The 144,179-nt window shown below is 41.1% G+C and overlaps 6 long non-coding RNA genes across 8 annotated transcripts in view; 2 read left to right on the top strand and 4 right to left on the bottom strand.

Annotated features, from left to right (window-relative positions):
- Positions 1–16,276: 16,276 nt before the first annotated feature.
- LOC135303798 (uncharacterized) lies at positions 16,277–28,066 on the top strand. Its single transcript, XR_010365178.1, has 3 exons — positions 16,277–16,885; positions 23,178–23,262; positions 27,799–28,066. It is a non-coding gene; the product is annotated as an uncharacterized LOC135303798 (long non-coding RNA).
- Positions 18,741–34,094, bottom strand: LOC135303796 (uncharacterized). The gene is made up of 3 exons (XR_010365176.1): positions 31,837–34,094; positions 29,875–30,487; positions 18,741–22,910 (listed from the first exon to the last, which is right to left on the bottom strand). It is a non-coding gene; the product is annotated as an uncharacterized LOC135303796 (long non-coding RNA).
- On the top strand, positions 31,448–48,334 carry LOC135303799 (uncharacterized). Its single transcript, XR_010365179.1, has 3 exons — positions 31,448–31,574; positions 45,982–46,178; positions 47,858–48,334. It is a non-coding gene; the product is annotated as an uncharacterized LOC135303799 (long non-coding RNA).
- On the bottom strand, positions 41,434–75,747 carry LOC135303797 (uncharacterized). Its single transcript, XR_010365177.1, has 9 exons — positions 75,565–75,747; positions 75,000–75,137; positions 73,787–73,894; positions 73,595–73,663; positions 71,410–71,548; positions 61,210–61,303; positions 46,852–46,902; positions 44,885–44,981; positions 41,434–44,668 (listed from the first exon to the last, which is right to left on the bottom strand). It is a non-coding gene; the product is annotated as an uncharacterized LOC135303797 (long non-coding RNA).
- Positions 75,748–76,845: 1,098 nt separating this feature from the next.
- On the bottom strand, positions 76,846–87,018 carry LOC135303801 (uncharacterized). Its single transcript, XR_010365183.1, has 3 exons — positions 85,956–87,018; positions 80,494–80,674; positions 76,846–79,071 (listed from the first exon to the last, which is right to left on the bottom strand). It is a non-coding gene; the product is annotated as an uncharacterized LOC135303801 (long non-coding RNA).
- An 11,879-nt stretch (positions 87,019–98,897) lies between these two features.
- Positions 98,898–144,179, bottom strand: part of LOC135303800 (uncharacterized) — a 58,700-nt gene continuing 13,418 nt past the window's right edge. Inside the window, exons 2-4 of one of the 3 annotated variants that reach the window (XR_010365182.1) lie at positions 104,184–104,321; positions 101,650–101,732; positions 98,898–101,357 (exon numbers count right to left, since the gene is read on the bottom strand). This is a non-coding gene — a long non-coding RNA (uncharacterized LOC135303800). Of the gene's footprint in view, positions 101,733–104,183; positions 104,322–144,179 lie in introns of all 3 variants that reach the window. The other 2 variants (XR_010365180.1, XR_010365181.1) reach the window with 2 other exon arrangements.

Consider the following 144,179-nt stretch of genomic DNA (forward strand, 5'->3'; position numbering starts at 1 on the left):
CTAATTATCTGTAAAGTGCACAGCCAGCTTCTCTCCCTGGACTGCAGGAAATGCTGACTTGGGCCACATTTTGGAAAAGCTCTGACATCTCTGAATCAGGAGGAACTTTGTATTGATTTTACTGCTTCTGTTTAAGTCAATTCTTCACACTTGGAATAAAAATGCATTTGTAGCTTTTGTCACGAAGAAATAAGATAGCAAAATCCTTTAAATATGACTACAAATTAAACTTTGAATTTTCTGTCACCTTGGAAATTAGCTTTAGGCATTTTAGTATGTCAGCCACAGATTTTTCAATTTCTCTATGTTACATTCAGTAAGACATAAAGTATTTAATGTTTGTTAAAGCTCAGAGGGTACTGCACAGCCTGTTGGTTTGGTGAAGATGGTTTACAAATGTGGAGTCCCACTCCTCCAGTGACCATAAGGAATCTGTTTGCTGTTTTAACCCCTCTTTCCCTGGAAAAAGGACACAGCTGGCTCCTGCAGGGAGCGGGACTTTTGAGACCTGGAGAATTTGAAAAAGCATTTTCTGCTGCTCCTTATGCCCATGTAATGAAATCCTACACATCCCAAAAGGGCTGTGAGCGCCGTCCAAGAAAAACTGTCCCGAAGCAGAAAATTCTAAGCGATGGGTTTTCTTTTGCTTTAAGAATTAGTGTCACTCAACAAAACCCTTTGGTGGGTGGGGATGCCATACCACGACGTGCAGATAGCCTTCCCCTCCAGCACATGACTGCAGTGATAAGCAGAGTCAGATGAGACTGCTGGGCCCACGGAGGCGCCTGCTCCTGCTGAAAGGGAGCGTGTTGTGGTGCACCAGTTTTAGTTGTTCTCTTGCACTGGGTGATTGGGATTTGCACAGAATAGTTTGATATTGCACTGTATAGCTTATATCACATGCTTTGTTATCCCTTTCCCCCATCTCATGGTCTTTCCCTCACCCCATTGGCTGTGGAGCTCTCCCTCTGTCCCCATTCCCCGGTATAAAAGCTCCCTGCTTTTCTCCCATGGTTTGTCCACTTGGTGTGTCTGTTGGAATAAAGGACAATGCTTCCCACGAGGAGGAGAGAGCTTCTCAATGTTTTACCTTCATCTATGAAGTATCATGTGGGCAAGGGTCCATAACTAGCCCAGCAGAAAACACAATATTTCAGGAGCGGGGTTGTCCCCCCAGCCCAGCACTGATGGACCTGTGTGCCCCTGGTGTGGACACCAGTGCTCACCTGATCCCTCTGGGAGTTCCTTCAGCTCTCTCAGGGACCACATTGGGGAAAAAAAAAATTAAAAGAAGATGTTTAGGTATTTGCTGGCATAGGGAGCTGAATCAGCTTGCTGAGGAGCACCAGCCCCAGCCTGAGTGCTGTGCCCTGCTCATGAAGGGTACAGCATGGATTTGCCTCTTTCACTGGCAGCAAACTGTTCTTCAGCCACCTACATGACTCAGTCCAAAGATTTTTGTCCACTGGGACAAAAAAAGGGCCATTTTTTTAGTGTAATTACACTCATTTTCTCAACATATCCTTGCCAGCATTTCCCACTCTTGCAGTATTATGGTTTTATTGGAGGGAAGACAAAATATTTTCTCCAGTAATTCAGAATTCTTCCTTTCTTCATTTCTGAGCAGGAAGAAAAGGAATCATCATAAACCAGCATTGTACTGAGTAATGAACCACACTTGTTTTATCACCCTTTTTTTTTTTTGCATATATTGGTAGCACTTAAGAAAATCCAGTCAAGAATCAGGCCCACATTGTGCAACACATTAAACAAACACATAGTAAACAGCCAGCCCACGCCACTAGTGACTTTGTATGCTTGGGGTTTTATAAAACCTTCAAATTGGAATATTTTGGATGAATCTGGACATTCCAAAATGAAGCATCTAAAGTAATAAGTAAAGGAGGCTGTGTTGGAAAATGTCATTATTGCATTTAAATAAATTGGCCTAGTTAGATTAAATGAACAGCCTTTAAAGAAGTAATTCTTCTTCCATTCTGTGCAGAGGTTCTGTCCCAGACCACCAGTACTCAAAGTAAAGAGCCTGTGAGAAACAGCTGGATCGAGTGAAAAATCAAGAAACAGCCTGATATGCATTCAAGCCCATTTAATTACACTTCCTAATTATATTTCCCATGATAATTATATACAGTATTTAAATGCAGCATGCTATTTCCTGTTCGGAGTGATTAAAAACACCCTCCCGACTGGCGAAGAGATGCTGGGGACGTTTCAGATGCTGCCGATAAGGCGCGGCTCCCTCGCAGACGGGAAAAGCGCCGGGATCGGGGAGCAGCCGTGGGCAGAGCACCCGCACGGCCCCTCCGGCTGCGGAGCCGCTGCTCACCTGGGAAAAGATAGATCCCTCCCACTATCTGCTGCATCTGCGCTCCTGGGTCAAAATATTCAAATCCGGCTGCTCCGAGTTCAGCATCTCGCTGCTTATTAGCACATCTGAAGGAGGCTGGCAGAACACCCAAGATCCCGGGTAGACAGGAGCCAGAAATCCCTCTCCTCTTCCCCCTCTCTCCTCCTTCCTTCCCTCTCCTCTTCTCCCTTTCTCTGCCGTTGTTGTTCACAATCCCCGCAGTGCCTCCCAGGAGTTGTGCTCCACACCTGCACCAGAGAAGGAGGAAGCTGGGAGGGGAAGGAAAAGCAGGCAGCGGTTTGGGGGAAGTTTTGCTGCTTGGGGGAATGGATTGTGTCCCACAGCAGCCATGGGCAGATACCCGAGGCCTCTGAGAGCTGCTCTCAGAGAACCATCGAGCAATTTATGATCTTAAAGATGATCTAGTTCCAACCCCTTCCACTATCCCAGGCTGCTCAGAGCCCTATCCAAGCTGGCCTTGGAGACTCCCAGGGATGGGGCAGCCACAGTTTCTCTGGGAAACCTGATTCCCTCCCCCCAGATATTTTCTTTTGTGTATCCAGGAGTTTGTAGGACTGACACAACTGGCCTCAGGGAGAGAACAGGAGGAGAATCCCTCATTTCATCATATGAAATCACAAATTCATCACTTACTGGACTCCTCGTGTCCGAGCCCTCCCCCAGGACAGACAGTGCAGCAAAAGAATCCTTTGAATAATTTTTCAGCTTTTGTGTTGCTGAATTCACACACTCCAGATTTTTTCCTAGACATGAAATATTTGTCATTGTTAAGAAGGCATGGCATTTAGTTTATAGGCATGTTCTCCTGGACAATCCCAAAAGGGAAGGAAACATTGCTTCTTGAAATGTTGCAAAGGAAAATGCTTCCAGGAGTTGGCCTTTGAACTAAGTTTCTGCTTCATTTAACTGCTGAATTTGACAGCAGCAGAACTCCTAATTTCTTCATGGAATGAAATACTTTCACTTCTGATCAACACAGGCTAAATGTATTTGCAACATTGCAGGATACTCCCTGGAAGAGTTATTAATGTCATATTAGACCTAAATAAGCAGAATAATTATGGATTTCTGGGGACAACTACAGACCATGTTCTAATTAGGCAGAATACAATGGGAATTAAACCATTGCTGTTACTGTGGATGCAGCTCAACATCCAGAACAGAAATATCAGCCCCTCAAGAATGTTTCTTACCAAGATCAGCATCTAAAATTAGCGAGGACAACCTCAAGTCAGTCTCTGAGCCATCCCACTGGATCCATCATATTTAACAAGAATAGTCAGATAGGGGTAGCACTTCAATTATCCAGTACTCAGCCTATTACATGTAGAGATGGAATCTGAACACTTGTCAATGTCTTCATTTTGTCAATAAAAGAAAACACAGTCTGTGGGTTAAGAGAGCACAGGCAGATGGGAACTTCTGTGTGTGGAAGGAATACAGCAATTTATCTACCCATTGCTAAAGGTTCCAGCAAGATATTTAGCACACACTGACAGAAAATGAATGGGCAGTAGCTTTTAACAATTTCTCTGTTTTCACCATTCTTGCAATTTTAAATGCTCTTGATAAACCAGCACAATAGGAGACAGCTAATCTGTTATGCCATCATAATTCCTATATGAAGGCAGTGTTTATTAATCCTGAATAATTCCAGATTTACACCACTCTGATTGAGACCAGTTTCTGGCCCAGAAACTTTATACAATGCAAGTAATTACATCTGGGAGCACATAAGTACCAGAAACACCAGAACCTTTGATTTTTCAAAAACCCCTATCATTCAAACTGATTAAGACATGTGTCTCAATTTACTGGTTTGAGGTTTTCCAGTTGCATTCCCTAACTCTCCCTCTCTTCTATATTACTCCTTCCTGCCTCCCTCACTCCTCCTGAGTGAGAAAATATGCCTTTTAGGCCTTTCAAAACAGTTTAAACTCAGACCTAAAGCTCCATTCCCATCTCAATCCCATGAACCAAGATGCTTGCACTGTTTCAGCAGTTAATTAACAATGAATGCCTGCCTTTGGGTGAAGCAGGGTGGGGATAAAAGATGAAGAAGGCTGAGGACAGACATAACAAGAATGGGGAGGGAGCAAAGCGGGTAGCTTATCAAATTCCACAAATACCAGACGTGGAGAGGTGTTGATTTGTTGCTGGGAAAACCCTGTTTGTTTATGGAGTTTAATCACCTGTTTTATGTTTGTTGTTTGAAACATATGGGAGACAATGGTACTGTTTGGCCCCAGTGCACTGGAATAGGGTACAGTAAGAGTTGTACACAGGAATTTTAAGTCACTGGTATGTGTAAATTAGAAGAGCTCTGATCATTAACAGCTCAGGCTCCTGCTCAGGCTGTGTGAAGGAGGAACCAAAGAATGTGCCCAAGGTTGACAGTCAGAAAAAAAATTTCTCGTTTGTGATCCATAAAATAAACATAATTCTTTGAGGGGAGGTGAAGAAATTTGGAAAACAATGCATCCCACCTAATATCTGCTGCCTGTCACATAGTTTGGGCTTCTTTTACTTGTGCTGTGTCTCTTTTTTTTTCTCTTTTTTTTGAAGCAGCAGCCAGACTGAGTAGGCAAGACCAGAGCTCTGCACCATTCTAAAAGAAACATCAGTTGACATCCTGTTTCTGAACAACTCCACTGCTTGGGTTGCTTGTGCAAGAGATTTTTGCATCCTTTGTGCCCTGCCCAGGGGACAGGACTTGAGTGCCCCATATACGAGCAGTGCTGCTGGGCTGCAAAAGGACTCTCCTAATTTAATATTTCACCACATCTGGTTCAACCCTTCTTGGCTACAGCACAGTCTTGACAAGGTCCTGGTCCAGCAACTCATCCAGCCAAATCTCACCCTCTGTCCCCTCTGAGCTCTACTGCAATTCAGCTTCCTCCTCAGTAATTCAGCAATGCTGCTGCCCCTCTCCTATAAGGAAAACACACAAAGAAGCAATTTTGTCTCTATATTTTCACCATCAACATCTGTAAAGTCACTCCATTATCTTTTTTCAACTCTTTCTGAGATAAAATGCTCACAAATAACCCTGTGAGAAAGAAACTGTAACTTCATCTAGCACTGATTGCTTGAAACAGCTTTTTTTGTTTATGTATAAACACTTCTCAGCTAGAGCTTAGCTTGGAACCTGTTGGGGACAGGGACCCTCTATATGTGCAGCTGCTAACACAGATATTTCCTTCTCCACATGTAGATGGACACATGACAATAAAAAAAATAAATATCTATGAAATATAAGATTTTCTATGAATCTCAGCTTTCATTCACCATTGAAAGGAAATTATTTAGCCTCAGTGTTGCCATAAAAAAACATGGTCCACATTCACTGAAAGGCTAATGCAACATCTATTCTTTTTATTTTTTTCTTTTCAAAAAATTGAATTGGTAAGTCAACCCCCTTATTCTAGACAGTCTGATTCATGAGATTTGCATGTTTGGGGGTGGCTGTACTAGATTAATTCAAACAAAAATAGAATACAGCCCCTCCACAGGACAAGGTCTAAGAAAGCTCATGCCATTCATAAATTGTCCCCAATTCCTACAGAAAATAAGTGTTTATTATTTTGTTAAGAGGAGAGGAAAACACCATCAGCATCACTTAAATGATGTGGCCCATGTTGTTGACATGTTCTGGTCATGGCTATAGTTTTTGTGAAGTCAGAGTGATTGATGGTGGAGGCTACAAGCTGTCCCCTGAGCTCTGTGTGTGTGTTCGTGTGGGCAGGGTCAAAAGCATCACACATAATAATAATAGGATTTGTGAACCTAAATTTTAACCCCCAGCCTTGGATTTAGCCACTGTAAGTTTTACGAGTTGCTTTTCAGAAACTGGAATCCAAGTCAGATTTTTCCAAGTTTGTAATTTTTTTTTCTTTATTATTACTATTATTTGTTGTTGCCTACACTTGCAGACACTACAGACTTTAGGACAAAACCAGTGTGAGGGGTTTAGTGCTCTGGTCTATAAAAAGCTCCTGGTAAATTATCAAAGGCATATAAATGATGTGGGAGTCTAAATTCTATTTTTCCAAAGGGATTTACACATATATTAGGAATGTATGAACTTAGCAGACTTAGGCAATAAATCTAATTGATTTCAGGAAGGTTCCTAGGTATCTTTGATAATTTCAAAATGCAGCCCTTTGTTTGATGGGCTGACCTAGTTCTTGTTTCCCTCATCATCATAATGAAATTCATCTTGACTATCTGCCATGATCTAAAACGTGCTAGAATTCAATCAGCAAAAAATGTGGCAGTCACAGCTGATGTCTAACTTGCTTTCTCCACCCACCAAGACAATATTTCTGTATTTTTTTCCATGAGTACAAAATAAGCTGGGTTCACCACCAGAATGGATTGTGTTGCCTATGGTGCAGGTTGAGTGGGACCATGTAACATTTGTTTTTATTTGTCTCATTTTCTCTGACTCCAACACTAAAGCTCTGCAAGAGAAGCTCAGCTAAATTATAACAATGTCTTGAGGTTAATTATAAGACTGGTAATCCAGACCAACCCTTTTTTTGCTGAAACTCTTAAGATGAGCATCAGCTGGGGCTGACCACAAAGTGGCTTCCCTGAATCAAAGTTTTACTCTGCGACTCTATGTGCACCAACATAAAGTTATTAAAAGTCAGTGGTGAGTGACTCCATGGGACAATGTCCTTCTGAGATCAGCCAACTTCTGCTCCAGCGTGTTCTCCAGCAGGCTGGCCTGGATCTGTCACGAGCACCCAGAGTGAGAAATTCCACTGGGATTCCAAGGCCTATGTTTTCAAACACGTGGAGGAGGTGGCCCCTTTCTGGAGCACTTGTCTTCCTGCAGCCCCCTGACCCAACAGCCACTCAACCCATGGGCAGGAGGAGAGCCGGACTCAGCTGTGATTTTGACTTTGGGGACAAATGCTCACTCCCCTTCTCTGGAGGAGCTGAGCTGCTGCCAGTAATTAAGGCTCTGAAAAGCAATTCCCTGTTCTGTAGAGAGCATAACCTCTTGCCACCAGTAATTAAATATCCCTGGTGGCTGTGGTTTCGCCAGCACAGCCCTCCAGCTCTGTGCTCCTGCTCCTCATCTCTTGCTCCGTGGTCACACACGCCACTCCCTCTGCTCCACCAGTACAGCCGTGGATGAATCTGTGCAGTGAACTGGAGCAGGGAATAAGTCCAGCTCAAAAATAGCCTGGCAGAGAAACACTTCGTTTTTTATGTGTCTTCCTCCAAATTGGATCAAATTCCTGATTCGTTTCACAGCAGAGCCGCAAACCAATACTCCAGGAGAACCAAGGGGCCCGTGCACTGCAGGAGGGAAGATGAAACAAGCAGTAGGAAAAGGCTGGAAAGGGAATACCAGAAGCCAGAATTGGTGTTGAAGACTTAATCTTGTGAAACCACAGCCTCACTCTTCCAGCCAGGAAAAAGTCAGCAGCTGCTGACCAGCACTGTTTTTTCGAACACTTCAGAGCCCCCTTTGAACTCTTTTGTGGCCCTGGGGGGATTGCAGCCCACAGTCAGGGAAACTCTGCCCTAGGCTGGCCATTCAGTCTTAGTGCACTGAGACCAACTTTCCAAGGAACAGAAATTTCCCTGGCTGTTGGCACATGCAAACTGTCTGCTGGGGAACATGCCTCTTTCCACCCACCCTGGTGAGAAATCATGAGAATCCTGATGGGGAAAAATGTAAGAGGTCAAATATAGCTCTGGTTAGAAAATCATCTTCCCCCACAACATGTCTTGAAAAGAAGAGCTCAAAAAAAAAATACTTTCCTTAGCACAGTTATAGCAAAAAATTAGTTTTGAACATATTGTAATGGCAAAATATTGCACTCATAACAATAAATCATTTCTTAAGGAAAACTTTCAATTTTAAACGTGTTGGCCAGCCATATTTAAAACAACACTGAAAAAGTGAGATCTTGTTTTGAATTGTTTGCCAGTAATGTACAAACACTTCCTGAGATTCATAAGGAAATGGAATGATCTATGACTCATAAGGAAAACATGAATTTCTTCTTTTTATTTTAGAGTATAAATGCAAAGATCTGTGTATGAACAAGGAGCTAAATAAATGTTTGGGTTGTTAGTAGCAGACATTTCACCCACTTTGAAACCTGAATACTGCTTTTCTGAAGGAAAACAGACTCTGCTGCAGGACAGAGTCTCAAATTATCGATAGGAATATTCATACACATCCAGTCACTGGGGCAAAGAGAGAGACAAAAATGAATCCCAGATTCTTGGAAAGTCTTGCATATTTTACAGAAAAAATTAAAGCCATGCTGTTTAAAGAACATTGTTTAATAATATTCTTTCTTTCTGCCACCCTGTGTTCTTTGAGTTCTTTTGTTATTCAGTGTTCGCATTCAGGGCAGATATTTAAGTGTGTGCATAATACCAAGCAAATGTCTCAGTGCTATTGACTTTAAAGTTCTAAAGTTAAGATCATATTTTAGTGGTTTCCTGAGCAGGATTTACATTATTTTTTTTTTCCTTGAGCCATGACCTTTAGCTTGAAGCTTTTTAAGACTTTTTGCTATGGTAGTGCTGATCTTGATTTAGACCTATAAAACAAATTATAGGTTTACATTAGTCAAAGACTGTCCCCTCCAGGACGTGCCATTCCTCAGTACAAGTAAATGAAAAGAATAGTCAATTTTTCTAAATGAATTTCACATATTTTTTAAAGTAACATCATTAGCTATTTGTTCTCAAGAGTATTTCTGTTTCTCTAGGCATTCTTTTTCTTAAAATGAGGGGTTTATTTGATTTCTTCCCACTAGCATGTAAGAAATACATTTCAATTCAAACTGGATGGCGTCGGGTCCCCATTTGAAGTGGCCAGAGTTCATCTGGACTGGACTCAGTGTCAAAATAACAAGGCTTCTATCCTAAAAGAAAGACTCAGATTTGGCCAAATCCACCGTACATTATTTTAGGCAATGCCCAAAACATTGTAGTTTGTAAAGAAAACATCCTGCATCTCTCCAAGGACTTCAGCAAGCTCTCTGCAGTCTTCCAGTGCTCCATGAACCACAGCCTGGGAGACAAAAGGGTGGTGTGGTTTTGTTGATCTATTCCAATTGAGGGGGAAAATGTGCCGTTAGTTAGATTACATTAATGTAGCTCTTATAGTTAATTTACTGAGCAAATTTCCCTTTACATCTGCTTTATTTTCCCCTTAGTAGTTTCCTTTTTTTCCTTTCCTTTTCCTATCAAGCTCTCATTCTTCGAGGAAAGATGAGATCTCCTACAAGGAGAAGAGGGAACCCGCTAAATACCTCATTATCTCCCAGGTCTCTGTTGATTTAGACTTCCAGCCAGAGAAATGGAGTTCAGTTCATCTCTGACTGAACTGACACTGCAGATAACCCCAGCACATCCATCTCAAATTGTCAGCTCAAGACAAATTGCCTTCTCTCCAGGATACTCTCTTTCACTGATTACCTACTACTCAAATTAAATGCCATCTGACTTCTGAGAGTCTTTTGTTTGCCAGATTCCACTGGATTATGCAAAAAACGATGGGGGGAGAATCTGGTATGTTTGAAGTCTTGAGAACAGAGTGCACAGGCCCTGCTTCCTCATCCAGCTTTGGAGGAAGAGCTGCGCTTTTCCTAATCTGTTTGCCACCCCACTGTATAGTAAACTTTACTGTCAATAAGAAAGAGAAAACCTAAAAGCCTTCTGAATAATGCCTTAAAGCAATAGGATACTGTGAAATCCTAATGTTTGGTGGCAAGTATTTCACACAACCAAATTTTTTAAAGCCCAGGTTTTAGTTAATTTTAATATTTCATTTAAATATTTCACTTAATTTACTTGTTTTAATGTGTGAAAGTAACAAAAAAGGGTCAGGAAGTACTTCAAAGGAGGAGCTAGTAATTGCAATCGTGTTTACGTAATATTTTCTCTCAAAGACTTTTGGACTTTTTACTTCATTCAACTCTAATTGTCTGGCCTGCCATTTTCCATGTATTCACCTCAGGCTGTTTTATGCATTTGTTTTTTTTGTTGAAACTTTCCCATTTTCCAAAACGATATAAGAGAGGGGAAACCCCCCAACATTTAGAGGTTTTGCAGTGAAGCACTTTCAAGAAATCCGTGCTTGAGAGAAAGGATTTAAATTCTACAGATCAGGGGCTGCCTTTTGCCCTTAGTGTTGAGATTGAAGATCAGAACCTCTCAAATGGAGAGCCTTGTCAGCAGGAAACTGGGAAATAATTAAATCCCCTGGTGAGGCAGCACCCCAAGAAAAAGTGCAATCCTAGGTGTACTCAAAGACAAGATCACTGAATAGTACCAAATTAAGGAGTAAAATTTACGCCCTGTGATACATTTTTTCCCCCCAAACAAGGCTTTTGAAAATTATCTTAAACTATATATACAATTTCTGTATGAAGCAGCTCAAAATAAGACAATCTCCAATTTAGAAGACACTCTTTCTGTGTTTAAATATTTCTTCTTGTAGAAAGAGAGTTCTTAACATTGGCAGATTGAAGGTGCAAATTAATATTTTTTGTTCTGAAATTATTACAGAAAAGCAGAGATACACCAATCTGTCCTAATAACCTGCCTACAGAAGCACCACATTCATGCAGTTCGCTCCCTCCTCTCCTTTTTATTTTTTTTCCTGGTATGCTGAAATGTTTTCCTTAAATGTAGCTTTGAAGATTTCCGCTTTGTTAGGGAATGAAAGCTCCTGGTGGTAACATCTCTGGAGATGGGACAGTGATTAATAGTCACACCTTGCCTGTGCCAAGCTGATAGAGCTTCAGAGAAGTGGGGAGAAGAAGAATGGCTCTGCAGAAGGCACGGGGGGTTTTATTTCACATAAATACAGTACCAGAACTGACAGGCCCTCCCATCACCCTGCTCTGGCTCCATTGTGCCTCTCCCAGAGTCCCTCAGCACATCCCAGCTCACTTGTATCCCTCCTCTGGCTGCGTGAATTCCTTTCTGCTGAGTGGTACGGCTGGGACAGGATGGACAGAGAGCATCCTCACCCAAATCAGAGTCCTGCTCATTGGCCAGAGAGCTCTCCCGGGAGGTAGGACTTGAGTTTTGAGTCCTCTGGGGCAGAGGAAGAAACGGAGCCCTGACCTCTACACAGAGATCAGTAGCCATGGGTCCCCTGCATGTCCCATGTCATGCATTTCCCAGGGCTGCTGTGGCTTTGGATGTGCAGCCTGCTGCTGACCCAGTCCTCTCGAACAACCCCTTTGCCCCTGCATTCAGTCTCACCCTCCCGGGTCCCTTCTGGCCGCTGGAGCTGACATTCCTGGTGTCCCCTCTGAGTTCCTGCTTGCATTAATGAGCCTCCTTCCTGTCCTGCTGCTTTACTCCCACTGGCAGGAAAAGGAGGGAGCAAAGCAGGCATTCCCCTTAAAACTGCTTGGCTTTAAGTGCTGAACTCTTGGTCCTTCCACAGGCCTCCTTCCCACCTTGGTCACTTTGCTGCTGGAGATGTCCTTTCCATGGCAAAGACAGAACTGTCTTCATTGAGTGCTTCTCCTGTGAGGGTGGGACCCTGACTGGAAAACCATGGGAAGCTGGAATCCTACCCTGATTGTATTGACAGCAGGGCTATTTAAGGACTTTCTGGCTACACATAAACATGGAAGCAGTCTGGGAACCAAGTGGAGCACAGCTATCCCTCCTGGCAGGCTTTGGGGGCTGCAGGCTCTGCCTTTTGCATGTTCCTCCATGTTCCAAGCACAGCTATTCCAAGTATGGCTCTTCCAGACCCAGTGAGCCGAGAACACTTCTCACGGGCCAGATGTGTTTGTTCAGGAGGCTGAATTTGAAGGTGCTCAAGGAAGGTACAGGAAGTGATATGAAGAAGGACAAAGTAGAAAGGGATTTTTGAGCCAGATGGAGCTGGAAAGAATTTTCCAAGAATTTTCCAGCTATGTAATTTCGAAGAATTTGGAAAGAATAACCACCCAAAGACATTCCATCCCCGGGACCTTTCACAACTAGATAGTGATCAAGCATTCTGCAGAGAACAATCCTGCACTGGCATGAATGTGCCTAGATGACCTCAGGAGTCCTTTGCTCCTTTAATTGCAAAAACTTGTTACAATAAAAAAGAAACAATGTTGTGCATGATAAAAGGGGCATTTGCAACTAAAAGGAGTATTTCCACACTAAGAAACTGGTTGGGTATCCAACCACAGTAAACATTTAAAACTGCACCACTGTGAGAAAGAGCAAAGAAGATAGTGGCCAAAAAAAAAAAAAAAAAAAGAAAAAAGAAAAAAAAAAGAAAAAAAAAAAGGAGAGAGAAGTAAGTTTTCAAAGGCAAAGTTCTCATCTGTATGTGAGCTTGCAGGTGTGAAAAGACAGGGTTGGAGCCATCACACCTATTAACATTGCCAGGCACTAATGAACTGGTTTGCAAACTTGCTACTGAAATTCATGCCTAGCCATCAGAATGAGAGAAAATGCTTGAAATTGATTTCAGTCCAGTGTCTATTTGTTCAGATTGGCTCTATTTGCTAGGACAGCTTAAAACATTGGGTCCAAGCTCTAAACACACTAGATGTTTCCATTTATAGTAGGAAAAAATAGAAGTTTGTATTATTGAGCAGTTCTGAACTCTTCAGTGAAAGCACCTTGTTCTTCTGCCCTAGAAAAATAGGCCAACCCTATTTACATAAAATAAAAAAATCTGACTCTAAGTGCAAGCAAGATGTATGTGAAGCACTTGGGCAGCAACTCCCAGCAGTGCAGGAAATGCAGATTAATGCTCCATTCTGCTGTATTTAGCCCATTGATCTGCATTTCCACCTCTATCGAATGTTGAAGAATAAATTCCCACTCAGATTTCCCTCAGAGGCTCTGGGAGTTGTGCAGTTCAATGACTGCAAAATCAAATTCAGCTCAAAAGACAGAACTGTGCAAACCAGAGGAAATTCCTCTGTTTCTCCTAAGCCCAGACACTGCATTTAGCATCTAATTTCAAAAGCTGTGGAGATACGCTTTGGACTTTTCCAAAATGCCACAGAAAAGTTTGTTGTTGTTGTTGTTGTTGTTGTTGTTGTTGTTGTTTTCCTTTTTCTTTTTGAAAACTCTGCTTTTGCTCTTTGCTTGTGTCTGGTCATTTCTTTGACATATGAAGACCAGGTCCATGAACTCAAGCAGCTTAAGCAGCTGTTAAGCACAAAGCTGTGAATATTTACTTTGAAGTACTATTCCACATCATAATGAAATCAACGTCCCCCAAACCCAGTAGCAGGCAACTGACTGTCCTCCAGTTCTGTCAAAAATATTAGCATTTTTTGATTTGGGATAAAATTAAATTTTGAAAAAGCACATTTTCTTTCAGCTTGCTTTGTCAGATGAAATGTTTTTCCAGCCATATCTCATCCATTGGATGAGTTCCTGAGTTTGGGATTTCTCAAGCTACAAATAAAGAATCACAGCATAGAGAGGGAAACCCTCAACTTTGCCTTTGTCAGGGTTCACTCCTGTCCTGTGGGGAGGCACAGTGAGTAAGGATGAACACTGCAACACTTCCACTGGAATTCCTTGTTTCTTTTTAGTTTTCTGACCACTTTGTAGGGGAATCATCATCCAAATCTCAGTCTTTCTTTTCTCTGCACTCCAAGCTTTACATTTCTCCGGGTTTTCCTTCGCTTTCTGTTAAAAAAAAAAAAAAATAAATTGTTTCTCTCCTTATACTTCTCTGGCTGTGCAGAGGATCCAGCAATGTTTTTACATTTGCCTGAAGACTGCTCAGCTGCTGCCCAGCTGAAGGCATTATTTTGTCAATTTCTGCCATATCTCACTTGATCCTGATTCAGTTTCCCACAAAGCGCCAACAAAAGGAATCCAGCAAACAATTCTTAAGTGACAATTATTCAGCCATCACATCTGCTAACTGTGTCGTCACAGTCCAATGGAAATCCCATTTCTACATAACAGCAGTTACTTCAAAACTTATTAAACAATGCCTCATATTATCAGGTAGCAGGACAAAACCTAATTTCCAGTTTGTAATCAATGCATGCAATAAATTTAATTAATAAATGTGTGATTTTGATTGGTCATAGATGTCACACAGCCAGAGAATAGATATTCCACTGGCTATTTATCTGAAAGTGATTTTGAAAACAGAGACATATCTTGCCCAGCGTTATACACAAGGTGTGAGAAAAGAAATAAAGCAGCAGAAGCCTCTGGTCCTGTACTCCATGGATTTCTGTTATTCTACTGAAATCCATTGGTGATCTGACAGGGGCCAGAAAGGTGATAATTTTTCTAGCATTTGGGGCAGAGTTTCTTTTTGTTTCTAACCATAACTGGCTGAGGAATGTTCCCTTTTGCAAATATTCTGTTTTCTGGTTTGCTTATGTCCTTGAAAATTTGGCACCAAACATTTTATTTCAATGAGAAATGGGGTGGGGGGGGATGGGGGGGGTTGTGTTGCAGGTGGTTTGTAATCCAAGATTTAGAAAAAAAAAAATCTTGCTTATGTCAAGCAAGAAGATAATAATGGCAAAGTATGGCAGAGGTGTGTTGCTCAACTATTCAAAAATCTGGGATATCAAAGTACTCCAGGTAAAATCCATGACACAAATAAGATCATTACACACTTTCCCAAAGGTCTGCAGATGAAATTAAGGCACTGCTTGAAGGTGAAATTAAAATGAGAACCTTCACTAACAGAACAATATGGTAGCTGTCACTTTGACAGTGACAGAATATCATCACTGATGGCCTCACTTAATTTGAAATGAGCAACTTTTAGGAAAAAAAAAACCTCAAAGGAAATGTAGGAGAGAACAACTTCCTTTAGGTCAGTCTGACATTGTTGTTCTACTTGTGAGAAAACATTCCCAGCAAGGAATGGATTTTCTAGTTTTGTGAAGGTTCATAGTCAAAATAAACAGAGAAGAAACTGTGGGTAATGGACAACCATGAGCACTCTTGTCTGTCCTACATGAAGTTTTAAATTTTTATCCAATAGTTTTATACACAAAAAGATGTATAAAAAGGCATTACCTGTGCTAATGCACCCAGGTTCTTCCAAGAAATACAAACACAAATTTAGAAGGCTGTTTTATCAGCTGTTTTCAAAGGTTGGCATTATCCTTAGCCTGGCCTGAGAGGTTTCAGGAGGTGGCTCTCAAGACCACAGAATGATTTATCACAGTAGGAGAAGGAAAATTTATAGTTGGCATCATATTTTGAAGCAGCACTTTGCTTTTACCAAGACTCACACACTGTAGAAGGTAAAAGGCACGATAAGGGGCTAGAATGACTCAAATCAGGCGCTGGGCTCTGCTAACAATGCCAGTGGAAATCGGATTTCGGGAGCACACGCGAGAGGGACAAACTCTCCATCCCTAAACACTCTAGCCGGGCAGAAAAGGAGTCATTGACATTCCAGAGGGGGCCGAGTTAATGAGTAACACACCGGATTAGTGTCCCACAGCTCCACCACGGAGATCTTTTCGCATCCCTCGGGGATGCGGTGGGACACCGGGGTGCCCGTCCCTCCGCGGCACCGGGGATGGCCAGAAACAGCTCCGCCACCGAGATTTAACACGGAAACTGGCAGCTGCGGCGTCCACACGGACACATCTCATTACAAGAGGTGAAGGGTCATCGGGGATCACCCTTTTTTAAAATGCAAATTAAACGTCGCCGCAGAGTCCTTTGCAAACGGTGGGCGCGCTCGCCTCTCCGTTTGGCGGAGTTCAAAGAGCTGCTCGGGTGTGCGACCCCAGTGCGAGGCATTTCCAAGCACTTCAGGCACGCATTCGAGGCACAAGACTTCCTTGTGAGGCGAGAAAAAAAAAAGGGCAATTTACACTTCTGCCTGGAAAAAGTTCCAGTCGCTGCTTCTCGCCCTCCACCGCCGCCGACCTCACAGGCTCGCAGTGGAATCTGCATGGAAGTGTTAGCGAGACCAATGCAACCCATTGTGACTTCGGATTGCCCAGCAGGAGCAACCCAAAGGTCTGAGAGGAATTTCCTCTTTCCTCAGGGCTCCTGGAGCTTATATATGCCGGTGAGGAGAGGAACGAAAACTTTCCCGCACCCCGAGTGGTGTTGAATGCTTGGTTTGTGCACTTCCAAGTCACAGATACGTGAAGCAGTTTTGAAATTCTCCAATAGTACCAAGTTTCCCTGGGAGGAGGTGAAAACATAACCCCAAATTCAGTGCTGACTTCTAGTTTGGGAAAGAGAGAGGTGGACCTGATATTTACAATCGTTCAGAGCGCTTGCAGATCCGTGGATGACAGACCTTCAATTTTAGCTATTTTTGGCCTCCTCTGTAACCTTTTTGCCTTTCCCAGGTACTTCCCAGCACCTTGTAGCTATTAGGCGAGCAAGAAAAAAAAAAAAAAAAAAGAAAAAAAAAAAAAGGAGTTTAAAGGACAACAATCTAATCCTTTCCAGCGCATGTATCTGTCTCATTAAAGCATTCTCCTGGAGCGGTGTAATGATACATCAAATGGAATCCATTTCAAGGTAAAATGAGTGCTGCTGATGGCTAACACACTGCTCCCCAGGCCTGGCTTAGACCCCAGTCCTAGTGCAGCCTAGCACTGAAGTAGATTAAATATCAACTCGGGTCACGTTCTCATGGCCCAGGCACAAGTGCCAACATTCTTCCAATTATTCAAGGCCAAAGAAAGAGCAACCTGCCTGACAGAGCTGTGACACAGCTTGATTAGATTTAGCTTAGAAGCCTGCCGAAAAGGATACTGTGGTATTTAACTTAGATGGAGAAAGGAATGGCCTCTCTGTTTAAATGAACTGAGGAGGGGGGAGGAAGAAAAGAAAAAAGAAAAACAGAAAAAGAAAAAAGAAGAATAATATATTTCTTTAATGAGGGAGAGCATGTTTTAAATTTTAAATGGTTGTTTCTTCATAACACAGCCAGCACGTTCCGCATATAAAAACTGGCTTAATTATAAAAGGTGGCTTTGTACACCCCGTATTTAAATAATAGCTTTTTGCAGTCTGCACAGAAATCTTTCAGACCAAATAATTTTATCTTCCAGTTAGAGTAAATCACCTTGGATAAAAAGGGCTCCAGCTGGCAAACGGGACAGAAAAGCATGGACAGAAACTGAGTAAACACTGACATTTCAAACAGAAATAGTAACAGGAGTTTGGGTAGGCGAACACACAACTCCAAAGATCAAAATATCCAAGTGATTTGGCTGTGACTTTAAAGTCCGGGGAAAAAGGCAATGCGTGTTCTGTGATTGAGGCCTGAGTTTCACATCTAATCTGACTGACAGGAATTCCAGGAGCGTAGTAAGGCAGTGGGGCTGGGATGCTGATTTCAGCCAGAAGAATGCTGCTGCTCCATCTCCTGACATTCCTCAGAGGCCTGCTGTCCAAGCATTAGTCAGAGCTCAAAAGACTCTTTATTAGGGCAAATTGACACATTTTGTTCCATCGAAAATTAATCTAATTTTAAAAAAAGAGAAGGAGATAGATGAACATAAAAATCACACAAGCAAATTGTTTTGAATGAGAAAGTATCTTTTTTTCCCACCAAAACCCATTCACCCATCACACTCCCTCATGTCTCTTCTGGAGGATTTAGGAAACACTTTTCACCCTGGTTATTTTATGAGGTATTGCTGTATTCCAGAATAGGATTAGTGCCCTCATTTTGGAGATTTGTGCAGGGCATGATTATTTTTAGGTGCCTACTGCTGTTGGACAAGAAGCAGAATGTGGGAAATTCAATAAAAATATCAAGAGACTGCTTGTAATCACTTACACACATTCTTTGCAGCGATCCTGGCTGAGAAGGCAATAAGTCATGCAGCTGGTAGACAACACCAAGTTTTAAGTGGCCTCAGTATTTAGGACTCTCTACCCACCTAATTTGCACTATAATTTAACTATATTGGTATAGTTGCCTTATCCTGTCCGGAAAGAGAAAAGATAAAATGTGTTCTGTATGACTGGAATTCATCAGCAATCACAGGAATATCAACCTCATGACTCTGGTTAGAGGAAAAAGAAAAAAAAATATTACAGGGATCCGAAATTATTACACCAAGGTATAAACTACACCTTGGGGACTACAGGAAATAAAATAATATGTATATATTGGTGTAAATCCCAGTCTCTAAATTCTGATATCTACATTCCAGAATGCTGCTCAATCAATTGAATGCTGGCATGAGAAAAGTATCTGTGTAACAAGAAATTAATGAAATTTTCAGTCTAGTGCTTTTAAAATTATATATGAATCTTTATAGCCAAAAGGATTAAGGCTTTATGTTGAACACTTTTTCAAATATTGATTTTATTTGGAAAATATAAATTATTTCTCTCACAGTTTATCAAGACAGGATACTTCAAATTTTTATTTTGCATAAAAGTTTCACTTGGATCTTCGGTTACATTCTATTAAAAAAAAAAAAATTGAATCCTCCAAATGAGATGTCTCATTAGGTCTGAAATGCATTCCCCCTCCCATTTCTTGCTTGTAAACTGACTTGACTCCACCCAATTCCTTCCTCTCCCTCTTTCCTCACTTTTGGTTCTTACAGAAAATGTATTTGCACAGCTGTACTCATAAGGCACATATATTTAGATTTTATTAGCATTATGATGGCACAAAAATCCTATTAAAAGTAGATTTTTAAGTTTTGGGTTGTTCTAAACAGGTATTTAACCACCAGCAAAGGGGCAGAAATCACACCAGGTGCCTGTGAAGTAAATGCTCATGTATTCTCTTCCTAATTGCTAAATGGTTTGGTCAGCTTGGATACTTGGGTAAGAGAGTTTATCACCCTTTACCAGCCCGTCTGACATCAGCTTATGGAAGGGGCTGCTTCATGATGAATTTACCATACCTCTCCATGCCTAAAGGCTCCTAATGAGCCTTTCAAAAGTATTCTGAATTTTGGCTTTTTAATATTCTCTCTTTTTGACACCACAAATTCCAACCCCTCCACCCCTTCCACGTTTTTACCTGACTCAGTTGACTTTCATAATTCCTTTACATTTTGGGCTGGAACCTAATAAAGGTTTTCATGTTGACATAAGACAGTTGAAAATAGATGGCATTGGACCTGGAGGACCTGCAATCAGAGCCACTGCATTTCAAAACAGCACCTGGAAACACCTATAGAGCTTTTTTTGTTTGTTTGTTTGTTTGTTTGTTTGGGGTTTTTTGGTTTGTTTTTGTTTTTTTTTTATTTTTTGTTAGGTTTTTTGTGTGTGTTTTTTGTTTGTTTTTTGTTTTTGGGTTTTTTTTGTTTGGTTGGGTGGGTTTTTTGTCGTTTGTTGTTGTTTGGTTGGTTTGTTTTGTTGTTTGTTTGGTTGGTTTTGGGGACTTTTTTGGAGTTTGGGGTGGGTTTTTTTGCTTTGTTTTTTTGGTCTGGAAATGGGAAAAGAAAGTTCATCCTCAGCATTCTGTATCAGTCTCTTCATTTTGAGAGGGTTACTGTGACCCACGTAGGTTTTAATCTCCACTTTGCCTTTCCAGGCTTTTAAGGAGAAGCTAATTTTGGCCCTCTGACTACAGGAATCTTTTTTAATTTTTTTTTTTTTTTTTTTTTACATGAGAGTCATGTGGAATGTGACACTTAATAAGCATCCACTTGGGAGAAACAAACACCTTGCACCTCCAGGGCAGCCACAGGAAGCAGAAGGGCCCCAGTGGTGGAGCACAGGTTTGTTTTGGGGCTGCAGCGTCCCTGTGAAGGCAGCAGCCCCACAGGCACAACCCATTTTCTCCTCTTCATCCAAGCAGAAGAGCCCACAAGTCTTGACATTCTGTCCTTGGCAACACAAAATCCCCTCCCTGCCTCTGCCCTGTCCCAGGGACACTGGACTAATTTTAAACAAAGGGAATGTTTCTAAAATGTCACAGAAAGAGCATCCTATTCTTCCATCCCCTTCTCCTGTTGGCACGTGGCACTCTGATGGAAACAAATCCAATAAAACTTGCATGTCATGCTATGAAGTTACAGAAATTACCAATTGCCTTAGAAATATCACCCAATTTCCACAAGTAGTGTTTTCTCTATTAATTGAGAAATAAAAAGCAGGTCCTACAAAAACAAATGATCCATTCTGAACAAATGAGATCATTAATCTGAAAATCATAATCAAGGCCTTCATTTTCCATGTGGCATCCTGATACATATTTCAAAGTGTCAAACAAACTGGAAAAACCACAGTGGAACCTTGGGCATCCTGGGTGCAGTATCAGCTCCACCATCAATCAGATATCATGTATAGCCCTGAAATAAAAGTTATTTCATGTCCACTCATGCTCCTGGCAGTATCAGTTCTAGAAACAATTATTTCAGATAGCTTTGTTTTAATTTAGTGCTGTAGCAGAGAGATTGTCTAGTGCCTAAACCCTCAACTTTCTTCCTGGTCTCCAAAGGTGCAGCCAACTGCATTTGAAAGATGGGGTACTCAAGAAGGACTTTGAAGGGATGGATATAAACCTACATCTGATTGATGTACAATGTAACTCAGGCTTCCAAAAAGTCTACCCATATTCTTCAGAGGGAAAAAAAATGGATCAGAAGTTCTGATCTGGTTGCAATTTTAGCAGAAATTTAAATTTCTAGTTTGAAATGCAAACTTTCCCAAACAACTACAGACTATTGCTGTTTTGGACCCTTTCTTAGTTTAAATGATTTCTTGAGGTACTCAGGGAAACAAGAATCAGCAAAAAGAAAAGTTAGACAAGACACCTGACACACCTTCTGGCAAGCAGTTGAAACACTTGTAAAATTATCACAAAAATGTGAGAAATCAGAACAGCCAAGCCAAAAGCTGATAGAGAATGTAACAGCTCCAGTGGCAGGAGTTGCAACCAGATTGGGATCCATCCTCCCAGTGCCCATTTGACCCCAGACTGATCATTACCCTAGAGGAACAGCCCTAGAGGAACAGTTTTCTGGAGTATTCTGTTTACCCACTTCACATCCACTTCATTCCCAACTACTTTAAGCCCACCAAGAGTCTCTTCAAGCTGGCTTTAAACTGGAAAAAATTTGGGAGATAAAATACATCAGATGGGAGAAAACGGAGCTGTTGAAGCTGTAGGGACTGAAAGCTGTCAGCATGAACGCAGTCCTGGGAAGGATGCAGTGGCATGTTTTGTCTCAGGGAAGGGGCAGTGGCCATGGTGGCAGCTGATGACAGCTCTTTGAATCCTGGCATTTGCCACAATGCAGAAGAAATCTGAGTGGAATGTTTAAAATACAGAAAATGTTTAAAGGAAACCTCAGACCAAGAAGCGGACTGGTTTTAATGGCTTTGCTGTAGACATGCAGGCAAATGACTGTGCTCTGTGCTCTGCTGCCATGTGTCTCCTGCTTACATTTACTGGGAGCTGTCCCCATGATCAGGGGCTGGATTTTTAGATTTTAACTTCTGAAAATCCTGACATAAAATTCACAGCAAAATGGTTGCAAGAGCTAATGTAACACTATTTGCTTCTGCGCCACACCACTGTTCCAAAATCAAAAACATTTGAAGTTCTTAAAATTAAGAATTTGCCCAAGCAGTGTTGAATTGGGTGAATTTAAATCCCCTCTGAGTTAAGTAAGACTTTTGCAGTAGAAGTCCTTTTTCACCCCCTACTTCTTACCTATTTAAAACAGAATTAAAGTAGTGCTATAAATTAGTCTTTGAAAGAGTAAATCTTTACAAATCTAAACAATGACTAGAAGGCATATAATAACAATAATATTATTAATAATAATAGCAATAACAATAATAATAACAACAACAACAACGTCCAGATCATGAGGATCTCACATCTCTGAAGAAAATTCAGAATCAGATTTCTAAAGTCAATGCAACTACATTTGCTGAAAGAGGATCTCCAAGGAAAAAGGAGTTGGAAATCTGGCCTGAAACTATCTTAGTGATAGAGCAGTGCTACAGTAACACAGCCCACTGCCCTCTCTTATCTTTTGGTGATGCTTTACCCATGAGGATCCTAATAACTTCAGTTCTATGGAGTAAAGTACCACAGAATAAGGGGGTCCAGCTCTCCCCCAGTGCTGGTAGTGAGGTGAAGAACTGGATGTTTGACAGAAATGTCCCCACCCACACACTCTACTCTCTTTTTTTCAACTCATTGTGTGCTGTGGTTCAGGGAAACATATCCAGGCAAGATCACATGTATGCTTAAGGATTGAGGCCAGTGGGAGTTGGCACCTGAGGCAGAGCTGCCTTCCATCAGGACCTTGCCACATTTCTGCCTCAGTGCAGAATTTCAGGTCATGGAGGAGTCCCCATAGGAGTAGTTCCATGCTTCCATGGAACTGTCCCACACAGAATCACAGCGTCATTAGGGTTGGAAGGGACCTCTGGAGATTACCCAGACCAACCCCTCTGTCAAGGCAAGTTACACAGGAACACATCCAGGTGGGTTTGGAATATCTGCAGAAACACTTCAAGTCCATGTGGCCCAGCATTGTCACCTAAAAGAAGCTCTTCTGTCCTTCCCCATCCGCTCATTCCTTCTCCTGAGCAGCATTTCTTCTTCCTGGCCAGTGCAAAGGTAAAACAGATTAGGAAACTTGATCTGGCTGAAAACAAACCTGGCAGGAAAAAAATGTCAAAATATGTCAATTTTCAGCCAAATTGATTTTCTGAATTATTTCACTGTGTAGTCACTGAACCAGTCATGCTCTGCCAGCTTAAGAGATGAAGTGCTATCAAGTGAGAACAGCCCAGGGGACAGGAAAGGATGACAAAATTCTTATCATGTGGTTGCAGTGATGAAAACTCCTTTCCCCCTTCTGCCCCACAGGGCACTGCCAATGTTCCAGGGACTGAGATTCCTCAGGACACGACAAAAGTAATCTCTGCTGCTGATGGTGATGGAAGAAGAGAGTGTAAGTCAGATGAGGAAATTCTGCCAACCTCAGCCAGCTTTGCTGTTTTCAGACGCAATATTCTGTGATATAAATTGTGTGTAGCCACACTTCTTCAGAAACTTCTGCAGAGCTGCTTGCATTTTCCTGTGGCTGGAGTGGTGCCACAGCTCCCTTCAAATCTTTACAGTACAACCTCTTTCCCTTTGAATTCTGCCACTACCATTTCTCGTGTCTGTCCTCCAGCATTTTAGTGTATTCACCACCTGGCTCTCTTACACTTATTTCAGAGCTGCTAAGCAGCAGTGGAATTCCCTAGAAGGGATTTGAGCTGGAGAAATGCCAAGAGTCATAGCAATAAAATAAAAATAACAACAAAAACAACAGGGTATTATAGATGTTCAACACTATTCAGAATCAGATTCTTGGTGTGTGAACTGTGGCAAGTTTGGGAACCTCCTGCACAGTCTAAAGCAACCCTACAAAAACTGTGTGTAATGCAAAATGGTTATTCTTATTAGCTGATGTAACAGCATAGGGATCTCTGCCAAGAGCTATGGACCTTACATGTGGTCCTTTGATAAATATCTTTGTATGCACTTGGTATGAACAAGAGCATTACCATCTGTTTACCTTGCACTAATACACATCACATTTTTGCACAAATCCTGGCTTGTATTGCCTAAGCCAAATCTAGGCACTGTATCCATCAGAATGGGTGACAAAGGTTTAAATCAAGCAGGCCGTGTTTCAGCACGTTATTCATAAAACTAGGTCATGGGATAAATGTACTGTTGGAACACAGCTTTATACTAATTTTCCCAGTAAGATGTATCATAAATATTAACTGTCCTGAACACATACACACAGGCTCATGGCCTTGGCTCCGGGCCCTTCACATGGAAGCTGGGGAATGAGTGCTGACTTAAGGTAGTAAGAATGTGAGGAACTCTGAATTATCATCAGGAGCAGAGCCTTTGCTGCCTCCAGCTTTTCCAGCCAAGCAGTAACACGGGAGCTGAGCACCACAGGGCCTGGTCCCACAACACCTCTCTGATGTTTTTGGGTGGACTTGCCCTCATGTGCTGCCCGTCCAGCAGCCCCAGACCGAGTGGTGCTTTCACAAACTCGCACAAACTTGTGCCTCATCCCTATTTTCTGCCATTATGCGGGCTCAGGGCCCCCCCTCCTCCCCCAAACACTCCCCATTGTCCTGTTATCTCCCAGCACAGCTTCCAGCTTGCCCATGGTACCAGGAGCAGGTACCCTTGCACACAGCGAGGCTGCAGCACTGCAGGAACTCCCAGAAACAAAAGTGTAGCAATATCTAATTATTTACAGCAGTGGTGCAAAGGAGGAGATTAAGATTATTTGTGATCATGGGTACGCATCCTTCTTTCCATTCTCATGGTATTTCCTGCCCGAGTGAAAGGAGGAAGAACCAGAAATCCACTGAGAATGTCTGCCTCTAAACTTTTTTTTTCAGCCTCAAGAAGTATAGGCAATAATAACAGTATTCAGAGTGCTTTTCCCTGATAATTTTCAACGTGCCTCACAAAGAGGGATAAGAATAATGATCCTTATTTTATAGACTATAACACGACCAACAAAAGAGCCAAGAAAGGAACCCAGATAGCTTGCCCTTTCCTCTGGACTTTGCTATTGTTTAAGGATTAGGACCCACATTCAGGATAACACCTCAACCACATGCCTGACTTCAAGCATTTGCTTAAGTCGCATTGATTTAAGCACATGCTTAAAATTAGGCATATTCTTAAATATGTTCCCTAACTGGGCTTAAATAACCATCCAGTCTTCTGGGTGCATATTCACATAAGACCAGATTTTATTTAAACTTAGGAAGAGAAGGAAGAACAGACTGGGTGCAGCTGTTTTGCCCTTAAGTCATCCTGGTAGAGGTCCCCATACTGCAGCTAAAAACCGTGCAGTGTTCTTAGTTATTGCCAAGAAAGTAAGCAAAGCCAATGTTATCTCACCAGAAGGAAAAAAACATGATGCCAAATGCCACCTAAATTGACTGAACTTTCAAAATCAACAGCATTTCCCAATGTTGGTTTCCCAGATTTCCCTGTGAGAGTTACAAAACCTTGCTGCTGAAAGGAGGCATCAAAAGAAGTCTCAGCACAGAGCCAACTCCACCTGTGCCTCTGTGAAGCAGAGAAACCTCTTGTTTAGTCCAATAACAAGTGCATTGCTATTATCCCTCTGTGACAACATTTATCTAAAGTAGCATAACTAATTCTTTATATTTACCTACACTTAATATTTATCCTCTTCTGTTGCTTAATTTTGCTTTAAACATTACATACCTCATTTTCTACTGATCTAACAGCCAGATATTTCTACCTCTATCTTGATGAAGTACTTACAGAGGACTTTTATTGAAGATGGGTGAAATGTCTGAATTTAAAACTTCCAAAACTGTTTCACAAAGGCAAATCCTTCTCCCCATTTACTGTCCTGGGGTTTTTAGTCTGGGACACTCCAGTTTAAGGAAGCGATGACCCCGACCAAGACACTGCTTTACACTCTGCCCATATGGAAAGAAAAGAATGTTTTCCATTAGGGGTCTTTTTTTCTCAGCTTAGCAGCCCAAATGGACTGGAGTTGTAATTTAATACATCCAAAATTAGACAAGGTCAGGCCAAATTAATAAAATATGGCCCTGAAAGTAAGATGATGATATGGCATACAGAAAACATGCATATATGTTTATAAATTATATGATGTATGACTCTCATTATCCAGTCAGAGATATTAATAATAAGCAAATATAAGAAAACAAAGTTAGAAAAACTTACTGTCACCAAAAAGCAGAGACCCTCCATCCCCAGGAAGTTTCTCATTGTTCACCACCAATTCCATTAGATTTTCTGACTCATGTGGTCTTTCAGATAGCGACTTCTCTGGGCTTTTTATAATCAATATATTGTGCTCTCTAAAGGTCACCACTGAAGTGACACCACCCAAACACTCTGGCAGTGTTTTACTGATGAAGAAAAAGATTTTCAGCTCTGAGACCAAGCGAAATTTATACGGAAAAGTTTGCTTGGCTCTTAACTGACCACAGAAGTAATAAAGGGTTAAATCTTCTGTCTCATTTGGAGGACTTAAAACTGATGCAAAAGGAGGGACATTTAATTTATCAGCTGCAGAATGAGTAACAATTTGGAGTGCTCCATTAAAGACAAATCAAGGTTTTCAAACCTGATTTTTTTTCTTGGTGAAAACATCCCTTTTAGCTGATATGAGTGACTTGGACATCATGACAGATTTTACAAATATTGCCAGCGTGAATGCAGAAAATAATGGTCTCAAAACCATCTCTGTTGTAATAATGCAACAACAAGGTGGAGGTAATGTGGTCATTTTATGGTGGTGCCTGTGGTGTGTTGACTCCCTAACATGAGGATGTTCCTTTTTTTCACTCTTCTCTGCACTTAGGCAGACAGTGTGAAGTGAGATATAGTGGAAGACCATACACAGGGCACTTAAATGACTGTTGAGACATCTCCTTTTGCTATGAAGTGAGAAAAATTCCACTTATCAAGACCTTTTTGTAGAGGCTTTGGATCAGCCAGTACATATGGCAGTGCCTCCTTGGGTAGTGCAGCTGAAATCATGGGAAATATTCACCATTTGAAAGTTAGATCCAGGTTTTAATCTTCTGCTGCCTTTGTAAAGAAATGTTTCTGGGAATTGTTTTGTCAATAGTAAACTCAGATGAAGATGGTCCAACCAAATAAGTGGGCAGGAATATATTAGCCCATGGCAAGAAATGACAGAAAGTTTTTAGCCAGATCCACAGCTTGAGAAATTCCAATACCTGCAATAGAGCCATGCTGATTTCCATCAATTAAAGAGCTGGCCCTTTATTTTCTTTTTGATATGTTTTCCCCTTAGAAATATACAATACTTTCCCAAAGGTAAAACTTGCTTCAAAGCATTTTTAGGGAAACATTAAAGAAAAGGAAGTTGTAACACTGCCTGCCATTATTTTATCTAGGAATTTACCGCAATTAAAAAGAATATAAAGTGCTCTTGCTGCCCTGGACAGTTACCTTTGGATTTTTAGCCTTGGAAAAACACAGGCTACGACTCCTTGTGTCAGAGCTAGGGCCTCCACATATTGTCCCTGCATTACGCTTTTTGATCCTGTTAAAAAATGTTACCCTGTGCAGCTCCACGCATCAAAGGAACGCTTGTACACACTGGGATCTGTTTCAGCCCTTAGGCAACGAGACCAAAAGACCCTTCTCATAAATTCTAATTCAAAAGTTTTTAGTTATCAAGAGGAAGTTTCCAATTGCTCTCTCACATGTGGGAAAATATGTAAGCTACTGAGAGGACCTTTTGTCTGCGAATTTAATGGGGGCAATTTGCAAGGGGGAGTGCAAAGGTTCTAATATGCAGTGTGCACAGACAGTAAGCAGGCACATACTTGGTATTTAATGAAGTTCCATGAATCATTAGCCATACAATAACCATCGGGTTCTATAAATCACCTGCAAAGATTTTCTTTTTTTTTTTTTTAAGGCCAATAAGTTGAGCAGCAGAGTGGAGCACCTCAAGGAGACCAGGAAGCAGGAGGAGGAAGGAAAAGAAAAAGATAAAAGCGCGGCACATGATGTGTTATCTCTCAGCTGGCCTGCCAACCCAAAATTAAATCCTGTTGGTTTAACTTGTTGACTTTACAGGAAAACAAGGCAATAAAATGAAACTTCTCCTAATAAAACCCACTATGATTTGCAAGAGGAAAATGTAGCTGGAAGATCATATGTACTTTAGACATCTGAACTGGAAAATATGCATGAGGAATTGTTAATTTTTTTCATTATTATTTTTTATAATAATAAAGCTAAATAAAAGCTAAATTCTTTGTAATTAGCAAAAAAAAAAAAAAATCCTATTTACAAGGCAGACTCTCATAAGTGGAATTTTTTATACTGCAGAACATTCTATCTGTACCTAACCCAAAAAGACCAAATTTTAGCTGCAATTATGCAGGACACAAACTTAATACTGTGTGATTAAAAGGCAGAATGACCATAATCCTCTGATGAAAAAATGCAAAATTCATTTCAGCTGCTCCGGAGGGCAGACAGCAGATTCTCTCAGTTACTCAAGTCCCTGCTAAATCTCCCTAAAGCAGAGCAGTGGCATCTCACTCCTTCTGTACTCAAACATATTCTGAGATGCCACACAGTGAAAAGTTCCTAGGTTAATTTATTTTTATTTTTAGTTTCAGAAAGACACGGAAAGAGACCACACCTGAGCTGGCAATGCCATGTATTAGGACAAAGAACAAAACAATTAATATTTGAGACTGATGCTGTGTCTTGTTCACCTCAGAGAACCTTAAAACTAGGAGCCAATTCCCTCCCAGTGGAAGGAGAGTGCAAATAACATTTTGCCCTGTTGCTTTCCTTTGCTCATCAGTGAAAATCAGAGCCTAAGCCACTCAGCCTAACACACCACAGCCCTCCCCAGCTAACAGGAGGAATTAAAAACCAGGGACAACTCTGTAGCTACAGCTGAACTCCCACATTTTGGCTGCTTTTTCCCTCTCACTCCCACTTGGAGATGGGTTATAAAATGCAAATGGCAACAATCATTCCCGGAGGTGGCATCCTGCCTGGTGGCATCCTGCCTACCTGGCCCTAAGTGTGCTGGTGGCTGAGATAAAAGGAGGTGGCAGCACGCTGTTAATGCATTTACCTTTAAATACCACCCCTGCCCACCAGTACATCCAAGGGTTCCCAGCCAGCCCCTAATGATCATTTGTCCCCATAAAAGCACCACACAGCACACTGGCCTGGCCCTGCCCAAGAGAGGCCCCAGCACTAAAACAGCAGGGAGGCTGCAGGTAAAGAATCCAAATAAATTAGCAGGGCAGTTTGTCCAGAATGCCTGCCAGGATCCAGACTGTGCTTCAGCTTCCCATCCAATCCATCATGTCAGGAGCCAGAGCAGGGCTAGAGCAGGGAAAGATGGGAAGACAAAACAGAGTAGGGAGGCTAAAAGAGAGATGCTGCCATAACCATCTCAAGACACACCACAAGACATAAAAGGGCCTTTTACTCTGACCCTTCTCCATCCTGAAAGTGATATGGCCAGCAATAAAACAACAAACTCACCAGTGTGATTCCTGAGCTAAGAGCAATGTAAAAAGCTTGGTTTGAAAGAATAATTACCTTTTAATTCACACAAGATATTTCAAGTTAAAATGTAAAAATAGCATAAAAATGCCTGCAAACACTTTTTATGGTGCAGCTGCAAAGAACTGACTGCTATGCAAACTCAATTTTTTTTTTGCAGCTTCAAATAGCTATAATTCATCAACACAATTGCTATTTTTCCGTCTTTAAGTTTATTCCCTGAAAATGATGCCAATTGAGAAAGGAAAGCTCTCTTCTTGGGCAGCTTTTAAAGTTGATATTCAAAGCTGAACTTTAACCTGAGGGAAAGAACTATTTCATTGACTCTGGGACAGTGGGGAGGGAAGGAAGGTCTGAAAGGAGGGGAAATATTTGAGTGCAACAACATCACACAAATTGAAAGTTCACAGTATTTTCACATGAATTTAGATGGAAAATATTCAAGCAGCTTTACCCAGTTCTAGTTCTGTCCACAATTCAGTCAGTCTTGTCCTGTGATAATCCCTTCTCCTTTCACTGAAAGAAGAGGCACTTAATCACTTAGTGCAGATAGATTGCCAGGAGGTTTAATTAAAACAACTTATTTTAAGTGATCTTAAACAAGAGGCAAATGTATTTATTGTTCTAACATTTGGAGTGGGATAGGGGAGAAAGGAGGAATAACAACCTCTTGGTACATGGTATCAGGTTGCCCCTTTTATGAGCCATACGGTAGTGATTAGGAAGCTTAGTCCCTAAAAGTTTGCAGCACACTGTTGGGATTGTTTTCCTGTGTTTCCAAGGCTCTGCTCCCCAACACCGATGAAGAAGGCAGCAGGGTTAACACATGTGAAAATGGTGATGGCCAAAGACATCGGCAGGGCAATGTCAGTTCTGTGCTTCCTCATCCTTCTCTCCCAGAGGAAGGTGTGTGGGCTCTTCCACGTCTTTCTGGGTTCATGACCTGAGATAATATCCTCACATCCAAACACTTCCAGCTGCCAAGGGGATTCTCATCCTTCTCCAAACGTCCTCAGTCATTATTCATAACTTGCAAGCAAGTATAGAACAGAACAGGATGTTTTTTTCTGTTAAAACACGGAAAAGCAGAGCTCACAAGTCCAACTAGCAGCCATGCCTTGAGATACAAAGAAATAAGATGATTGCTATTACACTACATATATATATATATATGTAGTGTATTTATAGTATATATATAAAAGTGGATTCTTTTCCCCCATGTTTCCAGGCTAAGAAGTCATGATTTCTTAACATGCATCTATTTATTGAAAGTACTTCAGTGTTGTGCCTTGGATGTTTAAGGGGTGTATTGGTGTTGGGAAATGAGTAAAGGAATATATACAGCTTCCTCCTTGGGAGAACTTCATTTGGGATGGTTGGATGAAATATAGGCCTCACACCAGCCACTTGAAAGATTCCTACCAATTTCACTGGGTTTCGCCTTGTTAACTCATCTGGATGCTTCACTTATTGCCAGCTCGACTGTGATAATCCTTGCAGATGAATGGAGGAACTCCAGTTTGCAGCATTTAACAGCGCGGCAACACAGTAGCTGGAGCTAGATTCAGTGTCTGAGTCAGTTAAACCTTAATTTAAACACTTAACCACTGTGTATTTTGAGTGTGGGCCAAGTCTTGTTCATGCTGAAATTATATGACACGAGCCGTGCTAAGATGTCAGCTCGAGCTACGCGCCAGAATGCAGCGGGGCGTGAAGAGACCCTGGGCTTGTGCTGCTCCTTAGCCCAAGCTCAGCTTCCTGGCAGCCTGGGGACATCAGTCCCTGTGGCCAGCACTGGGCACGCAAGCCATCAGTCGGGCCAGTGGGTCAGCAGGGCAGGGACGGCCAGGCTGATCCCACAGCCATGCTCCCTGAGCACGGGGCCTGCTGTGCTCCACCAGGATGTGTCCCAGGTGTTCCCTGGCCTAACCACCCTTCCTTTCCCAGCTCTGTGTGGGATCCAGGGGCTGCAAACAGCTGTGGAGGGAGAAACTACAGCAGGGGCCAAGGGCACACCCCCCTGCCCAGGTGGCAACCTGGTGCCACCCCAAGGAGGCCCAAGAGGGGACACCAGCTTTAAGCAATCTCCCACTTACTGCTGGCTTTGCTTGAATCAAGATAAAAGGGGCACTTCAGACCTGGGAGAAGTTAAAGGTTTGTATTAAAAATTGACTGTCTGGCTTGAAAATTATGGAGCTTGACAGATGGAGGATGAAAGGCTGCAACAGAAGAAAAACATAGGCCACCACCCTTGACACCGCTGACCACCCCATTGCTGACAGCTTCTTCCCACAGCCCCGCTCTCTAAAGCACTTCCCACTTTAAGGAAATGTATCAGAACACAGGAGTTTATCTGCCCTGACCTCTACCCCCAGAGTGAACCCTCTTTCATGTTAATTCTCTTCACAAAACCCACCACATGTAAGGTCCCTGCAGTGCTCTGGCTTATTTGGTTCTCATTATTTGGTGGTGATGGTGGTGGTTGTTGCTGTTATCCTACAGCAGTTAAGCTCTGATCAAGAAATTCTGGAAGCACATTAAATACGATGGCAGGTTTGCTGTTTTCCATGGGTTTGAGGTGGGGAGCACAAGCCAAGTGCTGTTATTAGAGAAGCTTTTAAGAAATAAGAACACAGGAGAATTTTATATCGAAACATTTTAAATCAAGATAAAAGAACAAAATTCTACAACAGGAAGACTGACAAGATTCCTCTCTTATATTTGGGTGGCACCTTTCCACAGTTATAGCTTAATAGTTCAGAAGCAACGAACTTCAGGGCCTGATCCTCTGACACAAATATCACAAATCACAGTCTGCCTATTCAGATTAGGTTCCCCAAAACAAGGCAGACATAAGAAAAATAAGCTGAAATGAGGGAAATATTATATTCACACAGATAGTAATAGCTGGGATAATTTTTTCCTGCAGACCACAAGGACTCTGATGATGAAATATTTTAAACATCCTTCCATTCTTTGGCTGAAAAAAATAATGTTGTTAGCAAGACCCCAAAACTTTACAAGGCAACTTAAAAAGGATGCTCTAACATTCTTCATCTAACAGTTCTCCTGACAGTATAAGTGAGGTCACAGCACAGCTGAAGAAAATTCATTCTTAAATATGAATGAATGAATGCCTATAACAGCTTTTTTCCCCCCTTTTTTTCCCTAGAGCTGAATTTCCGCAGATGATTTTCCTCTGTTGCTGACACTTAAAAGAAACACACTAATATGGGAGAGGAGGGGAGGGACCCTCACACTGAACAGGAAGAACTGAAATAATAATTAAGATACTAGACTGTAACACAGGAAAGGAGAATGTCACTCCTGGCTTTGCCCTGGTTTTCTGTGTGACCTAGAGCTACTCCTCAAAGGGACTGGGAGCAGTAGCTGGCACCGTGGGAAGAAGCCACAAGCAGGGTGACCTGCACAGAGCCTGGGCTGAATTAAACATCTCAGTGTTCTTGAAATAGCCTGGGGGCCGCTGGCAATTGTGATGTGCTGGACAGGGAAGCATTTAAATCCAAATTTTGGGGGGGTTGGGGGTCTAGAAATTCCTGTCCAAGCTGCTCTGAACAGATGTCAGACCAGGATGTTTGCCCAAAACCCTCTCCCAAATATATACAGCTACATTTCTTCCTATCAAAAACCAAAACAAACAAAGCATAAAGCAAGCAATAACAGAAAACAGAGCAGAATTTACTCTCACAGTCCAGACAGATGATATGGCTGAGCTAATCTAAAGCATCCCTACTGCCAGGAGGGGACAATTCTCCCTTTACTGCTTCCTCCTTATTTCCTCTTGCTCCAGTCCCTCCCCTCAGCTCTAAAGCTTATTTGACTGGATAGTGAGAGCCTCTAATCACAAACCCAATGAAAAACTGATCCATCAAAATATAGTCTTCCACAAGATTAGCGGGTTAAATTGCCTCAGCGTGGCCAGAGGAAAGCAGGACCTGCATGAGACAGTGACTGGGGTCAGGGCTGGAGAGGGAGGGAGCACTTGGCTGCTGGAGAAGGTAACCTGTGCCTCTGATACAGGAGATGCAAGCCAGATTTTATTCCCACCTTTAAGTAATTTTTTTTTACACCCTGGAATACATAGAGATTATTAAAGCTCCCATGCTTCTATTTTTACTGCATTTTCTTGCAGTGCCAGTGCCAACACTGTCACTCTTCAACTTCCCTGTGCCAGCCAAGGGAGAAGTTGTCACACTGCGCATGGGAACATCAGTCATATTAAGTGCAGGAGATAATTAAAAGGAGGCATCACTGGCAGGAGTAGCTGTCCCTGACACTAAGCTGGGAGCCCAGTCCCTCCTCATGACACAATGCCATGGCTTATATTTCTCACAGGAACTGATGGAGAGGCTGAGGACCTCGTCTTTCCCATCACAGATATGTCCAAGCTGCTGAACAAAATTACATCTAGAATCTCTCTCACTCTCTACTGGGATGGAGAGAGAACTTCTCCCTGTTACCCAACAATTGCATCTTTTCAAGTCCTTGGTGTAGCGACTGGAACCAGTGCGTGCCCCCTCCCCAGTAAATGCCATCACTACCAGGTTACACACAGCTCTTTTTCGAAATACATCTCCTGCTTCCCAAACTAAAGATCAGCCCAGTGGGCTATGGGCTGAAGGGACCTAAACTCTCTCAGCAGTTTAAGTCTGCGTGCAGATAAACAGGGATTTTGAGAACCTGAAGTTTTCAGCTGGTGGAGGGGACAGAGCCTTTAGGCACCTGGGCTGCCTACTCTGTCAATCTCCCACTTTGTAAGACAGCAGAGGAGGAATCTGACTCTTTTGTTTCTCAAAGCAATTATTGTCACTGTGATTTTACACCGTAGAAGGACACAGTGCTTAAGGAACAAGGATTACACATGCAACAGGGTGTTTTTTCCTTAAAGAAGCAGCATAAAAAAAAGTATTCCTCTTCAGCACAATGTGGCATTTGGACACAGGACCACCAGGGTGATGGGGATGTTTTGCCTCTCCATTCATCCATTTTTAAAACCATAAGTTGTTATAAAATGAACAGGTGCTATTAACACTTCAGTGGATTTGTGTGGAAACTGTGATTCATCCTCAGCAGCAAGTTAATATAAACACATGAGATTGCCTTCAATCTGCTTCCCAAGCCCTGAGAGGGCTCACAGAGTCAAATAAGAGATTTTTGCAGAAGATTCTTCTGGTTGCACACACAGAATAATTGTCTAATTTAATCATGGATGCCAGTTGCTTGTTGCCAAATGCCCAATGTGGCTTATGCTGTGGTATTTGCAGTGAAATAGATGTGAAATAATTGTACCAGGTAGGAATGAAGGTGGAATCCTGAAGCCTGGAAGAGGTAGATGGTTTTATATCTATATTCAGAGAAATAACTGAAGCATAAGCTTTGCCTGTGTCAGTGAAAGAGTGACACAAATGACCAGAAATCTCCTGAATCCCAAACACAAGACGATTTTATCACCAGCATTTTCTAAACTGTAAAAACCATAGGAAATTAAAAAAAAAGTAGGAGCTGTTATTCAGCTGAGCACTGAAACAGGAGGATCTTTTCTAAACCATTTCAACTTCTGTAATCATTCTAATACCTAATTTATGCTCTGTAAAGGTGTACTTAGAGGACACCTTTATTTATGGTCAAAGCCTGCTACATCTCATCAATTCAGTTTAATTCTGGCACTGCAAAGTTTCCTAAATGGCCTTGGTGAAATGTGATTATGGTTCAGCCTCCTACCCCTGAAAATGAGCTTAATAACATCATTTACTCTCTCCATTGCGCCGTTCAAATTATTCATGAATTTTTCAGAGTAAGAAAACATCTGCCATATGGCAGCAAATACCAAAGAGCCCTGTCTTTAACTGCAGGCTCTGGGCTTTTCTATGGTACAGATAACTCTGACTTAGAATAGCTGTTTTGGGGCAGGGATAATTGCACTGCCACAGTGAGTTACCAGAAATGGAGACAATTGGTCCAGAAATGCAAATCAATGAAAAAACTTTTTTTTGGTGTATTTGAGAAGATGCTGTTTGGAAAAGTCACTTTTAGAGATCTGCAGGTTGCTGGGGCTGAAACCAAATGAAAAAGTTTCTAAAATAGGTGATAGCCTGGTGGCTGAGGTATTCCTCTGTAATGGTGGAAAACAACAGAGGGAAACTTGAGTCTGGATCACCCATTCCCTAAGTAGCTGGTCCAACAAGCACAAGATCACTTTTCAAAACCCTTTTGCCTTTTTCAGTGAAAAAAACCCAAGCCATCTTGATTCTGTCCTGCTAAAGAAAGGAATACTCTCTGAAGCTTTAAAACTTTGGCAGGACAGAAAAACCACCTTGTCTCCTCTCTTAATTACAACTGTGACTCCCTAACACAGTCCAAGCCAAAAATCCCTTGTGATTGTGCCTGGCCACTGGAAATATCACAGGTATGAAAAAATTTCATGCAATTATGTGATTAGGGGCACTTCCCAGACTTTTGCTCTTTTCTCTTAATTGTCAGGTTCTGTTCAAATACATGAAGTCTGTAGCTCTTTCCTTTGTGTGAATAGCTTTCTCAATCCCTATACAACTTAATATTCTGTTGCCCTATTAAGCTAGCCATGCAGAAAACGGTTTCTAGCCAAATAATAGGAATAGAAAACGTATGAACTCTATACCTCAATGAGGTGTTAACTTCAAAGCCTTGTTATTTGGGAGTTGGGGCCATTTAAATGCTGACATTATTAGGCAAGGAAGTCTAAGAAACAAGCACTCAGTGGGAGTCAAAGATCTTTTTAAAAAGCATTTTCTTTATGCTCATCACACCCCAATTCATTTAGGATGGGCTCCTGTTCTATGCCTACACGTTTCCTAATTAAGACTTCTTTCCTTGCCACAATGTTTAGGTTGGAAGGAATCTGAGGCTCTCCATGTACCCCCTTCATGATTGGCATATTTTTTTCTTTCCCCTCTCCCATCTCCCTGGTTGTAATTACATTACAGTGGCTTATCTCTCCATCAAAGGATGGGTAAGTGGTCCCTTTATAAACCTGCTTGGAGCAGCTGTTGGCCAGTCAGGGAACACTGAGGCCTGACCAGAGCTGCACTTTCCCCAAAGGGCTTATCTATATTGTGCTGCACTGAATGCGATGTGAATCGGTGTAGACAAGAACAAATAGCATTCAGCACATGTCAGTTTTAGCCTGGCCTCATCAGTGTTTAATCACGATTAGCTGACATGCACAGTTTATTGTGGTCTTCACCAGCCAACATATTGTGACCAGTATTACGTCAATTACTCAGTTACCCAAAATTGCATCCAGACATGATTAAATCCTTTCATTCCTATGGCTTTGTGAAGACTCGGCAACACAATTTTGGCTCTTTGGGACCTGGGCAGCCAAGGCTCACATCTAGGTTTGGGCCGGACTCTTGCCACGGAATGATGCAAAGCCTCTGGACTATCCACTCAGTAACAGCAAGGCGCAGCTGCAACACAGGCAGGGATCTCAGACTGGCTGCAACCTCGGTCTAAGTGCTCAAAGCAATGAGGTCAGAGCAACACAGGCTTCAGCTGGCAAAGAGGCAAATGATTGCTCCTGGTTTCAGGTAGGAATACCATTTGTGTCTCACCCAAAGCCCAAGGTGTTGCAGCTTTCCTGCTGCAAAAGCCACGTCAGCTCTGCAGAGCATCCTGCAATGCCACACCTGACTGCAGCTTGGGACAGCCCAGGGAGGATGGCACTGCCAGAAACTCAGTCCTACTGGGAGAAAAAGTGGGATTTATATGCTAAATATTATGAAACAATACTCCTTTATTCCTCAGATTCTTGCATTGCTAGCATTTAAATGAGTTTTGTGCAGATGCCCTGAATGAACCCCACATTTGCAGCAGCAGCAGCTCCACACAGACTCCTCCTCAGGTCCCACTGGAGCTGCCCATTCATGTGCACGAGAGCAGCTCCATGTTAGCCCCATTCAAGCCTAATTCCAGCTACAGTCCAAAAGCAATACACCCTTGGCAAAACACTCTGCTGATACTAATGGATCAGAATTTTCTGTATACTCAGCATCTTGCTATAACTCCATATCTACATCCAACTCATCAACAATTGCCTTTTTAAAAAAAATTATATATATATATAATTTTTTTTTTTTTTTTACTTCTTTGAATTCTTTTTAGAACTCATGCAGATATATGGCACTGGGTGAATGGCAGAAATAATAATATATGTTTTTCTGGTCCAAATCACTTGCAGGGATTTCACAGAAGCATAGTAGGCAGTCGATATCTTTTCAGCTGGAGTCCCCATTCTACTTTTGCACACAGCCAATGTATGTATTATCGTCGTTTTTTTTTTTAATTTCCAGAAAGAAAAATGTCCTATGGGCCCTTCTGCTTCTGCTAAGCTTGCATGTTGTGGGGTCGATGGAAGATCACATCTTCTAATGGTTCCTGCTCCTCCAAGTGCAGAGACATGAGGTTTGGGAACAAAAGGCATTATTCAGCTCCTGGGAGCAGAACACTGGCATCTATGTTTTATGGACTATTTGAAGCCTGAGATTTTTAGGGGTCAGCAGCCTCCCCAACCCCTGTGCTCATTTTGCTGGCACCCCTTGGGCAGAACAGCTACAACAAGAACAGTCTTTCTGAAACCTAGGGATCCTCAGGCTCCCAGAACTGGCAGTTACTGTGTGCAGGGAAATTCTGAGTCGTGTATGGCTGAGGCCACATCTGGTGTGAAATGTATTTACCATAAGCACCCCGACCACACTGAGGCAATGTTTAAAAGCTACAACGTTTTCAACTAAATCACCATGAATCAGTCATCTGCTTTCTACATTTTTTCCTTCCTAACACAACTGATTGCTGAAATATTCATGCATACATTTTCTTTCCTAATCTTCCTCCTCCCAGCATGAATCTGAGGAGCAGGAAAGTGTAATATGCAAACCCAGAAATATTTGTTATATTTAGATGTCTGGACATAGCTCCCAGTTGTGGTATCGCTGGATGATTCCAGGCAAAGAAAAGTAAGCTTTCCTCACCAAAGTTAAAAGCTGGCACCAATTCTGCTTTTGCTTATTTTGGTATAAAGCAGGAATTTCTCCTCTTTAGTCAATAGACTTGCACCATGAGGGTAAATTAGAGGGGAGGCAACTCAGCATGTAATAAACAGGAGTGAGAAAAGAGAACCCTGTGGGAGGCAAATATGAATTGGGTAATTTAAGAAAAATCAAATAGCCTAAGGGGATAAACTGAAGCTACTTTGCTAAAAAAAAAAAAAAAAAGTCACTCAGTCTAGGACTATGAGGTTTAAAGCCTGATGAATTCTACAAACTTTTAACTTTTTAATTACTGGGTAAGCAGCCTAACAAGATTTTCCTGCCAGTGTGATGAGCAACTTCATTCACCTCTGTCATTCCCATTCCTGTGCCTGACCCAGGCAGGATTCCTAGAACTTGTGCATGGATGGATAAGGTGCCAGTGGTACCAATGGTTTTGGAGAGCAGAGGTTCGGAAAAGAGCTGTGAGATGAACTGAAAAGTACAAAATCAGGAAAGTGCACTATCAACCTAACAAGGAGAAGGTTAGGGGAAAATAAATGTGGGAAACAGAAAAAGCAACAGGCAATTCATCAATGCAACTGCCATAGGTATTCCTGGAACTAGAAATGAAACACCACTAGACTAAAAAGCCTACATTTCAATTATTAAGTATTAGGTCCTGTCTCCTAACCTCAGTATTGACAGCTGGGATATTATATTAATTATATTTATATTAATTATATTAATATATTATATTAATTATATTGTGTCACAGGCTGCCTCTTTTAGAACAGGGTTATGCCCATTATTACTTTAGATATTGTCAGCTTCTCTACTGTTCAAGCAGAAATGCTAAAACCAGTAAAATATATTGCTCCTAAATATTTCTGACAGGAGCTAATCCAAGGAAGCTCTGTAATTTGCACTAGAAAGTGGGTAGCGAAGGTGAGCACTAAATGTCATCTCATGAAGGATTTCTGGATTTATAAACTGTGGTTTGTTTATTCCCATTTCATAGAGGAGTCACTGAGGCAAAGAGAGTGGTTTTGTCCCATGACTGTGAATGGAGGCTCCAAGAAGTCCTCCTTAAGCACCCTGAAACTCTGCTAATCCTTAGCTCAGGCTTCCTCCCAAAAGGTTGAAGTGTTTAAGCAGCCACTTGGGGTCTGACTGCACTCGTTTGAGCTGTGTTTTGAAAGGTGCCTGTCCCTGCAGCCTGAGCACACCCCGCCTCTGTGCCACCACGAACACATGGACACCACCATGGTTATTCACTCCAAGACCGATTTTAATAAGGGGCACCTTCTCATAGTTACAAATGCACCCAAACCATGAGCTGTGGTAGCCAGGCTTACTGGGAGAGTCAAGTAAGCAGGGAAAAAAAAAAAAATTAAGGATATGTTTGGCCTTAGTTTTAGGGGCTGTCTCATTCTGGTTTTACCTGATTTTTCCGCCTGCAGAGTCCCATCCCCAGCAGTGCCTCCTGTCCTCATGGGCTGCACTGAACTGCGCTATCAGCAAACCTCCAACCCTTACAAAGGAAAAAGAGAACATGAATTAGCTGAAATAAAAGACCTTGGCCAGATTGCTTTGTTGGATAAAGCACCTTTGTTGTAAGAATGTGGGAAAAGAGACTCCAACCACAGCTCATCCAGATTCCTTAGGCACACACGCCCAGTGATATGTATTTGTGAATATTTTCCACATTTATATTTGCTAACCAAACTAACCAGTTTTTACTTGTTTAATTACTGCCGAAGAAAGAGGAACTGTCAGTGCTTTAAGAGTTATGCCAAAGCACAGGGTGGGTTCTCTCTGATTCATATGCTGCATGTCTACAGAAACCAAGACCCAGCATTAGGAATGCCAAGCACTTAAAAAAGCAGCAGTCCAGCTCTATGGTGTATTTTTTAATCTAACTCCCTCGTTAAATTAATGTTATTCCTAACTTTCCCAGCAATTTAACAGCGTATCAGACATTTTATCAAAACACAAGGAAACACAAAGACCTTTGAGGGGGTAAATGTATGGGATCTAACAGACTGTGCCAAGTGAATGAAAGTCATCCCAGCTCTGACTCTCTTTAGCTTCATTGGTACACAACATTACCACAGGAAGTAGATGAAATAAATACATATGATTTTTTTCCTACCAAAGTGGAAAAAAATCTCTTGAGCTTTGCACACAGAAAGACATGGAGGTTACCTGTGCGATGCCTTTCTGAGAATCACCACCACCACCACTGAAAATCCAAAATCCTCATAGTCCAGAAATTTTCAAGAAACTTGGCAGATTTTGGTCTTTCCACTCCCAGTGAAGATATAAGTTAGTGGAAGTGTAAGGTGAGGATGCCAGCTACTTCCTCTATATCCAAAAACTGCTCCTAAATCTCACAGGAAGAGAGGGACACGATACACAAGAAAGAAAATATGGGGTAATATTCCAAGGACATTGGAGTGGGTTAGAATCAGGATGGAAAATGTGCTCTAATAAAGTCCCATAACATTATTACCATAATGACATCTGCATTTGGCTTTGCGAGGATTTATATCAGGTTATAAGGAGACACACAAGGAAGCAGATACTTCTGGATGCACAGGAATGCAATGTTCAGCCTTGAGGTGAATTTGCAAGGTGAGCCTCAACCCTTCCAGAGGCCTGAAATTTCTGCTCATCCATATTGTTCACATGCCTCTTATCTCTGTCTGTTATTAAACCATGGGATTTGACCTCCTTGCTCAGTCTTTTCATCTGCAAATTGCAAAAAGCAATATTCACCTTTCTTGCAGAAAAGGATTTTAGAATTAGAGAGATGAAAGTGCTGCCTCTCACCATAGAAAAACCTCGGACAAATGCACAAAAAAGTCAAGGTTTTGATGTAGGATGGCCACTACTCCATGCACCCTGGAATGAAGGAATGGTGGGCAGGAAAAGATAGACACTCCTCCTGGGACCTACAAAAGTAGCTGTCTAAACCTGGAGACTTCACATCTAGAACCACACATACAATACCCCTTCATGAGCCCTCCTGCAATTTACTCGTCACAGTATCCACGACAGGTAAATTAACTTAATTACAACCATCACACACTTGAGAAAACTGGGACACAGCAAAGAAGCAGCTCATTGTCACCACTGTCACTACAGCCCAGACCTTTCTGATGAGTAAATCGCTTGTCAGAAAACACCAATTCAAGTTTTAGTTTCCTAACATAGGATTCAACCCAACACCCTGAGATTAGCCAAGCGTCCCTGAGGTTATTCAGAGGTAAACCAGGGTTTGTTTTATTTGTTTTGAGTGAAATTACACCGCTGAAATGGCGTTGAAGAGAGAAGGGTTTTAGTTCTACAAATCTTGCACCTTGCAAGTTCAAGTAGCCCGTCTAGACAGTGTATTTTATGCTGTGCTGACATGTATATAGAGGAACAGTTGAAGCAAGAAGCCTCATATCCATGATTTTAGCAGGAACAAGAAGGATACTGTTCAGGTATGTTTGTTATATTCTCAGATATGCTGGTGGTGTCAATATGAGTTTCCCAGGGCCAGGTTCTAAATGCAGCTGTGCCCAAATGAAAAGTGACTCCTCTGGACTCAATTAGCCCAGGTCTCCCCTTTCAGTGTCCAATTAGAGACCAAAGGATCTTGTCACAGTTGTATTCACAGCCAGTGAGTGACTGTGTCCAGCACAATGTCATTCATTGCCATGGTAAATGCAGGTTTTGGGGAGAAATTTGGGGCTGAAATTTGGGGAGAAATTTGGGGCTGTATTACCTGCTGTTTAGGAGACAAGTGATAAATTCACAGTTGGGAAATATACAGCAACAAGTGAAGGCACTGACAAACCAATGTAAGAGAAGCAAAGCAAGTTTTGAAAGTGACTTTTGCTTAACAACAGCTCCCACCCAATAAAAAACTGCCCTCTCAGTGGTAAGGAGAGATTAGGGAAAACTGGCATCACCAGAAAGGTTGTCCCAGAAAAAATTGCTGTCTAGAGAACTGCAAAGGAGAATCCAGACCTTTTCCTGCCCTGAGCAGATCAGGTTTTGAGGATTTTGTGCAAGGCTTGAAATGATTTCCAATGCTAAATGTTAACAAGGTTTTCAGATAGTCCTGAGATGTTGGGATGTAAAGGCCAAATGAGATCCGTTTACACAAGCAAAATGGATATTTAAATAGAAAGCAGCCACCATGAAAAATGTTTTTAAAAATGCTGTTTTGGTTAATGCAACATACTGTACTTCTGCCAGCAAAGGCAGTTTCTGATCAGGACATGCCGTGCTTTCCTCTGGAGATTTTGCAGGCAGGGTGGTCTTCCATGAGGGAGGGGAAAGAGCTTAGTTAACATTACACATCCTTCATATATGCAGGCTGGTAAATGTAAGGCATTGCAGCTGTGCAGTTTGTCACCAAAAACCAAGCTGAAAGGAGTCTAAATGCAGGAGACCGACAGGAAAATGGCCCAGCCACTCTCGACACCTTTGATTCTCCCCCTTCAAAATAAAGCAACTTCTCCTGCATTTGTGCAGCCTTGGTTTTAGAGAGAATGGTCAGATGGTAAAGACAGGGGGAAAAAGGGACAGTGCAAAAATACCCTAATAAGTAATTTATTATTTTCACATAGACTATGAAAGAAGCCTGCAGTCCCTTTATGCTAGATTAAGTTAATTTTGATAGGAAAAAGCTTCGGCACTGGAAGAAGACTGCACTTTGTACCACAGATATCTAAATCCATTCTGGAGGTAGGGGCTGCTCTAAAGACCTCAGCTTCCCTTGCCTTTACAGATGCCTGCAGAAATCACCTCTGTGCAAAGGAGGGATGTAGCTGGCAAATCAAGTGCATTTCAGTGCAATAGCATGTAAGAAAGCATCCTTAACCAGTGCATGTTTAAACCCAGTGAGACCTGAGCCCAGCTAAGGCTAAACATGTCTTTTTGTGAAACAGATACATGTGAGGAAACACTGATCAGCTGGAATATAGGATTAATTCTCTGGTTCATCCCTCTTTTCCACCTAGAATTTCCAGAGTTTAAAATGTAAAGAATCCATCTAAGTTAATAGGGAGATGTTTATGTAATTATATGTCTATAGCAGGTAGAAAGAACTCATTTTAATATCATAAACATGGCGGTCACCTTCCAGGCGAAACAATTTACTAAGATCACTTGTTTTCATATTGGCAGATCTTTAAAAAAATTAGCAAGTTGGAAATTTTGTGTCTCTCTGAGAGGTCAAGCAAAGTAATCAAACCATACTATCTGACAGGTGCTAATTCCAAGAAAATAGATATTACATCAATTATTCATATCATGAATGTTGTTGTTGTTATTATTATTATTATTATTATTATTATTATTAGTGTTTTCCATCCTGTGCAAAGCAATCATTTGAAAGAAGGCATGAATACAAGATTATTATACCATTAGAACCATTCACCTTTACCGCTGTGATTGAGATTAGAAAGACTTGAGAAAACCATTTATCAGATTTCTTAAATTCCAAAGGTCTTAGCTGTAAAAATTCAACTCTGGCAAAAGAGAATAATTTAGGAAAAGATGCCATCATTTTTTCTAATCTCAGCCAAAACTTATTCTGGAAGAATTTCCACTGAAATAGATGGGATTGCTCACAAAGTCGAGCCTTTCAGCATACATACAAGAGAAGGAATGTTGCACGCAATTTTGAGGCAATTTTCCTACTCCCTTATTCCCAAGTTACAATATAGTCAAGATGGCCACTTCAGCTTTCAGGCTCCCAGCTTGGAGTGCTGCTCCAAAAGTGTATTCCCAGCTGAGATGGGATCACCAGTGAGTGGGACCAGCATATGGCTGAGCACGTGCAAGAGCACAGTTGGATGCACAGCCCAGGCCATGGCTACTTCCAGCTGGGAGTTTGTGACCTGTCACATTCCTCCAGAGATTGTGCCACCATCCCTCTTCTCTTCCACTTCCTCGGATTTGCCATCTCTTTTGGCAGAACCTCCTTCCAGCTGCAGGTTTTAGGGCATGAGTGAAGTGGCTGGGGTGGACAGGAAGGGTAAGCTGGATCAGCAGAACATCTGCCCATGCACAGAACCTGGGCAGCAGTGCTGGAAATCTCCTGCCTGGGATCCAGAGGAGGGCATCTTCAAAGCTGCTTTTCCCATATGTTAGCAGCTATGAGGAGGAGGAATACACAGCCCCATTCCAAGCTGGATGATCCCATTTAAGGCTGAGGCATCCCTGCAATGTAGGCACAAATATACAGAGAGAGTAAGGATTTATAGTTTTTACACAACAGCATGACTATCAATAGGGTTATAAACCAAGTGCTCATCAGTAACACCATGATTTTGCTCATTTAATTCAACCTGATTCAGGTCCTTCATGGAAGCCTTTGAGACATGATGAAATGTTATTTTCTAGCTCCCATCCACCCAAACTCCGTGAGATACATACCAGGCTGCAATGACCTCCACAATCACACTTGGCTCTTTACACCTCGGGCTGCAAATCTTTCAAATCTGTCAGGTCATTACTTTGCCAGGTGTATATTCTGCACACAGGACAGAAAAGCCCAAAATATTGTCACTGCACAAGAGTAACCTGCTTTTAGACCTTTATCAGGCATATATTTATACCAGATGGCCTACTTAATACCACAAACCATGAAAATCTATCTTGAATTTCTTTACAAAACACCTAAATTTCTGGGGCTTGTACCAAGCAATCAGCTCCAAAATTCTGAAATGAAACAATTGCAAAATCTACATAACAAAAATAAGATGTGGTACTACCAGCTTTGGAAGATTAGAGAAATGAGGCACAGCTACAACCTGCTCACCTTGGGCAGCCTTGATGAAGCACTCACGTAAACACAAGGACACTCAAAAGGAACATGTTCACTACAATTTTTCCGGAGGAAAATTCTCAGACTACTACAAAAACCACCAAGATTTTGGGATACTCATCCAAAACATAAGATAGAGGATATAAAGAGATGTTACAGTGCAGAAAAGTTGTGCTTGGAAATCCTTGGTGTTTTATGAGCCCCAGCCAGGTATTTCCAAAAACAGAGGAGGAACTTGAAGGAAGAAGAAAGTCATGCTTAACAACAGGTCCTTGATACTTAATAAACCATTAGCTTTTGAGACATATGCATCTCATGTACATATTCACATATTTCTTGAGCCATAAATATTTACCATACAGGGCTTTCCTGTTTGTTCCCCCCCCCCCAATACTATTTCAGAAGACTAAATTAAAAAAATTAAAATAAAAATTTCCCCTCTGAGTTGTATACTGAAAAGAACAAAAGAACTAAGAGGTCTGACTCTCCAACTTTCTGAGACCACTGTCATTACTAAATGAAGGAAGTAATTTTGTGACAAAAATCATTCTCAGAAGAAAAATATCCACATATTAATATCTCCCTACCTTTTAGTAGGAATGGGTAATGTTAAATTTCTGCTGCACTAACTGCTCTGAAATACCGAAGCAAATTGATAAAACCAACCCAAACTGATCTTATTTGGTTCTCCTTTTTTTTTTTCTAGAGGATGGAAATTTTTTCTTTTTTCCTGACTCATGAAAAACACCAGACAGTGATGTGGATGATGTGGTGAAAGCTCTGAAGAAAAAAAAATCTACTTAAGTCAAGGAATAGGGGAAGTGGTCACTCTGCAAGGTCATTTTCCTGTGAGACTCTGTGACAGCTGGAGAAAATTAACCAAAATATCTGCATTCCAGAGAGGTATAAAAAGAAGAAAGAAAGGGAGGGGAGGGGAGGGGTCAAATGTCTTGTGGAAACCTGTAGGAACGGCAATGGCATTTTCTGTATGGGCTCACTCAATCTCGTTTCCTGACAAAATTCTACAAAAATAGGAGGAGATTTTTAAAGTCTCAGAGGGTAGTCAGGCAGCCAGCTCCCTTAAAAGTCAGCAGGACATTCATTAAACTTGAACAGATTAGCTGCATTGCATCTTTTATCTGATGCTGGCACAGGGGCCACACAGAAATCTTATTCCCAACACTTTATTACCATTTAAAGTGTTACAGATCAGTCACACTTCTGAAGTGGAAGAGTTTGGAAGACAGCAATACTACCAAGGTATCAGATGTGTTCTTTGGTTTCCATGTTTATATTTCAAGGAAATAGCTATGGAATGCCAAATTTGTTTCCACACTATTTCTGAATCCCCAGCATTGCTTTTGTTTTGTGATAAAGTGAAACCAAAATTTTCTCAAACATTTAAAAATTTTATTCATATTCTTTTGAAAAATCCCACAGGTTTCCATGCCATATTTCTCCCAGGCCAAAACCAAAATTGAACTTTAAAGCCTGAATCTTGTCTAAATTAGTGTGTTTTTGTGAAACATTTTGACTCTGCCAAAGCTGAATATTAATTGAAACCATACTTTTCTACCTTCAGAGCACTTCCATCCCTGGATGGATCCTCTGGTCATTTCAGATTACTCTGAAAAAAAAAAAAAAAGAAAGAAAACAAAGTTTCTTTGAGATGAAGCAGCTCACTGTTGTAATTTCAAGCAATGAAATTAATTCATGCGGGAAGGATAGGCTCAGGCACTCCCTCAGTGGGAGCAAGACAGACAGAAGGACACAGGCAGGACTCAGGAGATGGCATCCATGAGTAGAGGCAAATTAAAGGGACTGAAAAGCAGAATTACAATATTTTTCAGACTCCCAGGCATTACTGTTGAGGTGAGGATTTCAAGACAACACAGCTGTCAGTTGAGTAACTAAATTTTACAGACCACTCTGTATCTGTGACCTCTCACTGCAAGATACAGAGCCAGATTTCCCTCTGAAAATTCATCTACCTCTTGAGGTTTTTTCAGGAAGCTGAGCCTTTCCAAAAGCCCTGTGCTAAAATCATAAGCCTTTCTAAAATTGCTGAAAGAAGGCAGAAAGACAAACAAACACTCCAGAGAACTCTGAGACGTCGCAACCCATACCAGATCATCTACAAGTGGAGAAGCAACTACTCCACATCTGCAGCAAGGCTGTGTATTGTAGTGAGAACTGGACATTCCTGCTCACTGCTGTTTCACATTCGTCACATCCAGGATGTTATAGCATGACTTTTAGTCAGCAAAAGCAGAATCTGCAGAGAAAGCTGCTGAAGGATTTCATGTGGTCTCCAAAACCTAACTCAGCAACACTGCATTCTCTCTACTGCAAAACACCAAGTGTCCTCCCCTCATAGCTTCACCACTTTGTTTGAAGTCTCCGTCCACAGTTATCACAATGTCACTGCTCTTCATTTAACCTGATTTTCTCAGGCAGTTTATCTATTTTGTGGAGTGAAAAGAAAACAGTGTCTGATTAGGGAAGACAGATTTGTTTGGTTTTGTTTTCTCAAAATTTATTTTGATTTGCTCATTCTCTCTTTTCCTTTATTTCCCTCACAGCTATTTATCGTCTGAAGGATAAGAGAGCTCCCAAAGGAGAAAGAAGTAAAAGGATGTGGCACTTTGCATTACTAACTCCACTTAATGCTAACCTCTTGTTGTGTTTGGAATCTGATATACGTATTGTCCAGGTAGTTACAAAAATTTCCCCGACTATTTACAGGACAGATAATGGTTCAAAATAAGCATTAAATGATCCAAAATGTGAACTTAACAAGTTCAAAACTCAGGTAACTCTAAAACATATTGAATTCACTTCTTTTAAAGGAAGTATTTAGTTTGTGCACTTGTTTAATTTTTAAATGGACCAGAAGCAGAAGTTCAAAATGTCACAATAAACCTTGCTTTCAAAAGATTGCTGCTTGAGCTTTACCTCAGTGAGATTCAGAAAACTCCAGATAAACTATTCAGCTTGTTATCTGAACCAAAATGCTGATCATTTGAGGATTATTCAGCTCCCTATCTTTACCAGACACCTTTTTTTACCCATTAGTGTCTCTAAGCCATCATAAAACCTCTCCCCACACAGGGGGTTTTCTTGACCTGGTCATGGCTGTGTTTATTCCTGACATGGAAGTGGCAAGTTTGCCAGAGCAGCTTTCCTGGGTACTCTGACTACTCATTGCTGTTCATAAGGAAGAAGGGGAGTAGTTCATAAGAACCTTACTGGTACTTGTCATATTTCTCTCTTAATGTTTTTCTGTGGTTAATTTGATTAATTTTTAAAAGGTAAATATTGAAATACATTCATTGACATCCCGTTATCTGTGGATGTTTACATATAAGAGAACAAATCCTCTCCTCCACTTGAAGCCAAAATAAACAGATCTTGTACAGGCAAGTTCCAACTGTCTTGGGGTGTTGGATTTATCACCACAGGCTGCAGAGCTGTTTGATGCCTGTTCCTGCACCCCAGGTATGCTTTTTTTGCAAAGTTGCTGTGCTTCCTAGAGAATCTTCAGGCACACTTAGTAGCTTTTAGCCTTGACTGAAGCAATGTCAACTCAGCAACCTTTTATTTTCACATTCTTAATTAATAAAGAGAAGAAAGACATGACAACGTTAAAAGAAGTTATTTGGCCTATTTACCTACCTTGACTGTGAGCCTTAAAAGCACTCCGACTTTTTAACCTAATTTTCAAATTAGCTAATTTTAATGAGAAAAGGAAGTATGCAAAAGTCCTTCACACCTTTCTATTAAGGTGTGCAGTATCTTCATACCAGACAATTGCAAGGACAAAAGGATACTAAATCCTTTTTTAAAAAGTCACAGAATAATTCACTAACCAGTCTTCTAATTCTTCACTGAATTTTGTGTTTGAAAATCTACCAAATCTTTCTCAAACAAAAAGAATTTGTAGTGAATTAGCTATATATATATACCAAATAATAGTGTCCTATTCAGGAAAAAGCCACCAGTTTTATGCTTGAAATTATTATCTTTATAACCAAATATATCAATCTGAAAACACGTATTTGATAAAAGCATGGAGAATAATGTTGAACTCATTTTATCTGTGAATCTGCAGCAGAGCTGAAAACCAAAATAAACATACAATTAAATGTTACCAGTACTTATCATACAAGGTGATGTTCTGGTATTTGCTTTCAGGTAAGAACATTCCTCTTCAAAAGCTTTTTTTTTTTTTCCTGGATTATCATTTTTAAAAGAGATAAGAAGTTTTTAAATTATTTTCTGCTACTAGGAAGGTGAGTAGATTATAAGTAATTTTGTTCCATGGATCAATCTCCATTGCTTTGCATACAGGGTAGCCTTAAATTGTTACCATTAACAACTTACACCCACTTGCTGGCCATAAATGACTTTCCAGGTCCAAGGCAGTGGATTGTAAAACTGCTGACTCCACTGCTGGAGCACTGCAGAAGAGAAGAAACTGGATGAGACAGAGCAAGTCCTAAATGCCTTCCATAATTAACAAACATGGCAAGACAAGTTATGAAAAACAAAAGCAGACTGGACTTCAAGATATATACTTGAAGTTTGGTACTTTTGAAGAACCGTCCAATTACAAAAGCCTCTTTTGATCTACATTAATTGAAAGCAGTTAAAATTCAATCACACGTTTACAGCCACAGGTTTAAAACCGACTCCTAATCTTGCATCAATCTGTAACTCACTGGTCAGACAGGAATGCCTTCCTTCTGCAGAGGATACAAGTCTAATGGCAGCTGTCTTCAGTTCCAGCTGGAGAGATTTACAGCTGTGGCCTCAGAATTCCCTGATCTCAATCCTGAGTACATCCACTATGAGGATCATTATCACTTGTGGAAATGACGGGGCTTCTGCAGATGAAGCCACTGCAGAAGAAGCCACTTGTTCCTGGGTTGGTTTCATGAGGTAATAAGAGAACAGGATTCAGCTGGATCTGACACAATGCTTCCTGAGCTGGTTTGAGATAGAGAGAGCAGCATCTCCCTTTTTTTGGGAGGCAGGAGATGGAGTTCAGAGTTTGCAGTGGCACTGGTCAGCAGAGTGACATTACCATGAGCATGCCTGTAGGGGGATGCAGCCAGCCTCACCTTTGATCAGGTGAAGTAAGGAATAAAGAATCAAAAAACCACATTTATTCCCAAGGTTGCTTTTAGATTAAAACCTGCAGGGCAAACCTGAAATGCCACCAGACAACAGGACTCCATCTCACATGACAAGGACAGATCAGAGAACTCCTTGCCCAGATCCAGCAATCTGAACCAACACTGACTGCAGGAGCAATACTCAAGCCCAGCTCTGAATCCTCTCACAAGCCAAACCACTTCTGTATGTTATACTCAAGATTCATGAACCCCTACTCTTTCAGATCCCCCCAAAAACACTGAGAGGTAAACAAATTCTGCTTGAATATTCCATTGTGTTATGTACCAGGAGAGCTCTGCTAGAGAGCTTGTGCTATTGTACTGTCTTGACTAATAGTTTGTGTGACATGCATAAGGAAGACCAGATATTTGCAAATTTAAGGATTTTTTTTGCCCAAGGACAGCTTGTAAAATCCATTAACATGAATTGTGTCTGAGCTGATGAAGAAAAAAGAAAACACTGAATCCAGACCTTCAGTATTTTATTGGTGTTTCTGAACTTTTATTAGCTGTACTTTCTTCCATAAAATCAATTTAATAAGGTGAGCAGTGTTTTGGTAATGTATCAAAAGCAGTTCTTCTCTTCAAAGGGCATCTTTTTCACTCAATCTCTCCTCTAAAGACAGTGACATTAGTTTTGTAAATTAATAAACAGGCCAGCATCTGAGGACTGCATGAAGCCTCCATCACCCCTTATTGTGCTTTCTCTTCTGACCCCACTTTCCAGTGCAGGGCCCTCATCTCAACAACAATACCCTGAAAGCCTGTGTGGCACTCTGGGATCACACTTGAAAAGGCCTTTGGCTGAAGCTGGCTTTCAAGGAGGGGGGACAATTGGCAAGAGGCCTGTGGCTATTCATGCAGAACAGGCAGTGAAAAATGCCTGAAGTCAGATTCAGGGGTGGGCAATGCCCAAAAAAGAAAGCCCACATAACATGAATGGCTGCTGCTAGGAGACTAAAACCAAAGGCATGCCACTAGCAGGCCTCCATGTGCCGACATCAATGGGTTCATCCTATCCCTATTAGGGGCCTAAAATGATGGAGAAACATGAGAAGTGACTACAAGCAGGAAAGGAAAATAATACCAAAGTACACAACGGTCAATGCTTATATTGTTATACTAAACACTCAGGAGAAGGAAATAATATTTTCGATATTCAGCACCTTTTCTGCTGGCAGGGGTTGCATGGGTTGCAAAATCTGATAAGCAAAGTAGCCATGGCACATTTTCTTGGAGGAAGAAAGCCATGCACTTCGGTAATTAGTTATTTCTCATGCCCATAATTAAGCATGATTATAAAAACATATTGGAAAAGCCAGGCCTGAGTTAGAATGGCTCCAGACTAGGCGCTGGAGCAGCTCCAGCCCCCTGGCTGTGCACACACAAGTCCAGTTTGGTTCCAAACCCAGCAGTGCTGGTCAGAAGGGAACAGGAAGTCTACACGTTTATTAAAGGAAACCACTTTAATGCACCACAAAAGCATTTCAGCAGCATACAAATGACCCAAACCTCAAGTGTGCTCAGGGTTAGGAAGGCTGAGAGGTGCTGTCTGCACTGCCAAAGGCCTCCAGTCCAAAAAAAGCCCATTGTGAAGAATTTACATTGCTTTAATTCAACAAGTAGCTCTGTTTTCCCCTCTTATAAAATACAGCTAACCCCTCATATTAACATCCTTACATTTCACACTGGAAAGCACAGACTGATGATCTCTTTTGAAAAAAAGGAGACTGTGCACACCTTTATTAATTTCAGCATCATTCTGAAAATGACACAACAGTTTCTGTGGGAACAACCCATTGTCTCTAAAATCCTTTCTATTTCAGTACAGATGTTGGGTCTTGGCTAGCAAAAACCTTGAAAAATGAATTACAATGTCTAGTCATGTTTGGACCAATTTCTAGGCATTATCTCAGCTCTTAAAAAATGATCGTATTATTTAGTTTATGAGTAATAATGTCTGACTAAAAAAGGTAGAAAATACAATGTGATACTACAATCAAGTGATTTCTTTCAAGGGGTGATGTTTATTATTTGGTGTGGAAGAAACCTCCCCATCTTGCTTTTTCAATTATCCATTCCTGCAATCTGAATTTCCAACCCTTTCTAAGTTTTTTAACAACCTCTTTCCTTCCTGCACTCAGTGGTACAGCTGCTGGAAGGAAAGAAAGACCCTCATTACTGCTGTGCTCTGCCCTCCACGAGGGGTAGGAAGGAAGTAGCTGCTCCCAGCCAAAAGAGGGAAGAGCAGTGGGAGTCAGCCTGGGATTTCCCTCATTTGGTCACTGGTTTGGGTATGAAACTGGGTGGGCAAGTGGCGAATCTGATGCTCCTCTGGAGGCAATGAAGTAATGTGCTGTTCTGCAGTGGGAGTCAGGAAGGGGCTGTGCACACTGCAGCAGCAGAGCTGCCGTGATGTACTGAGACATCAGGGAAGGCTCTAAAGCAACAATTCAGAGCTGTTTGTTTGTCCATTGGATTAAAAATTTTTACATCCGTAATGGAGTCAATCTTAGGCCCAAGTGTGATCTCTTGTGTTTTTCTTTTTATCTAAAATTGCTCCTGTAAATGACTTTTACTCATGTAAATTTCTACTTCCACCAGAAAATCTGTGCCCATTTTGTATCTTCTCATGTATTGATGAGCAACAATGTCTCACTGCTTTAATGTTTGAAAAAACCTCAAGAACACTAAAAGCCTTATATAGAATTTAGAGATTAAATATATTTATAGGTGTCATAGATTGAACAAAGGGATGTGAGTAAGGCTAAATGCAGCTACACTGCTGCTCTGCCAGAGGAACTCCTTCTCTTGGGTGATTCCTGTGGCCTCTCAAGGTTGAGTATTTGGGACTTGGTATTCAATCTATTTAGTGGCGGAAAGTAGAGGTGTTTATGATACATGGCCAAGCTCAATCCTGTAATCCAAAAATTGAAGACTCTGTCATAATTTTCTCATACTTTGAGGCCACTGCTTCTCTTCCTTTCTTTTTCATGGATGAGCAAATAATTTTCCCCCCAACAAAAAAGATGAATCATTACACGACTTTGTAAAGCACAGAATTAAAAAACATTTGTAAAGCACAGAATTAAAAATGTTTGCAAACCACAGAATTATATTTGAAAGATTTAAGTTTACTTTTGAATGTGAAGCATTACGTGAAATAAAAGAAGAGTCAAGACCTGTAAGATCCACTCTTGCTTCCTTTAGTGAACAGTTTATCTACATTTCTAAGGCTGGAAATTTAAAAATCCTGTTCACTTACAGGGGTTTACTGTGAATTGAATATATATTTTAATATATATATATATTTATATACATTTTTATATATTTATATATATATTTCTGTGAATTTAATATGTATATATATAGAGAGAGAGAGAGATTATCTGTCTATCTATCTATCTATCTATCTATCTATCTATCTATCTATCTATCTATCTATCTAATTTCCTCATCAATCCTATGGCAGGACAAGCTAACTCTCTAGATATGTCTTTCTGTCTCCAGGAATTAAAGTTGTATTAGGTACCATAGGTAAGCTCCTAACATTCTCTAGACAAAAAAAGTTAGACTGAATCTCTTCCACTCCAAACAACAGGAATTTTACTATCTTGGATTTCAATTTAACTTGCATAGCCCTTTGAATACCCTTACCAGTTGCAAAGGGCATTTTTATAGTTTCCCTTATCTAGTTAGTTATATTGGCACACACAAAGTGATATATTCAACACAGATCAGATTTGACAGGTAAAAAATACTTGAATGTTTCAGGTTTTTCAGGATTCTTCAATGGATTTTGGATATAATTTGTGTCAATCGAAGGAGGACCTTCCTAGCTTTGGAAGTTGAGAAAACAACCTTCCAAAGCCTGAAGAAATATATCTTTTTAAAATCTGTGAGATCTGAAAGGAAAAGGGTGGGTGGTCTGAGCCCTTCAGAAGGTCTCTGATCTTCTGACCCATTAGACCATTAGTTCACCTAACCCAACCAATAGCTATTCAAGTCTAAGGGTATAAAGAAAGGTGGCAATAAAAATAAATTACTAAACAAAAGCAATAAAAATAAGCAGTTCAAGGCTTTTTTTTTCCTCCTGTGAAATCTGAAAAGTTGATAGGTTGTTCGATTCTATCCATTCAGTCAAGACACCTACTTGATCTTGCCAAGAAAAAGTAGGATTAAACTACCATGGGTGCCCACTACAGAAACAGGGTAAGTTACTGACATCAAGTCTTTGCCGTGTGTGCTGCTCCTCAGTTTGATGTTTAGTCACTGCTTCCTGCTCAGACCAAGGGGTTTTGTATACAGAAGCAGAAAATCCTACTTAATAATCATTGAACTGCAAACACCAAGACTGTTGGGACACAGCAGAAGTCACACATGGATGCCCTGGCTGGACTACAGGAGCTGCCCATACACACATCTCCCAGCTCCAGCTCCTCACAGAACAAGCTGTAGCTCTCAGACTTTTGGCCAAGGGGCTCTGAAAAGTCAGGATCTCATTTAACTTGTTGCTTCCTTGAAATTGAAAACATTGAGGAAAAGCCATACATCGCACTGGGTCTTACTTATCATCAGGTTTAGCCCCCTGTGATGTTTTTTCTTCCTTTTTTTTTATTTCAAAGAGCACTCTCTATACATTTCATAACAGCAAGCAGAGCCAGACAGCATGTGGAAAACAAGAATATCCTCCTAATACAAAAACCATTAGGCAGCACTTGCTGTCTATCTGAAAACCAGAAATTAGATGTTTTTTCAGTGAAATAGCAAACATCCACAATGGGGGCTTTCCTGGGGTTTTGAGGCTGGGGAAAGACTCCCCAGTCTGATTATAGATAAAGCATTGCTGCTAAGGAAAAAATATAATGGCTGAGGCATTGTACTGGAGATTCTGCCCATGTTTTCAGATATACTTCATGCTTGTGGGTAGCTCCCTTAATCTCTCTGCTAAACCCTTGGTTCCTCTGTGCAGAATGGATATTGTAATTGTCTTTGTTTGCCTTCTAAGCACACAGTGAAGGAATATGTATTAATATGTGTTTGTAAAGCACTTTGCACAAGAAACTACTAAGAAACACAGCCTGTGTATTGCACATTCTTGCAAACACTGATTATCCCCACTTTCAATTCCTAATTTTTAGTCGCTTGTGGCATTTTCCCAGTTGCTAGATAAGAGGCTGACCACTGGGATAGTTGGTGTGAGCAACTGAATTAATGCCAATGCTGCCCATGAACAGGGAGCCTTCTGCAGTGTCTCCACAGAGATGGCACACCAGACAGAGTGCTGTGTGTGCCACCAGCTCAGCCATGGAAAAGATGCAGTAGAAACACCCAGGGATGGTGTTGGCTCTGGTGATGGCAGCAATGGGCTGCATTCCACCAACCATGGCACTAAGAACATTTCCAAATTCCCTTCATCTTTAATTTATAGCCACAGCCACACAGTGGCTTTATTTAGAAGATGGAGACCTGAAATATGAATCTCCAGCTGTTCTCTGCTCCCCTTTGGATCCAGGATGGATCCAAGCACCATAGCATATTTCCCTGAGTGTAGCCATAGGACTTACCACATTTCCTAGGTTGTCTGGTCATTTTTCTGGAGAGTCTCATTACGATAATTCTTTTTTACAGCTGGATGCAAGCCTGGAAAAAAGCCCTGAGCTTCACGCCAAGATAAAATATTACAAAAAATAAACTAAATGTTTTCTGCCCACTGAATCTATTCCAGTGGTCCTGTACTTAATAAAATGTGTTTAATTAATGTCAGTGGGTGTTACCTCAGCAATGAAGGCAGGACTGGGCTTACATAGTCAATAATTGCTTAAAACCTCATTCTTGATGAATAATAATCAATGCTATGAGGACTGAGATTCCAAAGGTGTGGAAAAAATATTGTCACCTGAGTAAAATATTGCAATAAAAGTGTGAACAAAACTGGATTATAGGACATACCTGGAGAAGATTTGATAAACATCCATATAGAAACATTCTGGATACAGTGGGAGCACACTTTGATATGGGTGAAATCAAACTTGAGATGCAGTATTGCTAATTATTGCTAGGCACCAGTACCACTGCTTCCCAAAGCAGACATTCTTAACAGTTCTCTTATCCAGGGATTCCTTTAGAGAAGTCTGAAGGTAACCAAGCACATCTAAGCATTTAACAGAAGCAACAAAGTCAACTGCACTGTCCACAAGCTTGAAAAAAATATTCTGAAATAACATTTGGAATTCTGAGTTCAGGACAGGAGAAGCAGTGGATCCTAAGCCTGAAGATGAGGTCAATTCTTCCTCTTTTCCTCTCCAGATACAGCAGGGGGTTCCCTGCCCCTCCTTTCCCTGGATAAGTGGCAGTCCCTACACTGACAAGGAGAGGCAGAATGCATCCAATCTCTTCCCAGTCTGATTTCATGGCAAACTAGTGGCAAACTACATAGGGGATTCCATAACAACAGAAATACTGAAAAATAAAATCTTCTCACGACTTGTCTCATTGCAGTTGTTCTTTTTGCCTGTTCCCCTTGTGTAATTTTGAGGGCTGGTAAAACTCTGCTTTTGTATCTACAGTGAGTGGCTGTGATACTGCAGCAATGGCAGGTTTTTATTAGCTGAGCTGACTTCTGAAGTTAGGAGGAATTCACATTCTCCTTCTCTGAAGAGCAAGCTCTCATTCACCTACTTTTAAAAGATTTTCATTATGTCTTACAATGAATCTCCTGAATACCTACACTGGGTTTATCTGCTTTTCACAACATGAAAAACTTACCTAATGCATACAAAATCTAAAATCAGACACTTTTTAATAATCTGTGTGGAACTCAGTCCCCCTTATTTTTCCAGACTCAAGCCATCTAAAGCAGATTATGAAACCTTGCTGTTTCAAGATCAGTCCAGTGAAGGTTGCAGATTTCAACTGCTGTTTTTGATTTTAGCATTTTAACATGTTAAAATCTTCCAAAGAATAGATAACGTATGTATTATAACCCCTTTCATTTATGACCTTTTTGTTTTTATTTTTATCCCTGAAGATTAAATACATCAGATGCCAAAAATCAACTAAATCCAAATGTTAAAGTCACAACACAATAGTTTGCCTTCCCAGCACTATCTTCTTTTAATAAAACTGATCACACCTCTCTTCCTGTGATTATAGACCAAAAAATAGTGTGTTGAGGCAGGATTTGACTAATCCATCCTCTGGTCATTAGGAAGGACTGATTGTTTCCAAACATCCACAGAGGTGGCACAGTCTCTGTACCTGGAGGCCAGTCTGCCTTCAGCCTCAGTGATTACAAAAAGTATTGCCCCTGGTTAACTCTGAAGCCTCTGTCAGTAACTCTGACTGCATCATAATTTACTTTATTCAATCTGACCCTCTCTTTAGTTTAAGTTGTTCTCTGGGATATTTCTAGTTCTGCTGTTGCTGGGTGAATGGCTGCAGTGAGGGGAAAAAAATGGGGTTTGCATATTCAATTTCATGCCTTTGCTTCAAATTTGTGTACATATTCCATTTATGATGGGGTAGGGGGAATAGCTCAAGTGTTCAGCCCCAGTCCAACAGCCATGACCACTGCAAGAGATGAAATGTGCAGGCAGAGAATGATGCTCTCCGCATCACAGGAGGTGGAGAACATTCCTTTCCGACAAGGAATTTGAATTCAATATGGTTTTTGAGATTTTCATTGCTCTGTCATGGAAGACCAAAATGAGGGAGGTGAGAGGCTGAAGGGTGGTTCTGGTACTTTGTCCCCCAGGTGTCTGCAGTCAAATTGGTACCCAACCTTTCCTTTTTAAAATGGTGTTGTGTTTAGTCTTTGGAAAAAGCAGAAAAAACCACAGAAATTATTGCTTTACGTGAACCCATACCTTGGGAAAATCATATGAGGTTATAACTAATAAACCAACAAAACCCTTGAAATGATTGTAGCAGAGATCTGCGTGCTGCAAGAGATCAGTTCATGCTGGGTGAAAAGCAAACAGCAGCTCTTTTTTTGAGGGGGAGTAAGAAATTGTCTTCATCTACCCAAAGGTGTTCCAGACAGCACTCTCAAGGGACACCTGTGAAATGCTCTTCTCCAGATGTGGAAATGTGGTCACTGGAGAACAGACCAGTCAAGATGCAGAAAAACAGATTTAGGAAAAAGCCCCAACCAAACAAAAAAACCTTGGAAATCAAGAGAAGCATTTGCATTTCTAGTTAGCATCATTCTCAAAAAGTAAGCACTACAGGATGTGGTTATTTTTTTCCCCCTTTCTATTTTAATTAAAAATAGCACAAGCTGAGTATGTCCATGTTTGGCTGCTTGGGAATTTGGTGGCACTCCCTCTCTGGCCCCACATCAATTTGATTTTCCTGCAGCAGATCTGCGACAGATTTTGCTCTGATGTAATACTTCATGCCAGGCAACTCAGTTTATGTCAGATCCAACAGCTCTGAGGCCAAGTATGGGACAGACAGAGACACTCGGGGCAGAGGCAGGCTGTGCACAGCCACATTTCCAGGCTCTGGAAAGCAAAACAAACACAGCCCAAATGCTGTGGAACAAACCTGGGCCCGTAAGTCCAGGTTGAATGAAACAGAGCTCAGTGCAAACACAGTCCAAAGGCAGTGGAAAGCAAACTTAGGCAAATAAACTCCAGGCTCTGTGAAACAGAGCACAGATAGACACACTCCAAGCACAAGTAGGAAAGCAAACAGAGACAAATATAGTCTAAACTTAATGAAGCAGATACACGAAACAGTAGCTGTCTCACTCTCCAAGCAAAATCTAAGTAACTTAGTCCAAAATCACTAAGCTGAAGCATTTGTGACTCTCTTACAGGCAAGCTAGAGTGTTAACCTTCCCTTCTCATATCCTTCGTGCCTTCCACTCACATTCAGCATGGGAGGCTTATTCTCCATCCCTCAATGGCCCACAGTAACTGCTGTGGGTCAAAAGCTTTCCAATTTTTGTATGCTTTCAGCAAAATGTGAAGACTTGCAGTGTTTCAAGGCAATACTCAAAAGCAGCAAGGACACCTTACTCAAACGTATATATATATATTATATATATGTGTGTGTGTGTGTTTACAGTTTCTTTTGGACATTTATAATGTAGTTTCCAAGGGAATGAAATAGAGGAAATAGAGATTAGATAGCAATCAACGCATATATTTTAAAAAAATGAAAACCAGAGAAAAAGGGAAGCTAAGATCATCAGAGACATTTCTTTACCTGAGAGAAATGTGACTAACATGAAAAAAAAATCTGAAGTATTTCAGAAGCTGAGAAAGCTTTCAATGATTAATTTTTTTGTAAAGAAGATAACACAGTTAGTGATGGAGAGGAGGTAAACACGTAGTAAATACTGGAATAAAAAAGGCTAAAGAACTTTTCTCGCTTGAGGGTGGCAAAGTATTTCCCAGTCTGATAGTAACTGTAAAGTAGGGTAAAAAACATCAATTACTGATAAGTACTTTAAACCTGGCAGGCCGTATATTTTGTCTCAAACAGTCCAAAAGACCTGTCTGTAGAAAATCTCTGGCACATTTTTGATGTCTCTTGGAAGACCAGAAAGATTCCTATGAAACACAAGAGCAGTATGTTTAAAAAGGGCAGGCAGGATGACACAGGCAGCACCAGGTCAGTGAGGCTGACCTCGGTCTTGGGTGAAAGAATGATTCACTTGCTGCAGCAGTCAACTAAGACAGAAATAAAGAGAGGAAAGAGAATTCTTGTCATTCAGTGTGTTTAACAGGAAACAGGTTGTGTCAGACAAACCTGATTTCATTCTCAATGTAGATTGCTGTAATTCTGCAGATGTGATGTACAGTACAGCACTGTGCTTAAACACAGTGCCACATGATGACAATAAAGTACATGTTAAAAGCACTAAGAATGAGATGAGTGCTTTTAAAAAAAATCCGTCAGCGGGGAATCACAATTTGCTTGATGGCATTTTAGGGGATTCCCCCAAATCAAAACTATTCAGTGCTTTTGTCAATGGTTTTAAATAATTTTAACTTATGTTAGAATGAAAACAAAGCAAATGCAGCCACCTTATATCACCAATAAAGGCTAATAGAATAAAATGAAGGTCATTTGCACTGAAAAACTCCAGGGCAAGAGTTAATTGTGTTCTTTCGATCCATTAAAATATTACATCTGTAAGATTCTATAGTAGGCTGAGGTGCAAACCAGTGACCTGTAATAATGAAAGCAGGGAAGGAAAAGAGAATAAATGGCTGGGACATGAACCCCACTCATGTTCCTCTCTGGGCCAGCCCTCCCAGGAATCAGAGCCATTGGCAGAACCCCTAGAGAGGTCTAACATCCTGCCTTAAGGCCCAGTAGCCCTTGCATGGTGGATACAAGTACTGTGCCAGTAAAAACACCCATTCTTTTATGTGCCACTCAATTACCACCTTCATCTACCAGCCTCATCTGCTTTCAGGAGTCTCCTCCCATGCTCACTTTGCCAGTTTCCACTGGATTCAGAATGCTTTAGTTGCTCTGAAGTAGCAGAGTAAATGCCATCTATTCTAAGTGATCTATTTTGCCTTTCACCTACTAAAGCAAAAGAAATGCAAAGCCAAAGCAACTAAAAACCATCAATGTTCCCAAATAATGATGATGATGATAACAACAACAACAACAACAACATTTTAGTGCTTTCTATTATTTTCTAAGTTAGCTAGATACCATTTTCCTTATTCGAGGAGGTATTTGAGCAGAAACTTTAAAGGAAATTTATTTTCTACTTCAACTTTTATTACCTGCAGTCTCTTTTTGAGTGCAGCTCCTGGCCACCCCTTCTTTTTTTCTTTGCAAGTGCTCTGTTCATATTTTGCATTCAAGTTATGTGGCAAACTGAAAAAAAAAAGTTTTGTTCATTTAAAGTTATAATTATAATGCAATTCATGTTACTTGATAATGTGTGATAAGCCAGGTCCTCACCTGATAGAAATTAGGATAGCTTCACTCTTGAGCTGTGTCATTTATATGCACTGAATGATGATGGACCCATCAATGAAAATTAAAAGGTAGTGCTGCTTGTTTTATATTAATAATCAACTAGGTTTGGTTTTCTCTTAAAATAATCATTAGCTAACACACAATTTTGTTTCCTTTAAATGAGAAAATACAATAGAAAAAGAAATCTGGTAGCTGGTAGCAGAGCTACTAACACAGATATAACACTCAAGGTTTGTTGACTGAGTATCTTTACATTCACTGATTAATCTTCCCTTTTCATGTCCCTGCATAAATACAGGATGGCTGAATTATCTAGATAATGGGAAATACATTTCATAATCTCTCATAAAAACTGTGGAAAACATATTTCCTTTTGTATAATCCAAAAGCCTGGGTTTTATTGAAAACAGAGAAAAAGAATTGCTAACTTCCTCCTTATGGCAAAAGGCATCTTAGACATCAATCTTCAAGTTAGGGAAAAATCAATGCAATGGATGCTCCAGTGAATTTTCCAGGTGTGTTCCTGCCTATGCAGTCAAATGTCACATACAAACAATAATCAACTGAGGCACATATTGCTCCCAGTCTTGCAATCTCAAAAAACAACAATGAAGGAAAAAATTTCACAGCTTATCCATGCTCATTTGCCTCACACATTTTGTATTTGATCTTCATATTTATGAACTATAATGATAAATAATCCTTTTATGGACATATTGGATTTTCATTAGAAAGGGGAGAATAACTGGAAAAATTACCTCTTACATGTTAGAAACAGGGCTCAAACTTATTAAGCCCAAATGCAGAATTTCGCAAAAGCAGGTAAAAGATGAACTCTTTCATGACCTTTCTTGTCGTGGGGGCCACCTACCAAGTTTTGTGTGTTAAAACTCTAGAGCTTTCTATTGAGACTATTTCATGAGGCCAAAACAGGGAGACAGAGTCTCGGGTCCAGGATTAGGACGCTGCCTAAGAGAAAAGTGGCCTATAATTCAGTGAATTCACACCCAGCAACTATTCATTATGAGCTGTGGGAAGCAGTGCAGAAGTGCAGGAGCAGGAACCCGTGTTGGCATTGACTGCCAACAGCGCAGGGCTCACTTTCACCATTGGTGTGCCTTCTCTTGGCTTATCTAGTCCAGAAAATTCATCAGGTTTTTCCGCAAAGCAGAATGGCTTCAACAGAAGGGATAAAAACTGCTCCCTGCTCCAAGTGTGGTTTAGTGGTTAGGGGATCCTCAGGATACTTTGGCCATATGGGCCTGAAATCCAGCAAAGGGAGCAGAGAATGGCCTGTTCATATTCTCGGGTTGTGAACATGGCGTGAAAGGGTTTGGCAGGACTTTCTTGGCTATACTTTAAAAGAAAGGAATGATCTCTATGGTAGTTTCCAAGAAAATGACATAAGTACCTTATTCCCGGAAAGGTTTCAGGGAAATACCTCGCTGCAGCTCCCAGTCAAGCACTTAAAGGCAGGAGAAGGAGCTGCAGAGTTGAAGTCATTTCCTGCTGACCGGCAAAGGAGTCTCTCTGCTCAGGGATCTCACCACCATGAGGCCCAGGCTGAGGCAGCTCACTTTCCTCACTCGTTTTACAAGGAGCAGGGATGCCTAATTCAAAGTCCTGGATTGCAGACTCAACATTAGATGCATAAAATCTGCCTAAAAATAGAATCAAATAAACCAGCAAGCTCCAAAATCTGAAAGGCCTGGCTCTGAGGAGGAAGACACCCAGATACAAACAAGGGACTATATTCAGGAAATGCACCAGCAAAAGCGTAACTGACTGCACAATTTGAGATGAACAAAGGGTGCTGGATTTTGGAGAGCTCAGAAATGCAAAGAACACAGGCAGAAGTGTCAGAGCATTCTATGCTGTGTTCCCATGGGGCATGTTATCACCATCTGGAAGACGATTGATATTTATTTGTCCAGCTTATGCACACACACAGGCACTGCATTTTAGATGGAGTCTCTCAAGTTAAATAGCAAAACGAACAATAAGACAACCTGCTGACAACTCCAGCTCAGACTAAAAGAATCAGTAAGGAATCTCAGAGTTTAGGAGTAACTTGAAACAGTTATTCCCCCATACATTTTCACTTCAGTGATAAAATTGTGTGTTTCTCTGTTTATAAACTACTTAACTTGGTAGGGATGTGGTGCACTTTCATTCTGAAGACATCCTACTTAACTTGGTAGGGATGTGGTGCACTTTCATTCTGATGACTCCAAGTGCATCAGGCAAAGAGAAAGGCTCCATACATTATCCAGAAAAAGGAAGGGTCAGACTGAGCCCATGTTTTGACCTTCATGTTTTTGGTCCCACTTAAACCAAAGGAGTTTGTCCCACAAAATTTTGCAGCAGCTGTGAGGTTCTGTAGTTAGTTTATATAAGCTTTGCTGAGTTTATGCTTGGAGAGTGCTGAGTGGTTAGGGGGATACTACATACTAAACCCTTGCCTCTTTAGGGAAAAAATGTATTAAGCTGTCATTTTTGTGTGCATAAATAGGAAATGTTGAATCAACTTCTGGCTTTCTAGACATCTAATTTGTTTTTCAGCTGTCCATTCTTTTTTCCTTTTTTTTTTTTTTTTTTTTTTTTGATGTTCAAGAATTTTCTTGGGAACTTTGGACATTTGCAGGAAGCCACTGAAATGCCATTCTACCCATTTACTTGGAAGCAAATACAGATGGCACCCACATGTAAAGAAACTGGGAGACACAAAGTTTTGTGGGAACCTACTCCTCTTCTGCTTGCCAAAAGCAAGTAAAATGTTACTCATCAGAACTTGAACTGTAATTATTATATAAAATTATGTCTCTTGCCTGTTAACTTCTGCTTCCAAAAGTCACAAAACAAGAAACTATATCATCATGTTTTCTACTGTCTTGTTCATGTTTATTTCCACAGCTGCCTTTAGACCTGTCTCAATCCTGAATTCCAGATGCTGACCAGGAGAGACATGTTGGAAAGTACCTGGACTTCTCTGAGAAATCCTATCTCCATTAGTAAATACCACTTTTAGACAACAGATTACCCTCCAGCAGCTCCAGCATGCGACAGAGATGGTGGGTTGAATTCTCTGCTGCCAACCACACTGAGGAGCCTTTTAAAGCACCACAAACATCTACCAAAATCCCACAATCCAAACCAGACACAGAGCTCTGTGCATCTCCCTGGTGTGCTGCAAATGACTGAGCAGGGCACAAGGGAGTGCAGAGCCGTCTCGATGGGCAAAATATTCCTTTTTATGCTGGTGTAACTGCAGTTTTTTTCATCTGAGTTGCACTTGAATAAAGTCAGGCTAATGCAGTGGTGAGGCAGATCTGATACTTCTACTGTGCTTTTTGTCTATGATTACAGCCTAAAAGATCTGCTTCAAGTAAAAAAGATGTTTCGATTACATATGCCAGCACAGGAAACCACCATTTTTTTTCACATGGGTGGCAATTATTTCATTCTTGGAGCTTGCTGCTATGCACCTATCCAAATGAATATATAACATTTAAATATCAGCAGTGACTCATGGACCACTAACAACTACAGAATCCCAGATGATGAAAAGTTGGAAACATTTTTACAGATCCTTTTTGTGGTTGGTATCTTTAATAATGCCAAATGATTTACCAGTATCTCTTAAGAGTAAAACAGTAAAGACTCCCATCTGTTAGGTGGTTGATCCAGCTTGTTCTCAACTTTTTTTGAGTCAGTTTATTATCATCTGGGAGTAGTTCTGCACTTAGTTGTTCTTGTTTTCCTCTTTTCTTCTTGTTTTGGGAAGATAGCACAAATAACTGGAATGGGGCCTAAGTGTTGATTTTTTTTTAAATGTAGGAATAGCTCATTCAAGAATGGTTAGGTCCTAAGCAAAGGCTTCAGACACTTTCTTCTTTTTCTAACTTAATTTTTTTTCCCCTAAAATTTTAACAGCTTGGGAAAAATGGGAAAATTGGAAACCTGTATGTAGAAGATTTAAACTAAATCAGAATCTAGCCTTTCTTCCATTTTTGTTTTCACAAGGCCATACAATTTTGCTTTTCCAAATGTACAAAACAAGCAATTTTGTCAAATTTCACCAGGTAGCATGACTGATCCCCAGGAGGGCTTCATTTTAGCCTTGGAAAATGGGAATCCACTTTCTCCACCACGTAGGATTTTGGCTTGGACATGCTTCCTACCACCATCAGCAGGTTGTTTTTTCCTGAGACAAACTGCCCCAGCAGTTTAACCCAATGTCACCAATGTCTGCAAAGTTGGGATTATTTTCACAGGAGCAGATCTGGGATAGAAAGTAGGTAAAGGACAATGAAGAGATGAAAAAGTTGGGTGGGGAAGGCAAATAGGAGGATGTGAAAGAATTTAATGTGGTTGATAGAGGGCTCCCAGCAGTGAGAAGAAATGGGAGATGAGTCTGGTCAACAGATTTGGCACCAAAAAAAAAGTCATTTACATAGACTTAGTTTATTGAATTCTTCAATAATAGTTTGGAACAGCACGTGTGAGGAATTTCTGAATAAACATGTGTTTCTCAAAAAAAATCAACCTGTTCATTCCTCTATTCTTTATCTCTGAATTCTCATCAGCTGCATCCTTTCTTCACATTTGCCATTTCAAAGTTCAAACTAATGTCCTGCCCTGTTAGACTGCCAAATATCCCAGTACAGAGAGCAGAGCCTCCTCTGCCTGAGCCTGAAAGCCAAGGCAGGTACATAGATGTCTCAGCCACAGCTCTGCTTCACAGCCAGCTGTTTCAACTGACAGAGAATCAAGCCATCATTTCCCAAACCACAAACATCCTACATCTTATTCAGAGTGAAATAAGAGACGTGTTTCCTTTTGACAGTTTGGGCAACAGGTGGGGAAAATTACAGTGTCACACTAAGCGTTTTCCTTTGGGCTGTAACACAGTGTCTGTGCTCTTGCAGCTTTTGTGAGCACTATCAACATAGAATTTCTCTTATTAACCAAGAAGAACACAAGCTTCACATGCAAAAACAGAAGCCTTGACTCTCATTGTGTGGAGCAATTGCACATGCTATCTTAGTACCAATTCCAGATTTTACCCATTTTCCATTTTCCGGTTCCCAGGGCACTTTGGAGATGAAAGACTGAAAAACATCTCAGAGTTTAGATGATGGAGAATATCATAGCCTGGCCTTAAAGCAGGTAGGCAGCAAACTGCATCCTGCTGACAGAAGAATATCCGTGTGCACTGGCATGAATGTCTGTCTTGCTCCAAAGTTTACTTTCTTTCTGTAAAAAAAAAAAAAGCCAAAAAACCAAAAACCAAAACAACAACAAAAAACCCCAAACAAACAAACCCAAAAAACAAATCAAAACTCAAATATATGCAGCTTGAAGAAAACACCAGAAACCACAAAACTTCCTTGATATGGGCCAGGCAATACAGGGTGAGAATATAGCCAACAAAATTATTCACTTAATCCAGTATTTGCTTATTATTAAAATGATGCTGTCTCACTGCTACTGCTCCAATTCCTTCTGTTCTCATCAAAATCTCACAACATATTTCCACAAGAAAATGTAAAGTATGAAAGTATAGTGTCAAACATCACTGCTGCACCCAAAACAACCCTTAATGTCAAGATTTGAATCTTTCTTCCTACAGCATGGATTTTGCTCATCTTCCCAGTGCTCAGCCTGTGCCCTTTTTCCCTGTCTCCTCCAAGCCTCAATCCTCACCCTTAATTGCTTGGTGCTAAAAAGCCCACTCAGTGCCTTGCAGAAGGTGTGTTTGGTAGGCTGCCAGGTCAGCTCTTTGCACTGCAGAGACCTTGGGGTTGGGGCCATATCTCCGTTTATGTTTGTGAATAATCCAACATATGTACAGCACTCCAGGTCTGATCCCGTATATCATAACATCATTGATGTGGGACCAGATGCTGTATGAACAAATGGGAATCTGTTGCATTCATGTACTGCCTTTTTTTTTCCAAGGAACTCAAAGCACTTTACAATCTTTAAGCCTCACCACATGCCTGTGGGGTACAGCGGGGTAAGTAGGCCTGTAGCATTCTTTACAGAGCCAAGTACATTTATTCAAATGTAGCTGAATAATAATAATGCAACCATGACCTCCCATGACACTTACGTTCCTCGGGAACAATGAAACTGTCAGCCACAAGGGTGAGACTCATGAGTCTGGGTGACAAAACTTTTTCGGCAGCTGGCCCACGGCTGCAGGCCTCACTTCCGTAATAGATTAGGATGACCACGAGCTGCCATGCAAAATGCAAAACTTTGCTTCTTCACTCTCGTTTTCCCACCCCATCAGCAAATACCAAAACAACCTCGGTGGAAAACAAGAACCCCTCTGTAGGGTTTTGTGAGTCATGCTACAGATTCTAATAGACAATTGCTGCTCCACTAATAGGTCTGTGTGCTTTGGGAATGACCCCCATCTCAATAATTTAATCCTTTAATAGCTTCTGGAGGTCATCGATTGATTTAAACGAAGCATGATTATTTCCTTAAATTTGCTTTTACAGAATTACTTTTGCAGGGCTGAAGTAGTGACCAAGAAAGAAATTAACTTTAATTTAATCTAAATAGGGTTTCTACACTGTTATGAACCTGTATATACTGAAAAATATTACACTTTTTTTCCAATTCAATAATTTGGTTCCAATCCAATAAAGAAAGTAGAAGAGACATTTAACAAAGGCCATTCTCTTCAGAATAATGAAAACAAATTAAAACCAATCTGCAGGAAATCTTTGGAAGTTAAGACCCTAGACTCCTCCTCTGGGAGTAGAATGAACTTTGGAAATCTGTGAGTCAGAAGCACAATTATCTATGTTAAAAAAAAAATAAATCTATGCACTATTGATTAACCTTGGCACTTCAGACAGCAGCGTCACCTCATGCATTGGAATGACATGCCACCACGTGACAAACTTCAAACTGGCCATTTCTCAGAGATGGCTGCTAAAATAAAAACTGCATTTAATGTACCAGTGCCTGTGTAATGTGCAGCACTTTACTTTCCAACTGGTTTACTGTCTTCCAGAAACAACCCAGAGTGTTAAACTGGGCAGAAAGCATTACTTTTAATCACACAAACCTCTTTGTCACCCATTCTGGTTTTGCTAAGATGCCATTTCCCCCCCTTGTTTCTCAGCCTCCTTCCTCTTTAGTGGGAGCTCCTCCATCCCCTTATGTTCCCCCTGTGCACCGAGTAAGGCTGGAGTTGCCACAGTCTCCTTAATGTCTAATCCTTTAACACTGGGAGAGCATTGTATTGCAGCCCTAATGCAAGGATGAATTCTGGAATGTGCAGCCTGGAGAGAGGCTTATAGAATAAGAAAGAAAGAAAAAGGGAAGAGGAAAAAGGAATTGAGAAGAGAAAGAAGTCAAAACCACACATGGGACAGAAGGAAAAAAAGGGGATTAGGTGACAATATCCGACTGCACTGAAGGGTCAGGAGAATTAAGCTTCAGAGCAGCTTGCTCAATGTGTGCTGGGATAAAAAGACTCTGATATGAATGGAGGTGGTTCAAGTGCAGGCACATTGTGGAATGCAATAGGAGTCTGCTAGGGAACATTTAAGAGAGTTGTGCACCACTTTCATGTAGCAAATAATATATATTGTTTGCTGGGCAAAGATCTGAGCCTCCCTGTCACATTTACAAGGTTGTTACAGAGGAACGAGAAACACAAGAACGGAGTGAAATGGAATAGCTTTACATGAAATGAAATTATAAATCAAATAATCTGAGCATGTGCTCCTAAGATTTATTATTGCATATGATGTTTATATTGAATATAAACTTAAAGCAATAGATCCTTGTCCAAAGAAAATCAGTGCATTTGACATCAATGGAGTTAGATCTGCTTTTAACAAATACCTCAGAGCCTGATTTTTAATACCTAGTTGTACTGCATGTGCAACTGAGTGCATAACCTTTTCATCAGGCCAGCTTTGTGATCTTTCTAATCAATATAGGTGCTGCATCTTGAAGGACACTGATTTATTATGACTTTCATATATGCTGGGAGTACTTCTACACAGCTCAACAGTTAAACTGAAAATATTACAGATACTTTAAATTCCCATGCAGTTTATTTTCAATTTCCTATTCACTTCTTGCAGACAAAAACAACTTGCAGTCAGCCTCAAAGTGACAGTACAGTTACTTTATGAAAACCAGCTATCGACATCTTCTTGCAAGACAGGCACTGGGAGTTAACATAGCTGGAATCTGACAAAATGGCCTTTGTCATTCTGACATGCTTTTTTGTCCCAACATGGCTTCCTAATATAAGATGAAATAACAGCCTCATCTCAATCTGGCATGACTACCCATCTATGAAGCAGAGAGAAAACTGAGAAACATGAGAGATGGAAGAAACAAGTCATGAATAATAAAAGAAAGTGATTTTTAACTATGTAAAGAGAATTCATTCAAGTCAACCATCTGGCAGAGGGCACATCCTGCGGAGAGAGCAGCCATGGAAAAATTACAAAGTCAGTTCATTTAATATTTCCCAAGATGACACCACAGGAGAAAAAGCTGGAGTAGAGTGCCACATCCAAGTGACTGATACTAAAACTATTTTGATATTGGTTATGAAACACACCAATCCCTAGAGTCTGGTTCAGGAAGATCCAAAGAACTCAGATATTTATAAAAAAATCCCAAAATATCATTTGCTCATTTGCAATACTATTGTAATACTCTGCTGCAGAGAGCTTCAGTAAAGCTGAAGGTGGCTGTGTAGGTGACTTACATGCACTTTGCTTTGTTTTTAAAATAGAACAGAAAACACAACTCATTGCAAAAAACCTCACCAAACCAACAAAACAAAGCAAAGCAAAACAAAACAAAACCTAACCCCAAAACACTCCACTCCTACACAAAAACTTGCTTGGTTTGGAGTGAGTAGGACATGTTTCCTTCCTCCTCCCCAGTGGTAACACCTATGACCTGACCCCGGACTTGACCTGGAAGCTGAGAAAAGAATTAAAAAGACAGGTCTTTCAGGGTTCACAACAGCATCTTTAGAATGATGTATGCCTGTACGTGGGCATTATGGAAGTACAGTGTCATTTATTCCTTGGGGACACAGATGTGAAAGCACTGTTGATGTATATTTTCAACTAATACTTTCCTGTGATAGAGGACAGAAGAATTGTTTCCAGTGAATTCAGCAGCAATATTTTTACCGACTTCAGTGAACTGGAGCTTTACTCTAAGGTTCTAAATATATCACAAGAGTTCACAGCCATATCAGCAATTCCTCCTCCATCACCCACATCCTTAAAAAGACATATATGTCCTTTATTTCCTGCATCCTCTGAGTTATCTGGGTTGGTTGTTTGTCCCTTTTCAGTCCAAGACAGCTGAGAACCAAGCCCCAGAGCCTTGAAATCAAAACAACAGCAATACATTATGCAGTCTGCTGTCTGCAGGGTATGTCTGACTAAGCTGGGAGTGATGTAGGAGCTGAAGAATCCACTCTCTCATGCAAGCAGGCACCATGGCTGGGCAAGGTCTCTGTGCTGCTACGTAATGTGTTCCCCTGATCTGTGTACGCACACAGACGGAGACTATCCTGCCCAAACAGAGCCAAAACATTCATCTCCAGTCATACAAAAAGCCCCAAGAGAAACAAAGGCAGCATTTTGCATGTGTTTGTTTTTTTTTTTTTTTAAATTTCTCACAAGCCCCTCCAAAAAAGATAGCTATCTTAGAGTTGGATTTTTGCATCACACATTCTTCTACCCACATCCCTTCTCCTGCATATTTTTCCTTAATAACAAGAAGGTGGAAGAGAGGGAAGGAAAGAAAAAGGCTCTCTTTAAAGAAAAAAACAAAACAACAACAACAACAAAAAAAAAAAAACACCAAAAAACCAAAAACAAACAAACAAAAAAAACCCAATAGAAATCAAGGGCAGTATTACTCATACTCATTCAGAATCTTGCTATAGGTAGAGGTTGGGAGGGAAGAACAGAAATCACTTTCTTTCTTACCTTTGGGCTTCCTAGATTGGCCTAGCACAAAATGTTGGGCTTTACAGCTGGAAGAGGAACTGTTCCTCCAAACATTCCAGAAACTTATTCATCAGAGAGGCTGAGCTGGTCAGCAGAGCTGGACCAAGACATGAGGAGACTGTGAAGGGATGCAAGAGGTGTAAATCAGTCTCTACAAGGGCAGGACCTCTGAAAGGAAATGTCTCTCCTCACCAGCCATCTGCTAGCAGGGTGCAGCTCCTTTCCACCCTGTGTTTCTGGTCTGTGAATGCAACAAACAATCAAGCCTTAAATAACTTGACTTGCCATTGAACTTGACCCAAATGAAACCTGTAAGAGCTCAAATAAAGTTCATCTAGGATTTTGCTCTCATTTTTGATATATCACAATGCCAGATGGAGCCAAAGGTTGTGGCCCTATGAGAAGACTAATCTTATATCACTCTTATCAGGAGGAAGACACTATTGGAATCTCAAAAGACAGCTCATCATTAGCTACCTGAGTCCATTCTGCTGGTGAGAGGCTGCCTGGGTCATCCAAATAAGTTTTGACAATATTCAGACTATTGTGTTCAAGTCTGAGCCAGAGAAAAATCACATATAGATGTTGTAAAATAATTTTCACCACAAAAGTTTTTTCCCCCACCAGAAAAGGCCTAATGTAAATTGCAGAAACTTCAAATTATTTTGAGATGTTACAAAACAAAACCTGGTTTTGCATGATCTTTCCCCAAGTGAATCACAACCCACCCCTTGGAATCAAGCTTATTTATCTGAGAAATGAAAGTATTGGGAAATAGAAGAGAAGAGCTGATCAAAAACTTAGGGATTATTTTTGGAGCAGAACCATTGGTTGCTCTTGCCTGCAGTGCTGAGTGGACTCTTGCCCCTGCATCTTTCCAAAGCAGTTATCTGCAATTCAGACCTCTTAATCACAGCTGGTAAGGAAAGAAGGCATCGTGGTGCTCAGGTGGTTTGTGGTGCAACTACCAGCAAGCTGATTACATGTATTTCCTCTGCAGTGGAACCTATCTCTTCCTGTGACAATACTCAGGGTTTGGGGGTTTTTTTGAGTGCATGAAAGTGAGTGCAATGTGCAGTTCCAGTACTTCAGATGAAATGAAGGCTATCATTTGAGAAGGGAATGTCTCATCCTGACAGCTGAGTGTTAAGCCTTATCTTGAAAATTATTCAGAGGTAGAAAAATCTATTTCCCTGAAAACTCAGAGGATGAACATTTAGGACAGAGCTCTAACTGCGTACCACTTTCCTATCAGTTCCCAAATGCCCCACAGGTATTCCAGCCACTGGCAGTGGAATCACAGGTCTGCACTCACTCCCCAAACAGCCCCTGCCCAGGGGAATGCCTGGATTCAGACCAACTATTGTTTCCCTCACATTCAGCACCACTGCTGAAGCATGAAGGGAACTCCCACCCTTGTCCTCCTCTCCTCACCCTCCCCCTTGCCCCACACACGAAGATGTGAGAAAGGAAGCAGATCAAATGAAAGCAGTGAGAAATGGGGTTTCTTCCTCGCGCTTTGCACTGCCATCCATCTCCCGTCACAGAGAGCCAGGCCAGGGCTTCTTGCCTGAGAGCTGCTGGTCACCTGCCACAGCCTCTTATCTCTGCATGTTTTTCCACCTTTGAGCATGCAAGAGTCAGAGAAACTAAAGATGAGAGTCGTAGTTGATAAATAATCTTGTATCAGCGCCTCCTTCAGAGTACAGCACATTTTCCACAAGTGTTACTGGACTCAGTCCTTCAAACCTCTGACCACAAATGAATCTGAAGATCAAGAGCCACTATCACAGGGCAGGAAAAAAGGAGTAATATTTGCTATCAATAAACCTGAAATTTCCCAAAGAGTTCCTGGTATCTTAAGGATACCAGGTATCTTCCTGGTGTCTTAAGAATATCAGGTATCCTTAAAAAAAATTACAGTTCCTGGTATTTTAAGGATGTTAAAAACCACACTGGTTTTTGAAAAGCAGTGGTTGGTCCAATCAGTAGTTTGTTAGAATAACATTGCTTGTGAAGCATCCATCACTTAATTGGAGTTCATCACCACATGACAACTGCACTCACATTAGAACAATTCAAATAAAAGTAATTTAGAGGGAGAACCCTAAACTAGAACCCTAAACAGAGCATCATGCAGACAGCCTTGAAAGGTGGCACATACCAGTCATTTCCCAGAGCCTGGCTTTCCTATAGGCTTCATAATTCCTTCACCAAGTGCTTTGTGGTAGAACTATGAAGAAAAGAAGGCAGAAAGTTGTGTTAGACTAGCAAAAACTGGAAAAGTCAGTGTCTTTTAAACAAATGAACCAATCAATGGGACATTTAGGCAAGATAAAAGAAAAGAACTTCGTACCATAGAGGTGGTCATACACCAGAGCCCAGAAAGGCTGGCAGCTTTCCACCCTTGGAGAGGTTAAAAACTCCACAAGTCCCTGGGCATCTTGCTTTGACTGGATCTGCTCTGAGAGGGAGGTGGGGTAAGACAAGCAGAGGTGTTTTCCCACAGCACCCTCTGTCCCTCTCAGACTCTGTCACTGAAGGTTTTCATTGGCTCTGGCGCACTGACTGCACACAAAATGTTGTTCTAGTTGCAAATGGTGAAGCAATGATTAGTAATAAATTAATGAATAATAATATGGACAATTAATAACTAATCTAGTTTATCATACAAAATAAATAACAATTAATGTGTAATAAATTATTAGAGAATTTGCAAATTACTAGTTTGCTTTCAACTCTTGCACACGATCATACTACTCATGTGCTTGGAACCTTGCTACTCAGGTTTTGCATGTTCCTAGAGCTACCTGTTCATAAAATTCAATGTGAATGCTTTAGTCATTTTTGTCTTTGTAACATAGCAAGGTTTGTTTGGGGCTTGCTGGGGTTTTTTTCCACAGCACAACCCAAAATGAACCTCAGATCAAAGCCATTCTATTCCATTCCTGAATACTGCGCCCTTTGCTGCAGTGTCTCAGAGCCTTTCAGTGATATTTTACAGAATGTGATTAGCAACTGTCACGTGTTGTTTGTTTCTCATCGTCTCCCCAGGGATAAACTCAGTCCAAGTGTTTCACTGGTACGAGATTATGCTTGGTTTTGTTTTGAAGTATGTGAGAATGATCTGGCAAAGGAGTATTGCCAGGTCATTTTCATGAAAGCACAAGATTGATCCTGAACACTCTTCCACGCTGCTGTTTCACAGGGAGGTAAGGAGATAAGATACATGCTACTTAATATAAAATTTGAGGAAAAACTGCCATGGTGAGGTTTCACTGGCAGCTCACAAAGGAATCAAACCTGTGATCCAATATGCCCAGAGGCATTGATACTGCAGTGTGTTGAAGATTTTTGACTGGTGTTACTTATCCTCACCTCTTGCTGGTCCAAGAGGTGTCAAGGCCACTGCAGAGCAAATCAGGATCTCCTAGGATTTGACTGACTGGGAGAACAGGTTGGAGTCAACAGGTGGACTTGGCTAGAAGATTTCCCCATGAATGAAAGACCCCCTCCCTAAAAACATAACCCCCCAGGAAACACAAGCAAAACCTGCTAAATGCACTCACTTTGCTTATCAGCACCCTCCCAAAACAATAAGCAGCTCTCTCTGGACAAGAGGTGTGGTGGAAACAACACCACGGCTTCGGCTCACGGACAGTGCAAGTCAGCACGGGTTATGTGTGCTCATTAAATCCCAGAAGAATCTTGGCAGAACAAACAAAAACATCAATTCAGGCATTTGCAGCACAACTTTAATGTATATTTTTCTCAGTCTTGGCATATACCCACTGTCGCCTCCTCACCATCTTCTCTATGTAGCCCCAAGGGCCATTAATCCAGTTTTGAAGACAGCAATTTCTTTTACAACCCAAACAACTGCCTCAACATGTCTAAATAAATAGTGCTTTTATTTTTTTTAAAGGGGAATATTATATTCCACACTAGGTTAAATCTTTCATTCACATTATTTACATGAAATTTATCACTTATAAAACCCCAAAATCCAGGACTACAAAAGACTGGGAGCTCTCCTTGTTTCACATATGGGAAAAAAAAGGAGCTGATGTTAAAGTATAGTCCTTTGACATTAATGCAACAAGTCCCAACAGAAAATAACCAGGGCTTGCATACCTGAATGTCTCAGGTGCTTCTGTACAGTGTGACTGAAAGGAAAACTCTCATGGCTCATTTTTGCCCTTTAAAATGTAGGACAAAATCTAGCCACAATATTCTGGAAGTTGTTCTGCTCTGCCGAGGTAAATCTGACCCATTAAATCCATGGTGCTTTTATCAGCTTGTGCAGAGCAACTGGGCTTTGAGACTCCAGCCTGGCACTGCAAGGCAAAAAAGATAATTCAGGGCAGGGTCAGTGTCAGGCCCAAGGTCTCCTGAACTGTTTGAGTCATTGCCTAATGCAAATCTGTGAAATAAAATCAACAGGCCTGGGGGAAGTTTTACATCTTTACATGAAACCCAGTTTCAAATGTAGAAATTCCATTTTCAAGCTCCTATTTGATCAAACTGTGCACTCACCTTTCCTGCAGCTTTTACAGCAGATATCACTGATGAGAAAATCTGGGTTATGAGAGCAAATGTACATAATTTTTTGCCTGATATTCTCATCTTAGATGTACATCCTCCTCACTTCACCTCATCCAACCCCCAGACTGCTTGGAAATAATGGAAAAAGATCCTGATGTAAAAAACCTGACTCTCTGATGTACAGCTTGGGATGAGAACCAAATTATTCAAAGTACTAATAGTAGGATGAAAAGCCTACTGTCACAACACAAATATTAAAGCCTTCATCCTGTCATGATACAAAGATAAATTTAGAAGTACATGAGGGACTCATTTGTCATGAGGTGGCAACAGTTTGAAACAAACTCAGATTTTACTTTTTAGTTGTATCAGAATTATTTATTACCAGATGAGTAAGAAACCAGTGTAATTTCATTCAATATTTTGTGCTCCAAACTGCAAACTTACCTTAAATGTGAGTAGATCTGGCTCCAAGCAATTTTTCTGACTTTTTAAACAAATGTTTTTTTTGTAATCTAATTTTTAATTTTCTACAGTTCTCTGCATGGCTAACAAATTGTGTTTATACCCTAACAGGAATATTTGATGCTCTGTCAAAGCAAATCAATCTTCCCTCTCTCTTTAGATTCTAATGATGCCATCAATAAAAGCCCTCATCAGAAATGAATGTTCTGCACAAAATGCTATGCATAATGGTATGACCCCTCAGGATGCAGGGCATGTCATTTTGAATTTATTTAATCTCTGGGAGCTCTGTACAGAGCTAACTTTTGAGTCTTTGGAGTCTCCAGCAAAACAAGATCATAGTGCCCCACACAGAGTCAGAAACAGAAAAGCTTGCACCTGCAGGAGCCTCTTCTTCACCCTGTTGTTGCATGGGGCTGCTTGTTTCAGTGTTTCCTCCCCACAGCCCTGCAGATCTCAGTTTGGGAGGTGAGCTGGGGATCAGCTCCATCCCTCTCTCCTTGTACTGCCAAAACATGCAGAGCTGTGTTCCTCGTGCCCCCAAGACTGAGACAATGTGTTCCATTCACACCGCAGGGTATCAGGGTTTATATTTCATAAATCACTTAAATCCCACTAGACTCCTTGCATTTTTCAATGCTGATCACCAGGGAACAGAAGAGTTTGGATTTCCATGGATGCTTTTACACTTGAGGGAACCTGAAGTGCTTTAGCATGGATTAATTCACATCCTGGCACACGTAGTGACTGAGAAGTTAAACAGAATAATCTGCAGAAATGCAGCAGTGGTCAGTGACTCCCTTTTGACCTGAACTACATGTTGAAGCCTTAACAAAACATGTCCCACACAGGTCTAAGTAAAAATATAGACAGAAAAAACATATCCATGAAAGCAAAGAGAAGAAATGTTGGTTTGGAGAAGAAACAAACCCTTCAAGCCTCAAGGATTTGTTTGTTGGTTTGTTTAGGTTTTTTTCTCCTTCTGGCCCAGAAAAATTTCATTCTTTGGTTTCTTAGTTTTTCATGTAAAAGATGGAGCCATGCAGATTTCATAACATTTTCTACAAAAAATGTCAGTAGTCGAAAACTTCATTATCCACTGAAAACCAATTCTGACCACCCTTTGTGTGATACTGGGGAATTCAAAGGAAGGTTTGGGCTCCTGGTACATATTTGCATTCCAGATGAAGCAGCAAGAAAATACAAGAGAATGAGTGGGAAGAATCACTTTTATGATAAGCCAAGAGGGAAGAGTATCTCCAAGTCATGCAGGGTCTCCAAAGTAAAATACTAGGTTGAAGGTAGAGCCTCTGAAGGGCTCAAAGGCAGTAGCTGTGGGCAGACTGGGGAGTTAGGCTTGTGCATACTACTGAGGGAACCAATAAATTCAGTACTCAAAGATTAAAGAGAAAGCACGGACAGAAAATAGTTTTCATTTCAAGAGACCTCTGTACAGAGAGGAGAGAGGAAAGATCAGTATTTTAGGTGCATTGTTTAATATCGTCCTTGAATTCACTTTTTCCACAGTCAGAAGCAGGAAAAGAGGAGTATTCTATTGAGAAAGCACAGGAATCACTTAAAAATGCCAGAGCTATTGAACACTGACTGATGTACTGGTGAGGGTATAACAAAGCATTCTTTTTGCAATTAATTTCTGATGAGAGACCAGTGTATAAAAAATATATGTGGTATGTACCCCCAAAAGAGAAGAACAGAATGACTCCTCAATGGCTTTTCAATTCCAAAGAGACCCAGTGTAAAATTATGAGAAATGTGATTTAAGAGAGATTTCCCACCATTTCAGTATCCTAGTGGTAAACTGAGGTTCACAAGTGCAGTGAGTCCCTCTAAACTCCACCCAGCCCAGCAGCAGGGCCGTGGATCAGACCACAGGCATTCTGACACCAAGCCACTCCAGTGGATATCAGCAATTAACAGACCAAAACTCTTCAGGCTGATGAGGCCTTTCTGCATCGTGGGCTCTGTTTTCCAGGACCCAGCTCCCAGAACACAGCTGGGAAGGGTTTAATTGCACAGGCATTTGCAAACACTGCTATTACACAGTGAAACATGGGAACAGTTATAAATAGCACAGAGGGAAATTCAGCTTACAGAAAACTGGTGTCTCACAGGCTTCCACAGACCTTCTCCTGGATGGAGAATTTAGGAACTAAACTAGTTCAGGGTCAAATGTTTCAGGTTGACCCCTGCAGCAATGCCCCTTTTGAACACTTTTCCTTCTGCCTGCTACAAAGGTTATAGAGTAGGAAATGCCCATTATTGTTTGACCCTGTGTCACGGAGACATTTTAAGGCCCAAATGTGAGGTTATTTTTAGTTGTGCTGTTATTTCAAAGGCAGGCTGGGGAAAGCAAAATCAGCAAAACTTCACAAAGAGAAACAATACAAAATGGCAACCAGCATTATCTTCCCTTTCAGCTTGACAGGGATATTTGTCTTGATACTGAGCTGTGCTGGTGCTGTGCTTCCTCAAGGAATGTTGAATAACTTCCACTCACGTTACACAAGTGCCCGCCCCTGGATCACTTTCCTGTGTTGCCACTTCTCTGTAATGCCTGCAAAGGCTTTGTAATCCCCAGTTCTATTATTGTTTCCTAAGGATGCATCCTGCCTGGAAAACAGCAAAGGAAGGGAAACTGTATTTAGCATTACTTCCTAATTAAACTGTTTGCATCATTCAAAGCCTGTGATGAATTCCTTCCTTTTCTCTCCTTCCCCTCTTGTTTACTAAAATCAGGAGATACAAAAAGACAGCAGGAGAGAGATACAGTAAACCAGATCCTAATCTCCAGCACAAAAGGTATTGGAGATTTTCCAGGTTTCTACCAGCATCCTGAGGATCAAATTCTCTGAAAACTTGCCACTGTAACCTTGCAGAGGACAATGTTCTGTGCTGACATGTAAGCTTTGCCAGAAAAATTTAATTTCTGGAGTTATGTAACTGGAAATATGGGAAACCTATTTATAGTGGTTGGGACAGTTCAGAATGTGGCTCAGCTCTGGATTAAACCTTTACATATATATATATATATATATATATATATATATATATATATATGATTTTCCCCAAAGTAATTTGTTTGTGTTCCTGTCTGGTGTTTACAGAGATGGAAATTAGCTCACACCCAGATCTGAATTCAGAACTGAGCTTCCCCAGGATTCAGGTATGTTTGATCCAGTGTCTACATTTGGGCCCACCTCCAATAAATGGGTCACAGTCTTGATGAGTCACCATCCCTCCATGCCTCTCAGAATATGGGATTTCATACTTTCCAAAGACTCAAACAGCATTAACGGCTGAATGCTGACATGAACTCTGAAAATCAGCTCAAAATGTAAAGATTACCACTCCCCAAATCAACAAGAGCAATACTGAGAGGAAGAGGCATGAGACAACACTCTGAGGTTGCAGAGCAGGGAAAAGCCTGGGACTCCTGGCTTCACATCCTGACCTCTGACTGCTGGACTGGGAAATCTCTCCAAAAACAAACTAACGCAAAATCAAACCTCTCCAGAGACTCCAGGTATGTGTCCTTGAGAGTCAGAAGAGCAGCAAATTGGGTGTATCAATTATACACAGAGGCACTTCTCCAAAAACTCAAGCCTTTGCCGCAGACTACTTCCAGAAATTAGAGTTTGTTTATGAGTTATGTTTATGCATAATTGATTTATCAATTTTTCCAGATAAATAATAAGATAACCTTGGGAGCTACAGGGTAGGAAGATTGTTTCCACAGGCCACAGTGCCCCAACAGGAGCTCTGTTAACAAAATGTACCATGTGAAACAGTGAAATTCTCTGTGTGGTCAGCTCAGGCACCAACAGCTGCCCAGATGTTGCACTGGAGTTAACATTCCTTCCTGCAAGGGTGATGTCGCTAATGCAGGCAGCATTTCAAAGCAGGAATGTTCTGCAGGTTCCTACAAATCAGCAAAGGATGCAGGACACAAAATCACACTGGCTACTGCGGTAAATGCAGGTAAATGTGGTGAGTCAGAGTGAGGTGAGTCAGAGGGAGGGGTTCAGTCCTTACCAGGTACCTTGGAAGTCTCCCAGCCTCTCCTAATCCAGTGACCTCTCTTTGGGCCTCCCTCTGCCTTCAGCCAGAAGAGTCCTCCTGAGCTGCACCTGATTCACATTCACCCAGCTGGGTGCAGCATCAGGCATTCATCCTTGCGAGCATCATTCATAACCCACAGACAAGTGGTGGTTGCCTGAAGAAGGAAACAAAATACTGAGGTGTCTCTATGGAGAGAAAGAGAGAGAGGCAAGAGGCCACAGTCAGCTTCTGCTCTGTTTGTCCCTGGGTGTGAAATAGTCCAACCTTACTCCTACAGCTGCAGCCAGATTTGCAGCAGCATATTTTCCTTCTCTCTGGTGTACCTGCTGACTTGGAGTTCCTTACAACAATAAAACCAAGACGTGCTCTGGAAAACGTGCTGTTTTATGAAGCACAAATAGCTCATCTGCGTGCATTTACACAAATGACCAGCACTGACTGGGAAAATGGATCACCTTTTCATCAGGGCCAAAAGTCACATGGTTGTGCAACTGCTACTTTTATTAAGCTGTGCTTCAGACACCCTTCAGACCTATCAATGTGTAGGCTGGGACAGAACATGAAATTTCAGTAGCCTCAGTGTATGGAAGTTGTTATTTTTGGGTAGAAGCCTTCTGGGAAGAAACATGCTATTATATGAAATGATAAACTCTAAAATCTAATGGACTGTATTGCAAAGATGCACAACCATGATTCTCACAAGGTTCACAACAGCATGGAAAAAAAATATGTCTGCTTTTCCATATTCCAAGGATTCCCTGACAGCTTGGGAGTCTGCAGCTGTTGTTTGCATTTTAAAAGAAGGTCAAGTTTCTCTGCTGCAGTACATGCAAGCAAAAGACAAACATTGGCATTGTCCCTGCATTCACCCATGTGGGCATTTCAAAGGATCACCTATAAACCATTCCTTCTGCTCCAGTGAGTGTTGTTGAAAAAACACACACGGAGGTTTTGTCCATAAAAGAAGCTAAAATGAATGCAGAAGAAAGAAATCAGAAATATAAAGAAGTCATTTAGTGTCCTAATGGAAAAGCAGAGTTGAACTAATAGAAATTATTAACTGCAAACTCCCTTCCACAATGAAAAATACATGATTATTGTTATTCTCTTTACTATACTTAGTAGCAGTAACTTTCCACAGACTTGGCCAAAAGCCAGGGGTGTGGGAGATCTGTGTCATTCAGGTGCAACGTACCAACAAGATCTAAAACAAAGATCCTGATGATCACCAGAGGTCCAGAGATATTTTTGGTAAAGAAACCCTCACTGAGAGCTAAATACTATTCACCTAATTATAGTCTACATTTCCTCATGCATACATTGAGCATCACGTGCTGAGCAAGGCTGCCGCATCTCTATAGAAACAAATTCATTTCCGTAATAGATCACTTCCATGTCAGATCACTGTTGAAAAATATTGTCTTTGAAATACCTGAGTGTCTGCGTGGCTCCCAAAGGTTAGAACCGTGTGGCCTATTTCTCTGCTGAAAGAATAGCACCACTGCAATAATCAATTATCACCAAATTAGGGCAAGCTCAGAAAACAGATACAATTAAAACAATGGGGGAAAATAAATAGTCTGTGCAACACTACTGAAAAATCTGCAAAAGGATGTCCAGAAAACTGCCCTAAGCAGTCTCTTCTCACAAACCCTCTCAGCAGACAGCTCCTCACAGCTCAGGTGGGCACCTCCACACTGCCAGTCAGTGGCTACAGGCAGGAACTGAGTCTGCACAAAGGCACGGAATCACTTCCAGTATCTGTGTGGAAATACTTACCCCACAGCGTTACAAGCAGCTTCGCACAGGAGTGGAGGAGCTGCCTTCATCTGCCATCTGGAAGTGCTTTGTGTCCCAAAGTGGTTTGGAATATCACAGTTTGGAAAGCCCTGCTTTGGACCAGGAGCCTTGCTCAGGGCTCCACAGCTGCTGTGGAGACTCCTCACCCTGCTCTGTACCCAGAGAGGATGAAGACCCTCCAGAGCAGCTGTATAACTGTCTGTGAAACCTCATATCTCACGAGCAACAATTTAAACCTGCCTTAAACTCCGCTGGCTTGAAGGCTGATCTGGCTGATTTATATCTCGGTAAGAGAAAAGACAAACAGATTTTCCCAGCCTTTCTGAGTCTCTTCTCAGGAAGGAAAATAATTTCCTCCGAGGCATGCTGGAGAAGAAATCCATTAGCAGTTACAAAGCAGGGCTGAATGTTATTGTTACATCCAAATAGCTGTAACAGCCTTTGATTCCACTCCTATTACTTTGAGAGAGAAACATGGGATTTTATGTGCATGCAACTAGAGTGTCTCCTAATTGCTACCTCCTTACCACAATTCTATTGCATTAGATTTTAAAACTAATAAAACAAACGTTTTGTTTCTTTTTTAATAACAATCACAAAGCAGTCCACTTATATCAGTTTCTCTGTAGTGCATCCATTTGCTGCCCACTCACAAACAGAACATTAAGTGAGTTTCAGGCCTGTAAATTGGAGCAAATTTATTCCTCTTGGCATTACCTTGAGCGCAACTAGGGTGGGTAAAGAAGTACTTGAAGTATTTAAGCTGAAAGGAGAGCTACAGGAAACAGGTGATTCATGCAGGAAACTGCACATCAAGGACTGTTGCCATGACTGCATGACTTGGGTGCACACACCAGGCTCAAGGCAAGGTGTCCCCAGCCACCCAGGGGCTGGCCTGCAGTGGTCCTCTGGACAAATATTTGTCTGTCTGGGTATTTTTGAAGGAAAAATAAGTTAAAACCAAGCACTTGTTATTGCATACAATTTTTATAGAATATTTCCTCTCATTTGGGATTTCATACGTAAGTTTCTCTACTCATTTTAGAGGAGGACAAAAAAAAATGGATTAAGGGAGAGCTTTAGGGATTTCCAAGGTAGGCAAAGTTATAAAACAAAATAAAGATAACTAACAAATTTGCATTTGAAGACTGCCCCATTAAAGGATTACATGCAAAGGTGAGAAGAGAAGGAAGAGAAAAGAATTCTTGTCAACCAGAAAAAAAGGGCCCAGACATTTACTACCATTTCTCTTGCCGGTAAGGAAAACCACACACATGAAGCAAAAGAAAAAAAAGGAAGGAGAACTAAATGAATTAAGGTTCATTAATCATGGACCTGCAGCTATAAAGATCTTACAGAATGAGGAGGGATAGAGCTTGGGTTATATGAAAATGAGCTGGAGCTCTGCATGAGTCACATAATCTTTAGAAAGATTTCATTAAAAATCTATATATTTAGCAAAGCATCAGGAAAGAAAGCATGTGGCTTCTAAACAGATATAAAATATAAATATAAATAGTGTTTTTGAACATCTGCAACTATTATTAGACAAGGTATGTTTGTCTACAAGGCCTGCTCTAGCAGGTGAAGAAATGAAGGGGATAATTTTATTTTCAGCACATTTTAAGCTTGAGTACTTTGGGACTTAGGTGATTTTGATTAACCTATTTAGTTACTGGGCTTTTTTGATGACGTGTATATGAGGGTGGCAAATTCAATTTTTAAACAAATCCAGATTAGCTACAATAAGCATATTTTTAATGTCCTATTATTTTGCAACTATTTATGATGCATATCATCCCAGCTTCCAGCTTGGGTGTAAAAAACTTTGTTGCCTGTATTCAAAACCATGAAAGTTATGTAGCATGGGAGAAAAGTCATGCCGGTGTTTTGCATGATGATTAATGATAATAATGATAATGATAATAACAATAACTTTATTTAAATAGATTTTTCATCCTGGTTTTTCAACTTGACAGAAGATTTTGGGAACACTTGATTTTCTGCTCCTTTTTCTCCCCCTTTTGCAGTCTTGAGCAGGTAATTTCAATGCTCATTGCCATTCATCTGTCTCAGAGAGATATACATAGATTGCCTATTTTAGGGGTTTTAACTCAATGGTAAGAAGAGTGACAGTGACACTTCAAATGAAACAGTAAGAAAAGCAAAATAATTACTGAGATGAAGAGTTTGAAGTGCCAAAATATCAACTTTTCAAGTCAAATTGAATTTTGTTTAATCCACAGAGTTATAATTTCATGCATTCACTGTATATACTTTCCTAAAAATATTAACAACACAAGAAAAGTCCACCAAACCCAACAAAAAGCAAAGGAATTTGGTTTTGGGGTTTTTTTAGTCTATGGAAATTTGGTATTTCTCATTGTGTCCTGTTCTAGGCTCTCTCTAGAAGGAGCAGTGCCAAGACACTCTGAGAAAGGCTATTCTTGTTTCACTCTCAGCCCAGCAAGAAGCAGGAAGCTTCATAAATCTCACAAGAAAGTCTGTTCTGCCATCAGGGCTGATTCTGAAGTTAGCCCAAGTTGTGTCATAGCCTTCAACAAGGATCCAGCCAGGCTGAATCATCGCATTTACAGAAATCAAAGAGCTTCAGAGGGCTTTGGACAGAGATCAGGAAAGTATCTTAGCACCAAGCATCTAAGTAGGTCCCAAAATCAGATTTGCCAAGCAGCTGCACAACAGGGGCAAGAGAAGCACCAGCAACACTGAAATCCAGCTCCCAGTCAGGTTCACGGAAGGTGTCAGAGGCAAAGCACCAGGGATTACAGAGAGAAATGACACAAGCTGAATGCAGGTCTGAGCTTCATTTTCTGGTAGATTTGTTTGGGATAGATTTTTGGGTAGTTTTTTTCTTTGTTGGATTAAAAAAAAAACCATCTCCCCTCCTGTAGAGATCAATTATGCCATATGCAAGATTACCTAGCTGCATTTGCAGAGTTGTACACGTTGTTCCCCACTCCATAGCTTGTTTCCCATGTGTTGGCCTACCAAGGATTGAATTAAAGAGCAATTAGGCCCTCAGTGGTGAAAAAAAGTTTTGTTTTCAGAAACAAATGCTCCTTCTGGACAAGGCAGTCTGCTCCTCGTGGCTCTATTCATATTACACGTATTAACTGTGGTCCATTTGAAGTGCTATGTGAGTGCATGGGCTTGGAAGGATACTCCCAGTCAATGTGATGAAAATTTCCAGTATGTTAGCACAGAAGGAACAATTGAGGTATCATTGACACACTTCTGAATTCAGGATAAATGTAAATGAAAGAAAATCAATGCAGCTTTTGGCTGGAAATGAACATGAGGTCCCACTGGCAGGGCCTCGGGGTAGAAATAAGCAGCATATTGTTCCTCTGCCCTTGAAAACATCATCAAAACCCCATTAAGGAAAAACTCCAGTAATCTCTTGATGCATTTTTTTTTCCCAGAAAGAGAAAATTACCACCTCTGTCACATCTACTTCCAAACATCATAAAACAAGAAAAATAACCATGCAGCAAGTGATTCCAAGGTTGGGTGTTATCCTAAACTATAAGAGATTCAGGTTCAAGTAGCTACTTCCTGACCCTCCCTCTCTGAAATATAAAGCCCAGCAGTATTCCAGAAACAGAATAATTTACCTATAGAAGCCTAATGTTGCAAAATTTCTCCCGGATAAAGCATCAGAACTGGAACATTCCCACAACTCCACCAAAGACTACTGGGTTAGCTGCCATTACATCACAGGATGTACATAATCCACATCCTCCTAAACCACTCAGAGGTAGAACAATGGAATGCACCAGTTCCTAAAGATTCCTCCACATTCCCTGGGATGAGTTCTCAGGGAAAGCTAAACACCCTGCATGGGTCCTGTCTATATTGATAAATGATATGGACCAGAGCACAAGCCTGGTCAGTGCTGCCCACACCATTACTAGCCTGCTCACAAACATGGGTTTGGCTCTTGCCAGCTTCTCCTCTCTCAGATTTGCTTCAGCATGGTCTGAGAGATAGCAAAGGTCAATTGTTTCCACCAGGCAGCATGGCCAAGGTGTCTTGGCTCTTTGGGAGGGGAGGAGGCTGAGCTCAGCCCCATGGCTGAGTCATGCCATGCTCTTTGTTCTCCAGGCCAAAGAACCATCCCTGGCTCATTGTGTTCTGCTACAGACACAATCCTGACAGTCTGAGTTGAGAAAAAACTGCCTGCTTCACTATCTCTCCATAAATCACTCAAGACTTCTCCAGAACATCATGGTGTGATTTCTGGGGTGATTTGGAAGATCCCAGTTTGAAGAACACTGAAAGTAGCCCATTTTTCTTGTGTTAAAAAATGGTTCACCAAGAGTTCTTCTGTAAATCTAATTCAGGCAGTGAAACAAGGAATATTTCCACAACTTTGACCTTCAGTTTTGGATGAAGAAGCAATACATTGTCTTTCCCATAACTAAGACTCCAAAGGACTTGTAAACACTGAAGCCAGAGAACACCTCTGTGAGACAGTTTGGCCCACGATATTATTCCCTTTCTATGGGGAGAAAATTGGGTCACAACCTCAGTGAAATACTTTCCAGGGCTTTTTCAGCATATAAGTGGCACTGCTGAAAACAGGATGCATGAGTCACAAACCCTAGACTCCCGTTTAGCTCTGCAGGGAAAGGAGATGATTATTTGGATTTTGGGAGGCAGCAGGTTGCAGCCACAGAAAGGGATGTGCTTCCTGGAGTCACCTGAGCTAGGGGTGGCTCGGAATGGCACCACGGAGACAGGCTGGAGAGGTGGCCCCGCTCTGCCACAGCTGCAACAGCACACCTGGGCCATAAACTCTACCTCTCAACACCAGACAGCAGGGGGCTGAGAAGTCAGATCCTTCAGCACACAAGGTCACCAGGCCAAAGCCTTTTTATGGATTTAGCCCTCAAAACAGGATTTAATAGCACACAGTAAATAAGGCCGTGGGCCACACATGAAACAATGAAGATGAAACAAAACTGCTGAATAGCTGCTCATTAAGAGGCCTCTGAACATCCTGTGCACAGAGGTAAGAGGCGTCTGCGGAAAAAATAGCATGGGATCAGATAATTAAAAAATGAATCATAATGAATTACACAGGCAGCTTTAATTAGGGCATTTCCTAACTTTTCCGTGCTTTTTTTGTGACATCAAAATGTCCTTCCAACACCATTTTTTGGTGTGCACAGTGAAGAGCTCTGTTCAGTTGTGCTCTGAGGGCCACAGGAATATTTATGTTGCAAAGGTACCTTAGGTTTTTCTCACAGGTATATTCTCTCCAAGTCACTTGGATCTGTTCCCATCCACGCCAGCTTTGCGTGGAGGAGACCCTGACACCTTTACAAAGAGCTGCTCCAATAACTCAAGAGCAAGAACAGATTCAAGCCCTGTGTCTTTAAGAAGTGTCAGAAGGAAAAGACAGAGCAGTAGAAATACTCGTTGTACAACTCAGCTCTTCCAGCTACATCAGCTTATAACCATACCGGATTCCAGGGCATCCGTGGGAAAGTATTTATTTTACCTGTAGGTATAATTGTAAGCAATAAAAACAGCTCAAACCTTGCCAGAAAGGGTGTGAATTTCTAAAAAGAAGGAAAAACTCTGAATTCCAATACCTGAGCAAACAAGTTAGTGTAACAGAAAAAAAAAGTAAATGAAACAGCGTTGCCAAAACAATGAGCTTATGGTTTGCCAACAGCTGGATTGCACTTTCACTTACAAATGCTACAAAAAAAAAGACTCTGACTTCTTAGCACATTTTCTTTTGAATCCAATAGTTTTGTTTCTGAGTACAAAAGATGCACAGAGAAAGAAAAATTAATATTAGCAGAAACTTTGAAAACCAAAATAACCCCCCCGTATCTTTTCCCCTCAGAAGAAATTTCACCATTTTGGCAACAAAGAAAAAGCATGTCTTGCTAGCTTAAAAAATATTGGCAACACAAATATTGCAGTGGCCTTCAGGAGGTAGGAAGAGAGGATGGAGCTCCCCAAAATGCACATGCACAGAGTTAAAAATACGATCTGCAATGTTTTGATCCACCTTGCCAACTAAAAGCTCCACAGTTTGTTGTCAAACCAGGGATGCAGAGGTTGGAAGTGCTGCTTGTCTCCCAGCCAGCTCGTGACAATGCAGTCTGATTGCAATCTCACCCTGTGTCATGCCCAGGTTGTCCTGTCATGTACAGCTTCACCGGTGCGTCACAAAATGAATGAGGAATTTGACTTGCCCAGCCCATCACTTGAATTTGCATGGACATGCTTTTTTGAACAAAATCTCACCAGACAAAGGTTTCCATTGGCAAGCTCTTGCTTTTCCTTGTGTGCCACAAAATTCCCATTGCCTTCCTGACAACTCTCATTTCCAGCCCTGAGTGAAACCAGAACATTTATGAAAAGCAAACTAGGTGGGAGAACAAAGTTAATCAACTTCAGAAGCCCTTCCAGAAGCCTGTTTTATAGAATGGCTTAAGACAGGAGTTATTTCAACTAAGCTTGTTCGACTAAGTCCCAGCATCATGTCTTGATAGGAAATCAGAATATCCAAAAATGTTACTAATTTTCACCTGCCAAATCTTTGGCCTTCAAGCTGACAGTGACACCTTCTTGATCAGGTCTTTACACCTCTGTGCTCACCTCCACCTTCCTTTGGCTGCGCAGCCCTACTGAGTTTTTCACACAGAGTTGACTTCTCCTTTTTGTTCTCTGATAATCTGCTAAATCTCTTCTACTCCTTATCACAATCTAGTTTGCAGCCATTTGCAGCTCTGCTTGGAGGGCTTTTTAGGCAATATTGAAAATCCTAGAGAAGCTGCACCTCTCCTGTACAGTCTCTGCATTGTTGTACATGCACCTGCTTCTTTCTGCTGTGCACCTAGACAAATGAAAGGTTTCTCTTTTGTGCCAGTCAGCCCCTTATACATGAAGGCAGAAAATTTTGCTGTTTTAGCCCAGAAGGTCTTGCAATGGTGGAACTCACAATGACAGCAACAATAACGTCTGGCCAAAATGCTCCTTTAGCTAGATTTAGCAGAGTTGGCCATATTTGAAAGTTATCATGCACCAGTCTCTGTGTAAAATTCATCATATAAGGAAAAAAACGGCAGCTTTAAAACTTTGAACTTTAAAAATGAGATGCATTTGTACTTGGCAACACTGGTTTTTTGATTGTTTTCTAATGGCAAAGACTAAACAAGATGGCTGTGGCAAAGCAAAGGAGACAACTGAAAATGAATGCAAAAACAAAAAACCTATAGACAACTCCACAATAAAGACAATTTCCATGCAAACTGCAACTGTTGAATTTCAGGCCTTTCAGCTGTCTGTCTGCTTAAAAGCTTTTTATTCAGCAAACAATTTACTTTGTAACAAACCTAGGCCTGGAAAATTTCTGCCCAAAACATGCTTCTTTCACAGAATCAGAAATTAGCTGATTACTTAATAGCAACACTTACTACTAAGCATTATAATAAGGAAGTATTTTATGTACTTGCCTTGCATTCTACCAAAGACAAAGATGAGAGACTTGTACTGTTCTTGTACCACACATATCGTGGATCAAAAGTTTGCCAGTAAGGGTCCCAATGATGGCATTCTCTGGCTTTTGTAGAAGGCTGAAACATCCTAGAAAAACCAACAACCAAAACTAGTGGTTAGCACTTGTAATAAAATAACTAAATGAAATTTGGCTTGGAAACTGAGGCTTGTACATTCAGAGAAAGATAGTTGAAGAGATATGTTTGGGGATGAGTAGCAGAGCAATGTGTGGATAATAGCCAATACAACAAGTCCACAGTTCTTTACAGCATATTTGGGAACTTACTGCCACAGAAATAACAGATGGAAACAAAGGAAGATGCAGTCATTTCCATAATAATACTCGGAGGATGGAAAATAGACTGAAGCCCTCTGAATTTCTGTTTCAAAAGTCTTGTTCCAATCATACTAAAATCCACAGCATTAATTCTCCAGATACCACGAGGAAGATGATCTGAACAATGTCAGGACTGAATCTGGGACCTGAAAGTCTGACCAAGTAAGAAAAAAATGCCAAACCATCAATATCTTGTATACCAAGTGTTAAAATACCTTGGCAAGACCTATCTATAGCAGATATAGGAGCTGCAGAATGGCCATCTGGCCCAGCATCCTGTCTTCAACAATGGCCATAAGCAAACCTCATGCCTGAGTTAAGAACCGGGGCAAATGTTCACGACAATTTCTTTGAGCACATTCCCAGTCCTGGAATTATTTTATGCTCAAATGTTTCCTGAGCTTGGTGTGGCCTCTCAGGAACACCCAACAGAGCTGTCCCTTCCAGGTGTTTGCCTTGTCTCCCCTTAGAGCCATGCAGGGGCTTTTTGCACCCAAAGCATCTGTTGGCAGGAAGTCTACTTCTAGAAGTTACTCTTCTTTCTTTTGAACATGATTCCTGCCAAGCTCAGTTGACAGCCCTTATTTCTTGCACCCTAAGAGATGGCAGCCCATATCCACCCACCCACGCCACTAAAGGTTTATCATATGCTGTGAGGGCATATGCTGAGTAGACTTCTATCAGATCCCACCTTACTCCCTTATTTTCTGAACTGAAGCATCCCAGGAGGTCCAGTCACTCCTTGCTCAGACCTTTGGTCATTCTTTCTGCACATTATTCAGCCCACAGAAAGTGACCATTTATATATAAATATTTTGCAGTGGCAGTACTTACCCTTTTTTTTTTACTTAAAAATGTTCAGAAGTTGACTGGATTGCCAATATGTGCACAGTCCTACCTGTCATGGTCATCCTTAGAAGGTTGTCTGGATTTCAGGTCAGGTTTTGTGCTTGTGCTGTCTTACACACAAAACTACCTAAAATTTTAAATTTCCCTTGACCTTTCTCACCCCCTGACTACAATTTTGTTTTCTGCTTGGCACTTTTTTGATTGAGGTGTTGTGGTCTGATGGACTGACCAACAGCAAGCACAAAGAACAACTCAGGAACAAGAATTAAGTTTGTGAAAGGCTTTTTATGCACTTGAAAGCATCCCCCCAAAGAGCCCATATTCCTGTGAGCTTTCTGCAGAATGGTTGCCTGCAATTATTTTTCTCGTCTTTAAGTGCATTTATGTAAAGGCTGCAGCAACAATTGGCACATATGAACAGCAGATTGTCTGTGTTTTTCATTAGTGTGGCAGTAACATATCCTTTGTTTTTCAGTCCTGGGCTGAACGAAACATCTTCCACAGAGACAAATCTCCACGATGATTAATCATGAAGCATTCCATATGGATACTGATATCCCACATGCTTTAAATGAGGCTGGGTGGGAAATCTGCTTCACTTACCTCTCAACCCAGAAAAATGCTGAAGGTACCTACAGGTCCATTCTGCTGTGATTTTTAACATCACCGAAGATTTGATTGAGACCAGGTTAACTGTGGGAGCCTTTGCTGTTTATAGTACTGATCATTTAGTGGTGCCATTTTTTAGTTTAGTTTTTCCATAAGGACAAAAATAGGGTTATGCTCACACAGAACTATTTTTGCTGAAGTGACTTATTTCACTGACAGACCTGATGTAAAGCCACACCACTCAGAAATGTTTTCCAATAGCATAAAATTCACTTTTGCTGTGAGAGCTTAGCAAGGGACAGAAGGCTTTGGCTACTCTGCCTGCAGACCCATTTGGCATTCCATGGAGTACTGCAGTGTGGAACCTTCCTGGGATGCAACTGAACCACATGTGGCTTTATACTTCTAATGTATTAATATATTTATATATTAATAGCTTCCCCACATACTGCAGAGCAGTCAAACTGTTCCATAATGCAATATATTCAGCACAATACGCTAGCCAAAATCAGCTCTTAAATAAATAGCCACAACTTAATTGACGTAATAGAGGTCTATTTGCTAGCTTGGCACTCTTCACTTATTTGACTTCAACTCAGAAAGTGCATTAAGAGTCTAATGTCCATCTTCCAAGTGGAAACAGAAGCAACTTCTTCCTATCTACACACATAAATTAAAACACCAGAAGTACAGCACAGTATTCTTTGCTTTATGAGTGTACCTCAGTCTGAAGTACAGGTTCAGTTCCGAGTTAATTTTTCCTTCTCCCAGACATATTTACTGTCCCACTTCCTCGAAATCCATTATTGATGACAGACTGCTTAATCAGTCAGTGGCTCTCACAACATTTCTTTCCTCTTTTGACCTGCAGTGGTTTCAGTGTTGTTCTAAAAATGGGTCTCTGCCCTCACAGCACATGACAAAACCCCCAGGATTCTGAGCTTCAGCAGGCAGAGAATACAAGTTACATCTTTAAAACACTTTGTGCCCCTTCCTAAAGCCCCCTGGAGCAAAGCTGGCTCCTGGGATGGCTTCTTTTGCTGTTGGTTTCTGCCATTCAGGTAGAAGTTCAACAAACAAAGGTCTAACAGTTGGACACGCAGATGCAAATTTTGGTAAAAATGAATCCACATCTTAATGTCCCTCCAGAATCAGGGATAATTCGCTCACGGTATTACAATGCTGACCTTTGCTGGGACATTTCAGTCATGACCCTCTTAATCCAATCAGCTTCTGATACACCCATGCTTTCCAGGTGCCAGGATCACTAACAAACAAGAAAACCCTGAACTATAATATTTTCCTTTCTCTGTAAGATTCCCATTGCAGCATGCTCTCCATCTTGGGGATGGTAGGAAGACAGGTAAGATTGTTTCAACAAAAAACTTTGAAGGACCAGCTCTTGCAGTGATTCATCTCTGAAGAAAAAGTCAAAGCACCTTGAGTGGAGGTGTATGTAAAATGAAACATATTTATGCTGATATTCAATTTTCATTTACAAATAAATATATAGAAGGTATAAAACTGCCTGCTTAAATCTTTGAAATTGATGAAGCTATTTGATTTGCTCTTTACCAGCACTAAGAAATGTTAATTTTTTCTAGTTATTTTTTAAAAAGATAGCTGGCTTCCTACCTAGCTTGTGGGCTAGGTTTTAAGCTGCATGAGTATAATTCAAGAAACACTCTACTGAACTGAAATATGTTAAATGAGAGGATGAGAAAAGCAGCAACGTGCATTAATACGTTATTCACAGGCTTCAAAGAGCTCCTGACGTAAAGAATCAGTCAAATCCTCACCAAGTCAGGCCTCTGGAGAGCCAAGTGGCCTGCATTTCTTTATACAGCGTTCTCCACGCCATCCCAATTATTAGTCTTGAGCTAATGGTGCTTTACTATGAATAAATATGCAAAGTGGAACCGATTGAATGAAATCCAAAAACCCAAGACACAAAGCTCCTCTGCTGTGTGCCAGTACCTTGCAGCTGCTGAGGCATGAGCTAGAAGACAGCTATATTTGCCTGGTTCACTACAAGGCTCTGGTGTGGGCTCCATTATAAGCCAATATAAGATTAAAGAAAAGGGAAATCAAACCTTTCCATAAATCCATCTGAAAGCAAACGCAGCAATGCTGCAGAGACAGTGATTTACACTAGCATTCAATTTTAGGGACTAAAACATCCCATCTGAGCAACAACCAAAAAATTAACCTATTGTTAACAATTTTCTCATTCGTGATTTAAAACAGAAGCATTCACATAACTCAAAAGTGTATAAAACGTGCTATTTTTCTAATCACTGAGAACAGCAAAAATAGGACTTTCATCCATGCTGAAACCACAGCAGGGGCTTTACCACTGCTCATTGAAAACAACAGTCCGGCCCACACAGTAAAATTTTAATATATCTGTGATTTGTTTTGCATTTAACTGGAGCTCTGAAAAATGATACCAGTAAACAGTATTAAAATCTTCTGTCTTACGTGGAAGTCTGCCTGAATCAGTGGCTTTATTTCAGATTTATCACTCTCCTTTGGTCCACATTTGAACTCCCTTCTCTTCCTGGCCTCACAGTGTATTCCAGCAATTTTTCTGGAGCTGTGCAAAGGTAGCAGGTTCTGGCAGACAAAGGTCCATCTAAGACATGAATCCAAGTCACCACCAAGCATTTCAAAGTGAATGCTACTTTCATCTGAAGAGGAAACCATGCCTTTTAAGTATTTTGCCATGGTTCTTCCCACTGTTTAAAGGCTAACAGGAAAAGTAAGAAGTCTTACGAATTATTAAGCAAACAGAATTTCTGAACCACTGCATTCCTTCAGACACCACAAGAGTCCCAAGAAAGGTGACCTTCCCACTTCTGGACTTTCTGGAGCATAGCTGGAAGGCATCAGGCAATTTTGCCAGGGGAGTTAAAATCTAGAAATTTGATGAGCATTGAAGGGAAATTCCTAGCACAGTGCTCAGTTAGATCCTCATCTGCAGTTGCTATCCTGGCACTCAATTTTTTGCCAGGACATTGACAAAAAGTTGTCAGTCATGGTATTCCTGGAGATCCATTTGCTGCACACATCCTGACCCTCACATACTCTGAAAGCATGAGCCACATAACCAGTCAGATCTATGAAGGGTAAAGTGCTGAAAGATACTCCCAAACCAGAAGGGTGATCTTTCATCCTGATGTCCTATATAAGAAAAATTTTGTAGACCTTAATCCACTTAATTTTGAAGTGTAAAAAATTGCTTTTCCCTAGGAATGTATAATCAGGCCTTGTTTAATAGTAATCATATTATTATTTACTAATGCTACTGATTAACCAACTGAAGGCAGCTTTATATGTCTGCACCAACCAAAAATTCAGTTGATTTTATTTTCTTTCAAAACAACAACTTCACCTTCGTGTCACAAGAGCACTGGGGCCTTAGGACAGGGCTGTAATTGCTGGTAGCATCACACTTGCAGAGACCAGGGCAGTGGATTTGGCAGTCTTTTGGGAGCTATCAGTTTCCATGCCTCCAACACAGACCAGACCACCAAGGAAGTATAGATAAACGTGGCAGGAGGCTGACGACTGTGCTGGAAGCTTTGCATCCAAGTGTTCCAAATAAGATGTTGTTTAGGTACAGCAAGACATAGTTGTGCACAGAAAATACTCTTTGCAACGGCTGCAAATGGGACCTGAAAGCTTTCTGCTACTGAAGGACAGCAAAATCCCTTCAACACAAAGAGAGATCTCGTAGATCCTAACAAATAAACCATGGTACAAATTCAGATGTAAGGCTAATTTCAGATCTCACTGTGAGCTCTTAAGTCTTTATGTAACCTTGCACTTAACAGTGGCACTTACTTTAGGTTTGCTCCTTTGTTAAAACCACCACTGGCTGCAAAATGCACTAGAAAATTTGCTCCAGCCAAATCACGGTAAAAGAATTCTTTTCCATTCCCTGTCCTTCTTTCCCAGTTTCTCTCTGTCACCTCTCTTTATCCTGATGTCCCTTAGGTACTTTCCTGACATTGCCAGTCTGAATGTTCAGCCTCCCTGTTATGCATATCATGAAAACCTTTTGCATTTAATAGAATCAGGGACGGATTTAGGCAATTTTTGTAACAGCGTTAAATATACTCAATATGTCAATATACTTACACATGTCTCAACAGCACAAATTGAAAAGGATGGAGAGATAGAGCAGGAAGCAACTGGAAAAACCACATGTCAAACAAGCTCTGTCCATTTGCTTAGATGACACTGACCTGCTCACAATTACCCTAAATACCCAGCTTGACCTGCTGTGAGTTTGTGACAGGAAAAGAAAACAACAAAAACCCCTGACCTCTGAGCTTTGTAGCAGCCACAAATAACAAGGATGACCCACAGCATAACTTCATTTTGTCCAGATAATTATATATGTTCCTCTTCACATCAAGTCCTACCTTATTCTAGAAAGGAAAAATGAGGTCTGGTGGCTGTAATTTAAAGAGAAATGGAGCACCATAGGCAGGGAGTTCCAGAGATCACTTTGCTGGAAATACAGAAACAGTATCAATCACACCATCACAAATGCCACTGACCCTTCCCTTCAGTGTGCAGCTAAAAGCAGAAGAAAGAGAGAGACCAACAAAAACAAGGGTGTTGATATACTGAAGAAAATTTCTTAAGTGTTTACAGGTCTTTCATGATCTGAATCAAAGGTTCTGTCTTCTCAAGAGGTGATTCCAGGGAGAGAGGATTTTGTTACAGAAGTATGCCCACACATGGGATTTTCTTCCTATTCTTCAAACTCACTCTCCTAAAAGTAATTTGCTAGACTAGCCAAGTCCCTTAACACACAGTCCCCATAAACACTGGGTTTGCTCCAGAATTCCTGAGGATATTTTCATGTAGCCCCCACCCAGTGCCACCTTTGCACCCTGACAAAAAGTAAAGTTGAGGGCAGGATCTGCAGAATCTTCCCCACTTTGGTCTTCAGTGCCTGCAGATTAATTGGCTCAGGTGGGCAGTGCAAATTAAAACCAGGTATGGTATGGGGGAAGAAAAAAATCAAAGAGGCCTCTGTCCCAGAGAGGATCTGGCTGAAAGAAGATAAAGAGCCATGCTAAGAACTAGAACCACTAAATTAATGTGAGAATTCAGTCATACCTGAGAAATATGAATATATCTCCCTGGGAAAGGTATAATGCACAAACAGGGTCCATCAGCCTCAGGGAACACGACAATTCCCAGCACTCAAATGTTTGCTTTTAGCAAAGCCTGCAGAAGGAGCTGGGTAGTGAATGCTACCTACCTCTTGGCATGGAGCAAGCCCACCACTCTCTCTCACTGGTGTGTTAAAAGGCAAATCTGTGTTCTCACACATCATAAGTCTATTTTTCCACTGGAACTGTCTTTAAAAATAATAGTGGGAACAAACACCAACAAAAGGCAGGGAAAGGATTTACTCCTCGTGGCATTAATTCCTTCACTAATAAACCACAACTGCAAATTCAGTTACTCTTAATAGCAAAATTAGGTTCTTACCTGTTACTTTTTGCCATTCACATGACCTTTAGTCATTGGAACTGGAATTGACTTGTGTGGGTGTAGTTTGGTATGAGAATTGAAGGCTCTCATAATTCTCAAACACACCTACATTGATGTAAGAGCTGCTTAGTGTTTCAATGGAAAAAAAGAAAAGATAAGTAAATCTTGATAATGTAAATAGTGTTCAAGCTTTAGAGATCATTTCCTGAATAAGCAGAGTAGGCTGGGTCAGGGGGTGGGAGGGAAGACTCAGAACAGATTTGCTATCAGGATTTCACAACGCAGTTGAAAAATATGAACAGATTGACAAAAACTGTTTAATATAGACTGAGGATGCTGTCATGATGAAAATGGAGATCAAATGATCCATCCTGTCATGACCTGTGACAGTGCTTGGAGCTGATCATGGAAAAAGTCCAATTCATGCTTTCTGTTTCAACACGATATAAACTGGATTATAATATGATATTCTTTTCCTGAACATTCGCAAAAGTCTCCCCACCTCTGCTTACTCCCAAACCAACAAGATTTTGCATTTCTCCTCAGAGACTGGTTTTCTTTTAAGCTTTCCTCTGTGAGGCTTGTTTGTTATCACAGGCTGAGAGAGCACATTTAGATTGCTCCAAGGCCTCCCCGGCAGACCTGAGTTAGTACAGGAGCTCTGGAGCAATTCTCCATCCATATAATTTCCCATTATGAGGGACAGTTTAATATATGCCTTTAAATCAGGCTCAGAACAGCTTCTTGTTGTTGCTGCTGTTGGTTTTGGTTGGGTTTTTTTGTTTAAACTAAGCTCATTAAAGATAATGCTACATCAGTAGGCTCCACTGATGATAATTGCAATGAAGTGAACCTTACTAACTTTTCACATGTAACTTTTCTTAATGCGTTTTGGGCTTTTTTGGCAGTGAAATCTGAAGGGAAAAAAAAAAGTCAACAATCAACTTGATCTAAATCTCATTTTCTTCCCGTTCCTGCTATTGAAATGAGAAAGGATCTCCCCACCCTACCCATATACAAAGTTAAAACTGAAAATAAAAAGAACACATTTTTACTCTTCCCTCAAGTGCCCATGTATGACAAAAGATTTTGGAGGTGACCTGGATGACCCTGAGAGAAGGCATTATTCTTTCAGCAGGTGGCCAGCACATATTCAGGTCCCTCATATGGGTGAGGGCTTGACTCCACACTTCCCACCTGAACATCCAGAGTTGCATGAGCCACTTTTTTTCCTAGGAGAGTAAACCAAAATACCACGGAAGAGTTCAAACTCCTGATCTGAATTTGAGTCTGTGGTCTACTCATTGCTTCATTCTGCTCAAGCTCTGGCTCAGAGCAAGACTCACAGGGAGGGATTAGAAAACCACAGCTGATTTCTTAATGAGATTTCATCTCCCTGATGCCATGGCTTGTTTTAATCCCACCAGTTCGCCAACCTTCCAAAGAGTCTCAAGAAGTAAACAAGCTAGGACAAGGTAAAGAGGACAAACAAAAATTAGACATCTGAATAACTTGGGCATCTACATTTCATTTTCAAAAGCCGGTTGGACTGTAAGTGAAGTGAGCAGCATGAAAAAGAAACTTCTCAGACTGAAAAAGGAGCTGTAGATGCCAGCAGAGGGGAGGACACCACGTGTCTAATGCTACTCCATGTTGATTCCTCTCCATATTTCCTTTACAGTCAATGGAGAGAGGATGACTTTTCCTAAGTTTCCCACTTTTCCCAATGCAGAGCACTGTGGTGAGGTGGTCAAAAGACCACTTCTCTTCTGTATTTTTGAAAACTACTTATTTTTTACTTTAAAACCTAAACCTCTTAAAAATGCTCATTAAATCACCCCAAGTGTCCTCATTCATTAGAAAAAGACACCTTTTTATTTACATTTTGCTTAACCTCTTTAATGTTTAAGCATTAATCCAATCCTGGGTTGGATTCCAGCAGCCCCTTTAAGATTTTTACATCCAGTAAGAAAAGTGTGAAGCAAAACACTGAAGGCTTTGAGTTTGGCCTGTGTAGACTTCAGCTGTCCTTGGCTTTAAGGAGGAATCTGTCATAATAATGCACACAAGTGGCAAATAAAATTTATCAGCAATGATTAGATATTTCTGGAATGCTGTAATACTTTCTCATGTTAGTGTTCCTTCAAAGGTGCAGTATATTATCTATAGAGAGTCTACACAATCTGTTTGAGAAGAGAAATGTGCTCACAAATCAGTGTGTTGGCTGAACTTCCTGCCACTGACACCGGATTTTGAAAAAGAGATCTTGGTAGCAGAGTAAATACACAGTAGTTTTCTCCCAGAGTCTCGGGTTCAAGTTCTTACTTAAGAACAAGGAAAACCAACTGCAATAGCCTCCATCCCAGTCAGCACAAGTTATTTATCATCACCGACCCATCACAGACTCAGTGCAGCAGCCAGCACTCGTCTGGCAGGAAAAGTTTTAGTCTGGAGTAACTGAAGACTTGCCTGTCAGCAAGAGAATCACAAACCCTGCCTCTTACACCAGCATGGTCTCTTTTTCACAGCACCAGTGCCATTGATTATCTTAATAAAAGGATATGGAACTGGTAGAAGTTGAAATTATCAAAATAGAGCTGCCTGGAAAACTGGAAGGGTTGTTGGGTTTTTCCCCCTCTTTTTTTCCATTACAGAAAACAATGCATTTTTACTCACAAATTAAAACTAACATTTCAGACACTGTGGAAATAGTCCTGGGAGCAGAGGTCGGGGATAGATCTTCACATGCTGTGATCTCCACGCCTGGCCAGGGAAGGTGATGCAGGGATCCAAGGAGCACTGTGTGTCTTTAGAAATGACACCTCCTGGGCAGTCCCGTCCCTAAGGGGTGGGACTCTTTAACTCTTTTACAGCACTTACAGTGCTTGAATGCAGGGCTCCCAAAACTTCCGTTTTCAGAATTCCATTCTTCAACAGAATTGAAAATGCATTTCTGTTTGAAAAAATTCCTTTCTTCAAAGCCTAACAAAAGAAACAGTTCCAACAACAAAAAAAAGTTCAGTTTGATTTAATTGTTTCACCAACTCAGGAGAGTTGCAAGTTCCGTTTCAACCCTGCCACTGGTGCTGCAAAAGCAGATCCCAAGGAGAAACACCTTTATAAATCAATGGTGAAATGTTACCATGAGATTTATTCCCCAGCCTTATCTTAAATGGGTAATGTGTGACTGGCAACACTAAGAAAATAATTCTAGCTATTGTCCTCAGGCAGGCACTCTTCTGGCAGCCACAAAATAAATTTAGCTTAACCATAAACTCCAGTAAGTATCAGGAATATGCATTATCTCTGCTGAAAATGTACTATTGCTCTGCAAGTCTATTAATGAGCAGACATTTTCAATCCTAACTGTCCAGGCTTCAGAGAAGTGAAAGGGAGTTTATAGGCATAAAAAGCAGGAAAAAACCCAAAAACTGACTTCATCTGCTGGGCTTTTATCAAATGTATATAGCCAAAGAGCTTAAGAAAAGCTGGAAATTACTGTTTTCACCTTCTTTGCTTGGATAGCTATCAAACATTTTTTTATTTTTAGCATCAAAGTAGCTGAAAGGGCATTGTTAGGAAGAATGGTCTCCTTCTCTTGGCTCATGCAGTAAACTTCAGGGAGGGGGCTTAACTTCAGAGACTGTTTGAAAAAATGGGGTTTTTTAATTCCCAGTCTAGCTGAGCAAATGAAGTGTCTGTTCTGCTCCTCAAAGTGCATGGACTTATTTACTTGTAGGATATGGTTTCATATCTATGATTTTGTTCCTGTGGGTAAAATCAGAGGAGGATAGTGACAGTATCTTCTAAGAACAAAAACACCCCTCTGTGTCAGATCAAAGCCATAAGCAGCCCCATATCCAGTTGTCACTGGAGGATGCTTTACCAAGGAGCACCAAAACCAGGGCATGGAGGAAGTGGTATTTTTTATTTGCCCCTTGGTTTCCTCTCAGTTTCTGGAAATTAAGGACACAGAGACTTCCTGACTCAGACGCTGCTCTGGATTACTGTGCTCGATAGCTCTTTCATGGCATTGTGTTTCTGATAAGGAGGCTGTGATTGATGCTCATTTGGTGCTCTGTGAGGCCTCTTTGGTCCTGCCCTTCTTGCCACCTCCAGCTCCTTCCTTGAATCCTGGATTGGTATCTGAGGCAATAAAACAGCATTTTCCAGAGATATTGATCTGTGAAGAGCAGATCAACAGCCTGATTGTTGCAAAGCTGTTTGCAGAAACCCATTACAAGTGATTTATACTTTTACAACACTGGCTAGAAATCACATATGCACAAACTTCTTAAGGCACTGAGTGATCTGGGCTGAGACTTCAAAACTAGGGACAAAACTCAGGCTTTGCACTCTCTACATGGACTGGGCAGATCCTACAGAATTTTCTGCCCAAAAAAATTCTTGCATCTGCCAGCAATGAAATATAATGACTCAGGCCAGTGTGTGCTGAAGTCATCTATTTCTTGTACCCCAGCACAGTTGTGCTTCTGGCGTAGCCTCGTTGGGGAACTCCTCTGCCTTCTTTTGCCACAGGATTTCCTGAAGTTATCCCCTGTGAAGTGAAAGCAGGAAGGTGATAGTGCCTAGTGTCAGATGCACTTCTGTGTGTTGCCCTTCTCTGCCTTCTTACAACCAACTCGTAAAAAAAATGAATAATCCAGCTCTGAGCAAGTTTTGCAAACTTCAAACAAAAGACAATATTGGAAGCAGAAGCCTCAATAGTTACTTAACAATTACATTGTTAATCTTCATATAACACAAACATTAAATAATTAATCTCAGTGGCTGAAATTCAGCCCCAATAAAACTCTGATGTCTTCTGTGGATGTTTGCCATGGAGAAATTTAGCCTGCAATTTTTCTTGTCTCTCCTTCTAGCAATCCTGGGAGCATTTTGTAGTTCCCACCCTGCCAGTGGCACACCTTTTGGCAGGAGCATACTCGGTGATGTTCCTGATGCTGCTGTGTAGCCCCAGTAGTTGCCTGGGTACAACCAGTGGCACCTATCTGACCCTCTGTGTACTCGAGGGAAGAATGAACCTACTTACTGGGCAAACAAGAATAAACTTCTTCCAGCTTTCTCAGTTCTACCTCACAGTTTAGAAACTTCTGCAATTCCTAATTCACATTTCTCTGGGAGTGAAATACAAAGAAGTATTTTGCCTCATTTCTTCCATTTCAGCAGCTCCCTCTTTTTAAATGTCACAGAATTAATGTCACTCATATAAGAAATTTTAAAGCAGAACTTAGAAAATGCTTTCTTTTAATGCCCAAACCTGCAGCAAATATAAACCTTTGTAAATGCAACCTAATTTGCTAACATGCAGTGCTAATTTGATTACTCCAGATAAAGGTTTTAGTGGCACCAATTGGTGCTTGCTGCAGTGTGAAACTAGAAGGATAAATTGCTAAGAGAAAAGTGCAAGCTCTCTTTGGCACCCTGAAATGTGTTCGGTCGGTTTTGTGCTTTTGCATTTGAGTGAGTACTCCAGCACAAATTGGGCACAATTAGCAGCACATTTAAAAAAATACAGCCCAGTTCTGGTGCTAATTTGTCCCTGCAATAACACCAATTTCCCCGGTATTTACACTCAGTAAGCGTACAGAGGCTAACACAGAGGAAAGCTTTGGACAATTCCCATTTGTATAGCACAGAGCAAATAATTCTTTGTGCCCTATGTGAAATGAGTCGAATATCTCAGCCCACTTTCCAGAGAACATGTGTCTACATCACAAAATCTGCCACCACAAGTTGGCACTAATTGGCAGGCTCAGCAAAGTGGCAAAGGAATGAATGGCCCCTGGATACCGAACTAACATTTTTTCCCCTACAGGTGGTCTTTTCAAGTCAGAATTGAGACGTACATTGTTTAGGCAAGGTGAAGTTTGTACTGCTGGTACATGTTTTGTTGATTCATAGAAGATTTCAGTGTATAGTGAGCGTTTTCATAAGCATTACATTCATTCTATTAAAAAAATAAACAAAAACCTTAAATTGTATTTTAAAAAACCCCACAAAAAACAATAAAACAAATTCCAGCTGTCCCTATTTTCCCTCATTCTGTCCTCACAAAATCTTCAGTATGTTCAAAGGCACGACCAAATCTTTTCAGTTCTCGTCAGTGTGTATTTGATGAAACAGCTCTGTTAGATCTGATACCAAACCAGGAGATTAGGATGCCAGATGCTTTCATCAGGACCCTGACTCTGCAGACCTCATTCACATATAGCCCTGTTTGGGCCATCTTCTAGTCCAAAACTCACTGATATCAGTAGGCAGTCCCTAAAACTCCAGTAAACTATAGAAAAAGTCCATCGGTGAAAGAGTTGTTAAGGAGTTCAATCTGCATGGTCCTGTGTCACAGAAAGAAATACCATAGAGGCTTTGACTATGGAGCATAATTATATTTACATGGAAATAAAGCAGCTATTACAGAGGCTCTTCGGAGTGCCTGAAAATTACATCCAATAGAGCAAAAGCAGAAATAAGTTACATTTTTCCTTCTTCAGCTAAGGAAAAGGCTTCCAAAGTAAACTTATAAGTTGCTGTATGTTGTCATCATCAGGTCAAGATAAAATATTTGTTCAGAAGATGTACTTCAATTATCCTTGAGGACTCAGTGATATTTCCAGTATTTTTTTTATATATAAGCTCAAACCAGATGATCTACTTTCATTATCTAGACGATAATAATTTTACACACCTTTAGATATGCTGTCAAAAATCACCCCACTGTGCTCAATATGATGAATTGATTTGTTTAGCAGCACTTCCTACTTAAGGGAAGGGAGGGCTCCTTCTCCCCTTCTGACTCAGCCACTGGCCCCTGGTAACAGGACAGGTAACAAGCACAAATCTGTGGCTGTGGGTTTCAGTCAGTGAACTGCTTGTCAGGAGCTGGACTGAAAGGCTCTGCCCCATCCCACAGGCTGGCATAGAGCACATGAGCACAGTCTTTCAGTACTAAAAACTCAGCTACAGGTAGGAATAAGCCAACTCTTACCTTGCACTGCTGGCAGAGTGCTACTTGTGTGGGAAGGGGTCTTTTCCTGCCACTATTCATAAGCACACAGAGTCCCTGGGCTCTGCCAGTCCTCCTCCATTCATGCACCCAAAGTGAGTAGGAGTCAGGATTAGCAACCTGTAAATCACAGCAGACAAAATCCTGCAGGGTGCTGGCTCTGAAGCTTCTGAACTGTGAGGCTCAAGTGCTGCATCTTGGTCTCTGCTTTCAGTTTGTCCACTCAAATTGCTGAATACACCTGTCCTTTTGCTGATATAACCTCCAGGCTAGTTAGAAAAACTGCCAAAGAGAAGTTATCATAACTTTATGAATAATCATCCAACAAACAAAAGGGTATTTCTATGCTTCTCTTGAGACCAGCTTTTCATATTATCCAGAAAGGTTTTTTTAAGCTATGCGGGCTTTTATAGGATGTAAAAGGGGAATTCTTTACACGGTTCTTGTATTTTGTACTTATCTTACAGGGATACAATTTGACTTTATAAAAAATTGTCCCAGAAAAACTTTGACCAGTAACTCTCACACAGCTTGACTCAAGTTTTTTTCTTAATCCAAGTTAGATAGAGAGACTGGAAGAAAACAACACTTGGTTGTTTTCATTCCACTTTATCCTGTAGGTACAGAAATGTAAGAATCCCCTCTGGAAGGCCAACAGTGATCCTGGTGAAACAACACATTTGGCTCACTTGCCTTTTGCACCACACTTTGAAGAAGGACACCATTACCTGCTGCAGGTGCTAAATTTTCTGTTATTATTGCTTTTGGGCCCAAGTCCCAGGGAGCCCTGCTTGGCAACTAATTGTTTAAAGTCCAAACCTTGGTTATCCTCAGGCTGGTATGAAAGGAACAGCAAAAGGAGGAACCAAAACAAACACCACCTTGGAGAGAGAAGAGAGCCCAACAAAGGTGTGGGAAATTCAGTGACATGAAGCCAGAGAGGTCCAGCTTTTTAGCTTTGCAGGGCTGCTCCAGCTGCCACCATGCACTGACTTCTCCAGCTTGCCAAAGAAACTTCCCTCCTTTTTAACATTTGATTCCAAAGATCTGCACAGGACTGAAAGGATGTTATGTTTTGTCATGAGTCAGTCCAGCCCGTGTTTTTCCCCTAGGCCCTACCTGTCTCCTAAACAAGCCAGATATTAGACATGGTAGCAGGCTCTGCTGACTGATGTGAGTGTTGAAATTAGAGCTTTGCTTGCTGCTACAGCTTGTGTTTGTTTTACACAATTTTGGAAAAAAATTCACTAAGTACTTTTGGACAGCAGGTCAGGCTGGTTAGCAGCATTTCTTTATTTCTGTCCTGTGAGAAGATCTGGCTGATCTGGCTGATCAAGAAACTCACAGTAGGGATCAGTTGGCTGATCTGGGCAACCAAGTTGCATTTGCTGCTTTCACTTAATTTGTCCCAAGCTATTTAGAAACTAATTCAGCCCCAGGAGTTTTATATTTTACAGCATGCCAGGAAAGTTGTCTACAGTTTGGTGATGATCAAGGAAATTTCTTATTTCAAATAAAAAAAATATGAATAAAACAACACTCAATTAAAATAGCCACATTTTAAGCCAGATTTTAAGATGACAGGTGGTACCTGCTCTCGTAAGTGTGACTGAATTCCATTAGAAAGAAATAAAATTACAGTAAGAGCTGAAAAGCAAGCCTGAGGAAGCCCACCTTATTTCATATTAAAATCCTAGGTGTTGGGCCTGGTGAAGATATATTACCATAAATCACAGCTAATGCCATGAGCCAGATGGTTCAAATTTGTGTACTAAGTGTTAGGCACTAACAGAGCACAACAGTCTCTTGTCTTTCCACGGGAGGGTTCTCAGTTTTGAGCAGCTAATTAGCCTAAAATTAATTAGGGCCAATCTGAACATTTTTACACACACCCACACACACACCCCCACACAAAATAGAATTTGAACGTATGCAAAAACAGACCAAAACCCCGCTCTGACAAGAGCAGCAATGGCACTGAGAACAGGCAGGAGGGAATTGTATGAGGGAACAGAACAGAAAAGAACCTACACAGGCAACTGCCACAGGCAGGTTAAAGGAAAGAAAGAAGAAAGAAAACAAATCTTTGGAGAAGAGAAACAGTCCACCTCTAAAGTTTACTTGGGAAGCTGCTGCACCAAGGGTCAGCTTGTCACAAACTTGGTCCAGATGGTTGGGATAAATATTTTACAGGTGCCATGCTTTACATGATGCTTGTGTTTAACCTTGTCTGCTGTTGTGCAGAGACTTAGTGGCAGCCAGTTCCTGAATCCTAAAGAGATGTTAAAGCTCACAGCTCTCTGGGAAGCTGCAGTTCTGCTCCAGAGCAGCATTCCCCTGGGAACTTTGCTGTAAAAATGTAAAACATTAAAAAAAAAAAAAAAAAAAAAAAAAAAAAAAAAAAAAAAACAAACCAAAAAAAACCAACACCTACTCTGCTAGCCAGCAGACTTTCTGGATGACACAGATACCAAATCCCACCCCATTTACACTTCCTTCAAGCACACAAGATTTTTTTTTTCCCAAACTGGAGCCTCAGCTCTTACATATCACACAGGCCAAAAAAGTCCTGTAAACGCAGAGTTATATTTTGGTTCTTTTTTCTCTCAGTGAGCAAGCTTCATACACTCAGATGTGCTAGGCACTTTGGCAGGGCTGAGATCCGGGGCACTGCAATAATGTTTAATCCCATTACTAATGCTTATTTTAGAATCTGCTTGTCCTTAAAGACATGATAGTGATCTTAATTATTGTCTCCAACATGTATTTGCCTGAAATAATTATTATATTTCATTCCTATAGAGACAATGAGATAAAACTCTAATTTCATTTTATTGGCCCTTCTATCCATCAAGAAATTAGTTTCTTGTGAGAGCTTTGAAGTAGTCCCCTTCACGGATTAAACTCCTTGAAAGTACAAGAACAGAAGGGCGGGGTGTGGGGGAATTGAAATAATTTACATACCAGCAGACATGTAATGGGAATCAAGAATGCAACCAGACCTACATGATGGTTGAGAGGAAAACGTTGAGACATGCTATTCAACATGAAAAAAAAAAAAAAAGAAAAAAAAAGTCTGGTTAGCTGCAGATTTTAGCTCAGGAGGCAGTCAAGTGCTGCACTCAGGCAGAGGAAGCAAGCAGCAGAGAGAAGCTTCCCTGATCATATTTAAAAAAAAAAAATAACAAAACAACAAAAACCCAAAGCCAACAACCCCCCAAAACACCCATTACTGGATAAAAGAACATCAGATGCTCAGCTGCCACTTGGCTGTCTGCCAGCCGGGTTCCCAGTACCACTGTCAATGTTATACAACGTGCAGGAATAAATAGCACAAACTCTATCAGAGCAGCAACTAAGATTTTGTGTTAGATCTATGCAAAATGTTGGCTCCCCAAAATATGAAAATTTTTGTGCTCTGAATTTCATAACAAACAAAATTCCAGCTATGTTTTTTTTTCAGAAGACAAGGTTGCAAACCTAACTGCTGAGATTGCCCCTGTATTTACTTCCAAACAAATACAGGCCAACTTTTATTTTTGGTAAATTTCAAACAAGATAAAAAATAAACCTTATCCATTAAAGGGAAAACTCTGAGCACAAGAATTATTATTTTATGCAAGGATTAATCCCACACAATCCTCTGAGCTGTCTCCTGGGACTGAAGGAACAGTTTGGGCTGGTCCTGTAACATCTTCTTGACAGCCAGTGCTTTCCCACAGAAAGCAATGCTACCCTAAGTTTTTAGAAATTTGATTGCAATGGCTGCTCATCATTCTGGCCTGGACAGAGCAATTACACACGCTCTTTATTACACGAAATTCAAGTTTATGAGTTATTCAACTGATCTAAATTTAATCATGCCTTTAACTCTTGAGTCTGACAACCTGACTACAACCAGGAGTGCTGAGGGCCCTGCTGATCAGAAGCTATATGGTTAGGATTCCTTTAAATGTAGATTAGCACACCTTCAAGCAAAGAAATGAGAGCATGTAAAGAACCTGCCCCAAACCTTAGCACCCTCAGGATAAAGGTTTTGCAGGGCTGGGCTGTTTGTAGCACATGTGATACACAAAACAACCCTTCCTAGCCACCTGCCCATTGTGGATGTAGCTACAAAACACTTATTTTCTTTTCCATATGCTGCATATTTAAATTTCTGTCTAATAGCCACACAAGCATCTGTAATTTTTTTCAAGACACAGAAGTGGAGATACAAGGACTGTGCAATACCTCTTCTCCAATACACACTTTTGCTCTTTCTGCCTTCTGGCCTTAATGATTCCAAAACAAAAATCTCTCTCTGACAGCAAGTGGCTGCTCTTTTTAGTGAGCCTTCCCACTGTACTGCAGCCCTGATACCACTGTTCTGCAAGAAAAATATATTCACTTCTTCCATACACAACCTCAAAAGCCAAAACAGTGGGAAACCTCCTACTTGGTATCATGCCAAAGAAAGTTTTTGAAGAGAAAAATGGTGGTGTCCAGACAATGGTACAGATAGTGTTGGTCAGAAAAATCCTATATATGATTAGATTATCTCAAGAAATGCAATGCAAATGGTAATCACATGTATGTCACAAGGGCTAAATATAAACGTGTCAGAGGCCTCCTGTATGGAGAAAGTCCAGCTGATATTGATAAGATTTTATGCTTCAGTTGATGATTGAAAGGTTTCAGTCCAGCTTAAAGGTATGTGCTGACACCTTCACTGCAGATTTTGTGGGGAATTCATGAAAAGAATCTTAACCATGCAGACAGCAGAAGCTCAAGGTTCCATGCCCCGCAGGTTTTACAGCCCTGGGAATGTTGTGCAGCAACTTTCTAAGCTACCATTTTGCAGATCCTAAAGCTGCACACACAAGAGGAACATACAGTCCTCTGAAACCACCCAGTTCTTCCAAGCAGAGCACATGATAGTAGAACTTCCTCTTTGCTGATTAATGTTCTTTAAAGCTCTCAGCACTGTTTAATCATGTGATTAAAAAGCACCCTTTCTGTTGCTATGTGAAGAACAAAAGGCCAACTTGTCTGTCAGCTCTGTGCCATTGATGGCTTTTATAACATCAACACAGCAAAAAAATCACATCGTTGCATTTAGGAAAAACCCCAGCAATGCTGCTCAGGTGACACAGGGGCCACGCTGGCTGCCAGCCAGGGTTCTGCCAGGATCCACCATGGGCTGTGGCTTCCTAGAGGAGCAGCTGTGTCATCTTGTTAGGAAGTAACAACTCAGGCAGAATCCCATTCTCTATAATGTGGTTTCAGAAAAAGTGCCAAAATTGTTAAATTGATCGAACAATAGACAGAAAGAAGCAGAATTACATCAGGCACATTTCAAATCCCTCTGCAATTGCTGTTGGCAGCAGGCTTGCAGCTACAAGAGACTTTTGCTCATAACATTCAGGGGCTTCAAGTTTTACAAAAGAAGGGCAGAACCAGGGAATAAAACTTAGAAGGAGCCATGGGACCAGAGCTAGTCTCTTCCCTCCCTCAAATGATTGTTCTCACATCTAATTTATGAAGCAAGGGCTCTGAGAGATGTCAGCCACAAAAAGAAGCCTGGCTCCAAAGTTTGAGGACACTATTCCACCCATGCTGTTGGCTCTCCACCTGTGCCATGTTCCCAGGAGAACGTCCCCTAGCCTTTCAGCCACTGCCCATCACAGGTGGGCACCTGTGCCCAAATTGTTGCTCACGGCTGCAGTTGTACCCCTGATCTGCTGTCTTGGATAGGGATGATGAACCTCTGCCATGGTTTAGGAATAATGGAAGGGAGGAAAAACAGGCACCTTAAACATTCCACTAAAATTAACACAGAATTTCCTTGGTACATGACATCTCTCATTTTTTTTTCTTTGTGGTGCAAATATCTCAAGGGGTTAAATGAACTTTCTTACTTACGGAGAGACATATAGATAGCAAATGCAAAAGCTGGTCATCCTCCCCATTCATTACCAGGAAAATACCTGTGCTGGTATGAGCAACATCTAGTGTTGCAGTACTGGCTTTACAGCAGTTCAGTCCCAGCCAAGCAAGTACAATAAGAAAAAATCTGTTGCAACTTGGTAATTTTGAAACTTAGAAAACCCCCAGCTAAGCCAAAGCATTGTCAATGATTTCCCTCATAGCCCATCTGGTGCAGCCTGGGGAAATCCTATACAGTACTCACAGAAATATTTAAGGAGTAAACAGGAACGTTTGAGTGATTCCTTCCCTCCCCCATCCCACAGGAGCAGAAAAGGGAGTGGAAGTTCAGCACAGGCTTTTTATTTCTGTGCTATTACATAACTGCACCTCTGCAGAATTCCTCCCGCTTCCAACAGGATCAAGCCCACAGGAGCCTGGGAAGGAGACAGGGAAAAGTATGTGACTTGCTCAGGGCTATGCAGCAAACCCATGGCAGAGGTGGGAGGAGAACTTGCAGGTCCCGGCAGAGCCACTGCCGAACCCTGACGAGGCTCCACATTCCTGCCATTCCTTGCACACACTTCTCCAGAGGTGAAGCTGCTGCATCACAGGCTGACCATCCAACTCAACGCACCACCTGCTTCCTAATCATCCCTCCACCTTCCAGCATGCACAGACACACACTGGAGCTATTCCCTGCCCTAGTCTCAAGAGGATTTAAGATCCCTGGAAATCATGCCCATCATGCCCAGCACATTCCCTGACCAGTGGTTTTTGTCTTTGGTAGCCTTCCCTAACCTCAGGCCTCATTTAGGCACCACTGACTGAGTCTCTTATTCTTTAAAAATTCTGCAGTAGATTCCATTTGCTAATACTAACAGGAAATCCCAAGAATCTGCCTCATGCCCTTTCACTGACTTCACAAATCCAATTGATACAGATAGAGCCAATTTCTGAAACTGCAGCTGTCCACACTTACAAAGCTCTGACTGTTAGATAAGAAAGTGCCAGCTGGAACAAGAAGTTTCTCCTACTACTGGATGCCACACTCCCAGCCAAGTGGGCAGCTGTCACTTGGGTGGTAGCAGAGCTGCTTAAATCAGAAACCCTTAGATCCAGTCCCTCATGCTCACCCTAAAGCAATTGAACAGCCCCACAGCAGGAAAAGGGAGTAAAGCTCAGTCCCAGAAGAATGCAGTTGCACTTGCTTTCAGTCCCCTCTCCATATTATAACATCCCTCATGGGCCATAGTAGCTGGAGGCTGAGAAAGGTGCAGCTCTTTGGGACAAAAAGCTCTGTTGGCCCCTCTTTGGATCTAAGCAGAGCCTCGGTCTCAGCCTCACTGAAAGAGAAGCTGAAGTTCTCCTCAAGCTCCTCTGAGCAGCATTCTGCACTTCACAAAGTCTGGTCTTGTGATGATTTTCACTGCTGGTTTTAAGCCATGCCTGAGTTTTAATCTGCGTACCATCACAGCTCCCAAGATGTTTTAATAAACAGGCACTGAGAGGTGAGGGGATGGGCAAAGTGGCTGGCACCACCATCCTGGATGTGTCCCAGGGGGAGCATGAATCATTTCCCATCAGAGTGTAACTGGATATGCACTCACCCCTGATACCAAGAGTGCCCTGCACTTGGGAAGGGATTTCAGAGGGCTGAAACAGGCTGAAAGTTCACTTTCAGCAGGGGTGGGTCTAATCCTCTATCCTACACCATCACTCCATGAGGTAGCTCTGCTGGGTGCCACCAAGTCTTTCCACAGTCTATGGCTCTTGGCCACCTGCCTGCTTGTCAGGAAAATTATTTAAAAATCCCTTCATGGATCCCTACTTCACCTACCCTTGGTCCAGTAGGGGAATAAGCATAAGCAGAATGAAAGAAATCCATGTTATTAATGGATTCCAACTCAACAGATTCCATCAGCCTTCCTCAAATATTCCTCTCTTAGAACTAAAGGCACCTCATGGCTCACTGCACATCTTCAGTGAACCCTTAGAAGTCACCAGGAACTTTTTATTTCTTCTCTAAAATAACACAGCTGCCTACTGGAAAATGCCCATATGCCCATTCATTCTGGTTTGCTATTTCCTTATTTCTTAATCATTAATCTACTTTTCTTGAGACATTTCAGAGCCAATCCGTCTCCTCCCTCATCCCCCCACATCAACCACTGAGTGGGAATTTTTAAAGGGGTTTGTAAGTCTTACCATTTACATACAGACTTCCATGAGATTTTTAATCTTTTTAACCTTCCTCCTAAATAAGGACGTTTCAAAAGCTTTTTTTTTCCTATTTGGTAAATCACATCAGTTGAGTGCTTTCACAAAAATGAACATAAATTCTTCTGATAAGTTGGGAAGAACATTAAATCAGAAGCCTTTTATAACTTTGAATATTCCATGGGAAGCTCTAATATGAGCATAAGGATAACTGATTTGATTGAATACAATGCACAGATAGACACACAAACAAGTATACATGCATCATTGTATTTCAGAGATCTTAAGCCATAAGAAGAAAGGGGAAGCACATCGATTCTTCAGCCCAGAATTCATAAAATAAATGAAAAATCCATATATATATATATACACACACACACACATTTAAGCAAAGAAAATTTGTTTTTAAAAAGTGAAATACTGCTTGTGCAGATATATATACACATTTGGCACCCATAACTGCATATTACTTTTGCTCTTTACCCTTACAGTCATTTTATGGTGATTTCCTGAATGGTAAAAGGATCTTCAGGAAAGAAAACCTGACTGAGAAAGAAACAAATATCTAAGTAGAAATTAAAGCCCAAGCAGTAAATACAACAGTCGGTGCTGTATTTTAATGGAAACTTTCTATATGGATCCATGCAAGTTACATGTATGGAAAGTTGACTGTGGCTTTGCGGGCTTCTTAATATAAATATCCTGACATTAAAATTACTGTTCTAGAAAGCTTTATGGAAAGATTGGAAAAAATCTCCTCATACACAGACCTATGTAAACCGCTCAGTAACTAGGGAGAGTTTTCTGATGGAAGCCGCCTTCCCCGCCCCCCTTTGCAGACTCCTGTCTCATTTTGTGAAATTGCTTTGCTGTCTTTCAGAGGGGGCAGCTGAGCAATCAGTTTCAGTGCCTCTCTTTCCCATGGAACAAATCCCCCCCAGGCCTCCTGCTGCATCCTGACAGAGATGGCAGGCCTTTCTTTGCTGAATTCTTTCAATAACACTGCAACTGCAACATTAGGAGAAACAATTAGGACTAAAGGGAGTTGCCTCTGTATACCAGATCTGCTTAATAACTTAATTAAATAAACAGAAATATAATTATAATGTAAATATTTCCTTTCTTTAATTCCAAGGCATCCTTAGAGAGAGAACACTGATGAAATGATACAAGGTTATTGAAAACCTTTTCAGTTCCTCCATACTTAAAAACAATTTTGCTGTCTTCCCATGCTTTTCCACTTGTAGTATTTCACTTTTGAAATTTCAGAACCAGCTATCAGACACAGAAAAATGCATCCTTGGAAATGAATACCCCAGATAGTCAAAAGTGTTTCGAATTGAAAAGGAACCATGAAGGAGTAAATTGCTCTGCAGATTTCCTTCCTCAAATTATTTTCATTCAGCAGTTTTCTCTGAGAACTTTTACAGTTTCAATTTTTTTTTTTTAAGTACAAGACACACTTAGATCATGTTGTCTTTTGGCACATACACACCCATTCAGAGACAATTACCCTACCTTATGGCTTTACATTGAATGAACTCTGATGGCCTCAGTACATTTACTCATTATTTACATCAGGTTCAGGCTTAAATTTAACATCAAAATGTTGTTCCCCAGGTACTTACACAGGGAAATTTTCTTTGGCTTCAGCACCACCAAATTCTGAAAGCAACCTCTTCCATCTAGCTATTTAGAAAGAACAATAAAAATCTAAGCAGTGGCAGTGACACCATCCTGAAATAACACATATGACAACACCCCAGGTCAAGTATTATGAAAAATCCCTCTAAGCAAGCAGAGCAATATAGAAAAATTCCCCCAAATTAGGAATAAACTCCTACTCCCGGCTAGATCTGACTCCAAATTACAGCGATCTTAGCTTTGTCCTTTCTCTCTCAGAACTGCTAAAATTAAAAGTCAGTGTGTAAATGTGCAAACCCACCTAATGCTGACCCCAGACCAGCACAAGTTGAGTATCTTGAGGATTATTCATGCACAAGCCTCCAAGAGCACCTGGACCTAGGCAAGACACTCAAAACTTTGCAGGCAACTCAGAAACCTGCAAGTCCCAACTGCAATAATTATGGCCAAACCAGATTTTCTGGCAGCATCTTCCTTAATTTCACAGTCTGGACCCACATTTCCCATTGACAGTCTCCATCCCACACTTTTCTGTGGATGCACGTGAGTTAACCCCTTATGCCACAAAACCTGGGGTCATTTTCTGCCCCAGGTTTGGCCTCGTGGCCTCCTGCAGCAGCTCCACACACGTGCTGTGGATGCTGTGCCTGCGAATGGTTCTGCCATTATAAAATCTCTGCAGAACGCAAGGCACAGGTGTGTGCTGTGAGTTTGGGAAGGAGAGCCGGGGATGACCTCATGCTGTACTTTGGAAGGAGGATGTTAAAGAGCTCAGGAAGCCAGTGCTGACACAGAGACATGCACCTGTACAGCAGGGACTCTGCCTTCTTGCTTCCTCTGTGCTCCCACATGGAGAAACCTCAGCCCCAGCTGAAGTTTGGAGGGCCCCACATGGAACCAAGCTGCAGGCTCAGGGGTTAATTAGAGATTACACCCACACCAAAAAGGGTATGGAAGAGAAGAAACAAAACTGGTTTAATTGTATTAACGCCGCTGTTAATACAGGCCAGTAGCACACTTGACTTTATGGTTGCAAATTAGTTTAAGATTAAAAAAAACACTTACAGAAAATGCACTTCTTCACAATTCCCTGTTCCCAGTCATCTCCTTGTCTTCAGAAAGTGACCCTGGGCTTGCTGCCATTGTAACTTACATCTCCTCCCTCATCAGACCTATTCTTGTTTCTACTTGGTGCTCTTAATTCCTTAAATATAAAAGTTTATATTTATCTATATAATTATGCACACATACTCCACTCAATTTCCTCAGGATATGACTCTTCCATGCTGCATAAACTTCCTTCCCTGGCCTTCTCCAGCTCTATCATTCTTTTTGCTACTGTCCAGGGTGCAGCTGTCAGGGGCAGGAAGCCCCAGACCCTGCTCTTCACATACAGATTGATCAAAGGTCTGGAAAAGGGTAGCCAGTGCCTGCTGCCTCCCACCCTCCCAAACTCTCCACATCAGAACAAATGAGTCCCCAGATAGCCCCATGATCTCTCAAACACAGAAACAGATTGAGAAGTCGGTGTAGGGAAGTAAAAGCTATCTCAGATAAGGACATGAGGTTACGGCCCTCCCAGAGATTGCCAAAGGCTGAGAAAGAGGCAGGGGAAGCTCAGGTGAGCCCCCCACAACATAAAAACTGCAGTGGGTAATCATGGAGATGAGGTTTCTTGTGTAAGGAAGCTTCAAGGGATAAAATGGACATGCCTGAATGTTGCAGTTGCAATGTTATTTCAAATAATTAATTAAAAATGTGATTAGACAAGTAGCTCATCTACATTATTTATACAACCTGTTCAGCACTCCTAATTTCCAAGGACTTCCAGACTCAGATTAGAAACCAGATTTTTTTTTTTTAATAAATTTTGTTTCAATTTGGGATACAGAACTAGAGAATGCATAAAAGTGTCACAGAAGACTTAAAGCAGATGAAATAACATGAGTTCCCACTTAGTCTGTCAACATGCAGATGAGAAAAAAAAAGTCATGATGTTTTTCCTCAAGTCTCTAAAATGTCACTTTTGGAGCCCTGTCATAGTGAGATTAGGAGAAAGTGATGTTGAAACTGTAACTGAAAGGAAAATTTTGTGAGCAGATTTGGAGAAAAAAGATAGCATGGCTATGCCAAGTGCAGAGAGACTAAGCCACAGAGAGCTCCATGAAATCCAAGAGAGTCGCCTTAAATCTAAGTGCTCATCAAAATGTTTCACATAAATGAACCACCACGATTTCTGAAGGGCAAAAAAATCACCGTTCAGTAGAACTGGGTTTGCACTGTGAAAGGTGAACTGGAACTGAAATGAACTTTCCCACGCTGAAGAAAATGCTTACATCCTGCCTGGCCAGTTTTAGAGAAAGAAGTCAGCTACGACATTTGGATGTAAAACCAAAATTCTTGAGTCAGGGCTTCTCTAATCCAAGGCCTTCACTGGAACCCATTTCTGCAACTCAGGCGGCAAACCAACCTCTGCAAGGATCACCAAGGGCTGATTCTGCAAGGTGTCTTCAACTCCCCATCAATCTGAGGTGCAACCAGTGGGACTTAGAGACAGCACCCTGCAGGACCTGACCCAGCTTCAGAAAATAGAGAACCAAAGGCATAAAACTACACTTAGCTGGATTCCCTTTTGCAGTTTCAAAACCTTAAGGAATGTGTCATTGGAGAAATGGGATAATTATTACAGCACAGAACTGTTAAAAGTAAAAATGTCCTCTATTCCTCTTTGATGTTGAAAGAAGAATCATTAATTCAGAGGCATGCAAAAATTCACGGAATTTAAAACACCAAGCAAATGTAGTCTAGTCTTGTCAGATACAGGGTGCCTTTTGTAGGACATTTCCTAGCTTGCCCAACCACAGTGGAGCCCCCACAGCTTTTTCAGATCTCCTCTATGGGGTAGTTAGATTATCCTCAAATACAGGAAAATAATTAAACCACACCAATTAAAATGGATGTGCCTTCAACAACTCTTCTCTAAACCATTGCTCTCTATCATTCCAAGCCATGCAGAACCTAAAAGCAATATATCCCAGAAAGTCAGCCATGTCCTGAGCTGCACCAAAAAAACCCCAGGGCTGGCGGGTCTAGGGAGTGGTACCTCCCTTTCACTCTGCTCTCATGAGACCCCAACTGGATACAGCTCTGAGACTTCCCAGCATAAGAAGGCGTGGACCTGTCAGAGCAAGTCCAGGGGAGGCCCCAAAGATGATCAGAGGGATGGAGCACCTCTCCTGTGAAGACAGGCTGAGAGAGTTGGGGCAGTCCAGCCTGGAGAAAAGAAGATTCCAGGAAGACCTCAGAGCCTCTTCCAGTACTTAAAGGACTACAAGAGAGTTGGAGAGTGACTTTTTGCAAGGGCATGGAGTGACAGGACAAGAGAGAATGACTTTAAACTGACAGAGGGTGGGTTTAGACAGCACACTAAGAAGATATTCCTTACTGTGAGGGTGGTGAGGCACCATGACAGGTTGACCAGAAGGAGCTGTAAATGCCCTATGCATTCCTGGAAATGTCCAAAGCCAAGTTGGATGAGCTTTGAGCAGCCTGGTCTAGTGGAAGTTGCCTCTACCCACAGCAACAGGAGGGAGTGGAACTTTAGATCTTTAAGGCCCCTTACAAGCCACACCATTCTACAAAATGTGTATTTTTCCTTTGGACATAAGGTGAGACATACAGTTATGAGACTGTTGCCCTGTAATTAGCAAAGCTTTCAGCAAACTAACCTAGTTTTCAAGATTTCACCCACCCACTGAACTGGTACCTCTTCCACAGCATCCCAATGGGACAGTGGCCATTTGTGGTCATACCAGACATTTCCCTTCAGCCCTTATGTATGCCCATCTCACAAATGCTGCTGTAATTTATAATCTATAATATCATTTATGATTTTTATTAAGTGCATGATTGGCATGAATAGAATGAGAACTGCCGAAAGAGGATTCTTTCTTTCCTAGAACATTTCAAATTCAGCAAATAATATTACAAATACTCCATTTCCATTAGGACAACCATTTTTGCAATTTGAGTTACAAGTTTAGTGCTTGCCTCATGATGATGATTTAGGCCCGTTAATTATGCCTTGGACTCCAATTGTCTGTTAAGTCCGTCTATTTCTAATCCTGTTTGTCTAACTTTGGCCTTGCAAGGACAATTGGTGAAAGGACAGGTCTGAATGAGCTGCCTCAGCCACTGTTCAGCAGTGGGGTGTGCAGCTCAGCCCAGGCTGCCCTCCAAATATTTGAACTTCTCAGGAAGCATTTACAGCTGCTGCTGTGCTCCACAGGCTTTTGTGACTGTGGCTTGGACTTGCCTCATTTGCACACCTCTCATCAGCCGTAAGCTGTGCCCTGAGCTCAAGAAATTCAGGAGTTTAGCCTAGCTTTGGTCGTGGTTTCAGAAGGCAGGTCAGCAGGAAGAGGTCAGTGAATTGTGGGGTTGGCACATAAAAAACAAAGGACAATTTTTAACTTCCATTTCTCAAAGACCAAGTTCTGTGGTGCAGATGTCCTTCCTGCCAATATTATGGACAAGACTGATATTCTGTAATTTTTGGTTTTGTTTGGGCTTTTTTTTTTTAAGCTGTCCCTTCAAAGTTTCCTTTCTTTTCAGTTCAGGCCCACAGGTGCTATGGTTGCACCTAGAAATCAGCCCACTGACCAAAGTCATGCAAGCACCATTTACCACAGCGGAGGCTTGTCACTGGAGACCAGCCATGACTACTGATTCTGAGGACCACCTGATTCCCTCTAAGAGGCTCCTCCACTATTTCATAATTCAATTTTCCTGCTACACCTCACTAAATGTCCGCTAGGCCTCGCTAAACAGGACAACACAACAAGGATGAAGATAATGTACTGTGAAAGCATAAAACAACAGAAAGTTCTCTCTAGGAGACAGCCACATAACAGATATGGATCATATTAGACATTAATTTGCCTTTACAATATTTTTTTTTCAAGGAACTTTCATGCTCGTGTCTCTGGTTAACTCTTTGTAACTCTCTGGTTTGCTGAGGAATTGTGTAGAGCACAAGTTGGCCCAAACCATGCCAGGGGCCATTCCAACACTGTGAGAACACAAGAGAACAGAAATACTGACCAGTGCTGTGCTGTTTCCTGGTAAATAGAAGCCCCGTGACATGTTTTCCCTCATAGAAAATGCCTATCCTTTATTCACCCAGGTTGCTCCATTAAAGAAAACACAGTTAAAATGTTACTGGTAAAAATCAGCTTTTTCAGGAGCATCAGTGTTCATGTTGGAAGCCTGCTTGTGCTTGAACCTCTTCCTTCAAATATCTCCAACAACCCCATTTTGATTCCCATCACATTAAGAACAGGAGCCCAGCCTGTTCTTAGTTCAGCCAAACAAAACTGAAGGGGCACTAATGCTGTCCAACCAGCAGTGGTCACTGAGCCCTCAAATGAGATTCCTGCCTGTGACCAGTCCCAAAGCCTGCAGAATGGACAGCTTGAACCTTGGCACACACTGATTGGTTCTGTAGATCTGTTCCTGTAATGTTGCACTACTCACAAACATAGGCAAATCCTCCCTGTGCAGGGCTCTCCCATTAAACCCTTTTGAAGGGATTTAAGGCACTCAGACCCCTGGGACTGGTGTCACCCCAGTGGGAGCGCTGTAACTCTGCACGGACAACCATATCAGACTCCAAGAGCTGGAAGTCATTTAGTCTCTCCAAGCAAGTGAAGGAGAACTCTGGATGAAGTCTGTAGTGCCCTCTAGTCTGACTCTCCCTTCAGAGCCGAGTAGGTTCAATTCCTCTGTGGCTACAACTGGTTCTGCACTAGACCAAAAGGTTACTGCTGGTCTTCAGCAGAACTTCCCTGACCATAAATGAGCAAGTTCCCCTGTTATCAGAGACAACTGCAGCCCAGGCTGCAAACTCTGCACTTGGCTGCTTATAACCTGCTCCAGCACTTTGTCTTGCAAAGTAAAGACAGATGACTTGCTAGTGGTCACTTATAAATAAGCTCAGGACTGGACTGCAATGATTCACACAATCAATGTTGTTACTTATTGTATTATATACAATGGACAGTGTTTTGTGGGGGGTGAGGTGAGGGATAGTTGCAAATACACACGGCGCTTTCAAGTTTGTCTGCCTTAAACTGACTTTAGATTTCCTCGGTTCTATAGCACATATTTTCAGAATGCTTGGATCTGATTCAGCTTGTCCCACTGAACAAAACAGCTTCACTGCTCTGAGACCAGAGCAACACAGTGGTGAATCAGGCCCTTTATTTGCCTCCAATGGCTCACTATCAGGCCTACTGCAAACTACCTATTGAAAGCATGACAGCCAGCACTATGCTCTATAGCGAGCGTTTGGAGTATCATGCCCTAAGTATAGGCCATATGAAGAGGTCTTTTGTTCAGGAAAGCAAACTGTACAGTGTTTAGTAAGCCACACTCCAAATATAGGATCGATAAAGCACGGCTAAAATCAACTATTGCCTCAACAGTCATTCACAGATTTTCTCTGAATTAAGCACGCTGGAATCTTAGGGCCACAATGCCTTCACTCAGCTCTTTCACAAACAGTTCATGCAGAAATAGAGTAGGCGAGGACCTGGTATCGGGCAATGCGCAAGAACTTGAGGCTCCAAGTGGGGAAGGGAAAACAAATGAGGGAAAAAAAAAAGAAAATAAAAATAAACCATATGGAATCCACACTCAGATGCCTTTAAAACAACCACAAACATTCTTGCTGCCTCAAGCTGCAAATGTCGTGAAACAATTACTGGGCTGGGGGACTTCAAAGGTTCACTGAGAGCAGCAGTTTTATTTTTCAATCAAACACAGGAATAGGGCTTTTTTCCCTCCCTCCCTCTCTCGCTCTCCCCTTTTTTTTTTCTGAATGAAACAGCGCCCAGGCTTCCTGATTTCAAAAACCCTGTTCCGCTTCGCTTGACCACTCCATAACCTTAGGAGAAGCTTAAAAACTTCAAAACAAAACTGTGAGTCATACTGAATGAAAAAGACATTCTTATATTTCATTAAGATTGAAAACTGCTGCATTCCTTGTTTGTAAAATTTACATGAATGATCTTTAAGAGCTTGCAGCTGAATGCTGTGTAAAGCTCGAACTTCCATAAATTCCTGTTTACTTAATCATTCATTCTGGAAGGTAACTGACAGTCATTTGCAGGGGTTTGGAAATTCACAATTCACTGTGCACAGAAACAACTAGGCTCCTTCTTGCCAATGCCTTACATATTTATACTTCCCCCCCTCCCCCTACTTTTTGAAGCATCTATGCACTTTTATTTCATGTTTTAATTTCAGAAAGGCAACGGTTTAACCTCAGTTTCCTTGCAGGAGCTTTTGCAAAGGCTGCACTGTTGCTTACCTCGAGCACTGGCTCACTGGTAGAAGGAGCTGTGCTTAACATGGTGTTTTCAGATGGCTGAAAGCACCGGGCATGTTTGGCAGAACAGATGTATGGCTGCCAGCCCCAGCTCTACAGCATTTAAGGAGCACACCTCCCACCACCTGGAGAATCCAGGCTGCTCCAAGAGGCCGGATCCCAAGGAGTTCAAGTTGGCACTGACCCCTCTGCAGAGAGTCATGCACACAAAAATAATGCAGAAATAACATGCTGCCCCCCTTTGAAGAGAACTGAGTCAAATTGTTAAAAATGAAACTGACTCATTGTAGAAACAGTGGTCACTGGAATGGCATCTCCACAACTGCTGTGGTAAGAGAGGAAGCTGCCTGACCACAACCGCCTTTGTGCTTATTCTAGCTGTTTAAGTTCTAAAAACCACAAAACCCCATTTGAAATTCCACTGTATAGCAAGGTTTGTGTAATGAGGTTACAATTCATAATAGGATCATTGAAAACTGAAACAAGCAGCATTAATATGTGGACTGCCTGCAATGAGCTGGCAGCAGCATGATGATGTCATTTTTAATTAAAAGTCTGTCCCTGTTTGATACGCTGAAAAAAGAGTGCAAATCAGGGAATATGTGCTGATCCCATCCATAGGGAAAGACTGTCAAGCAGCACAGTGGTATCACAGAGCACCCTGCGAGCCATATGGCATGGCTTTAATGGAACTAATTCCCACATATTCTGTTTGTGTCACACATATCAGGATTCTGGTCCCACACGGAAAAGGCATTAGTCAGGAAGAGGGGGAGGGGAGGCTCAGTGATACCCAGCGTTGTGTCCTTTGTCATGTGCCATGTTGTAAATGCTACTGCAGCAGTGCTGAGACCAGGAGGAAACGGGCTGCAGGTTCATGGAAGTGGACAGACCCTTCACTCCCTGAAGTCAGCAACTAACCCAATTTACAGCAATTGAAGTCCAGGCCTTTTAGCAGAGGTGACCAATCAGGCCTGTGAAATACCAATTTAAAATAGCTAGTGCTTGTAGAGCCATTTATTCACCCAGTATTGCACTGTCACCAGAAACTAAGAGATACTCACCCACAAAACCAGCACTGTTGATTCCTTTCCAGCTTCTTGCGCTTTCCTTAAGGCAATTAAACCAGCTCTGGACTTCAGTATAAGGAGGATACACTCCTGTCAGTGCCTGCTGAACATGCTGTCCACCTCCCAGACAGTGGCACCAAGGACCCAGCCAGCCCACCCTCAGTTCTCTGAACAGCCTTTTTGGCCAGAAAAAGAGGTTCATCTTACCCAGCTGGGCAAGAGCTATACGATGTAGGTAGTAATGAAGCTGGTCACAACTCGAGTGAAAGTAGCAGAAGGAAGATGACCAAGAGAACACTTACACTTTACTTAACTGCCATTTTCATGTCCTGCAAAGATTTTTGAGGTAATTTTGCCATTTATTTAAAATTTCACTGTTGGGTTTTTCCACCCTAAACTACTGGGTTTGGGTCCAAGTCATGAAGATTGTTACATGCACATCCTTACACCAAGCTGGTCTGCAGACCTCCACTAAGCCAGTAAAATTTTCTTTTCCCTTTTAAGATTCCTGTGTAAAGTTTGATGCAAGGGTATACGTGGATCTTTGAAAAACATTGAGTTGATCATGAGTGTAGCAGCATGTGGCTATAGTGTCAATTGTTCCCAGGGAGGCTACAACTCAACAGCAGGGGAAACTGACAACAGAACATCAAGGCCCCACACATGAGTGTAAAAGAAATTTGGGGATCATTAGCATAAAGTTTTGGCATTAGGTCTTGGTTTCATTGAATGCTGCCCTCACTTAGGATACGCATTGCCATTATCATCAGGGATATTTAGGTGGGAAATTCATTTGGACTCATACTTTTATTTCACCCAGTACTTTAGCTGCCAAGGTAGTTCTATACAAAAAGAAAGAAAGGAGAAATCAATGTCCTGTCCCAGCTATCTACAGGCCTGCAAAAACCTTCCTCGATTTGTACTGAAAACTAGAGAGATGTGCAAAATGTTTCAGCTTTATCCTAGCCAGAGAATGCTCAGCGTAAAACACCTGGAACAATTGTGCTCTCTGAGCCCAATCCTACAGGATTCCTTCTTGGGAGACACAGACAGACAGGACCTGTCCCTGACTGCAGCAGCTCCTCTCCTAAAGCCCCATGTGTGGGTGCATGTGGCCGCAAGAATGCACATGTGTGTGAAAGGGAGAGAGTACTCCCAACCAACTTCCCAAACCAGTGGGAGGGAAGGATTACCACAGCATTGGACCCCACATGTTTAATTTTCACACGGACTTGACATGAGATATGCTACAGCAGACCCAAGATAGTGGTGTTCCTATTCTTATTGACCCCAATTAATTTAAGCCTTTTGAGTGCTGTACTCCAGAGAGAATATTTAAATTATTCTTGAAGAATATTTCTTGTAGTACTGAGCACAATGTGCTTTTTGAAGAAATAGTATTTCCTTCTCGGACCACAATGAGCAAGTCCAAGGTCAGAAAAATCACATGTGGTAGAACAGGTTGTAGTGTGAAGGGCTCATAAGGTCACGCAGATTTTTGCTTTTTAGCTCAAGGAACTTGGCTATTTGTCAGAGAATACAGAGCCTATCTTCTCATGTTAATAATTGATGTAATTCCATATATTCATTACTGTGAAGTCAAAATTCACTAGCTAAAAAAACTATAACCTACCTATCATATAAAAGACAGATCATTACTCATACAAACTTTACAAACTGAATTACAGCCAGATGAACAACAAAGAAGAATATTAAAATTTGTTCTCTTGCATAGAAAAACCATTGGAGATTGGAAAAGTAAATGTAAAGCTGTTCCCAGTGAACGCTAACCTATAAATAAAGCACTGAAGATCCCCAACATCACTATAAATTTTCCCGCCCTGCTCATTCTTGCCTTACCTTAGAGGCATATTAAGAAGTGAGACTGCCAGGATGTTTCTGCCCAATACCCTTTTTGTGTGTTTCACAGCTAGAAAGTGAAAGGCTCACCAGGTTAAATACTAGCAGAGTAAAGTATTTTATTCAGATATCAGTTGCAAAGATCGGGGGAGGAGGGGGAATGCAGTGAGGCCTTTCAGCCTGCAGTGCCATGGGAGAAGAAAAACGAGACAGCAGAAGTGTGTGGTAACACAAAAAGAATGTTATCTCAGCAGAGGGGAAAATACTTTCAAATGCATAATTGCAAACACATACCCTCAGCAGCTAACCCAGGGCCCTCTCAGACTGCACAGCTAAGAGTTTGGAAAGTGGCCAAAGTATCAGTTTTATTTGAGAGATCAAAGTGATGAAAGAGAGAGAAAGAATAGCATCAAATATGATTGATAAAAAGTATTGCTTTCTTTGATTGGTTTCTGCTCCCCCTCCCTTTTCCACCTCATTCTTCTCCCAAATTCACTAAGAAAAATGTCAGATCTGTGGTCCATCCAGTAACACATGCTTGCATGTGAGATGTGCCTGTAGGAAAACACCTGCTCACTGCACATACCTGCCTAAACCCTCAGTGGCCATGAGGTTCCTGCAGATTCACTGCAGGTAGGGGCTGTTTGCTGCAGTACAATTATTTGTGACCCTTCACGGATTGCACACACAGGCATTGTCCCACCTGATGATATTTGGTTACTTGGCACAACCTCCCTCGTGCTGCTGAGCATCTACGCAATCCCCAGATGGATTTCCAGGGACTCTGACCTGAGAGTGTCGGCGCTGTCGCTGCTTCTGGTCCATAATTGTCCTCCCTCCCCTCTTTATTGTGCACACTGTCTTTATATAAACACACCAAGGAAGATAAAAGGTTTATGATGGCAACACAGTTGAGTTTATGGTTCCTTTCACACACATAGATGTTACCTCAAGTACAGACCAGCCAGGATGAAGACCTTGGAACTAAAAAGGCACTTTCGTATGTGATGAGTTCAAGCCCTTGCTAAATCCTCACAGGAATTGTGGCTGAAGGGCAGGGGACTAGGCCATGCTTAGGCCCATGAATTTAACAATATTATACAGGCCAGGACCTGCAAATAACGTACATAGTCACAGATGTTGCAAAATCAGTTCTTTGCATCAGGATTTTGCAGCCCATAGGGATGACATTTACTAGAACCACTTACATGAGCAAGAGTTTATTGCAGGAATAAAAGGCAGATCACGCCACAGGAATTCTGAGAAAGAAGCTTGTGGAGGTTACTGGTGAGTAATGAAATGGGGTGGAAAAAAAATTGAAAAGGTATTGATTCCAAAGCAATACTGAGAATATGAGAAATTTTGCAGAGAAGGAACAAGTCAGCTCTGAGCCATGACAGATATTTGGAGGTGAAAAGAGCAGAGGGAGTCCACAGCAGACGGAAAAGCAAAGAAATAGGCCTGAGATGATTTGCAAAAGAACTAGATATTATCAGAGCTAGAGCAAGATGTTGTAGGTCTTTCCATGCTAAAGATGAGCAAAAAATCACAATAATTTAAGAGGGAGACGGGCATGATAATGAAATTGACCATTAAAGCAGACCAAGAAGATACAGGAGACCAGGTAGGATATGACCAGGTAATAAATATTTTTGCAACAAGCGGAGAGGGTGGGAGTTTTGTTAAGGAAGGAAAAACGATCCACAATAGTGAATTTGAACAACCCCCTTATGGATTTGATAAACTCATACTTAACAAGATGTGGTGGTGAGCCTGGTTTATTAATCATTCAGCCATCTAGCTAATCCTACATCCAATATCTCAAAGTCTGCAATAATCAGATGCTGTCTTGGCAAGCCTGAACCACTGGACAAAGAGCAGATTAGGGGTGCATGATAAATGCATCACACCACATAACTCTGCAAGGAAAACAGGAGACGGAGGCATGAGGAAATGTGGGATGATTCGAGCCACAAGATAAACCTGTACCTTAAGAGGGGAAAATACTGCAAGGAGGATGAAGAACAGGAATGTGGGCAAAAGGGTAGGGAAACTGTAATGTGCATGTGGTTAGGAAAGATGCAGAAAGCTGAGATAAAAGGAAAAGGGCAGTCACACCATGAAGGAGAAGGACAAGAGAAAGTGTAAAAATAGCTCCAGTAAAATTGTGGGTTTTTAAACACATATCACCGTGGCAGGACCAAATCAGGTGCACTGTGAAAGGAGGAGAACGTGCAACTGTGCAAACCACTCTGTGTGTTCCTAATCTGACGGATGACGGCTTTTCCTTTCTTCCTCTGCCTACAACGCAGAATTATTCCCCACTTTTCCCCACCCTTCATTCATCCGCCTGTACTGGGTGTACAAATCAAGATTTGTAAGCAACCTGGCAAGTCAAATGTCTCCCAGGATGAAAGTATACAGAAAACCATGAAGGTAAATGTGATGCAGCCATCACTTTGGGGATGATCCAGCCAATTTCACTGTTTCCTCTCTTGGTCCCCGGGTTGTTTAAGCAACATCTTTTCATTCCAAGCACTAATTAGTGCTCATAACGTACCATGAGATATATAAACAATTAGTATTACCTCCATTTTACAGGGAAGAAAATTAAGACTAATAGAGCGAACAATTTAGCTACACCACAGGGAAGCAGGGATTCCCAAAATTCCCAAAGCAGGGATTTAGACAAAATGAATTCTTAACACTGTTTTCTGACCATAGCAATTGATAATATTGCTGTTCCTTCCTGATCTCCTCAAAGCAAGACAGCTGCCATCAGACTTCAGGGCTGTTCCTGTTCTTTGCTCATTTTATATCCTATGGTTATTCAGAATCAATTATTGACATACCTGAGATCTGTACACCTCTAAGTAGACCAATACTCTTTTTTCTGAAAAGCAGGTTTGAACTGCAAAAACTACCAGGTGTATTTAAAATGAACAGAGAAGAAAGAAAGAAACTAAAGAACAGCAGACCTGAAGGACAACAGCAAATACGAGTAAAGTAGCAAGTATCATACTGAAATCCAATGAGAAAGGTTAAATGCATAAAAAGGACAGTGCAAGAGGAACCACACAAGGAAGTGCAAGGCTGTGAGCTGCAGGGAAATCCAAACCAATACAGATTGCAGCACACGTACACCTAGCAGCTCCAGGTCAGTGAGACAGCAGGATGCCACACACCCTCAGCTCCCCTCAGAGCCGCTTACTCGGCTGGTTTCAAAGTCTAGCAACTGCAGCTACCCTGCAATGACGTCTGCAAAGCACATAGCAGCAAAAGTGCTCACCACCTCCACACCATCTCAGCCTAACAAACAACTGCTGCACCCAGGGAGGTGTGGGGAGAAGCCAGACTAGCAAGAAGCACATAATTGCAGCTAAACTGCGACCTTCTTCTGGATTTGAGTGTCTGTGGGATTCTGGTCAAGCTGAGGGTGCCTGGCACGTCCATAAGCTTTTCCTATAATTGCTCACTGGTTGTCATGTACCTTTCTTACTCAACAAGAAGTGTGGGGAAAATGAGATTAATTTGCCTGCAAATATGAGAAGAGGCTGCAGTCAGAACATGGGATAATACAGTCCCTGCACAAGCCAACCTCACTGACTTGTAAGCGCTCATTTTTTGGCTCTGCAGTCTGTGGCATCCTTCTAAATTCCGTGTCAAGAAATGGGCTAACAGTGTGTATTTAAAATTAACAGAGAAGAAAGAAAGAAACTAGAGAACAGCAGACCTGAAGGACAACAGCAAATACGAGGAAAGTAGCAAGTATCATACTGAAATCCAATGAGAAAGGTTAAATGCATAAAAAGGACAGTGCTAGAGGAACCACACAAGGAAGTGCAAGGCTGTGAGCTACAAACCCACCTCACCCAAACCACTGGACAAACCCAAACCCACCTCACCACTTCACATAATACCTCCAAAATAGCAGCAAAGGTACAACCCAAATCTGATTAAATCAGGTATTCAGTAAACATTCCACTCATTTGTGCAAGAAAACTAAGCATCAGAAGAGTGTGCAGTGTGGAAGAAAGCATTACATTTTTTTTGGGGGGGGGGAGGATCTGTTTGGGACTTGTTGTTATAAAGAATCAGTGACTGATAGGGAGTAGGTTGCTGAAAAAAAGGCAAATCTTTATGCAGAAATTCAGAGCCAAGAGATGTCACGGTTGAATTAAACCATCATTTTCAGGTTGCCTTTCTTTTTTGCCCATTGTTTTGTCTGGCAGTTACTGTAGTGGCAAAACATTCTCTCTAAACCTAAAAAAAAAAAAATTACAAAGAAAAAGGAACGGCACATGTAACAACGATTCAGCAGAGGCTGCCGGTGTGAGCTGTCAGCTAAATATCCTGTGAGATACTTTGTTGGCTAAACCTAAGATTATTATGGTAGAAAGATAAATGGTACTCATGCTGCTTCTGGGAGATTTTTCTGCCTCTTATTTAGATGATATGTGCATGATCACAGGTTGGTAACTGCCCATGAAACACGTGCTGGTGAACACTGAGATCTATCATTTTCTCTGAAAGGAAAAAAAGTCACCCATTAATTTTATAAATATAACCAGGAAGCAGCTTTGTGCACTTAAAACAGATCAGCAGCAGCTTCTGCACCTCAGAGGTTGATTCTGGGTGATGTTTCAGGCACATGAAGTCCAATAAAGTTGATCCCAACCTAAAGAACAGCAGATCATTTACTCCTTGAACAATAGACAGGAAGATAGGGTTTCTGTTTCAATCTCATTTTGAAAATGTTTGGACGGCTGCAAATAAACAGCAGAGACTGCAGCAGCCTTAAAACTCAGGATATGCACTGTCTAGTTTTTTCCTTTAGACCTGAACCCTCATTTAGGACAAATAAATGATTATTAGAATTATTTTTAGGAGCTCCCTAAATAACTACTTATCCAAGTCTCCTACTTTCTTCATCCCATTCTAGCCCTCCTTTGACACATTAATAACATTACTGCTTTTTTTGAACTGTGCAAGAGGAAAGTCCATTGCAGATGGAGACACTCATTTATGTAAGAAATTAACTCAATTTGGAACTGTCAGCTCAACTAAATCAAAGTAGAAGCAACATATAAAGGCAGCATCCCACCTGGGTAGATTAAAAAAATAGTAAATTTAAGAATCTATGGGGCTTTAGTGATCATTCTTGCAAAGGACTTCAAAAAGGGCAGGGCTTTGCTCACAAATAATTGCCACGCTCTCAATAAATGCCTGAAAGTTTGTGGATAAAAGCCACAGGTGCAAATATCCAAACAGACAGCTACCAACTGGGCACTTACAATTTGGTATAAATTATCATCTAGTCAGAGAAGAAATAATAGAAAAAAAAGTGCAAAATTAATCGCTTGCAAGTCACAGTTGCTCTGTGATGGTGTAGCCACCCAGATACTTCACCTGTACTAGGGGTGCTAAGTGCCTGGAGAAAGTGCTCTAGTGTTGACTGAGCATTCCAAAAGGCTTTCACTGGAAAGCCAGCTTTGCAGAGCATTTATTTTCACAAGAAATGTAGAGGCACTTTGGGCCAACCCTCTTAAAAATGCTCAGACACTCCAGAATTGACAAAAATTTCTACAACTTGCTCCCTCAAGCAGCAGCTCCAGCCTTTGGGATTCACTAACATTTCAAATTACCCCCATTACTTTAAAATGTCCTCCTGTGAATGAACACACTGAGATGAGAATCACTCTACTGACATTTCAGGTGTGTTTTCCTAATGCAGCCACAGTAGCAATTCAAGAATTCAAGCCTTCAAGTCTTTGTCAGTTTGAGAATAAAATAGAAAAAAAGTGAAAATAAAAATATCTGAGCAGCTTTGGGCTGGTCTTCTTCAAAACCCAAAAGTGTTTGAGATGTCTTCCCAAGGAAAAAAAAACAAAAACCAACAAATCGAAACAAAACAAACAAACAAAACACAACAGCTCCTTGGAATAAGCAATCTGTGCAATCCATGAAGGGGGAAGAACAAGTGTCTTGGGCAGAAAGAGAACTCCATGTAGCTGAGATGAAACAAATGTGTCCTGTGAAACAGGAGGAAAAGGGGAGGGGGGCAGTGGAGAGGGCAGCAGATGACTCTGACTTGCTCGCTCTTTCCAGGCTTTGTATTTATTTCTGTCATGGATCTGAAAAGGCAAGCAGCAGACTTTGTAGAAGTGCCTCATGAAATGGGGTAAATAATGGACCCCAGATGCCCTTGTTTCCTTCATTATTCAGTCTAGGCCTTCAAAGCTGTTTTGCAGTGTGAGGTATCAGGGGGAGGTAGAGTGCTCTGTTAACAAGATTTCAATGAGCTTTGGAAGCAGGTCCAGGGAAGCTGCTGGAAATGTTTCAGACATATAGTACTTTTGTGCTTCTCTGACCTGTATGCAGTGAGAAAACACAGGAAAGAGGGTGCACTGATTTTTGAGAAAACACCACCTATACAATATGTAAACAACAGCAATGCTTTTGTGTGCATGTGATCCCTTCAATTCAGCATTCTCAAAGCATCTAAAATATATTGAAGCATGAAGTTCAAGGACATGGCTTCAAAATTAAGCTCAGACAGTTTGGAATTAAAAAAAAAGAAAAAAAAAGAAAAAAAAAAAAAAGAAAGGGAAAGAAAAGAAAAGCAGCATAGTAACAAACTGGCCAGCCAGGGCCACGAAACCAGGGATTTGAGCTCCTCATTTCCCTGGCCCTTCCCCATAAGGCAAAACTTCCTGCCCACTTAGCAACAAACTGCATTTTGCCTTTGCTTTGAGGCCCACCCTAAACATTTCTCTGTGCATATTTCTGAGATTCTTCATGATTCATCCTCAACCAGCAGGAGCCACGTGAACCCAACTGACACATTCAAACCGTTCCATTTTTTGGATGGGTTTAGCATCGCCTGGCAGCTTAAATCCACACTCCACAACCATTCCTAATAACTGTCCTTTCCCTGTGCTTCCTTGCTTTTGGTGATATTGACATTTAAAAGCCAAAAAAAAAAAAGGAAAAAAAAGGGTGAAGTTGCCATTCTTTCAGCTCTTGCCCTCCCCATTGTTGACAACAGCCGTTCTATATTTACTGTAGCAGCATTACATCCTGTGCGTGGGGATGGCTCTGCGCTCTCAGATGTTTCCGAGTCGCTCCGGGTAGGAGGATGCATTATGCGCCGCATCCTTTCCTTCACCGCGTCCTGCCTCACCTTAAAAAAACACAATGGCACCACCTAAAGGGCACATCATGCACACAGGGAGCCCGGCTCCATGCATTTCCCCCTCCCCAACCACTATTCCGACAAGGCTGAGCCCTGTTCTGGCAACATTCATTTTCTCGGGAGCTGGCGCGGCACAGAGCTTATTCACGATTCAAATAATGCATACAGGAAGAGATAATCCATATTTTTATAGTTCCTCTGATAAGGCTGTAACAGAAAAGACAACTGTTAAAGCAGCTGCCCCTTTCTCTGTGCATTCAACATGAGTGTAGCAGGCATGCCTAACGTATCAATTTGAGCAGTTTTAGGGAAGATTAAATATAGGAAGGAAGTCTCTTGCAAACAGAATGGTAAGTGATACTGCTCCATATAAATCTAAGAAAAAAAAAGTGTCAGAATACAAGAAATTAAAAGGAAGAAGGGATAGGAGGTACTTTCCTATAGGAAATACAACAGCATGTATATTGCTATACATCTTCCCATATGTTAGGTAATGAGCAGAAGAACAAGGGACTTTTAAGAACAAGTTGGGCTTGTTCTCTCTCAGCATCAGTCATAGCTCTCATAGCTCATTCTCTTAGATAATTTTTGTGAAAGCATGAAGTGCTTTCACAACTGAGGACAGGCATAACCTAGGCTCTTCCTAACAAACGTATGAGGATTCGGTCATTTGGAATGTACATTTTTCCAAGGCAAAACCAAACTATTTCAAAGTTAATACAGGCAATAGCCTATTTGTGGTTTCAGTTCCATGTTGTATATTCATCTGGGCTGCTCCGTTTACATCAGCAAAACTGAGGAGAAAAAAATATCTGGTCCTTTAAAACAACATTTGTATATAAACATAACAGAGAGAGACCAAGTTATGAATGGCAACTAGTTTTCAAATGCTTATTACAGTGACCATACAACACTACTCTGTTCTGTGCTTTGATTTTAAAAAGGGAAGACTAAGACACAATCAACTGACAAAGACTAAAATTATTTTGTGGGGCATCAACCAGTTCCAAATGTTGTCAACAGACTCTGGAGATTTTCACTCGACATCTGAAGTCTCTACCACCAGATACATGCACAAAGCCTTTTAATTGCTTCAATTTGGTTACTAGTTAACAATATTGCATGAGAAAAACTGCTTATTGATAGCTGAGGAGAGACTGATTGGGAATAAAGAATTATTCCTACTTCCTACCTCCCAGCACTGGGTGGGGAATGGCAGGCTGTAATTGCCTGCAATGCCGTTCATAAATAAAACTTTGGTCTCACAGAGAGCAAAGTGAGGAGGAAATACCTTTCAAGGCTTGTGTTTTAAACACTGTTTCCAGAATAAAGTGAAAGAACAGCCTTTGAAAATATTTAATATGCTAGTTACCCAAGAAGGATGTGCTAGCCTTAAACATAACCGTCAGGGCCTGGATACTCAACAGAACTCAATTGCCCACGTGCATTTAAAAATCAGATGACTAGATTTCCTGAAGCACTAGGCCTCCAGCAGAAGTTTTGATTATTTTGGCATTTCCTTTAGGAGTTGAATTGGAAGTTGACAACTGCTGAGTGCTCAGCTCCTTGAAAAATCTGGCCTGGAGATTAATAGCTAAGCAGTGCTGAGCATGCCAGTTGCCTTTTACTCAGTGTCTCTCATAATTTACAGTATTAATTGCTTGAGTCTAACAAACACTTTTGGGAAGCTGACCATGAGTTTTCCCACTTCATAGCTGAAAAATGCAAAAGTACCTGTTCTGGCAATAAATCTAGGGTAAAATCTTCCACAGACTCTTCAGTCTCCTGTATGTGCATTAAACTGTACACACAGAAAGGTGAATATTTTCAAAGACAGCAACAACCTGAAGGCTGCAGGCAGGACTAAAGACACACATAGATGAGAGCAAGATCCTGCCATTCCCTACATGATTTTAAAGCTCTGTGCTCACACTCAAGAGAGACTCTTCATTAATAACTCCAGCCTATATGATTATTCTGACACTTCAGTACATCCCTGTCTGAAGAGGACCTTAACATAAAGGAAAAAGTTAATGAAAAATTTTGTGAAGGGTGTAGTGGCAAACCTACCATATAGGTGGGAAAACAGGGAGCCAGTGGCAGTGTCTGCATATTTTTGCAAAGCATGAAAAAGAAAATGACAAACCTCCTAAAGCTTCAGCTGTGCACTGCCACAGCCCATAAAACCAATTCCAGCTACATCCCCCAAGCACAGTTTTCCTAACACTAAAGAGCAGCAAATCAACTGAAAAAAAACTTGTAAAGGAGACCATAAAAACATAATTTTCATTTCAATTGGAAATGAGGCAGATAGTTAATAAAAAATTGGTTACCTCGAAAGACAGGGAATACCTGCCAATCTCTGTGTGGGATGGACATTTTTGTGCCGGTGCATTATGCATCCATTTCTGACCTAAGTGGTTATAAAAGCCTATCAATTCAAATTGTTTTTTGAGGAATTTAGCTTAAGATCTCCCAATGAAATGGTCATCACCTTAGCAATATGCTCTTTAACTCTTTGTTCTAATTGTCAACTCAGCAGCAACTACACTGCCAAGACCTGCAATTTCTCCTAAAGCCAATATTCTGTTAAAGTTTGTAGGATTTTGATTGAGTCGAAGTCCCAGAATTTGATTTTCAGATTATGTCTTGGAGTGTACAAAGTGCAAAGATAACACTGCAAGCATCCAGTTAGAAAAATAGCAAGGAATTTAAAAAATAGAATTAAAATTAACTGCTGTAATCACTGAGATCAAATGTTCAGAGAAAAGCCTTAGAAATGTTTAGTCTCCCAGATTAGATGGAATTCTAAGCAGCGTTTATTGGAGAGAAGAGATGGAGTGTGCTATGTCTTACTCTTGTTTCCTCTATCTGCCTTTCTCTTAAAAGTGCTAAGTAGCAGGGCTGCAGGGATTATGGTGCTGAGGGAATTCTTGCCACTTTCCTTCCCTCTCTGTATTTAAACACGACAACTCTTGGCAGGCCTCGGTCACATTGTTTGTGTAGCCAGGACAAGAGGGTGGAATTCTGGAACACGTTCCAGCCCACATTCCGGATTTTCCTATAAACTAGCCCCTTATTTTAAACACACGCCTCTGTGAATTACCTTTGTGCTGCTATGCCATTTGAAAGTCTGTTTCAAACACTCCTTGCAAATTAAAATCTGATTCAGTTTGAGCTCCAATCAAGGCATTTCTTCATGGTGAATAATCTATGAAAAAGGCAGTGTTTGGTTTTGCAGCAAAAATAACAAAAAATAAAGAGGGGAGGGTATGAAAGAGGAGGACAAATGGCTCAGAATCGGCCAGGGAGTATGGTATCTCTCCCTCTGAATGAACAATTTTAATAACTGCCTATGTTGATTGCATAACAATTCGTACAACTGGACTTTATTGCTTGTCTTGTCAGAGGACTGGCCTACCCTTTTGTGAGTGCAATTTGCATAACTATCTTTTTTGCACCACCAAGTAACAGGCAAAACATTTCAACAATCATTTGCCTGACAATTGGATGTGTTAATTTGCAGCTAAAAAAAGTACCAAATTAAGGTCAAACTGAGGGAGTCAAAAATTCAGTCCCTGCTTTCTCTTACTCAGCTGATTGTTGCACAAAGATCAAGATTGCTCAATCTGGTGTGTGTACTTTCAGCTCAATAAGTCCTTTCATTCATCATTCACAACTTGTTTCATTATGAAAGTTGAACTATATCTTTAACACAAACCACACTTCCTTTGTCCTGAATGAAAGATCTGCCTGGGCACACCAGAGAACAGGCTCCTTGTTGATGCAATGTTATCACATGCACTGGGGCCAATATCTTACATCTCACAGCCCACAGCACAAACAGCCCGTGGAGAACAAACTTCCCATATAGAAGAGACTACTCAAGCAGAACATTTTTAATTAAATGATGGAGGGAAAGGAGCTCTCTGTCTCTCTACCGGTGGCACCAGGTTTAACAATCCATTTGTCACAAAAATGTTCCTGCATCTTCTTTCATGAAGTTGCTGATGCATATTAGGACGTGCACTCCCTCCAGGCAGAGCTCTCCAGGATAGCATCTGCATTCCCTATTAGAAACTCATTAACTGGCACTGCTGTAACTTCACATTTCCATGCCTAACACTTTCTTGTTAGTTTCTGTGCTCCTTTCCTTATAGTCACTGTTCTTTTGACTGCTTAAATACTGTTTGAAAAGGATGTTGTGTTCTGTGCTCAGGCACTCCCCAACTCTCTAAGGGAAATAGTCAGAAACAATAACAAAACATGGAATATACAAGGCACCACTTTCCTCGTTAGCTTATAACCATTTCAGGTACTGAAAGGCACCAAAATCAGGCTGTCAGACAGAAGGCAGAGCAGGACAACAGGGAGGGTGTTAGGAAAGAAATAACAAAGGAAAAAAAGACAAGGGAGAACCTACTTACATTTGTCAAAGCAGGCACCTTCTGTGAGTATGAAGGCTGCCTAATGAAGTTAGAATAAGTTCAAGAAATGCCTGTGCTGTCCATATGTAGAGCATGGATTTCATCTCACTGGATTTCACAAGCCACTTCTGACAACTGAGATAAGATATGTCAACACTCTCTGCTTGTAGAGTTTTTCACTCTTTTAGCACATCAAATGCATTTTGTATCTTAGCAAAATCTCTTCTTCCTGTTCCTCTGCAAGCATTTTTCTAAAGGTTAGCTGGAAGTGGTATTAAACACAGGACTGGAGAAGAGTAAGTGGGGAGCCACACTTTCAGGGTCCATTCTCACCCTGCAGCCAAAGGAGCCTGTTCTGGCTCACGAACCCAAAAAATGCAAGAGACACTGAAGTGCCCATTGCTCCCCAATCTGGTGCTGCTTGGTTACTGCCCATCCAAAGCCCCCTCCTGCACAGTGTCACAGTATGAGTGCTAAGTGATAGCCTGAGAAAACAAGTCACACGTGTAGTGCCATGCTGAATAATATCCCTGTGCCCCTCTTATCTCTCCTGTTCCTTTCGTCTGCTGCTGAGAAACCATTAACACACTCAGGGTTCTGAGAGGGAGAACAACAGCAGACAGGAGATGGATTTCAGGTGACCTCCTGAACTCTCCCAAGCTGACAATGAGCAGGCACTGGAATAAACCTGAGGTGTTATCCAAAAGAAGCTTTATAGACACTGCCTGACCCAGCCTATGCATATCCCAATTTTCCAGAGAATTTCTATCCTCTCTCTGGCTTGGGTAACTCCAGTATTAGCAAGGTAGTGGATGGAAGGCAGCCCTGATCCTCACTTCCAAGTGCAGAATGAGAGTAAACACTTTCTGGAGAAGAAAAAAAAATGAAGGGAAAGGAAAGAGAAATGGTATGGAAAATGGGAACTAACTCTAACAACCTACAAAAGAAAACCTTTAATCAAATATGCACATTTACAAGATGAAGTCATTATTAATAATTTTTTGCAACTGAGACAATAAAAATCTTCATAAAATCTTAAGAATACATACAGATCTTGGACATTTGAGCACCTCATTAGAGAGGGATCTTGGATAACATTAAGCTGTAAATAAAGCCCCAAATTCTAGTTAGCTTCCTTACCAAGTCTAAGATTTTCACACAATGTGGATTTTCTTTAATTCTTCAGTATCAATGCCCCCCAGGAACTTCCTATTTAATGGCTGGCCAATTTCTGATCTGTTACAATTTTAATACACTTTCATCAAAAACCTTCCAACATTTTCAAAAATTCAAAAGACCCTCAATATCAGAAATATCATATGGTGGCTGCAGAAGATTTCCAGGTCTTAATGTTATAACAGTTGCTTTTTTTCATGTCACTGGGTATATTTTCAGTCCAGCAGCAATGGCACACTTCTAGTAGCAAATTATATATAAATGGAAATCATACAAAGTACACAGAAGCTAAGAATATTCCAACCCTTGACATACAGGTATGCTAGTTTTTTCATTAAGACTAGAATTATAAAATTGGCAGTTCCTGTAAGCAAGTATTTATCAAATAGGAATCTGTTTGTGTTGAGTATGTAAAAGAATTTGCATTTAAATTTTCTGAATGCATATTTGTGTTTCATCATGCATTTGACAGCAATTTATAATTAAACTAATTTCTGTAACCAAATGGCAAGAACTATCATGTTTAAAAGAATTGCAAAAGCTGTGAAAGATTCATGATAGCAGAGTTCATTAAAAATTAATTTATGTCTTACATAAAGCCCCCTGCAAAGATTAACTTCAGTTACAAACCCAAAGGTTACAGTCAACTTATATCCAATTTAAGGCATATTCCACAGCACATTTACAACCAGTCCTTTGCAGTGCTGATTTAAAACTAAACCAGACATTTAAGGACTTTTCATTTCATCAGACTAAGTTATAAAGAGCTAATGCTTTGGAAAAATGGTGGAATAACCATCACTGGAAGACTTTAAAAGCAAGAGACAACCATCTGCCAGGAATGATAGAGATATAATTGATCCCACCTTGGGGCAGAGGAAAAGATTAGAAGATCTTTTGAGGTTTCTTCCAATCCTATCTTTCTTCATTTCCAAGGTGTGGAAATGGGAAAACAAAAAATCACAGAAAACATCTGAACAACTGAAGGAAAAGTAATTGTATAATTGAGACCAAATTGTTAACTGATTGCAACTTCCATGTTACATTTGGATGGGAATTAGTAATAGACAATAACAGAGATTAACTGAGACAAGGGAAAGATAAAAATGCCAGGGAAACCAGAACTCCAAAAGCTGCTGTGGAATTGAAGGCAAATGTTTTCTGCCACACATGCCCGTTGTGCCACGTCCCAGGAGCCTGCACACAGCTTGGCTTTGCTTGGAAACCAGCTTGGATTTTATCCCATGTACTATGCCTCAGGAAAAAGGAAAACAAGTCACACATTTCCCAGCTAAATCTCCAAGGTGGGCACAAATGATAGATGATATTCAAGTGCATAAAAAGTGTGTCTGCAAAGGGAGGGTCTCCATGCACCAATCAACTCCTCCTGCCTCAGTCACAGGGGGAAGGTGTGAGGGCATCCTCTCAAAAATTAGGTTCTTGAGCCTGTTCTGCTCCAACACTTCTGCCTCCCTGCAGATCTAAAACGACAAAGCCTCCTTTCCCCCAGGAAGGGCAAGCCTAAAGCACTTTGTGTGTCTACAGCTCAGTTCTCAGGAATTATTTTTGGGTTATTTTCCTTTACTAAATTATTTGATAAGGTCATTGTGCAATCAGCTGGCACTGGAAATTCTTTCCCACTCCCTCCATTTGCAACCACAATGTACTGCAAAGGTTTCCAAGACCTGAAATTGTGTTGCTTGTAATTCAAATCAGCCAAGCTCGCAGATTTTAAGAGCAAGAAATTCAACAGCCTGTCTTGCTAATGCTGAAATTTCTGCCTTAAGGTCCCAGCAGGAAGACAACCTTAAAACACAATGTTTCGTATTCTTAAAGTCAAAGTCTTGCAGTTATTTGATGCCATTTTGAGAAGGAGGTTGTAAGAGGCAACCAGAAATATTCATTAAAAAGATAAATTCAGAAATGCAGAATTTAATTCTTCCTTAGAGCAATGAGGATATTAAGGCATTTTTTCCATTTATTCCACTCTATATTCAGAGTTCATATCAAGGGGATGCAGAAACTCAAGGGAGTGTCCTTTAAGAATGAGAGCAGGCATTTAAAAGACAAATGCCTTTCCTGATCTGGCCACCAGATCCTCTGGGACAAATTATTTAACATTATGAAGCACTAGCAATTCAAAAGCTGATGTGTTTTTACTCCCTAAGAAGTACAAATGAAGAAAAAGAGTGAAGAATCAATGATACAAACTGTATGATAACAGGTAGCTATAGATTTGATGTGACTTAAATTTGGGAACCAACAGTTTTCTGCAATCTTTGAGACCATACAAAATATGTGCAATTAAGGAGTGTGCAACAAAACTTACAAAGACAAGGTGACTGTGCAGAGTCCTACACACGTGGAGCTACAATGATAATGAAGAAGGGTTCAAAAATGAGTTTTTCTGTTGGAAGGAGATGAGAAAATCAACCTCACGTTTCCCAGAAGGCCATTAGAATAGTCAGGAGTGGTAGCACAGTGCACACAGGTTTCCCTGTCAGATCTTCAGTCTGCCCCAAAGGCTACATTGAAAATTATGAGTATGATGGTGGCAAGGACTCTGAATCATCCAAAGTTTGTGTACCAAGAGCATCCTCTCATGGCTAAGGAGGGCTTGCTCAGGTGCTGCAACATAAAGAAGCAGGGAATTAAAGCAATATACTGTGTGCTTTTGGACTGTTCTTCACCATCATTTCGTCTCTCCCCACTGAAAGAGAAATTATTTGCCAGTATTTTCCTTCTTTTTTTCATAGTTACCACTATGATATCTCCATTAAAGTACCAAAGTTAGAGTTAAAAGCAAAGGAAAAAGTCTATCAGGAGGCATTAGTCAATAAACAGAGAAAAACAAAGAACAAAGCATGCATACTGCACTTAATCTCTCTTCCTGCCTATCTTAATTTTTTTAGCCTACTATTATTTGTACTCTTTGCATAGGAAAAAGGCACTGACTCCTTGGAAGCAGAACACCTAGGCCACGGAAATGTCAAAATCTGATCAAAAAAGTGAAACTGGCAATGTAACCACAGCTTCTCTCTCCACCTGCCTAATGCCCATCATGAAAAAGAGGGGGAGAGAGAGGACATTGCATTAATGGACACGTTATTGTAGCAATCAAATACTGTGGCTAAAATTATCCAGCGAACACAAGTCTAAACTGTAAACCAGTCAAGTAAGAGGGGCTAATAAACCTTTTCTGTTAGTTGCAAAGTGGAGACAAATAGTTATTGGCTAGGTGCTCTGCACAGCTGTAAAGTGTGAGGGACGTGGGAGGCATTGTGACTCAGACACTGAGGGATTGAATGTGACTGCATAGTAGTGAATAACTTGTTTGTCGTTCATGTGAATAAAATGTGGAAGTAGATCGATGCTTTTCTCCATAATATGGGTTCTCTACTAAGCACAGTAAATCTCCGTCTTACTACAATGGTGTGAGATCATTCATGCCATTAGTTTCAATGACACTGACTCTATACTGCATGCAGTTTTGCTGTTCTCTTTCCTCAGTATAACAAAGCCTGAGAGTGCCAGCTGCCTCTTGAGCCTTAAAAAGAAAGAAAGAGAGAAAGAGAGACTTTTATTTACCATGATTTTGATTGGTTAATTTCTCTCTATTATTTTGTTGCTTCCTCCCATATGAAAAAATGCATTGTCGTCCAAACTGACACGCAGGAGAAAGGCCGCTCAGTGAACATGCAAAATGTAAATCCCCAGCCAGCAATGACACTTTGAACATGGAGCATAACACCACCATCAGCCTCTGTTTTTACTCCAAATATCACAGATTTTTTTCCCCCCCCTTTTGCAGCTGGGGCTAGGATCACAATCTCATCTGCTGAGCTTCAATCAGGCCGCACACCCACGCAGCAGCCAGGGTTTTATGAGTGTAGTATTTTAATTGTTATAGTACATGGTTGGCACGTGAATGAAAGCCAAAGTCCTGCCATCTACAGATAGGACTAAGTTATAAAGATAACTGTGTAACAGAGGCATTTTCAGACCATTTTAATGGCCTTCTGGCTTTAGTGCTGTATCATTTAATACAGCCATGCTGTTGGCACTCCTGCAGAAAAGATTGCCATGGACCCCCTTTCCCTCCCTGCACTGCCCTGCCTGGCATGCATCTCCTTGAAAAGTCAGAGTAGGAGATGACTGCAAAATCAAAGAGAGAAAAGATTATGGCGCACACACTTAAATTCAACTTGTATACTTAAATTTGAGTGCTTGCATCCCCACAAATCCGATCTTGAAATGGAGGTCAAAAATGTTCAGATAGAAGACATCCAAATCCTAAGGGCATGTTCAAATGCATTGGGCTATACCCTTAGTGTTTCAGATGATGCTGTGGTTCACACACCTATGTTGCTGATGTTTTTAGAAAGTCTTTTCTGATCAATAACAAGAACAAAAAGTCGCCTCCTTATCTGCTTGCCTTATTTAGAAAAGCAAGAGGGAGTGAGAAGAAATATACAGAAAGCCCAGAAAGTTTTACTATTAGAAAAAAAAATTTTGTGTCCTCACATCAGGACCAACTGGTTAAACTTTGACAAGTTACTGCTTCTCTCCATATACCCCAGATTACTCAGGTATAAAACAACCTGAAGAGTAAGCAGCTGTACCTTAGCTGCAGGGATGAAGTGGTTAATGTGGAGAAAACACATATTTTACACATTTATAATGTTCCTGATCTCCTAGAAGGACTTGGGCAACACTGAGGAATTAACATGGAGACCTGGCACTGGTCTGACTACCCCAAGTGCTTGGGTGTGAGCAACAACAATCCATCTGTTCCATTACCAGCCAGACAAAGCCAGCATTACATAAGTACCACAGGGATATATTGGCTTATTAGGAAAATGGTTCCAGAGCCCATTATATGCAACATTACAGAGCTGTATAAATGCACATAAATAACAGCACACAGCTTGGCACGTGTTAGCTTTGAAAATGTGTGTACTTTTCCAAAAAATGGTCATGACAGCTGTTTCAAAATTGATATGGCCTTCTCAGTTTGAAAAAAAAAAAAAAGCTTAAGAATCAGCTGTTGAAGAAACCCCACCCTAGATACACATTTGCCCAGCATGCTGGAACAGCATCTCCTGGGTAAATAACTCATGGTTTTTGACATTAGTACATGTTCCAAAGTATGTATTTACCTGATGGACCATAACAGCCATGAAGGAGCCTGTCTAGTCTACTGGGTAATATCTGATGGATTTTTCTACAATTAGTATGCATGCCACTAAGCATCCTAAATCATATAAATAGTGTACCTTTTAAAAAGCCAAAATAAAAATTTAGACAATCCAAAATACACAATGCTTTGGACCACAATGCGTGGGCAAGCTAAATAGTTCAGGGGTTTGCAAAATAGAAGCAAGGACAGATAGATATTTTATCCTCAATTCTACTGTAACATGAGCCAGAATTTTGAAAAAATTAGCTGAATTCTCTCCTGGTGCCAGAGACCCAGCTACCAAAAATATTTCACAGGGTTTTGCAATAACCTCATGGTAACAACTCACTTAATCCACTGGAAAGAGTGAAGCTCAAAAGCAGCCTCAGAGCACTTTGCCCCTGTGGTCTCCTGTTTCTCTGTAGCTCTGGTCTGGGGTCGTGTGGTTTGCCATGCTCACAGCTCATCCCTCATGCTGAGGGAAAAGAAGCCTGAGTGATTTCACCTTCATGCACAGAAATAAAGCCTTGACAGGTCTCTGAGTGCTCCCAAACAAGGATGAATTTCACCTCTGACCAGAGAGGTAGGGAAGGAAGAGGCCGTTGTAAGTCACTCATGCTTTCCCCTCTGCAGGAAGAAGTTTAAAGGGAAGGGGACACCCATTATCATTCTTCACAATGTTTTCATTTGCTACAGAAAGAGTTTGCAGTTAAAAAAAACCCAAACAAACAAAAAAACTTAAAAGGGTGTAACCTTTTCCCTCAATTATTGGCTTGTGTTATTGTGCTTCACATGCTGTTGTAGTCACCTAAAGAAACTGTAAGCTAAGTAGAACCTGTGGGCTTCACCTTTTCAGAAAAATATAAATATAAATTACTGAAAAACATTTTTGTTGTTATTTGCACTGAAGAACATTTTTGGTGTTATTTATAGAAAGCCCCATGGGATGCAGGAGTTAAAACTAGCATCTGAAAATGAAAATGCCACATTTCAGGCAGCTATTCATGCCATACCTTCCCACCATTTTCAGGTAAACATGCCATAGTCATCCCTACCATTATTATCCCAAATTGTACTTTGAGTGCAAAGTAAAGAATTCATATTTCCGTATTAGCTACTGCTATATAGGAAATTCATTACTATCTGCCAATCTATGGTCTATGCTACATTTAAGTTCCACTTAACTCCCAACTGAGAGCCCAGAGCAGGTTTTATGCCTTCTTTAAGGTCTATTTGAGGTGCGAACTTTATCCAAGGAATACAATTCCACACTCTGAAACTTTTTACCATATCCCCAATAGCCAGAAAGCTAAATGGGATTCCTTGTACACATAACAAAATAAACACATCAGTGAATGGGAAAGATGTTAACAGGGACAGGCTTTTCCTTACTTGTTTTCCTTAGGTGATGAAGACATATCGCTTTTCCTAAGGCCCCACTGTGGCTATGCAGAACTTCCAGATAGATCCAATGCAGCCACAAGAGATGCTTAACAGCAAAACTGCACTGCTCTCCCTGCCAGGCCTCTGAAATCCAGAGTAGTGCTTGACCTTGAGTCTGAAAATCCAGCCAGAAATCCCAATGTTCAATCTGTGCTCCAGAACTTGTCTTTGTGTGGGTTCACAGGCTGAATTTAAGTAGCATTCAATGAATAGCATTTCTATTAAAGATTTTCATAGGTATCTTCTTGAATTCTGACAGCATTTTCATATTCATCTTCCAATATTAGGGCCAGACATTAGTTTTAACTTTCTGCATTTTTTTTCATAAAGATCTACTTTCTGTTTGATTCTGTAATGAAGTCAAGTACATACAACCATGCAACTTCACAAGAAACTCAATCTGAGTGAAAAACAGACACATACATGAAAACCCCTTCAAAATAAACCTCTCAAAATACTAAATTTGT

The sequence above is a fragment of the Passer domesticus genome, chromosome 6 (genome assembly GCF_036417665.1).
Source record: "Passer domesticus isolate bPasDom1 chromosome 6, bPasDom1.hap1, whole genome shotgun sequence".
Lineage (NCBI taxonomy): Eukaryota > Metazoa > Chordata > Aves > Passeriformes > Passeridae > Passer > Passer domesticus.